Source organism: Tamandua tetradactyla, chromosome 2 (genome assembly GCF_023851605.1).
Source record: "Tamandua tetradactyla isolate mTamTet1 chromosome 2, mTamTet1.pri, whole genome shotgun sequence".
NCBI lineage: Eukaryota > Metazoa > Chordata > Mammalia > Pilosa > Myrmecophagidae > Tamandua > Tamandua tetradactyla.
The window spans coordinates 42,483,478-42,627,656 of NC_135328.1; the positions used below are offsets into that span (position 1 = coordinate 42,483,478).

At 41.9% G+C, this 144,179-nt stretch overlaps 1 protein-coding gene across 9 annotated transcripts; it reads left to right on the plus strand.

The window, feature by feature from the left end:
- The first annotated feature begins 10,603 nt into the window (after positions 1-10,603).
- On the plus strand, positions 10,604-105,767 carry TNC (tenascin C). 9 transcript variants are annotated; one of them, XM_077143698.1, is made up of 30 exons: positions 10,604-11,016; positions 36,264-36,848; positions 39,370-40,779; positions 42,210-42,473; positions 43,570-43,685; positions 44,447-44,603; positions 47,675-47,944; positions 48,658-48,843; positions 49,110-49,199; positions 51,225-51,488; positions 59,962-60,234; positions 60,693-60,965; positions 61,583-61,855; positions 64,411-64,683; positions 66,974-67,246; positions 68,544-68,816; positions 71,311-71,583; positions 74,597-74,869; positions 76,417-76,689; positions 84,712-84,834; positions 86,254-86,397; positions 88,559-88,678; positions 90,294-90,437; positions 91,163-91,293; positions 96,926-97,058; positions 97,912-98,063; positions 98,652-98,748; positions 99,622-99,783; positions 102,024-102,187; positions 105,023-105,767. In XM_077143698.1, exons 2-30 carry the CDS (start codon positions 36,392-36,394, stop codon positions 105,131-105,133), a joined length of 7,152 nt encoding a protein of 2,383 aa, XP_076999813.1. In that variant the 5' UTR covers positions 10,604-11,016; positions 36,264-36,391; the 3' UTR covers positions 105,134-105,767. The 9 variants fall into 9 exon arrangements, with proteins under 9 accessions (XP_076999813.1, XP_076999773.1, XP_076999786.1 ...); XM_077143658.1 differs by lacking the exons at positions 68,544-68,816; positions 71,311-71,583 and having other exon boundaries at positions 10,612-11,016; XM_077143671.1 differs by lacking the exons at positions 61,583-61,855; positions 68,544-68,816; positions 71,311-71,583 and having other exon boundaries at positions 10,613-11,016.
- The last annotated feature ends 38,412 nt before the right edge of the window (positions 105,768-144,179 follow it).

A 144,179-nucleotide genomic window follows, 5' to 3' on the forward strand; every position in this document is an offset into this window, starting at 1 on the left:
CTAGGCAGGTGTTCCAGAGAATTTAGAAAGGCTTTGAACTTCCCCACAGAAGCCATTCTGAGAGACAGTGTCTGAAAAATTTACTTGGTTTCTAAGGGCTCCTTCAGTCCCCAGACACAAAGCCACATCTGATGAGCTCACTGAGTGAAATGGAAACCAGAGGGAAACTGAAAAGAGAGATGGCACATGTAGATCATCCACAGCAGCATCAAGGGAATGGGAATCTGGAGTATGTACGCTCATTTGTCCCTTTTCATGTGTTTTCTTTTTAAGAAGAATATGTAGAGTCTGAGTGAAGGATTTTTTTTTTCAAGCAATGAGCTCCCCTAGGTTTTACAGATCTTAACGCTAATGTAGACAAGTTTTTCCTCCACGTAGACTGTTGTTTCAAGAATACACAGACCCGGATTTTAGCCTCAGCTTTGCCATGCATTTGCAGTGTGAGGACATGGCAGGTAACCTCTCTGGAACTCATGTCTTATCTCTAACATGAACACAATGAACTGAACTCTTAGCTCTTTTCAACTTTACAAAGTGTACTGCGGATGACACCTCTGAGTTGTAAATGAGCAGCTACCCAGATAAACCTGACATTTGTTGGGATCAAGCTGACCTTGGAATGAAAAGGATGTAGTGTTTAAGTCCAGATTTACTCCTAGTTGTGGACTAAATCACTCAACACTGCCAAGCTCCCATATCAGCAGGCCACTGCAAAACTGTCAAGCTAATGGTGGAGATTGTAACTCCTTCTAATTTCCTTTCCCTTTCTTGTCCTCCAGTCAATACTTGAAAAACTATATTAAAAACAATGCAACAAAAGGTATTTGAAAAACTAATGAGATGGAATGGCCACTTTTAAGCCCTTAATATGCACAAGATAAAGACACCATCCCATTTATTCCTTGAATTAGCTTCCTATTGCTGCTATAACAAATTACCACAAACTTAGTAGCTAAAACAACAGAATTATATTCTCTTACAATTCTGGAGGAGAGAATTCCAAAATGAGTTTTATGGGGCTAAAATCAAGGTGTTGGCAGGACTGGTTCTGGAAGCTCCAGGGGAGGATCTGATTCTTACCTCTTTCATCTTGTGGTGGCTGCTGGGATTCCTTGGTTTGTGGCCACTTCATTCCAATCTCTGCTTCCCCAGTCACATTGCCTTCTCCTCTTCTAAAGTAAACTCTCTCCCTTACTCCCTCTTAGATGGACATTTGTGATTACATCCAGGATAGTCACCCTATCTCAAGACCTGTAACTTAGTCCTATCTGCAAAGTCCCCTTTGCCATATGAGGTAATATTCACAAGACCCAGGGATCAGGATATGGGGGTTAGGGGGACGGGGGTGGTGGGCAATGTTCAGCCTACCCCAGTCCTCCCATCAACTCATTGAGGTGGTATTCTCACTCCCATTTTACAGACACACCCACAACAGGGGTTCAGAGGTGTGGGAGAATTTTTAAACTTGCACATACTAATAAATGGTACTGACCTGAGATTGAGCCCGTCTGTCTAGTTTTGAATCATGAGCTTCTTCTGTTAAATCATAGTTGCCTATACAACTGATAAAATAGCACCTTTGTAGATGGCCTCTTCAAACTAAAAATCTGGGTATTTTATATTTGAAGGTGAAATTTCCATCAAACCACTCCTTGGCCATGCAACCATAAACAAGTCTCTTGAGCTCTCCTCACCTCACTTGCTCCATTTGTAATATAGGGATAGCCTTCGTGTGAGATAATATAAATGCTTTGTAATAGTATCAGCAAATATAAGTGGATTTATTTTCTTCCTGCTATTGGAAGGCTATGAGGTGGAGAAGGAGAAGAGGTGAGGCTGCCGGCCCAGTGACGCTCCGCATGCAGGAAAGTGGTTCTCAGCCAGTTCATCAATCTCTAGGCCCCACTGAGGAAGCTTCTAGTTCTGAGGCAAGTGATAATACCAAGCTGACTCTAGACAGAAGACAATGAAAAATCATGAGCGAATACGTCCCTTAAAGCCCACTATTGAATGGACAGGCAGATGTTGATCTACTGTTCAAAGGAAAGTAATACTATTTCTCCTAGTCAAAATAACCTTTCAAACCAACACTAAACAACTCTTCAGGAAAATATGCATTATGAGCTCATGCGTATATGGTGAGTGTGTGTTTGTGTTTGGGGGTGTTTTTTGGGGTGTGTGTGGTACATGTGTATAGCACGATGGAAGGGGGATTTATGAAGGATGTGTAAATAAATGGAGTGGCCAACTGTGATGTTTACATTCATGAGTCAACTTGTCTAGGTTATGGTGTCCAGTTGTTTGATCAAGCAAGCTCTGGCCTGATTGTTACTGTCGGGGTATTTCATAGATGAATTTGCATGGTTAGTCAGTTGTTTGCATTTATGGCCTAGTACATCTACAGTCATCAAAGGAGATGGCCCTTAGCAATGATGGGAGTGTACTTCTCCTCTCAGTTGGATATCTTAAAGCCAGAACTGAGGATTTCAGAAATGAGGAAGAAGAATTTCTATCTCTACTTCAGCCAGCCAGCTTTTCCTAGAGGAAGCTCTTTGTCAGCTTCATCAGAGTTTCCAACGTGTCATATGGAATTCAGACTTGCCATTCCTACAGTCATGTGAGCCAATTCCTATAATAAATCGCTTAATATTTATATATAATTATATTACATATATATGTGTGTATATATATTTTTATTTAAAAGATATATATATATATATAAAATCTTCTGTTAGTTTTATTTCTCTAGAGAATTCTGACTAATCACCATTATACTGTTTGATCAACTTGGAAATCTCATAAGCTGTCACAAAAGGAACTATATTTTTATGTGCTTATACATTTTTTTATTAACTCTTTGTATTTCAGTGGGCACGTTTCTGGAGCACATCTCTGAGATTATCTTTTCTGTCGATTTCAGATGAGAAAAATAAAGGCCCAGAGTAGAATAAATTGCTTGCCTACAATAGGCAATGTCCATATTTTTGAGGTAACTTGGAATGTGACAAGCAACAATGTAAACATTTGACAGCATGTTTCCTTTAATCCTGAGGATAATTCCAAATAGTACCATTTTACAGATGAGGAACCTATAGTGGAGGAGCTTTAGGGCCCACTCCTTTTCATAGCAGGTTAGCAGTGAGTGGTTGAATTAAGATTCTAACCCATGTCTAAGCCAAGTAGTCCTACAAACCAGCTTTAGCACAGCCAGATGGAAATTTTCCACTGCATCTTGTCGCCATAGTACAGAAAGCAATCAACAGATGCCCTCCTGCCCTCATTAGATCTTTATGCACAGTCCAAAATCACTCCGTGTGGTCCATCTGGGTCCAAGAATACCATCTTTGCCTTTGGGCAATTAAGTAGAGTCTGGAGTCCATGTGTGGATCCTCTCATTGTCATTTATTACCCATTAGGCCTGGGTAATTCACTTAATCTCTCAGTACCTAAGAACCCCTATGTGTAAAATGAAAATAAAAATAATACTTACGTAATAGGTACATTGTGAAGACTATAAAGTTAATACATGTAAATTGTTTAAATAGTGCCTGAACCACAGCAATTGCTCAGTAGATGTTAACCACTGTTATTCATTGCTGTCCACAAAATAAGAAAAACCAAAGAGAGCAAAAAGGAAAGGGACATATTACACGTTCTCACAAATATCTAACCCAGCTGTAGCAAATCAGGCAAAGAAATTCAATCTGCATCAATTTCAAAGCCATGTTTTCCCTCTGTGACCTGCATGAAGTCTGGAGAAGATTTGACTCACATATTCATCACTGAAGCCTGGGCTCAGACCAGTAAGCATGACCGAACCTGCCTCCCCAGCTCTCTGCAGACAATACACAACTCTTGGACCATCTACTTGGTTTTGTCCATGCTCACCTTTTAAAACTCTCCTTCTTTCCCTTCAGCCTCCAGCTAAGAAGGAGTCTTTAGAAAATACTAGCAGGCAAAACAGCTCTGAGTTGTTTCAACTGCTTCCCCTCACCCCCACTCCTGCTGAGCCCTACAGCACCCAAAAATACTTCAGATAGCAGCTGGGGCTCATACTTTCACAAGCCTGATACAGCTGTACAAAGTGTGAGCTTTTGACTGGACTTTTGAAAAAAAAAAATCATCATTCTTCATCATCAAAAATTCTGCATAGGGCATCACCATTTGCTGAGCATTTGCTCTTCCAATCTCTTATGTGTTCTTCAGGCCAACTCTGAGAGGTACAGGAGATAGGGAATTTCATCTCAGCCTCACAAAAGAGGAATCTGTACTTCAGAGAGTGGACATGATTTTCTTAGGAGGATTCACCTGGTAAATGGCCAGGGTGAATTGACCCTAAGGTTGTGCCTGCTTCTCAAATACCTTTCCTGCCTTTTCTACCAGTCATTCATTAGTCATTCATTTCATGGGAACATTAACTGATTTCATAGTGCTTTGGGCATGTGGGGATGGATAGCACAGTTCTTTCCAGGAGGAGGTATCACAGTCCAGCTGGAGAAATGGATTAGTAAATCAGTAATAACAATTAAGAGCCATAATCACCTAACAATTTGTTTCAGGAAAGTTTTATCATTTACCTCCAAAATCTACTATAGGTCGTATGCCAGTCTAAAAACTGTGATATGCAGGAATGATATTCAAAATAATTAATAGATGAAGCAGCATAGGCGCCAATCATAAACAGATGGTGGTGTAAACAGATCCGCTGATCAGCAGATGAAAGGGCAGTGCGTACTCTGAAGGAGCCCTCCTCTAGTGATGTAAGCGAGCAAGAGACATCCAGTGTGCAACCTGCTAAAACTGAAGAGTGGGAAACTGGATGAGCATGGAGGAGGGACACTTTTCTCTGAATGTGGATCATGGAAACTGTCTTGGTAGAGTACTTAATAGAAGTACCATGAAGTAAATCTTGAAAAGTAAAATTGCAATCTGCCATGTGGATGAAGCAGTGGTGGAGGTGGGGTGGGAGGAGCGATCATTCTAGCACAAGGAATTTAATATGCAAAAGCTCAGAGGTCTCTAAATTATTTCTTAAAATTTTTCTTCACGTAAACTTTTCGGGTTATTGAGGATGTCAGAAATCACTCATTCAGTAACCAGGACACTGAAGGCACACAGTAACTTGATGGCAGCATCAGGACTTTCCACTCTGCCATGCTGACCAGCCAGTCTACTCATCTGTTGACTGTGTAGCTGACTTACCCAATTCCATCAGGCAAGGAAGCTCTGTCTGTTTCCCCACTCATTCCGTTGGATCTTTGGGCTCTTTTGTCCTTTGTCCAATAAGAAGTGAGAATAGATGGAGAAGAAGGGCCCTGAACAAAAAACCCGCAGACAGAAAGTTGGGGGGCCTTGACACGAAACAAATGTCTTAAGTCACTGAAGAATCGCATCCAAAGGAATGACTCGCCCATTGTGTAGGACTGGAACTCCTCAATTGCTTTGGGAGAGATTTTTGGCAATTACAGAGTCACATGGGACTTTTGGATGGGAGTCTGCACATTAGATGAATCCCAAGAACAAAAGGAGGAGGTTGGCAGCAGCGAGGAAGTGGGTGAGCAGGGTGGGAAGCAGGGGATTCCATGAGGAAGTGGACGCCAGACTTCTCAAAGAATTTCATCTTCCTCAGGGAGAGCTAGTCCTGTCCAACGTCAGTCACTGGCTGATTTAGCTGGAAAAAGAAAAAAAGTATTACATGTCACAAACCTTCAAGGAAATGAGAAGGATCTCACCTGAGGCAAACTCCCACGCTCCCTATGGCCTCCAAACCACAGCCTCTACCAGCAATTTCTGAATGATACTTGCAAACAAACAAACAACAAAACCAGTCTTTGGCCTGGAACTCCCGGCAGAAGGTGGTGTTTACAAGCAGTCATCCGGCCCACTCACGGGGGAAAAAGTGCTTCAAGGAGGGAGAAGAACACAGGCGTAGAAGATCGAATGCCAAGTTGTGTGCTTCTGCCAAGCAGGAGGATAAATGGTTATTAATTCCATAAACATCCTCTGTTGTAATGTCTGCTGTGGCTTGGTTGCTCAGTTTTAACAATGGCATCCATCTGCACGGAAAACAGCCATTGTGCTCTCAGATAAGTCATTTTCCCGCTCCAGACATCATTTCCTCGTTGTGCAATGGGTATGTCGGACATGATAATCAAGTTTCCTCTCTCATGTTCTCTGAGTGAAAAGGAAGAATTTGATTATAAACCACAGCATGTCAGATGTTCACCTATTCCTCCGTGACTTCATTCATTCAAAGACATTTTACCGAGCCTCTGCGATACCAAAGGCTCCAAGCTAGGCACAAATAAAATAGATGTCCCTTGGAAACTGAGAGTCTAGTAGGAACTGCTGGACATAAACATACATAATTATAGTGTGTAGAAACAATAAGTACTGGGTTCAATTATGTCTCCCCAAAATATAAGTGGCATCCTAACCTCCAATACCTATAAATGTGAAGTTATTTGGAAATAGGACTTTTGCAGATTAAGATGAGGTCATATTGGATTAGTGTGGGCTCTAAATCCAGGGTGACTAGTATCTTTATTATAGGAGGGAAAAAATATAATAGGAGGGGATGGCAGATACACAGAGAGAAGATGACCATGTGAAGGTCGAGGAGAAATTGAAGTTCTGCTGCCAAGAAATGCCTCGGACCAACAGAAGCTGGAAGAAGTAAGAAAGGAGTCTTCCCTCGTGCTTTTGGAGGGAACACAGGCTTTCCAACACCTTGATTCCATACTTGTAGTCTCCAGAACTGTGAAAGAATAAATTTCTGTGGTTTTAAGCCACCCAGTTTGTGGTCGTTTGATATAGCAGCCCTAGGCAACTAATACAGTGCCTTAGCAGAGTTAGAAAATGCTTTAGTTCACGAAAATATTGTTTGTGGAAAAAATCCAAAAGTTCCAAGGTGCGACTGAATCAGACCTGGATGGTGAATGGCTCTGGGGAGATGGAGGCAAAGATTTTCGTACAGCACAGCATGAGCAAAGGTCCAGAAATCGGTAAGCACAGACGTGTGAAGACCTGTTTGCCTGCAAGAGAGGCTACAAAAAGTCCAGGGATGGAAAACAAGTCTTCATCTGCGCCCTATACCCCCCACCACACTCAAGAACTAAAATATCACATGTTCTTTCCTCGATTCCAAGTGTCCAAGAGGAAGGGACAAAGACCATGGACAAACAGTTCAGGGACATGGGCGCCAACAGAAACACAGAGGTGACTTCAGTGAGTTCATCATTTCTGTGGCTGACTCACATCTGCCTTCCACAAATACTTTGAGTGGGCAGGACCCAACTGATGTTCTACAGATGGAAGATTCCTGAAGGAGGCAAAGGCAGGGTTAAGGAGTGGTCCCCTGGCTTCCAGAAACTCTATTGATAGTGATTAGTACCCTGGACTGAGTTTGCTGATCGGTCTGATTAAGAAATGCCTGTGAAATGACATAAAAAGAAGTGTAGCATAAGATGCCATCTAGATTTTCAGAGAAAACTCCTTTTATAAGCAGCCTCTTCTAAGGGTACATAAAGCTAACCAGTCACATCTCTATGTTATCAGAGCCTACTTCTATGATAGCTTTTGACTTCATGCATAATAATATTCTTGTCTGCCTGCTCCACTAGTCTATTTCCTGCCTTGAGGGCCAGCCTGGTCTTATTTGGTTTGTTTTTCTCCATGGTTGGCTAAGCCTCTGATAGTAGTACTAATCAGTGATTGTGGGACATGAAGGTGGGGGGACATGGGAGATTCCCAGAGGAAGGCATAATATCCCCCAGTTTTCTAGCATGCTCTCTTTTCTCATTTAAGCTAACATATTTACACACAAACACACTACATTTAATGTTCTAGTTTGCTTTCTGAATTACAGAAGAAATATGATCTCATTGTAGAAATAAAGAGAATTTGGAAAAGCACAAAGAAGAAATGAATGAGCATCTGTAATGATGTTATCCAGAATATTCCTGGAAACATTTTGGTGCAATTTCTTCTTTCCAGGGATGCTCTGGGTAATGGCATTACAGATGCATATTCGTTTCTCCTTTGTGCTTTTCTGAATTATCCTAGTTTTACTGTCTCTCTTTGAGTTTGTCTTGTCATTCTGCCATACTTATATTTCCTCCTGTCTAACTCTAAATTCTTCATTTTATGTATGACATGTAATTCCAATATCTAGCCTTATCTTCCCCCAACCCAAACTGTCCTTTATTTTCTTTTTTTAAAACATCATTTTATCCCACAATTTTTTCTGCAACTGCCTATTCCCCCCCAGATATATTATCAACCCTATTACCTAACAAGAACAGCAAAACTCAGAAAACTCGAACATCTACATTTACCATCCTCTTTTAGTCAGATCCTTTAAAGTAACAGTGTGCTTTCACATCCATTTCATATTTGTTTTGTGTACTCCGATCTTCATACATGATAGATGGACGACCCCTATTTCTTCCCTATTTTGTAAATGTAGAAACTGTAAAAGAGGAAATAAAAAGAGCATCTGCTTAGATCCTGGGCCAGGCATTTTCACACGTTTCATACATTTCATCCCTACAACATGAGTAGTTTTAGCTCTATTCTAAAGATTGTAAAACTAAAGTTCCTACAAGTGGAATACCTTATGTGGGGCCATAGCTAGGAAGCAATAAAGATGAGATGACCACTGAGGTCCAAAATCAGAAATCCTGTAAAGAAACAAAAGTTCATGTAACTCGCTTCAAGTCAGGAAGAAAATTAGAAGCTGCACAGACTAGAGCCAAAATCATCACTCCCAGCCAAATGCTTTTCGTCAAGGAAATATTCTGTATGCCGTATTTTATCAGCAACCAGAAGTCAAGCTCAGCAAGGATAGGGCACAGGCAGTGCAGAAAACAGAAGAAACATTGAATTTCTTCAGGTAAAACTCAAGAATGCAAAGAGATTTACCAACATATGTCAATTATATATTATATGTAAAGTATAATTTATATTGCATACGATCTGTATTATATATTATTCCAATATTTTATACTCTACCCAGGACATAAACTCAGTGGATTTTGGCAACCCAAGAGGCACAGAAGCTTTTACTACTGATGGAAAGACACAGCTTTGTGCCATTACAATAGCTTTGGCTAAAGCACGGCATTAAACCCTTCTAAACCAACCAACAACACTGGAATCAGCCAAAATGGTTCAAAAGTTCAGAGGAGCTGTTTTATGACATGACTATTTATGGGTTTTCTTGCTGTCTGAGAAGGTCACTTAGGCAGAGAATCCTAGAATGATGGAGCCAGAGTGACTGCAGAGATGAATGACCTAAACTCATCCCTCCTTTTAGACGGGAAGACTTGAGAGCCACAGCAATAAAAATTCTAGCTCTGGGGATGATATCTTTCAGTATTAAAAAAAGGGGGCATAATTGAAACCTTTATTATCAGTGGTTAATGAAAAAATCAAAGACCTCCTAATTAGCTCCACAGTGCAAAAAGATTTTATATTTTCCATATGCAAATATGGAAGTGATTTCTATTCAAATGCTGTTACAATATAATAGGGCCTAAAACATCATTTAAATATCATCTTACTGTATTTCTGGACAGAATATGTAATGGGAAAAAATTATGGAGTCCAATAGTGTCACCTGAACACTTCCTAGGTGCATTACCTCAATGGAGTGATGTCACTTCTCTGAACTCCAGTTTTTTCATCTGTAAAAAGGGGGCATTCGCATCCATCTCACATGGTGACTGTAGGATGTAATGAAGTGAGATTCATCAAGTACCTTGTGCAGCACGTAATAAGTGCTTAATAAAGAAGAGCTCAATGGTAGCTACAGGTGACGTGGTGCTTTCATTTTCTCCACCATCACAAAACTATTGCAACAAGCCCAGAAGTCCCTCAAGCATGGGTGCTATGCCCTGGCCTCTTCCCCCACTCCCTCAAATGCCAGTGTGCCCTGCGGATACTCAATGTATGCTAACCAGCAAGCGAATACATGACTCAGAGCTTGGAACCAATCCACAGCAGGCTGGAGAGCTAAGGCGGGGTTATGTGTCAAAGATTAAGTTCTTACCTTCTTTTCCCTCTCTCCTTTAAAGGAAAGGCTTTATGGTGGACTCGTTTCAGCACTGAGAGCAAGACACTCAGAGACCCTTCTCCAAGTGACCCATCCTGGAAAAGAGCCTCAAGCACAGGGTCACCCCCCTGGAAGTGCATTGGAACCCTGACAATGATACCTCCAGGCAGCTGGGCATGACTTGCTCCCACATAATTAAACCAGGACCCATCTGTGTCCTCCCAGCACCATCCCCACCTGGGGATAATTCTGGGTTATCCCTCTGCAGGCCCAGAGAAACCCCAAAGCTCCAGGCTTTTAAGATCTTTTGTCTCCTCTTTCCAGGAACTCAGCTCTATCCTTTTGCTTTCTCTGAGGTGCAACTGAGCAACTGCTGCCCAGAGCCTAGGCGAGCCCCGGGTTGCATTTTTAGAGCCTGAACTGCTGATTCTGCCCCCTCTGGCTCCCTCTGCTTCTGTCCCACAGTTAGAAAACCCTTCAGGGGAGCAAATCAGAAATCACAATCCGCAAACAGCTACTTCGTATCTTGACCAAGAGGCGGGGGAAGCGGGAGTTGCTACTTTCGCCGTAAATTGTATGCAAATAGGTTCCTTTCCTGGCAGACAGCAAAGAATGAGTGTGTCTTTCGTAAGCTAACCTTGTTCCACTGGGAGGGCTGTTCCTTTAATTCACCAACTGAAAAAGTGGAAAAGGATGTCTGGAGGCGAGGCGTCCCATTACAGAGGAGGGAGCTGCTATATAAGCCAGCCAAAGCTGGCGCACTGGCCACAGACTGCCGACTGTCACACGTCTCTCCGGCACAGACCCCCACACTCACTGCCTCTAGCACAAAGAAGGCTCAGCGTGGTGTGGCCCTGGGGAGGGAGGCAGCCCATGTGGGAGCCTCCCTGCTGCTTACTTCTAGGTACTTATTCCATGGAGCTGGTTCCCTTAAGGATCTAGGGTTTACCCACTCCGGAAAGGTAAGTGTGTTGCAACCCCATTCCCAAAGATCATTATGATCTACCGTTTGATTTCCTGCAAACAAATGGGCTGTAGTTTTATAATTATGAAACTTTTGCTTTACCTCCACTGCTGGTAAAATGAGGTAAATGGTTGTTAGGATTCGATGCACCTTGTTCTCTACTAGCACCACTTCGGTCTTTATGTGTATGAATAGTCACACTCAGAAGGTAAAGTTTTCCTTTGCATACTTTAGTAAAGTTTTTTTTTTTTTTTTTTTATCTCTGTCAGTCTTCAGAGAAAAGTAAGAACTTTCTCCTAGTACCCTGCTTGGCTGGGCAGGGGACTGCCCTGTTCCCTATATTTACCTGTAGATATTTTTTGTTGGAGGATAATGGAAGTAGACTCTGAAAGCGGAGTTTTCTTACAGCTTTCCTGTGGGGTGAGGTGGTGGGAGATTGATAGAGGATTATAGAGAGAAGAACCAAAGTCTCCGTCTATCAGCCCTTATCTTACTGTTTATCGAGTTTTTATCCATTCTCTGTTTGGATTGATACATGGAAATGGACAAGAGTTGGGTGATGATAAAGAGAAGGTGACTCCTGGGATTACTGGAGACCGGCTTCCATCCTTAAAAGTACTGGGACTTCCCTGGATACTTTCTGATTCACTGACCCCAGGCTGGGTGCGCATGTGGATCTGGGGTTCTTGGAACCAGTAGCACCCTTTATTTCTCCAGAATCACCACTGTCTACTCGTGTCTAATCACAGGAAGCCTGAGGGACAACTTCCCTCAGATATGGGAAATTCCATCTCCACTGGTGAACATTGGAGAGAGCAGGGGCTCCACTCTCCCATCGGCGTTAGAAGGGGGCTGACCTCAGCTTTAAAGCTGGGGGGATCTATGCCCACCCTCCCTTTCTGTGTATGTGACCCTGAGAATATTACTTTAAACTCTCTGAGCCTCAGTTCCCAAGTCTCTAAAATGGGGACAATAACTTTCATTGAGGAGAGATGAGGTATAAAGAGAGATAACTGAGAGGTTAGATGATCGTTGTCATTGCCTAAACCTGCTATGAACCTGAAGTTTGAGAGTCACTTGGCCCATCTTGGATTGTTCCTTGTGTGTTCCTCCCTCTGCCTCCCTGTTCTTATCTTACCTTGTCTGAAGGTGTCTCACCAGGCTGGCGGTCAGACTTGGCTGTATTTTATAACCCAGAGCCTGTGTTGGCACAGGTTGGGAGAAAGGGTAGCAGCCCAAGACTGGATATAACTGTCAGGATCTGACTCATGAATACCAGGAGGTTTTGAGTTTGGGCATTTGCAAATTCCAAAGCTGCTGGCTATAAAAGTATGATGTTGCCCGGGACTCTTTGAAGATGCTTTATATCTGAAGGGAGAGCCAGACAAGGAGCCCTGCTTGAATGCCTCTTTTTCATGGTTTTATAAAACTTTCCCCCCCTATTTTATGGAGCTTTACCATACGTACTTTAGAAATAGAAATTGCTGCCCATCCATGCCATTTTACCCCCTTGCCCTGCATACGGCAAGCCTGGCTCAGGCCTGGGAGAAGTTTGTTCAGGTTTAAATAAATGAGTGGAAAGTTTTCTGGCATCATGTGTGTCTGAGTCCTTTGCAGGAGATGCCTGGTTTGTGCTTTGTTCCTGCTCATTTCAGTGAGGTGATGGTGTTTGAGGGATGAAAGGATGCCCAATAAGAACACTACCTGGTTTGCTAGAACAGTGTGAATTAGATGAGGATTGAAAGAAGGTGTGTTGCCTAACGGTATAGTTGTTAAGGATTTTTTCCTCTCTGCTTTGTTTTAAAAGCCTAGACTTTCCTATCTTATCTCTCACTCACAGCCCCCTCCCCTGTAAGTCTCTAACCTTCCAGCCTTCATCCTGTCCTCCATACAAAGAGGATGACAATCCATACCTAATAGAACTCTTGGGACATTCAAATGTAATAGTATATGGCAAACCCTTGTCACAGTAACTGGCTTAATAAAGGGAGGCTTTTATTGGTTTTCCGGCTTATCAATTCCTAAGGACTTGTCCAAGATTAATTTTCTAAGAAAATGCCTTTCAAATTTATTTTTATCAGTGGAGCCACTCACTAAATGAAATTTCAGACAAAACCTCACCTATATAAAGCATGTAAATGTGGGGCTGCTCTGCTTTGGAGACCAAAAGCTCACCTCCATGGCTCTCAGCCCCTGAGAGACATTTCCACAGAAACTGGAACACCACAAAGCAGTTTAAAATCATAAAGTCAGATGGTTGCGTTCAGGATGCAGTCCTACACTGCCAAAGATTGTCTGCCACTCTAGGTCCCCAACTGTAAAGGGAGTAAGAGAATTCCCCAGATATTATGGTATTCAGGAATGTGCATGGAAAGTTTAAAGCAGTTAAGTATAATCATTCCTCTGGATAAACAAAATTTTAGTTATGAAAATAGCCAAAGTGTACGTATAACCCACTCTCTATTCTGTATGTCGACCTGTCCCTGAGGTCGACCTGTCCATAAGGAGCAGACTGTACCTATTTGACAGAGAGATACCAGGCCCACAATCACCAAATCGGGGGCATATTTTGCTGTGTTCCTTTCTTGAACACGTCTGCTCCTTGGACTTGCTTTTTGACTAAATCTGCCCCTCCAGCCAGACCGTGACCACCCGTAAATATAGCAGTAGCCTGATCATATAACCAGAAAGGAATTTAGAGAAGGAATTTAATTTGACAGAATTGAAAACATGTCCCGGTTAATTCTCCCCTTTCTAATGGGTACAATGAACGAAGAATTCTATTCTCCCCTCCTGCTGGATTTCTGTAGACGTATAGCCATTTTTTTTCTTACAGAAATAAGATATCTCGTTGGCCTAGAGCATAAGCCCATCCACCCTGAAGTCACTTCAGTTTGAAAAATAAAAAGGAGATAAATGCTTAGTTTGCTCTAAAAGTACAATCCTGTTATGATTATAAAACAAATGCATGCTTCAACAAGCGATTGAAGGGCTGCCTATATATCATATATGTGATCGGAGGCTTTACCTATAGTTTATCAACTTATTCTCTCTGACAAGTTATGAACACAAACTCCATTTTATGGATAGAGAAATTGAGGCCCAAGGATGTTAAGTCAGGGTCCAAGTTGGCTTTGAACCTAAACTTTCTAAGACCCTACTGCTCTTTCCACTACACTATACTGTCTCCTGAAGGCCAGCTGGGCTGACCTCGTGTAGAATCCCAGTGTCTTTCAGGACAGTGTTAAGGATATTGGCCAAGATGGCAAGCGTGTCTATTGATTTTACAGAATAGCCCTGCATGTATCATTTTTCATGGAGTTCAGAAGAGGTCAGCTCATGGAAGTGCAATTCTCTACCTGGAAACAGAAAAGTTCAAATTTCAGTCCCTGGAGATAGAAGGATGAAATAGTGGTAGCAGTCAGGTCATTACTGGTGATATTCATTCCAGAAAAGTAGGCACACATGTTGATGTGCTTGAAAGGGTATCCCTGGAGCTCTCATTGGGAAAGCAAGGCTGTCCGTCTGTCCTCTCCCTAAGAGTCTAAGTGCATAGAGGACTGAGCAGCTGGTTTTAAAATGGCTGATTGAGAGATAAAATGAAATCAAAGTTTTCCAGCTTCAGGACAGTGAATCCCAGGAAAAGGGGCAAATGACTGTAGGTGTGCTGAGCCAGAATTGCAGTGGAAGCCTCATAGAGGTGGGTAACGGTTCAATAACTTCTCACTTTGAGAAGATCTCAGGGAATTCCCTTGAATATTATCCCAGGGCAGTATGAACACCTTCAACATGTGGGAAACATTAGATGAAGGCTTCCTTCCAAGGAGGAAACCCCCCTCAAAGTGTGGCAAAACTAACCTCCTACAAATTCCAGGGAACAATCCTATCCAATCCAAAAGACAGGAGGAGGATCACCTACCATAAAGGGGCTGCCTGTTCCTTGTGACTGCTTTATAGAGGGAAAAACTCTTGTGCCTACCAAATTCTAACCCTGATGGCTGTAACTTTTGTCAGTTATGCCCTTAACCCTAGACTTATTTTTTCCATTTCCTTCTTCCTTGTCTCCTGTATCTGGCCTCTCCTTAACTTTAGCAGTAGCCTAGTGTCCAAACTATCATTGCTCTCTTTGATCCTCCATTACAGAAAAAAAATGCCCAAGCTGAAGACAAATCATAAACGGAGAACCCATTCCATGTGTATTTTTAGACCATTTATGAGTGGAAACAAAAAATATATATTTCATGCCAAGTTGTCTCACAGTTTTGAAATTTCCTTAATTTTAAGTTCATAGATCCTTAATTAGCAACCATGGTAACTCAGATGGCTTTGGTTGGCCCTTTAACCCTCCTCAAATCCTGTGCCAAGAGCTAGGGCTGTCTCATAGGCTCTGAAAGTAGACAGCTTTGCCTCAGAATCCATCACTGGACGCCTCTTACTTTAGAGGAGGTGGGTTGGCTGCTGGCAATTTGTACACAAACATGTCTAAAAAGTTCTTCCTGGAGGGGTCTAGGGGATGAGCATAATAGCTTGTGTTTACTGAAAACTCTGCAGTACATTATGCCATTTAATCACCAACCATTGTTTCCAGTAAGTATAATTGTTCACACTTCACATATGGGGAACCTGAGGTAAAAAAAGTTTAAGTAACTTTACCAGACAATAGGTAGATAATGATTCATGGAGTCAGACCTTGAACTCAGCCCCAAGTCCTGAGAAATTGGCTATAATATTAGGGCAAACAAGTCATGCTCAACGCCATAGTTCTTCTGAAGAGAGAGAGAGAGAGAGCGCCAGACACAGCAAAGCTAATAAATAGTCAAAAGCTCATCTTTCAAACCCTGATTTTCTCTTCAGCTGGGCAGCTGTTTTTATTGTCTCCAACTTGCCGCTCCAGCTTTCACCTCTCACAGAAACTGTATTTATTCCAGTGTGTGATTCGTGTGTCAAATGTCTCCTCTACTGACTATAAGCTGCATGAGCACAATCCCTGATCCCCATTGCATCCCTTTACCAGCCTGAGTGTGACCTGAAGCATAGAAATACATAAGCAAGAGCCACCTCTGGGATAAAATTTTCTCCTTCAGGTGTCCACAGAGCTCTGCGCTGCCCCCATTGACCTCCCTGGCAGTTGCCTTCCCACCCCACTAGACTGCACACCAGTGAGGCAAGGACATCAGCGCGGAAGGGAGGGAGCAGTGTCTGCTATGCCCACTCCTTCCCCAAAGCCTACCAACTTCCTGGTAGCTACTAGACCCTCGGTTAATTATTGTTGTAGAAATACAACGATATTTTCCCAAAGGAAGTGGATCAGTAACACAGCACCGCCTTGCTTTTGAAGTATGTTCTGTGGTTTATGAAGTACCTTTGATACGCAAGGTACATTTGTAACAAAGTAGAGAGAGTGCTCATACATTTATAAACTTATAAAACTTTAAAATGACTTTTCTGTGCATCACCCTCCGATTCTTGCAGTAACTAGATATTATCTTGCAGATGTATAAACTGCGTCTAGAAAGATTAAGTCACTTGGGAAGGTAGAAAGAGACTCCTCCCCATGCCTCACTCCCAGGACTGTGCAGCTTCCACGGCACCGTGTGGAACTTAGGTCTGACACCATTGTCTAGAACAGAAAAGGGGTTAGAAAGAGCAGGCTACCTGCTTGCAGGAGTGTTTACATTTTAAGGTTAGTTGGGTAAAGAAGGCAATACTTAACACAAATGAGTGAAGTACCAGTGAGAAACTTAAGACAACAGGCTGTTTTGAAGAGTAGAAGACCTTAAATTTCCTCACCCAGAAATGGGTTCAGGAATAAAATCAGATCTCGTAGGTAGACAAAAAGGATGGCCAAGACTTCTTACTGACACACTGTCAGCCTGCAGATGCGGCGTGGGGAAGCTGTGGCTAATAGCAGGGCACATGTAAAACCCTAGGAGCCTCGCCAGACATGCAGTACAGTATGAGCACATGTAGCCTCCCTCTGCAGAATCGACTTGTCATAGCCAGAACTAGAGAAGCCAGACCCTTAGGAAAACTACATCAAGGGTAGGCACCAAGATACAAAAGGATATTATTTTTATAAAGGACATGAGTTTGTCCAGAGAAGGAAGCTGTGACTTTCTACCTAGGGAGGAGACAGTGGGGAGATGGGAGGTGGGAGGATGATAGGTAAATACCTAAGAAGCTCTAATACAACCCAGGGAGGCCCACCTTTGGGGAGCTCTTGATGCCAGAAGCAGGCCCAGCAGGAGGCAGAAGCACCAACAGGGCTGCCCCCAAGGGAAGTGGCCTGCCCTTTGAGGATGTATTCCCTGGGTCCTGGGAACGTCACATGGGGGAGACTTGAGGCAGAAATGTCACAGAAGAGAACTCTAACTTGCAGGGCATTGTTAAAAATGAGAATCTCCCTAGAACACACAGAATGTTGAAACTAAAGGCAGACTATAAGCCAGAGACTTGAAGACTAGGCTTGAAAAGACTCCTCAGAGGTGATTTGGGGGCTGCCATGGAAATTTCGGGAAACCAAACAGGGAGCTACACTCGATTTTATTTCAATTAAAGCCCCTCCAATTTTATCTGGTTTTGTACACTGGGCTGTCTTATGCAATTTCATTTGATGAAAGGATTCTGTGGCAAAAAAAAAATGTTTTTGTAAATCTCTGACCTCATTTTAAAGATGGTGAAACTGACACAGAGAAGAGAAGGATGGTCTAAGATTTGATGCCAGTTGGCAGCAAGACTAAAACCGAGGTCTTCAGACTCCTGCTCTTGGAAGACAGGGATAATGTAAAATACTTCAGAATTAATACATTCTTTTAGAAAAGAAAAATGAACCCAATCTTATTCTCTGAACAGCCTTAGCTTACATAGACTGAACCAAGCAATCCTCTGTATTACTAGCTATTGCAGTATAAAAAATTAACACAAAACTTGTGCCATAAATCCAGACACATTTATTATCTTATAGGTTCTGTGGATTAGAAATCTGAGCACAGCTTAGCTGGATTTTCTGCTTCCTGGTCTCTCATGAGTCTGAAGTCACAGCATTGGCAAGGGCTGGGGTCTCATCTGAAAGCTTGGATAGGGAATGGTTAGCTTCTAAGTTCACTCACATGTTCATCAGCTGGATTTGCTTCCTCGAGGGCTGTTGTACTAAGGGCCTCAGCATCTTGCTAGCTGTTTCCCAGAGGCCACCCTCAGTTCTTTGCCACATGGCCACTTGCTTCAGCAAGGCCAATGAGAAAGAGAGTTGGTAAGCAAGATGGATATCACAATCTTGTATAGCCTAACTACAGAAGGGACATCTCATCACCTTTGCCATAATCTGTAGGTCAGAACCAAGGCAGTAGGCCATGTTACATTCACAGGGAGGGTTTTACACAAGGGTGTGAACAGCATGAGGTGGTGTCATTGGGGACCATCTCATAGGGTCTGCCTGCTACAGCCTCCAACCCTGCAGTGTCACCAATTCCTGGCCACCTCTCATCCATGATAACTTCACCCAACCTAGCTACACATTTAGTTGATGAGCAATCAATAATTATGGCTATGAGGTGGGCCATGTCTTCTTAAAACTCTCCAAATTGTTATAAAATAGAGCCAGGTGTTTTTCATCAGATGTCATAGTTTGCTGGGGAGCCATGATTCCCCTTGAATATCATCACATGGCAGAGTCTTCCAAGGCAATGACCTTGGAGGTATTTCATTCAAAAATAAAACACTCAAAGTGACCAAAATGGAAACTCATCCATTGCCCCTCCCCAATCTAGTTCTCACCAAACAGATAAAATTAAGACTGAAAACTGAAAGTAATTTCAGACTCCATGCACCAAATCCTGTAAACTCTACTGCTTTGACAAATAAATCAGTCTCTGCCTCCCCACACACTGCGCTCCGTCATTACCCTGGCTTAGGCAGTGGAATCTCACAAATGGACCACAACAAAAGCTTCCCCTTCAGTCCCCAACCTACTAACATTCAATCCACCCCACACTATGAGAACACTGAGGTCAACATTCCTAAACCTGAAGCCATCCAAATGGCACTCTTCTGCTCCTAGGAAAACCCATATCCCCAGCCTGGCATTCAAGATTTTTCATGAGCTCGCTCCTGATCTCCAAACAGACCCTGTGCTTCAGCTGTGAGTCATGTTCTCCATACCTAGTAGTTCATGCTTTTTAAGCTTTTACACTCACTGTTCACTTTTGCCTGGAATGTTCTACCTTATCTTTTTGACCTGTCATATTCTTCTTTCAAAATTCATTTCAGGTACTATCTCCTCCAGGTAAATTAGCTACCCCTTTACTACCATCACATTTCACTCATATTTTTCTCTAATGTCACCTTTATCATTCTGAAATCACCTGTTCCTCATAGGTGTACTCCTCCTGACAGTGACGTTTTTGAAGTGAGGATGGGTATCTGCTTTATCAGGATTTGACACCAAGGAAAACGGGAATAAAATTAGTCTCCAACAACTCACAAAAGTCCTTTCTCTGCTTCCAGATTTGGACATCTCCTTTACCACAGTTTATTCAGAAAGCTCAGACCTTGAAGTTGTTTTCATATTTTATCCTCTAGGCTCATAAATTTGCAGAGTGAAGTCATAACACGTGACAGGAGGAAGCCAGCCAAGCCCTGGGATGGGAAACCATCTCAGGACACAGGCTTCAAGGAGTGTCCTTGCTTCAGAGGTGGCCCCCAAGATCAAAGCATGCTCTGTTTAGGATTTTGAGAAACCAGTACCAAGGACAGAGGAAGTCCAGCCATGGATTTGAGACTGAGACACAAGAGATAGCCGAAAATCTGGAAATTATAACAAGGGATCAATCAACACCTAGTAGGAGGAAGGAAAGGGCTCAAGGAAGGGATGGAAACAAAGCACTCTTTATCTTAGGACATGGAAAAATTTGCAGCCCATGTAAAGAACTGAATAATAGTTAAGACTGTGGCTTTGGCTACAGAAAGTTCTGAGTTCAAGAGATATTTGCTTACTGTGTGATCTTGGTTTAGTGTTTAATTTCTCTAAGCCTCATTTTCCTCATCTGTATTAGAAACAAAATACTGGCACATGCTTTATAAGTTTATTGTGATAATTAAATGACTATAGTGAAAGTACAGTACTTAGTACAGAACCTAGCATTCAATATAAATTTTTATTGTCATTGTTGCTAAAATGTTCTTGGTAATAAGACCCAACCCAGAAGCAAATTCAAAGGTGTCCTATGGAACAGCATTCTTATGAGATGCACTTAAAAAAAGTGTTCTACAATCAAATGAGTTTGGGGAACACTTGAGACTGTGTCCTCTTCTTGGAAATTCATATCTTCTAAAACCATTCAAAACACTAAGGTGGGAGGGCCGCAGTGGCTCATTGGCAGAGTTCTCGCCTGCCATGCTGGAGACCTGGGTTTGATTCCTGGTGCCTGCCCATGTGAAAAAAGAAAGAAAGAAAGAAAGAAAAAACACTAAGGGCTCAAAATACAATAGAAAACAAAGCAGGTGAGGTCCTTTCACTCATGGTGCTTACATTCCAATAGAGAAGGTAAACAGTGAAAAGGAGCCAAGTAAATTTATATTATACTTTCAGGTAGTGTAATAATATTTGCTAAGAAGCAATATAAAACAGGGTAAGGGAAAAGACAATAACCAGTCCTGGATAGGGGTGCTCTTTTAGATAAGGTGGGAAATGGAGATGCCATTTGAACACAGATCTCATGGAATGATAGCAGTGAGCTCTGGAGGAAATTGGATTTTATTCTGAGCATGAATAGAAGCTAATAGGTCTTGGACCAAAGGATGCATGATCTGAGAAAACCTGCAGCAATTAATCAGTTTAACTGTATTTAACCCAGAATCCTCAAACTCATTTGGCCACAAGTACCCTTTTCCACTTAGTATTGCCATGATTAACAACATCTTAGACACAGTAAGGGAAATTCTGCACTGGAGTACAAGGCTTTACAGATTTTAAAGGGACTATGAATTTGCTCTCACTAACCCAGAACTGCAGTAAAAAGCCAGGTGAACTGCTTGTGCCAAAGCAGATGTGCCCAGAGCAGGAAAACCTAACTCTAGAGGTAGAGAGGAGCAGATTGTCAACCTAATTAGCAATCTTTTTTTGGCTAAGATCAGCAATGAACACAGCCAGGTCTCAGCAGACTCTGGAATCTCAGCTCAGGCCAAAAGAAATTTGCCAACATCTGCCCAGAAGCTAATAACCTTTTGCAAATAGTCCACCTTGGCTTAAGCCTGCTCCAAAGGGGGAGTGTATAAAACTTGAGGCTTTTATACACAGCCAGAGGCTCTGAGAGAATGAAAAAGGTCAAATATTGCAGCCCTTACATGTGGACAGCCACCAGAGAGCTGATGAAGATGTAGGAAATGAAAGGTGAAGGTATCCACTTGGGCTTTAATATCTCTCTTTATTAAACCATGCTAATTTAAGTTTGCATCTTATATGAACTCCAGGAAATTACTTTAGGAGCCATCCCAGTATAGTAACTGAGAGCACTCATTCTGGAATCACAAATCAGGGTTTAAAAGCTGACTAATTCTAAAGCCATCGAACCTCTCTGGTTTTCATTTAGTTTCCAGCTAGGCCTAATAACACCTCTCTCACCAGGCTCACCAAATGCAAAATAAATAACATGTATAAAAAAGCATCCAGCCTATGGCTTGTTAAAGTATATTGTATATACTCAACAAAATCTTACTTTCCCTTCTGTACAGCTTAATCTATATTTGGTTTTGTAATAATAGCTGTCATTTATTGAGTAATACCTATTGCATTATAACAGGGCTCAGAAAACCATGGCCTGAGCCAGCAGCCTTTTTGTGTAAATAAAGTCTTATTGGAACATATCCATGCCCATTAGTTTACAAATTGTCCATAGCTACTTTTGCTACAATGGTAGAGTTGAGTACTTGTGACAGAGAATCTGGCCCACAAAGACTAAAATATTTACAATCTGGTCCTCTAAAAAGAAGTTGCTGACCCCTGTCAATGAGCTAAATTTATATACTTAATCACTAATCTTCACTACAACCTAGCAAGGTGGATATTATTATACATATAAAGCAGTGAGGTGGAAAAAAATGGTTCTTCTAGATTCAACAACTAGTAAGCGCACACACCAAATAATGCGAAACTCTATACCTGAAGGAAGCTTAGGACAATGATAAAAGAAGTATTCACCTGTATGTTTCATCCTCTATTTGCCACTGCCTACCACTGACTTTGATTACTCTCTCTGGCTAAATTTCTTGACTTTTCTGCCATGTGCCAAATGAAATGTTCCTGCCTAGGAGAGATTCCCTTCTCTTCTTTTCATTATTTGTTTGCATGATCATATAAATCCATGCGTCCAAAAATGGACCATCTTAAATGCTCCTGACTGATTTTGTTAAGGTCATATTTTTAAAGCTACTATATAGCAAGGAGCCCAAATGTGCTGATTTGAAAATATTATGTACCCCAGAAAAGCCAATGCTTTAATCCTGACCCAATCTTGCCAATCTTGTAGGGGCAGCCATTTCTTTTAATCCTAATGCAATATTGTAGGGTGGAAACTTTTGATTAGATTAAATCCACAGAAATGTGGCACACCCAATTGTGGGTGTGACATTTTGATTAGATGGAGATGTGACTCCACCCATTCAAGGTGGGTCTTGATTAGTTTACTAGAGTCCTTTAAATGGGGAAACATTTTGGAGAAACTTCAGAGCAGATGCAGACAATTGGAGAACAGTTGCTTCACAGCAGACATGACAGAACCCATATAACCAGAGACCTTTGGTGATGAAGAAAGAAAATGCTTCTGGAAAAGTTGTTTGAAACCAGAAGCCAAAGACCCCAGCAGATGCCAGCCACTGCTTTCCTAGCTGACAGAAGGGTTCCAGACATATCAGCCTTACTTGAATTAATATCTCTTTTCCTGGATACCTTAGATTGGACATTTTTATAGGCTTAGAACTATTAACCTGTTATGTAATACATTTTCTTTATAAAAGCCATTCCATTTATGGTATATTGCATTTGGCAGTTTTGCAGACAAATATACCCAATGTTCCAGAAAGGATAGATTTTTAAGTTACTCTGTCCTGTACTTCTCACTTTGTCTTCCTCTTACTTACTAACCTTCTCTGAAGCTCTGACTCAAGGAGAGCAACTGGTTTCTGAGGGCTTTAAAAATTTCCCTGAGACATGAGGATATTATGGTGCATTTGGCTTTGTACTGTCTCTCAAGTTCAAAACTGGAAATAAAATAATTGTAAGTACCCCAATTCCTTAACACCATCCACCCAAGTTGTCTTATTAGAAGAATCTTATCAACTGTATTTGCGTAAATGATGTTGTGTATCCCTAAATATTTATTGTATAAATGTTCTTTGAACTGAGCAATTAATCATACTTCAAAAGATATCTTGTTGTAGTAGAAAAAGCATCAGGTTTGGAATAATAAGTTTGGGTTGTTAATTCTAACTCAAATAGGATAATTACTGACTGGACAACTTATTTAACCTTCTCGGGGCTTCAGTTCTATTACCAGCAAAATAGATATAACACTCCCTAATGCATAGGTTGGCATGCCAATTAAATGACACATATAGAGTTCCAGGCACAGAATAAGTGTTAAATTATTTTCTTCACTTTTAGTTGACATCACTCAAGAGCCCCAATCCTGTAACTCCACATTTACCGTAGATGAGCCATAGTTACAAATGCCTAATTTATAAGGAAAAGAATAAAGGGTCAAGGATTTGTTCTTATCAGCACTTCTCCTGAAGTGAGCCATTAAACTGAGTCCTGGGTTATACTCCAAACACAAAATAATCAAGTAGGTTTTAGAAACACTCCATAAAATCTTTCTTTCTTGGAGATTCCCAATAAATACAAACATATTAAAGACCCTGGAAAATCCTGAAGAAAGAAAGTTATATAACTTGTTTGATTTAAAATAGCATTTGGTCTAAAAGAGTATTTTCCAAGCATGTTTAATTAGGAAATTTTTTTCCCATGCATTAATAGCTATCAACATGTTATATATTATACTTTTAAAAATGCTGCTTAAGCTTAACACAGCTAAATTGAACCTAAGTCAGAGGCTAAAAATGTCTCTATTTCAGGTTTGTGGAAGGTTTCTCTTGCTCGCTCTGTAAGTCATGAAGATATTTCATTGCCAATCATTGTTTTGGATCCTGACCATTTTGTCCTTTTGAAGTTTATGTCCTTTTAACTTACTCATGCAAACCACCCTTCAACATCATAAAGGGTGACAGCAAAGCCTGGGGTCTCTGACTCATGAGTCCATCAGCCTGGATTTAATTCCTGCTCCCCCATCCAGCTGTGCCCTTGAACTGTGTGAGCCTCAGTTTTCTCTCAGTAAACTAAGCTACATCAAAGGTCTTGGAGAGGATTCAATGAGATAATGTATGAAAGGCACATAAAGCAACACCTGGCACAGATGTGTTCAGTCAATGTTATTTATTAGTGTAGCATTTAAATGGCCCCTTTTTGAGAAAGAGAAAGTAGACAATGAAAGTATGCTTGTTTTGCCTGGGATCACAGAAATTAATTACTGGAGAATTACTGTAATAGTCTTGATGTTCCCTGAGAATCCAGTTTCCTGCTTCTACTCTAAGAGGCACATTTTCATTCCGGCAGTCCTCTTCTATCAAAAGGTATCCAATCTGACTGAACTTGATTTGTACAAACTTCTATAATTATCAGTGACTCAGCCTGGCACTCTCTGCATAGTCCTCAGTCAAGCAGAATTCCATTCATTTAAATATCAAAATTAACAACACATTTCAGTTGGAAAAGATTTCCAGGCCTATCTAGCCCTGCTATGTCAAATATTTGGCACAATATCCACACTACCTGACACCTGTACCCATGGAAGACATTATTAATCCATCACAGCACTCTTTCCCCTTGAGTCAAAACATGGCCTCAGAATCTTTTTGAAAGCAGTTCCAGGTAGCCACCCCAGCTCATTGAAATTGGCACATAAGGTGAAATGTAATCGACACCCCAAATCATTTCAATCTCTTATCCAATGCTTGAACATTACTTTCTCTTTCTTGAACATGTCCAGTGTCCTAGAGCTCCCTAATAAGGGGAATAAGAAAGAAAAGGAGAGAAATATAAAATGGGTGCTAACAATTGGGTAGTAGTTATCATTAATATGCCAGGCACTTAAAATTCCATTATTTCATTCACTCTCTCCAACAACATTTTATGGTTGAAGAAGACACAGTCCAGGAAATTACAGAACTTTGTCCAAGGCTTCCCAGTAGGAAAGCGGAATTTGAGCTTGGGTCTTTCAGACTCAAAAGGCTGTGTTATTCTTTAAGCCATCACAGTGCTTCCTCAAGAGTTTTCAAAGTCTTTCAAGGCTAAATTTCTGGCACTGAGTGGCTAGTAACAGTTTTCACTGAGGCCACCATGCCACAGAGCCCTTTTCAGAAGTTCTCTTATTTTGAATTGACTTGTGAGCAAACCTATAACTTACTCTTCCCTAGAAGAATCTTTAATTTCTTGACCTTGGATCAAGAGCTTAAGAACCCCGTTTCTGATACTTATGAAAGAGTCAACTAGATTTCTTAAAATTCTGGATGCAGACCAAAATAGAGGTGGTAATGTGTCCATTGGGAAATAGATTCAAATCTATTTTTGCAACAATTTTACAAGAATAAATATTGTTGCCATTTAGTCAGCCCCATTTTTTATTTTCTGTTCTGTCTAAGCAAGAAATAGAAGCAAGAAAGCAAGTTCTCTGAAAAAATTTTATTTCGAAAATTGAAACCAGAGCAGGGCAGTTTGTGGTCTGAATGTATCAATGGACCTAGTCATATTTCATCTGAGCTTTTCTTAGGTATACTAAACCACAAATATGAATCTCATTATTGTGACTGGATGGAAATATTTTATGGATTAAGATTTGTGGATTTAATTTGGTTAGTAATGAAACTTTTGTTGGGGGGAGAGGAGCAGGAAGTCACAAAGCACCATCAATGCTTAAGCCAAACAAGTGAAGAAATAAAGTGTTTGGGTTCTTGTACGTAATATTGGCCATTTGACTTGGTCTAAAGTGAAATCCAAAATTAAGGTCAGCAGAAATATTGCTGAATTAAAAATGGATCATAGATTACTAGAACAAAAGAAGACCTTAAAAATAGAGACCACATGCAATTGTTTATTTTTCAGGAGAAAGTGTGGAGTTGCTCAAGGTCGCGCAATGAGGAGTGGGCAGAACTGGGGCTTAGAGCTCATCTTCCAGTGATTCAACTTATCACACTTTCTAATGCATGGCCCCAAGAGAACTTCAAATCTCCAGGAATTAAAAATAACCAATGAAGGTCAAAAATTCAAAAGGGGTATGGGTGACCTAAATTTAACAACATACTGTAATTTATTTGGAGGGGTTACAAATTAATAACCCAGGATGCTTCCTTCACACCAAAAGCAGAGTTGCAGGCTGAGAATACTACAGGCCTAGCCAAGTCCACCTCTTGCCAAAGGTCCAATGGGGTTTACTTTGCTCATACAGAAAACCTGTCTTAAAGTAGACAGACAGAATTGAGCTTGACTGGTGCAGGAAGGAGAGAAGTCTGTCTGGGTCGGTTTTGTACCCCAGTGGTTATTGTGGTATCTGGCATGTTGCGAGTACTTACAGCAGGTTAATGAATAAAAATAAACTAATTGCAGGGATGAGGTGGTGATGAATTCTTTGATCCATCATCCCATAGAAGAGATCATAGGAGAACTGCTTAATGTTAGGGCCATTACTATTTAATCATTCATTAATTCAACAGAAATGAGTGCCTATTATCTGTAAGTTCAAATTCAGATATATATTCAGCTTTATTTCATTCAGTATAAATCTAATGTGTGTATACTTATTTTCTAGATACAGTGCTCAGTGCTCTTGACATTCAGAGATAAGTAACTCATAGTCCTTACTCTTATGAAATTTTAATCTAATAAGGTAGCATAAATACAAGATAGAATTTGTTTAAGAGGCATAATAAATCCATATGATAGAAATACTATGAGATCAAATAATCAGAGAGTTTAGAAGAAAGAAAGATCCATTTTGTCTGAAGTTGTCAGAGAAAATTTCCAATATAGGTGTGGGGTTTTTTGAGCTGCATCTTAAAAGACAGCTTTATTTGTCCATTCAGAGATGGCAAAAGAGTTATCTGGGTGACTTTAGGGCAGCTGGCTTCCTTTCCAGTGGTAACTGAAACATGACAGCCTCTCAAAGGTGCCTACAGCTTGCTTCATCTCCATAGCATCCACAAGATGTCCGGCATGGTAAAGTCCTAATTCTATAGGGTCGATAGTGTTCCCTTTTAAGCCAGGTGTTTAGAAAATATATATAGAGAGAGACAGAGCTTGCATATTGTCTTAAACCATAACTCTTTTCCTTGGGCCGCCAGCACAAGAGGCTGTATAATAAGATGGAAATTCAGAACACTGACATTAGACCCAGATGGACTTGGGGACAAATCCCGATTCACGATTTAATAGCTCTCTGGATATGCACAAGCCACTTAGTTATTCTACACATCAGTTGCTTCATCTCCAAAATTAGGATAAAGATACTACCTCAAATGGTGGTAGTTACTGCTATTTTTATTATCACTATTGTTATTATTATTCAAATACTCCTGGACTTCTGAGGTCTCTCTAACCCATATTTGATGATTCTAAGCCCTTGCCTTGAGAGACTTCTGAGGTCTCTCTCACCCATATTTGATGATTCAGAAGGATTCTGAAATGGGGCTCCATGGAGGTGTGCTGTCATTGATGAGCAGTGTCTGCCAGGTACACAAGCAGGATTGTGGGACAGCTACATAGTTCCCTGCCCTGGACTTGAGGATCTTCCACAGTTGCCTCTAAGCCCTGCTCAAGTTTGCTTTTGATTCCATAATCTGATTTCTGTCTGTGTCTGTGGAAAGTGCCCAGCAGTTGAGCCAAACGTTTCCCATCAGGAACAATGTCTTGCAAGCCTAAACCACAGGCAGCCTGTTGTGAAGAAAGCCCTGGCTCGGCAACAAGGATAACCGGCCCAGTAGCTGCACTGCCTCTGAGCAACTCTGGCTAGGACACTGACCTCCCAGACAAGAGCCCCACCCCAGGCTCACTGACTCCCATTTTTTTTCCCAAATGAATTAGAATAGGCTCAGTGGGAAACCAAAGCTATAACCACAGACTCCCCTTCTCCTAAGGATCTTAGAGTACCTCTGTCACTTGACCAGCTGAAACACTAAGAATTACTCACTTCCATTTAAAAAGCAGTAGTGGGTTACAGGGGCCTCCCCAAGTTCCCTAAGGAATCCCTCACCCTTCAGAGCCAGGATTCCACTTTCAGTCTTCTCCAACAAAAGACTTTTGAATAATCATACAATAACAATCCACATCAGCTATTAAAAGTTTCCCTCCTGCTAAGCACTGTCCTACATGTTTTGCATGCATTATCTCATCTAGTCTCTCTCTTTCTCTTTTTTTTCTTATGTGCAGTCAAAATTAATTTTAGCCTGGGGTTGCTATTAATATTACCATTTTACAGAGAAGAAAATTGAGTTCCAGAGGCAATGTGAAACATTCAAGGTCATAGCCATTAGGTTGAACCATCTGAAATTACCACTATTCAATTGTGTGTTACCTACACAACTGGCACTTCCATATGGCTCACTCTAATAGCAAGTGGCAGAGCCAGAGTCCAATATTTGACTGGCTTTAAGTCCATAGTGTACCCCTATAGTTCTCATTAAATTCATCTCTGTTGAATGCAAGAATAAATTATTTTTAAAACACTTAATTCTCAGTTCCATAGCACCCTAACTGGGCACCAGTTAAATCACATTACTTCCCTAAATGGATAAATGCTTTCCAATGTTGGAGGGTCTAGGGTTTGGAGGGTCTTTGATTTGACAGTTGGATTTTGTCAATTCTTTTAAGACAGAGGTTGTGCTGGACCCACTCAACTGTGGGGATCAGAAGTCCTTTGGAAAAAAATCCACATTAAGGCCATGGCCTGGCCTCTCCCTCTTCCTGACACATTCCAGGAAGGAATTTATAGATGTTGGGAAGGACAAGGGTGAGGAATTTCTAGAACCTTTTATGAATGCCCATGTAAGCAACTCCACTCATGACTGACTGCCTACAACAAAATTCTCTTGTCTGTAAGCAAGAAGAAATATTTGTTATAAGCTGCCTCATTTCTTGCAAAAACTATATGGAGAGAAATTCATCTGCATTTCCAAACAGTAGGAATCTACCTTCTCCCCCTAAATCTAGATTAGTTCACATATATGCCGAAGTCAACAAGATAAACATATTCCATGAACTACTAAAAATGAAGTCATGAGTAACTAATTCTGAAATTTAATTTTAGTCAGTTGCAAGTTTTATCTTTATCTAAAAACAAAATTGTTTATTCCCTTATGACCAAAGCAAAATGCAAAAATTGCTGATTCCTTCATCTAGCGATGGTCTTTGTCCTTTGGTGAGGTGCCTAAAAATAACCATTAGTTTATTCCAAAAGGTTAGCTTCCAGACAGCTCTCCCGGAAAAATATGGAAGATTTAATAACAAGCCAAGCACCACATGAAGTACAAAGTTATAAACTAAATCAACCTTGAGATATGGCTACCATGATACTGGCCTTACTTTCTTCACCTATTAAATGATGTCTTACCTTACAATAATGTACTGAATAAAAATGTATAATGCCAATACCTGAAAAAATATTCTATACTGGCAATATCTAATATCAAGGAAATTGAAACAAGAACTCGATCTATACCTTTCGTTGGTGACTGAGTCCTAACATTACAAAAAAAAAAAAAAAAGACTCAGGACTATTTATGTTTGTTTGTTTACTATTTTTGTGGAAGGCAAGAGCTATAAATGTGCCAGGTATTTGGAATTAAAAGGACTAAATGCAGAAGCCTAAGTTCTGCCTAACTTTCTCAACAGATGACTACATGTAATTAGACACACCAGCTTTAGAAAGGGACGCATTGTTTACCGGGTTAAGTACCAACACTTCACGTTGATCTTTAATACCCTCTTCAGTATGGCTTCTATCACTACATGTACTTTCTCCCTTTCCACTCTGCAATCCATATTTCATACCACAGTAGAAATAGGACACCCCACCCCGCCCCACCCAGTTTTCTCTCCATGCTACCATGGCTTTGCATCACAAAGGAAAGCCACGTTAATTCTGTCATCTTCATTCTCCTCATCACCCATGCATTCCAACTTCCTTGTTTTTTCTCATGCTGTTCCCTCGCTCTAGATCACCATAGGCTTCAAATTCTATCCAGCCACTGTGGTTATATCCAGCCACTTTTCCAAATGCCACTAATCCCTCAGGTTCTTCTTAAATGTCTTTTTTGGGCCCCTAAAAAGAATGAGCCTCTCTCTATTTTGAACGTTAATTGGCTTAGGTTATCCAATCTTTTTTTTGTTATCTATTGTGTCACTATTGTAGTCATGGGTTTGTCTCTCTGAGTCTTCTATGCCTTCTGGATGCAAAGTTTCTGTCCTGATCTATTCTATACTTGATCAATGTTATTACTCCTTCCATTATTATTAACTATCATATATAAAGCACCTCCTATGTGCCAAGCACCATGCTAATAGCTTAACATACATCTTTTCATTTCAATTCCATCCTCCCACTACTCTATGAGATAAACATATTGACCTCCCTGCAGGAGAGAAGGCAAATGAGACCCAGAGAGAGAAAGTGAATGGCCATGGGCAACTGCTACTAAATTGAAAATCTGGTTTCTAAACAAGTCTAGCTCATTCCAAAGACCAGGCTCTTTCCTCTCCACTCAGATGCTTTATCAAAATAAGTATATAAAGGGCTGAATGAAATGGACTGGGACCCTTCAAAAACTCTGGAGCAAATCAGTGCAGGGTCAACAGACATTCGAGGGTTATGAGTTGTCTTTGACATACCTTACTGGCTTTCAAGAGGTCAGTGAGTCAGGGAAGGATGAGGTATTTTGCATAGCCATAATGGTTCCTGGAGTAGTTTAGCTTTGTTAGATTAAAGAGAAGACTCTCTTGGAGAACCTGGGGCTTGATGATGTGAAAATAGAGGAAGAAGAAAAGATTTTCTAACCCAAGGGTACAGTGGGGAGAGAGGACTGCTGACCTGAGGCAAAGTGGTTGTCTCTTCAGATTTGAGAACAGTGCCTTAAAAGCAACTCCTCACGTGTACCTGGATATATTTGAACATACATTCTACATTTCAGTGTACATACATGTTGCTTATGCTTAACTGAATTAGTCAAAAGATACCAACTTCTCTCCCCAAACCCCTGGAACTGCTGTCTGAAATAATCAGCCACTTTCATTTTGACAGTAAGACTTAACATCAGAACTTTCTTATAGCCTCAGATGTCCATTCATTTTACTTCTTTGAGCTTCAGTTTCCTCATTTGTATCATGGGGTAATATCATCAAGCAACTCTCTAAACCAGCACAGCCCAATAGAACTTTCTGCAGTGATGGGAATATTCTTTATTTGTGCTATCTAATCACAAGACATATGTGACTATTAAGTAATTGAAATGTGGGTAGTACAACCAAGGAATGGAATTTTTATTTTATTTAATGTTAATTAATTTGAATTTTAATAGTCACATATGTCTGGTGGCTACCATATTGGGTAGCACACATTTTTTTGTTTCCTAGCTGCCAAAAAAAAATCCCATATAATGGGTAACAACAGGTATTTATTGGCTAGCAGGCTTACTTCCTTCCAGGGTCAATATCTTCTCACTAGCCAGCAATCTTTGGGTTCCAGGAAGAGAGTGATTCAAACCCCAAACAGTTTCAGTTTGTCTACAAAATCTGTACTTTTCAAGACTATTCTATCTACATTCCAGTGCCTTGGAGCTTGCTACATTCCCAAAGAAGCCCTGCCCATCGGATGACAAGTTCAATTAGGAAAGTCTTTTTCTTGTTGTGTTGAAATTTTCCTTCTTATAACCACTGCATTACCCACTCCCTCCTACCACCCCCACCCCCACACTCATTTGTCCTTGCTCTGTCATTTCAGGCCATGTGGAACAAGCCAGTTCCTGCTTCCAGCTACCAAAATCCTGTCCCACTTAATCTTGGCTTCCCCAGCTATAGGATAAACACGCACAGCTCCCCAGTCCTTCCTCTCACCAGATATTTTCCAAACTTTTCATTGCCTATTCATTTCCTATAAAGATAAAAATCTGATTGTGCTTTTTTAAAGAGTCTCTGCAGAATAAGTTGCTTATTTTGAAATTGTAAAAGCCCTACTATCAGGACGTGATTTTTCATATCTAGCCTAAATATCTCAAACATCAATCTAAAGCAATTTTCCTCAGTTCCGACCTTAAGGGAGACATAAACTAGCCAGTTGTCTACATGAGAATATTTTACATTCTTAGAGGTCATTATTTGCTCCTTATCTTTTCCCCTTCTGGTATAAATATTTCCAGTCCTACTAAATTTATCTTCATAAGGTTTACCTTCTTGTGCATCAATGATTTCTGCAGCTCCTCTTTGGTCTATATTCAAGTAGCTACAAGTTTAGGATTGGACTCAACTGTGAGGTCAAGTTTAGGCTTAAGCCAAGAGAGGCTAATGGCCTGGTCTCTTGCTAGGTTAAGTTCCTATGCTGACATCAGAGTGCAGCAAAATAGCAGCTACTTTTTAACATGTGCCTGCCATGACCCTGACACAATGGTAAGTACTTTATGTACAGATTGCTGCTCCTTATCCCACTGTGGATGTGTTTTGACCCCCATTTTTCAAACAAGGTAATGGTTTAGAGAGGACCGTTAGCTTGCCAAAGTCACATAGCTAGTGAGTGGCATTTGACCCCAGGTTTACCTAATTCCAAAGCCTCAGTGCTTCCCCCCGTCCCGGCACTGAAGGCATAAGGGATCTTTCCCAAAGTACAAAAGCATCCACCTGCCCTCGGACCACCATGAGCCAACGTGAAATACACAAAACTCAAGAATCACATTTCCTTTCCCACGTCATGCAACATTTAGCTGGGCCAGTGCACATCACTTAAATACACAGTGAAAAATCCTCACTCTACCCTTAGCTGGTCATAATTACACCAGGCTCATTGCCTTGGAAGTCTCAACAAGCAACTCTCATAGCCTTTTAGATGGAAATTTAAGTCATTTAGGAACACACACAAAAGTGTTGGGTAAAAGTCCAAAAGCATTTCAAACTTGGCTCATGGCCCTTCCTCAAAAAGAAGAACTAAGAATTGATGGAAAGGGGTTTGAAGGCAAACAAAGTTAGAGTAATCATTCCGATAGAGTACATAATCAATAAATATTTGTTCAGTAAGCAAATAAGAGGGGCCAAACTGGTTGGAGAGAAAACTTACCAAGCTGTGCTCTTTAAGATAATCTTCCCTCAGTAATCTTACCTACATCACGGATCTGCAATTCTTTTTTCTAGGAAAGTAATTTAAATAAAAAGCATACTCAGAAGAGTTTTGGGGGGGTTCTTTGCTTTTATTTTGTTTGTTTGGTGTTTTATTAGGTTTCTCGCTTTGCTTTGTTGTGTTTGGGATATTTTAGCTTAAGCAACAAGTATATGCCCTAAGTAGATGCTACATGGATAGCTGGCAAACGTTCAACTATGAATATAATGAGGGTGGGAATGAGGGTGGGGTGTGCATAAGACGTTTTGGTGAAATGCACGGTGGGTGCTTTCTAAGTCTCCGGGCACCTCCTCAGTCCTACATCAGTGCTTCTTTACAATCTCTCTCCAAATTTTGCAAAGACTTTCTGTCATCATGAAGGAGGTGATCAGATGGGATCATTTTTGTTTGTGGTTGGTTTTTATTGTGGTATCATATACATAATATAAAATTTTATATAATATAAAATATAAAATTACATTCACAATGTTTTGCTACTATCACTACATACATTACCAAGAGGTTTTCATGATCCCATCAGAAACTCTACCTATTAAGCAATAATGTCCCATTGCCCCCTCCCTCTGGCCCAGGGTAACCTCTAATCTACCTTCTGTCTCTATGAATTTAACTCTTCTAGATATTTCATATAGTTGGAACCATGCAATATTTGTCCTTTTTTTTAATTTAATCTGGTTTAATTTACTTAACATGATGATTTCACGATTCACCATGCTGTAGCATTTATCAGAACTTCATTCCTTTTTATCGCGGAATAATCCTCCATCATGTGTATAGACAAATGAAAAAAAACATTTTGTTTATCCATTTATCTGTTGATAGGTACTTAGGTTGTCTCCACCTTTGACCATTATGAATGATGCTGCTGTGAACATAAGTTCAAGATCCTGTTTTCAATTCTTTTGAGTAGGTACACAGAAGAGAATTGTCAGATCATATGGTAATTGTATGTTCAACTTTTCAAGAAACTGCCAAATATTTTCTGGAGGGGCCGCCCCATTTTATGTTGCTACCAACAATGTACAAGTGTTTCAATTTATCTGCATTCTTGCCTCATTTTTTCCCCCTTTAAAAATAATAACCATCCCAGCGGGTGTGTGGTGTCCTTGATTTTGATTTGTATCTCGGTTGGGATCATGTTGTTGCCTCTTTTCCTTAGGATAAGAGCCTTCTGGAAAAAAAGTTAGAAAACCTAACTCTTATAGAATCAAGCGATCCAAAGAGCAGAGCTACTTGACATAAAAGAACTGACTTAGAATGTGTAATATGTATGGGCATAAGGAAATGTTAATTTGTGAAATGACTGATTGAAAATCAAATAGCCTTTCAATTATTTCCTTGAACTGCATTCAGGTGTATGTCTAATTAAATAGAACCATTAATGCAACTTCATACCATATATAGCACATTCTCCCATGCATCTAAGGCAGTATTTTAGTCAATATTATAACCACGTAAACTTTAGCAATGTATTCCTGAACTTCCTCAACATTTCTTAATTGCCATTTCGACTCCCCTTTCCTCTGCTACGAGGCTGCCCACAAAGGTGAATGGCCAAACACAGATGAACAGGAGATCTTGGCAGAATGAGAGATATCCTATAGTGACATAGCCTCTTCCATAGTGCTACCATCTAATTTTCCTAACTCTTTAAGTCTCTGCTTAAATTCCACCCTTTCTAATAAACCATTGCCCTTTTGACAACTTCATTTCTTTTAACTCCATGAGCAGTTATATTCTGTACCACAAAATAGATCTTTTGCATTCCTTCTTATTTTGTCCCCAAAGAAAATAAAATAGGTGATCCCATTTTCTTCTTATTTCTATTATAAATCCTTGGCGAGTAGGCTCTTGTTCATTCATGTACTTCTATTATCCATTGAACTTTGATTATTGTGAATAACTCAGCAAGAATTCCATAGGAACTTGTTGGTTGGAGAAGATATCAGAGGTTTGTGGGCTTCCTTTCCAAGGTATCTCTTGCTCTGAATCACAATTTGGACAACTGGCTCAGGAACACTATCAGTTTCTTCTAAAAATTTGACTTTTTAAAGTTTTAGAGGAAAATCAACGTAGAATGAAAGCGTTTCAGAGAGGTAGAATAATATGAGAACAGGTGTATAACTACTAAGACTCTCACCTGGGATTAGAATTGCTTGCCTTCTGAAGTTCTTAAATTTAACCTCTTTCTCCATGACAGAGGAGGACAAGCACATGTTAAACTCGTTTTGGAAGCTAATAACAAGACTTAAGAGTTAATGAATATCTCCTGGGACTATGTCCTTCATAGCACCCTATTGACTCAATCAAAGTGTTAGCCAATAAATATTTAAGGAACTAATGAATACATGAGTGATTTTTACTTGATGCTTTCACTTACATCATTATTTTAACACTGCTCTTAGCCATTATGATCTTAACAGCAGAAAGTAAAATAAGCTCCAAAAGAGTTATATAACTTGCCAAAGGCCCCAGAACTACAACTGGTCAAACCCAAGTCTGCCTTTGACCAATGTTTTACCCTTTCCTCTATAACCCACCACTTCCCTAAATTTCCTGAAAGTGAGTAATGAGTGAAATCATTCATTCAAGATTGCAAAATTCTTTTAGAGACCACTTTATAATAATAGTACATTGGATACTTGAAGAAATATCAGGGGTGTTTCAAACACAGGAGAAAGAAAATCAAGATTCTCATGGAATGGCGTATATTCAATAGATAGGATTAGTCGTAGACACTAACATACTTGTTTTCTTTGCTTACTTGTAGAAGACAATTTCTTCAAGAAGAGAAGGGACGGCTGATTTGGATTCTACCCTGGCCTTTCAATCCCACAAATCAGCCTGAGAGTGAGACACCCTAGGACTCCAGAGCATCCTGCTGAACCCAGCTCTACCATGGGGGCTGTGACTCAGCTATTGGCAGGCATTTTCATAACTTTCCTTGCCCTCCCTACTGAAGGGGGTGTCCTCAAGAAAGTCATTCGGCACAAGCGGCAGAGTGGGGTGAATGTGACACAGCCAGAGGAGCATCAGCCAGTGGTGTTCAACCATGTCTACAATATCAAGCTGCCTATGGGGTCCCAGTGCTCAGTGGATCTAGAATCAGCCGGTGGGGAAAAAGACCTGGTCCCACCACCACAGCCCAGCGAAAGCTTCCAGGAGCACACAGTGGACGGGGAAAACCAGATTGTCTTTACACACCGCATCAACATCCCCCGCCAGGCCTGCGGCTGTGCTGCTGCTCCTGATGTCAAGGAACTCCTGAGCAGGCTGGAGGAGCTTGAGAGTCTGGTGTCTTCCCTGCGGGAACAGTGCACCTCGGGAGCAGGCTGCTGTCTCCAGCCTGCCGAAGGTAGGAGATGCTGGTGGCTGGTCATGCCCCACCCATCCTACCCCCAACTGGGAGGAATGGAAGCATGGCAGGATCCATCAGTTTCTCAGAAAATGGGTTCCCTGGAAAACTAGCCTCACAAGGTGTTCATTAAAAAAGAGACTTTATGGCTAAATAAATGTGGGGAATATAGTCATCTCTATCTTGCTCTGGGAAAGTCATAGAGTCAGATGTTTCTCAGAGGGGCTTCTGGGCTTCTTGAAAAGTTCTACTTTGAAAAACCCTATTTCATTTTAATTACAAGTTTCTAAAACTTATATGACCATGAAATCTACCATTCTCTATCTCAATACATAGGAACATAATTTGACATTCCCGAGCCAAAGAACACTCTTTGATGGGCTACTAATATAGCTCACTTACCTTTTTTGACCAGAAAAAGGACGGGATACCTCAAGGTAATGACGTGCTGAGTCAGGACTCAAACCATGTTGCCTCTCATCTCATGTTCTTACAAATGTCCATGCTGCCTGTGATAATGTAAAGTCTGGGGAATTTGGAAAAATGTTCCAATTTAATGGCAATGACATTGATGGTCACAACCATGAATTGAGTTCCCACTAGTTACCATGCACAGTGATTCATCATCTCATCTAATCCTCCCAACAAGCCTTTGACATAAGGCATGATATCCCTCTTTGCAGATACAAGAACAGAGATTCAGAGAAATTAACTAACTAGCATAAGGTGACACAAAGAGTCATAGGAGATAAGGGCTTTGAATTTGCCTATGTGTCTCCAGGGTGCACATTCTCCCAGTGACACCTGCCTCCATGTACATCCATTTTAAAGAATTCTGTCACTTTGGAATTCTGTCTTCATCTCCATTCCCTATAGCTGATAGTGCTACAAGGTGTTTCAGCAATTTCAAATCAGAGAAGAAAATTTCTATTTCTACCACTCAGAACAAAGTATCAGAAAATGCTTCCACAAATTATTCCAAGAGTAGACAGAATCAACATAAATAAGTGGATAGCATATGCTCTAGGTTTCTAAGGCAAAAAGAAAATTAAAACCACAGACACATTTTCTGTATGTATGAATTTGTATGCATAAAATTTTATGGGAAAATGCAGATGGGAACTAAAAGTAGAGTTAATTCTAAAGAGTGGATTGAAATAATTGTTTGGAGCAGCATGGTCCAACTGAAATATAAAGTGAACCATACATATAACCTTAAATTCTCCAGTACCCACATTTTAAAAAGTAAAACGGAACAGGTGACAATAATTTTAATCATCTATTTTACTGAACCCAATTTAACCAAAATTACCAGCTTTTCAGCCTGGATTCAATATAAACATTTATCTTTCTCATATTATTTCCTTGTATGCTAAGTCTTTGAAATCCAATGTGTGCTTTAAACTCACAGCACATGTCACTATAGACTAGCCCCGATTTAAATGCTTATTAGTGACCTGTGGTTAGTGGCTGTCATGTTGGACAGCCCAGAACTGGAACCTCACCTCTCAAACCAGCATTTGTTACTCAAAATCTTTCCTTCCAGCTGTCAAAAAGGAAATAACACAAATAAATCACAACTGTATCTAGATGCAGAGGCACTAGAAATATATTTTTTTCTTCTGCTCGAGGTCCCTGGAGATCAGCCCAGTGACTCCTGTGAACTGAGCCAAAACAATATTCAGGCTTCAAAGAACATTCATACATTCGTCAGGTTTACCAACCACTGCATCCTTCAGGATAAGAGAGGGGAAAAGGATAAAAGCACATGTATTTCCTGGGGTAGGAGATGGAGGGGCAGACAAATTGAAAGTGGCCTTATGGAAATAGAGAGCCATACCTTAATTGCCTCATTTTAATTTGGGGAAATCAGAACGTTTGGGTCATGTAAACCCACAGACAACTTGAGTCAACCCAAAACACCCTGGAAGAGAAAATAGGAGAAAGCATAACAAACAGAGCAGTGGGTTAAATTTTATATACCCCAGTGAAGTAGAGCTTTTGGACCCACTTTAACAATGAGGAAATTGCATTCCAGAAAGTCTAAATCCCTTCCCAAATGCAACACAGCTAGCAAGTTAAAGAGTCAGAATTTAGTTCAGTTCCACCACTGTCTCTTGGGCGTCTGCTGTGTGCTTGACCTTGGCCAGCACCAGATAAGTAACCATACAAGCAAAGCATAATACATTCCACAAGGCAGTGATTCATGATCATTTGGAGTCACGGAACTCCTTGAATGTCGGATGAAAACTGTGGCTCTTCCTGGGAATGGAAACACATACACACACACCAGCACACATCAATCTATGCTATCTTTATGTATAATTCTACAATTTCAAGGAGGAGCTAGAGCCCCTGAAATCCCAGGTGAAGAATTTCTACCTGGTGCAACTGGATGTGAGTCCCATCTGACTCCACACACTAAGCAACTGGTCTTCAAGCCAAATGGGGGCTGTGGGTACCCACACCCTGTGGCTGAATTTGAATCTGGATTTCACGGACAGGTTCTCTTTGTTTACAGGCCGCCTGGACACCAGGCCCTTCTGCAGCGGCCGGGGCAACTTCAGCACTGAAGGATGTGGCTGCATTTGTGAACCCGGCTGGAAAGGCCCCAACTGCTCTGAGCCTGACTGTCCTGGCAGCTGCCACCTGCGAGGCCAGTGCATCGACGGCCAGTGCGTCTGTAACGAAGGCTTCACCGGGGAGGACTGCAGCCAACTGGCCTGTCTGAGCGACTGCAATGACCAGGGCAAGTGCGTAAACGGGGTCTGCGTCTGTTTCGAAGGCTACGCTGGGGCCGACTGCAGCCGCGAGGTCTGCCCAGTGCCCTGCAGCCAGGAGCACGGCACCTGCGTGCAGGGACGGTGCGTGTGCCAGGACGGCTTCGCAGGAGAGGACTGCAATGAGCCCCTCTGCCTCAACAACTGCCACAACCGCGGGCGGTGCGTGGAGAACGAGTGTGTGTGTGACGAGGGCTTCACGGGCGAGGATTGCAGCGAGCTCATCTGCCCCAACGACTGTTTCGACCGCGGCCGCTGTGTCAACGGGACCTGCTACTGCGAGAAAGGCTTCACTGGGGAGGACTGCAGCCAGCTCACCTGCCCCAACGCCTGCAGGGGCCAAGGCCGGTGCGAGGAGGGGCAGTGCGTGTGTGACGAGGGCTTCGCCGGGGTGGACTGCGGGGAAAAGAGGTGCCCGGCCGATTGTCACAACCACGGCCGCTGCATCGAGGGGCGGTGCGAGTGTGATGACGGCTTCGCGGGACTCGACTGCGGGGAGCTCAGATGCCCTAACGACTGCCACGGCCACGGCCGCTGCGTCAACGGGCAGTGCGTGTGTGACGAGGGGTACACCGGGGAGGACTGCGGCCAGCTGCGGTGCCCCAGTGACTGTAACAGCCGCGGCCGCTGCGTGCAGGGGAAGTGCCTGTGCGAGCATGGCTTCACGGGCTACGACTGCAGCCACATGCGCTGCCCCAACGACTGCCACCAGCACGGCCGCTGCGTGAATGGCATGTGCGTGTGCGAGGACGGGTACACGGGTGAGGACTGCCGTGACCGGCGGTGCCCCAAGGACTGTAGCCGCCGGGGCCGCTGCGTGGACGGGCAGTGCATGTGTGAAGACGGCTTCAGGGGCCCCGACTGTGCAGAGATCGCCTGTCCGAACGACTGCCATGGCCAGGGCAACTGCCTGAACGGGCAGTGCGTGTGCCACGAAGGCTTCACGGGCAAAGACTGCAAGGAGCGAAGGTGTCCCGAGGACTGCAACGGCCGGGGCCGCTGCGTGGATGGCCAGTGCGTGTGTGACCAGGGCTTCACAGGCCCGGGCTGCGGGCAGCGCTCCTGCCCCAATGACTGCAGTCATTTAGGGCAGTGCGTGGCCGGCCGCTGCATCTGTGGTGAAGGTTACGCCGGGGAAGATTGCTCCGAGGGTGCGTACTGGGCCGGAACTAGCATGGTAATGGCAGAGAGTCCTTGAATGTTGGGACTGGGTTGGCAGGAGAGGGTTATATTACACATTCACATGCATACACGTACATGCTCACATACACTCAAACACACATGCATTCACCCACATGCACACACTCTCATTAACACATTCATGCACCCTTACACGCATACACACTTGTTTGCATACACACACATATACACTCACTCTCACTTCACACACTTTCACACACTGTCAAACATACAAACACGCTGACTCCTTGAGGGGCCTTTGTCATTCACCTGTTAAAGCTCTGAAGCTTAGAAAGGTAAGTAATTTTCCCAAGAGCATGCAGCTACTCAGTCACAATAGCTGGGGAATCTGAGCCTGCCTAATTCATCTATTCTTAGTTTAACATTCAATGTCAACAATGAAGTAGTTGAAACAATAACCTTCTTTTGCTAAACATAAACTCTCTCCTAAGATTGAGCTGCTAATGAACAAAACCATTTATTAGGATGGAAATAACATTGCAGTTAAATAGAATGGGACAGTGAGTTACATAAGGCAAAATGTTTGAAATGTCCCTCAGATAAATGTTTACCATCTATCTACCAGACAGACCTATCTTTGAAATCATCTCATTTTTACCATCTTTTGTTCCAAGGGCTGCATGCTCCTTAGAGGTGTGCTGTCCCCAGCAGTTAGCACAAAACATGGTTTATAGTAAGTGCTCAGTAAACATTGGCTGAATGAAAGCATAGCAAAGAATGGTAACAATCATGTTTAATAAGGATCTTCTTTGTACTTTTCTCATCTACCCATATATGTAACTTTCATAACTAAGAATTTCTGCCTTGATTAAAGCTACTGGTAGCTAGGAATTAATAAATGGCTCTGAGTTTAGCATGGCCAAGGCAGGAAATCTTGAAGGGAAAGAATACTAGGTTAGCAGGGAGGAAATATGAGTTCCAGAATTGAGGAGGGAAGCAACCTTGGCAAGACCCTCTGCCTTGCTGGACTTCCACCTAGAAAATGCAAGAGTTGGACCAGATGAGCCCCAAACCCTCTTCCAGTGCTAAGGATGACTCTGAGCCCAGAGCAGGGAGGCAAGTGCAGGCCCCCTTTCCCATGCCAATATCCTTCATCTGAACCAAGACCCAGAGAATAGAGAAGTGGGAGGAGCCAGGCCACCCAGGGCACTGAATGCCACACTCCTGACCTTGAAATGTATTTAGCCTGAAGGCAATGGACAGCCCCTAAGGTCTTAAAGATGGGTCACAGCAGGGGGTCCTTGATGAGTTCTGCATTGCAGGGGAAGACCCTTAGGCTTCTGTTACTGGCAATAGAAGAGACAGGCAAAGGGAAAACAAACCTAGAGATAAGTCACAGTGGACATTACTGACCTGAGCTATCCTTCCTTATTCGTGCCAGTGTCCCCTCCCAAAGAACTCATCGTGACGGAAGTGACAGAAGAGACTGTCAACCTGGCTTGGGACAATGAGATGCGGGTCACAGAATACCTCATCGTGTACACACCCACCCACGCTGACGGCCTGGAGATGCAGTTCCGCGTGCCCGGGGACCAGACATCCACCACCATCCGGGAACTGGAGCCTGGTGTGGAGTACTTCATCCGCGTGTTCGCCATCCTGGGGAACAAGAAGAGCATTCCCGTCAGCGCCAGGGTTGCCACTTGTGAGTGAGCAGAAGCCCCCTTGGCCCCCCCAGCATGACCCATTCCCATGGGCTCCTCCCTCAGCTTTGCCCCAACACACCTGTAGTTCTTGTTTTATAGTCATAACAATTCAGAAGAGTCAAAATTCAAATAAACCTATTGAATATTTTCTTAAAGAAACTCATTTTCCACAAAGTTTCTCTCCTTGCTCTCCTCTGTCTTTCCTGCTGCAGAGAAGTATTACAGGTAACACTTACCATGCACCAGACTTTGTTATGAGCACTATGCATGTATTAACTCATTTGACCTTCACCACAGCCCCATGAGTTTGGTGCTTTATCAACCCACTTTACAGATGAGGAAACCAAGACCCACAAGGGTTAAAATGCATCTCAGCCCAAATCACAACACAGCTAGTAAGTGGTAGAGATGGAATTTGAACCCCATACATTTGGTTGCAGAGTTCACACTCTTAACTATTCAACTCTACTACCTTTCTATGGAGTTCACTGTCTATTTAAAAAAAAGAAAGAAGAAAGAAACATTAGCATGCAAGTTATTCCATTAAGAGTCCAACTTTAGTGCAATTGCCTGTACATCTGAACGGCAAGTTGTGGCTGGAAATTGGCCTTTTCTTGCTTAGTAATAATGACATTGGCCGCCATGTATTGAAATTGTGTTATGTACCAGGAACCATGCCCACATTCTACACAGATTATCTCAGTTCTCAAAACATCCCTGAGGGGCAGGCGTACCTCCCGCATTCTCATGGGAGCTGAAACTGATGCTCTGTGTATCCTGCCCCAGGTTGCTAAAAGTAGTAATGGTGGAAGTTAGGTGCTAGCCCAAGTTTCTTTGATTCCAAAGCCCACGCTCTCATTAGGTTGAACAGGATGAATTTGCCCATATTTAATCATACGGTTAGTCCTAATATTGGTTTTCCTACTGCCTTGCAGTAGACACCTTCCTGGAAGAACCTTGAAATGGTTTCTAGCCCAGATTACCAGCTCTTAAGTGTAGCAAACATCCACCCCTTGGGTTAGTGAAATCAAAACTGCATTGCCCATGCCACACCCATGCTCCACCCTCACCTCCTGCTTATGCTATTCTTGACAGACTTACCCGCACCCGAAGGCCTAAAATTCAAGTCGATCAAGGAGACATCTGTGGAAGTGGAGTGGGACCCTCTGGATATTGCTTTTGAAAACTGGGAGATCATCTTCCGCAATATGGTAAGAAGCACAAAGGAGCGGGTGTCTTTGACCAGAAGGTTCTGAAAGGTCGTTCAGAGGGCTCTGCCAACTTTCATATCAACTAGATTTCCTAAGTGATTGGTGAAGGGCAACCTCAATTTATCACCCTGCGTGTGCATATATATTCTCAGCGACATTGTTTCTTTCCCCTGATTGTAAATAGCATTTAGGGCTGAGCCTTGATAAATAGAAACAAAGTCATCTCCAGGTTCCAACTGCTCCTCACACTCATGCAAACCTCAACTCAGAGGCAAAGAAGAGAAGAAATTATCTCAGCCCTGAAATGCCTCGAAGCACATCTCAGTTTGAGCATCCCGTTTTTCTAGGCCGAAAAACTTATGTAAGGCAGGGAACTGGGTTCTTGAGTTTTAAGGCTGACTCTGCCACTAACTGTGTGACGAAAGGAGCATCATTCGACTGTTCTGTCGCTGGCCTCTTAGTCTTTTAAAGGAGAAACTGAGCTTGTGGCTTTAGAATTCCTTGTCCCTCCACATTCTGTCATTTGATATGGATGTCAAAGGGATGAATAGAGAGGTTTTGAAGAGGCAGAAAAGAACTTAAGAAATGATTTATTCATCCCTGTATCCTCAACACATAATGCACTGATCTGATGCATAGTAGGTGCTTACATATGGATGTAAGAATAAAGGAGGAATAAAAAACTGCATAATTAATGAATCAGATGAAAGAAGAGATTGATGCTTCCTAAAAGCCTTACCAGGATGGCCCTTATATTTCAGAACAAAGAAGATGAGGGGGAGATCACCAAAAGCCTGAGGAGGCCAGAGACCACGTACCGGCAAACTGGCCTAGCTCCTGGACAAGAGTACGAGATATCTCTGCACATCGTGAAAAACAATACCCGTGGCCCCGGCCTGAAGAGAGTGACAACTACCCGTGAGTATAACCTTTAGTGCCCCTGATAAAATAGTAGAGTTGATTAATATCTCACAGGGCCTCCTGGTTCATAAGATGCCCTCTCATATATTCTCTTTATCAATTAACTTTTGCTGTGTAACAAGTCCTAAAATTTGTGGCATAAAATTATTCTGCAGGTTTGTGACTTGGAGCTGGTCTCAGCTGAGCAATTTTTTCTGGTCTTGACTGAGCTCAGTCATGTGTCTCTGTGGGTTGGGGACCGGTTGGCCTAGGGTGGCCTTGGCTGGGGGTGGCCTCTTATCCTCCAGTAGCCTGGCCTCAGCCTATTCACATGGCAGTCAAATAGGCTCAAAACTGGCACCAATTCGCTTCTATCAAAGCAAATCCCAAGGCTGATGTAGATTTTGGTGGGGAAAAACAGATCATCTTTTGATGAGAGGAGGTTGAAAGTCACAATTCAGAAGGCTATGGATATAGGAAGTGAAATAATTGAGACTATTGCAAACAGTCTGCCAAGTCATCTAATTTAATCTTAGTGGCAGTTCTCTAAAAGAATCAGGACAAATATTAATGTCATTATTTTTCAAAAGTAGAAACTGAGACAGAGCAGTTAAATCAATTTAACCAACATCATATGACTAATAGTGCCAAGGCCACATCTTTAAGCCAGGGACTAATTTTATGGTTTTAACCCCATCACCACTAGAATTGACTAGGTTCCAATTTATGCAGAATGTTGATTTCCATGTGATCAGCAGGAATCTAAATCAAATCCCATTCACTACTAATGGTGTCAGAGCATCTTGAGAGCAAAATAGCATTTGTTCCTGATAGATCATTTGGGGGAAAAAATCTGAATTTGAAGTTGTTCTATGAGGAAGCACATTTTTAAAAGAAGGAAAATAAGAAATAAAATCATTTTGCATTGTTGCTGGGTAAAACCTCTTTATTTTCCCTAAGACAACATATGTACCAACTGTTTAAAGAATTGATGCTTCTTGGCAGGGGATTGTTGGAAAAGTTAGGTCTACTGACTAATAACAAGAAAGAACATCTTGCATTTAAATATTTACACATTTTTGCCTAGCTCGGAGCTAATTCAGGATTTGTCTCCTTAATAAGCAAGTGTTTTCCATCATCTTGACAACATGCGTCTGTGGTAGGTAGAAGGCAGGTATCAACAAGAAAAATCATTAGATCACCAGAAGGCGTAGAAAAGATCAACCGACTGCTTATATCTGCTATAGAGAAGGCATACCAAAAATACAAAAGACATTTCTTTCATCTGCCTCTTTTCTTTTGAATCTAAATATGGGGATTGGCTGCATTATTTTCTTCTTATTGTAGGATAAACATCCCAACATTGGAAGTTCCATAATCACATAAATATCAACATTGAGGGACAAATATTTACCTGTTTATTTTGCTGATATACCTGTTTTTTCCCCAAGTTTAAATGCCCCTAAACTTTTGGTGCCAAAACAATGTCTACTCCTTCTCTCTGGTCTCTATACAGAGGTTGTATTATAGCCATTTTTGAGAGCCACCATCATATATGGGGGGAAATGCATGGACTTTGGATCTAAACAGTTCTGAGTTTTGAAATCCAGCTTCACCACTCACCATCAGCTTGGGCAAGTCTATTTCTTTAAGCCTCAGATGCAATACCTGGAAAATGGGTTATAGATTCTTCCTTGTGGGGTTAACAAATAATAGGGCTAATACATAGTGACAAAACACCATGCACAGAGAAAATGCTTGTCCCCTCTGCTTAAGAATCCCAAAATCCAGGGGCAGATCAGTTTCTTTGGCTGACTCAGTTTTCTTAATGACAAGAGTATTAGGGAAACAGATAGGTGTGGTTTGGGTGCTTGTTAGCAGCTGGAAGAAGATAACACAGGCAACTTCACTATTGATTTGAAGTATCGTTTTCATTGTGCATTTTTAGGGGGCCATCAGCTGTAAACTGGGGTTGTTGTAGCCACACTTAGACTTCAAAAAAAACTATTCTGCAGCTCTATCACAGTTTACTTTGGATTATTCCTTCTTCCCTATATAAAGTCAAATTCCTTTCATCTGATAGTGTTTACTCAACCCATACTGTAAGTACAGACCTAAGTAGTTTTCAAAATAGAAACATCTACTGAATCCCTGCCCCAAGAAATTAATTGCCCCATCTAAATTGATTCAAAGCGTAAGCAGATCTGCTACAGAACAGTGAGAAAAGTACGATATTAAAATGTTCTTTAAGGACAGAAGCAACAACTGAGAGGAAATATGTGTTGACTTTGTTGCAGCAGGTTCAAAGAAGGTTTCTCATAGGAGGTGACATATATGTAAGATTTTGATATACGAAGAGGATATTTTTAGAACTGGGAGACACAATCTCAGGGAGGAGAAACAAAGGGACAGCAAGTGCAGAGAGCAGGAAACAGTATGGTATGTCCCAGAGTGCTGAGCAGTGAAGTTCAAGGGTGGATGGGCAGGAGGTGAGTCATGGGGAAAGGAGAAAGGCCAAAATGAGGCTGAAAAGATAGGTAAGGTTCACAAAAAAAGATTATTTTCCCGCCTCAATTCTTTTACTCAAAAACAACTTTCCATATGCTATCGAGACAGTGACTACCCCATGCTTCTCCATAATTCTGATGGTCTGAGAAGTGCTCAAATGTCTGGGAATTTTGCCTAATTAAAAAGCTGAGATATAAAATCAAATTTTTCAAGTGAAGAAGTCCCTAAGCATGTTTTTTCAACTTATGAATAGTAACAATATTAAAAGCAAGAAAGCAATGGCCATTTATTCTGCACCTATCATGTCCCAGGCACAATGCTAGATGCTTCACAAGCATTGTCTCCTTTAATATTTGAAAGAGAAAAACAAAGCTAAACAAGCAAACAAAAAGAAACAGGTAGCTGTCATTATTCCCACTTATAGTTGATCATAAGGGAAACTCAGAAAGCTACAAGGTCAAAGGGTCAATGGACACTTGAATGCACAATCAAGAAGCCAAGGGACTGCAAGCTCTTTCCCCCGCCCTGCCGCAGGCTCTGGCCCTGCTCTCTGAAACCACCTTGTCTTCTGCCCATCACAGGTCTGGATGCCCCCAACCACGTCGAGGTGAAAGATGTCACTGACACCACCGCGCTCATCACCTGGCTCAAGCCCTTGGCAGAGATCGACGGCATCGAGCTGTCCTACGGGATCCAGGACGCGCCGGGAGACCGCACCACCATCGATCTCATGCACGACGAGAACCAGTACAACATCGGCAACCTGAAGCCGGACACCGAGTATGAGGTGTCCCTCATCTCCCGCAGGGGCGACATGTCCAGCAACCCGGCCAAACAGACCTTCACGACGGGTAATAGAGCAAAGGGGAAGATTGCCAGGCTTCCGTCCCACCCACTTGGGTGTCTTTTTCCCAGAAGGAAGAATGGAGGGAAGATTTTAGGTCCTTTAAATTTTATTTGAAAGTGTGGTAGCAATTGATTATTTTTTGAAAGAAAAAATACCACAAATAACCTTCCAAAGCACAGTTTTGCAGGAAAGGGGGATATATTAGACTGGGTCTAATTATCTCTAACCAAGATTCTGATGAAAATGAAACTCAATATTTTAATAATAAAACACTTGGAAAAGGTGAATGACAAAGGCACCTCTGAACCTCTTGGCCAGTGCTATTATTTTAACAGTGTTAAAGCTGCAATCATTCATTCAATCGACTTTTTTTCATTGTTCATTAAGCACTATGTGATTTATTAGAAAGATAGTAATACATTCAATGGACCAGTTCCTAGGTTCATAGGATTTATTTGTGCTTTTCTGGATAGTCTTTTCAAACACAAAACCTAAGGGAAATATGAATAACTGCAATGGTGCGTACATCAATAATGGGGAAAAGCCCCAAATACATGATGTTTGTCAAGATCTACGCATCAGCTACCAAGCCAGTGAGTTGATTTTGTGATCTTTCTCACGGCAGTCACCTTCTGTATTTCAGGTTAAACTGTCCAAGACTCCTGCTCTCCCAGTGCCAGGTATTTTCATACACATGTCCTTTCCTCTTCCAAACAGGACTGGATGCTCCCAGGAATCTCAGGCGAATCTCCCAGACAGACAAAAGCATCACCCTAGAGTGGAGAAACGGCAAGGCAGCCATCGACAGTTACAGAATCAAGTACGCACCCATCTCCGGAGGTGCCCATGCAGAAATCGACGTCCCAAAGAGCCAACAAGCCACAACCAAAACCACACTCACAGGTGAGTGCTGCATCCCCCAGCCACCCAGGCCCACTGAGACCACCAAGGATGGCCAGGTTGATCCTGCAGGTCTCCATTTTTAACACTCCAGAAAGTATTAAGTCCACTCCCAGCAAGTCCTCTCACTTGGATGCAGAGTTGGTTTATAAAACATTCTGGACGTTGAGAAAGCATAACCTCCCAAGGACCAGCACAGGGCCATTTTTACGGTCTTTGAAATTCTGTCCGCTTTCAAGCTGAATGCCAACCTACACATTCTCCCTTAGGTCTGAGGCCGGGAACTGAGTATGGGATTGGAGTGTCTGCCGTGAAGGAGGACAAGGAGAGTAACCCGGCAACCATCAATGCAGCCACAGGTGAGGAGCAACTTGTATTCCCACCACCAAGAGTGGCCGGGTGTAGTGGGCAGGCAAGACGGGGCTGATGAGACAGATAAACCCACTTTAAAAGAAAAAGAGGTCTGGAGGAGAAAAGGGTTTCTGAGACCATTTAGCCCCATTGTCTAAATTCAAAAGTATCATAAATGAGTGAATTAGGACCAGTGCAAGCAGGGATCATCTGACTGATGCTGTCACTTCTCTTCCCATGCAGGAAGGGGACCAAGGGAATTTTTAAAGAAAAATTGGAAGCAGACTTTAGAAGAAATCCTTAAATTAAATTTTTTTCTTACAAATCTTTGTCTATCAAAACAGTTTCCTGTTAGAAAACTCCTAGCTTTTATACCCGCATCAATCAGACTGTAAGTCACAGAACCCGAGTTTAGCCAGCTCCTGCCTATCAGTCTGGGCGCCAACTTTGCAGCCTATAGCTCAGGCCTCAGGGTGAACTCTGTGAGGGGGCAACAGGTTTTGAGGCATGGACTCTTTCTTTAAGTTGTTTTCCAGAAAATTTGTACTTGCAAAAGATAACCCTCCCCCTACCTCTCCACCAGCCCTCCCCCAGGTACTGTGAGGAAAGGGGAGCTAGTGTTTAAAGAGACATAAATCATGTTTCATCGAGCTTCCAGATTACGCAGGATCTACCGCTGGGCACTTACATGCATCACCCTTTCCTAAGTTTTGATTTTAAATTGATTACAAATCGGCATGCAGTTGTGAGAAATAACAGAGAACTCCCCTGCGCCCTTCTCCCCATTCCCCCCGCTGGTAACCTCTTGGGTAACTACAGCACAATGTCACAACCAGGAGACTGGCATCCATATAATCCATCAAACTTATTCCGATTTCACCAGTTTTACATGTACTCATCTATGTCATGCATTTAGTTCCATGCAACTTTATCCCAAGAGTAAATTCATTTAACCAACATCACCCAAGACAGCTTCATCACAAGGATCCCTCATGCTAGCTCTCATTTTATAACTACAGCCACACCCATCTCTCCCCTTGTCCCTAATGGCTGGTACCCACTCATGTTTTCATCAACTCTAGAATTTGGTCAGTTGAAGAATGTTACATAAATAGAAACACACATGGGTCCCTGGACCAGATAAGTCCACCACATTATTCTCTTCCAACAAGAAAAAGTTAGAATGGGCATAACCCAAATATCCCTAAAGAGTGGGAGAAAGATTAAAGGTGATGGTGGAGTTATGCAGAGAAGTATGAGTATGATTGCTGTATTGTTGTATTGATGTTTCTTCTAGTCTCCAGAATCTTAAATCAGCTAGAAGTAAAAACCTAAAATTGGGGAATTGTGACCCATACCAAACTCTGAAATCTGTTCTACAACTAATTGTTGTACTGTGCTTTGAAATTTATTGCTTTTCTGTATATATGTCATTTTTCACAAAAAAGAAAAAAGTTTATTGTGATGATAAAAAAAATACATATATCCCTTCTAGCCTCCTATATTCTAGAGCAACTAGGAGGAAAGATCTGAGGTGATGGTGTGGTAGCCCATGACAAACTCTGGGATCTGTCCTGTAACTACTTGTTGAAGAGTGCTTTGAAAACGATTGTTTTTTTCTTTCTTTGTTTTGTATATATGTTATATTATACAATTAAAAAAGGTTTAAAAAAAATGGAATCATACAGTACATAACCTTTGGAGATTGGCTTTTTTCATACAGCATAATTCCCTTGAGATCCCTGAAACTATTTCTTGCAACAACAGTTCATTCCTGTTCATTGCTGGATAGCATCTTGTGGTACTAATATTCCACCATATTTGTTTTTAATCTCCCTAAACTCTTGAGAGCTAATGTATAATTAGACCCATTTTACAAAAGTGAAAACTGAGACTCAGGGGAATTGCCTAATGTCACACAGCCGCTCGATGCCAGACTGAGGGCTACAGCTCAGCACCAGCTGACTGCTATCTCAGGAGCACCCCTGCAACTCAGCCTTAAAGCAGTTTGTACATCTCTGTTGTCTTCCCAGACATGGATGCGCCCAGGGACCTTCGGGTTTCTGAAACGACAGAGAAGAGCTTGACCCTGCTCTGGAAAGCGCCCCTGGCCAAGTTTGACCATTACCGCCTCAACTACAGCGTCCCCACTGGCCAGCCAGTGGAGAAGCAGCTTCCCAAAAACACCACCTCTTACGTTCTGAGAGGCTTGGAACCTGGGCAGGAATACACCGTCCTGCTAAGGGCAGAGAAGGGCAGACATAAGAGCAAACCTGCACACGTGAAAGCAACCACCGGTAAGTCTCACCTCTGAGCTCCGTCCAAAGCCAGATGGGAAGTTGTGCTACTTCCTCTACCATGAAACCTCTAAAAGCCACTTTAAAAGAGCTCCTGGGCAGGCCATGGTGGCTCACCAGGCAAGGACGCTTGCCTGTCATGCCAGAGGACCCGGGTTTGATCCCTGGTGCCTGCCCATGTGAAAAAAAAAAAAAATTCCTTACCTGTCTTTCCGAGTGTTAACTTTTCCTTCTGTTGATCAGTTCAACCAAGGTTCCAGGAAAACTTTAAGTGTCAAGGTTTGGGTCTGTTTGTCTTTGATTCTTGTATTTTTTTTTATTATTATGTATATATTATACAGATTCTTTTAAATTGTTTCTCATTCTTCTTTGCTTCTTTAACTTAGCAATTAATTTACTTTTCATTTTATTTCTTTTAAAGACGACCAAGATACAAATATTAATTATTTGGTTCTTTCCATTAAATGTTTTTATTCCAGGTTTTTTCCTTTCTCCTAAGAGTACCACTGAAAAGTTCTATATGGTCCTTTGAATCTCCCACAGTGCTCTTCTCATTTTCTCTTTTCTCCTAGGCAGTAAGAGGTGAACCCCAATATTTCCAAGACAATAGCTTAATCCTGACCTCCCATGTCCCATCGAGTCCAGTCTTCCTATTCACAGCATCTGCTGCCATGTTTCCTTAGTGGCTAAATTATTTAAACACTATAATTGAAAAAACGATCAAAAAAAAAGTTCTTCCTACATGAAAAATATATTCCCATTTTACTTTGGTCCCCAAATATTCAGGAGATATAGGTGGAAAATGCTACATCTTCAGGGATTAATCAAGTCTTTACTTTCAGTGTAATTAGTAAGTATGTGTTGAGCACCTACTACATGCCTTGTACTGTGCTAATACTTGAAGGAGTCACATAATAACCATTGTAACCTTACTCATGGGCTCTAGCCTACAGTTTTGGGGAAGACTACATACTCAGGATGTTAGACCAAATCCAAGCAAGGAAAGGGAGTGAACAGGCAGATCAAAAGCAGCCAGGGAAGGCAGAGGTGTTACTCCAGCTGGACCTGGGTGAATAGAAAAGGGATTATAACAAAGGGCATATTTGGAAATGCCTTGAGGAATCTTTGTTATTTGCAAATATCTTCACCTGCCTATAACAGAGATATTACATGCAGTCAGTTAAGTAAGACAGAGATTGGTTTCTTCTCTCATAAAATAAATCTAGATTCAGGTGCCTCAGAGATGGTATGGTAGTTAACCAATTAACAGGGTCTCAGGATCCTTTTATCTTTCTTTTCCATTGTGCTTAGTGCTTGGCTTCCATTCATTTTCAAAGTCACCTTAATGTACCAACATTGCTGCTCTAGTACAGCCTTCACATTTGTACTTTAAGCAACATGAAGAAGAACCAAAACCAAAAAGGAGCGCCTCTTAGAGGAGTCTTTCTAAAGACTTCACAAATGACTTCTACTCATTTTATTGACCACTCCTAGCCTCCTGCTTGAGCAGGTTCCTGCTCATATAAATTATGTCTGCTTGTAAGGAAGAGCTGCAGAAGAGATATTTGGTAGAGAAAGAGGGGCATCTGCCAGAGAGTCTAAAGGGAGTCCAGGTGGAAAATTCTATTGACTCTGCAAGGGCTGCTTCCTACTCGGCCACCAGATGATCATCAAGGATGCTCTGGAGAGGTAGTTTAATCATGGGGGTGGGGGCTGATAAGAATCAAGAAGGAAAAAATCTATGGTAGATATTTGAGGATTTTGGCTTTGTAAACATAAACTTGTTATAAGATGTCAAGGGACAACAAATGAATAAGAAATATATAAAGGAAAACCTGGCTCGCTCGCTCGTGCTCTCTCTCTCTCTCTCTCTCTCTCTCTCTCTCCTTTAGCTTTCCCTGAGTTTGACAAATGCTACATCAAAGAGAGATTCCTATCTCCACTCAATCATTTTAACCTCTTGTTACAGCTGCATTATCTCCTTTCTCCAGTGGGGAAGCCCCAGACCTCAGCAGCTCAGCAAGATGAAATCTTTCAAATGAACCACAGCCTGGAATTACTTTGCCTCTGACTCAGAGCCCTTGATATCCCAAGGGCTCAGTGGTTTCACTTCCCTTGCCATGGCTTCTTAATGCTGTTTCAAAGAAATCAAATGTATTTAAAGACATTCTTTAGTATAGGCAGAATGTGCAAACCTTTTGTTTGGCTCTTCCCCACTGTCTTCAGAATATTTCTTCCTTTGGCTTTCTCAACAGAATAACGGTATATTATTATATGTGAGGTGAACATTTATTTCCCTCTCTTGAATTTACTCAGTCAATAAAATTTTGTAACCATGCTCTTTGCTAAGTCTTGAAGATACTAGAAAAAAATAAAACAAGTTCCTGCTTCCAAGGACCCTTTGCTAAGTCCTGGAAATACCAGAACAATTAAGACAGGTCCCTACTTCCAAGGAACTCACTGTCTAGTAGACAGAGAAACAATCAGCATCAAAATACACACTCACTAATAATTGAGGATGCAGAAGGTGGGGTGGGAGCACAGAAGGGAGCACAGATCTGCCTTCTGTGCATCAAGAAAGGCTTAAAATGGAAAGAACTGTTGGCAGAGACTTAAAAGGCAAATAGGATGGTGTCAGAATATTTAAAAGTCAAAGTCAAAGTACCTAAGCATGGAAGACATATAGGAAGGAAAAAAAAAATGGTAAAAGTGGGAGCCTTTGGATGATTGGACCAAATGGCAGTTGCTCTGAAAGATCAAAGGGTTGTAGGTAGAAACCTCAGAAGAAGGGAGGCCCCTGCTCTGTACCATTTGAGGACCCCAGCTGCCCCAAAATGTGCCTTTCTGTAGAATCTTTTCATCCTTTCCATCCATCTCTACATTAAAATCACTTTAATAGCTCAAACTCTTTCCCCTTGAAGACAAAGAGAAGGGGAGAGGAAGGGAAGACATTTATCTACCTGGAAAATCTTCAGTTAGGTTTAATGTGGAAAGAAGAAAGGAAGGGAGAGAGGGAGGGAGGGAAGAAGGGAGGGAAAAGAAAGCATATCTCTTCTCTTGGCACAATGGTTTTCACATCAACATGGATGATCTCTCTCTCTGTGTCTCTTGCTCTCTTGCTCTTGCTCTCTCTCTTTCTCTCACTAACCCTTCTGCATTTGTATTCGGATAAACTTAACTACACCCTGCTTAAGGTGAAGGCCATAAATTTGCTATGAGCCATAAGGACACAGAAACCAGGGAGGATGTAGAAACACAAGACCAGGGAAGCATCTTTCCAAACTAGCATGAGACTCAATAGTAACATCCCAGTCATTCTCATGGAGTTTGGAAACAAAAATTTTTATTTTTTAGCCAAACTGTAGTCAATAGAGTATATTCTGCTTGATTTCCCATTTTTGTTTCCTTGTAGAACAAACTGAAATGTATTAAAATGCTTATTCAGCCAAAAAAATTTTATTTAGCATCTACTATGGGTTACACCACCTCTTCACTCAAGAAATGATGCACATTGCAATGAGAAAAAGAGGGAAAGAAAGCAAGAGTACCTAAACTAGAATTATAATGATTTAAGTAGTCTGTGTTAGAGGGAAGGGCAGGAACTACAGAAGCACAGAGGCAAGTGCCCATCCCACACTTGAGTACAGGCAATGAAGGGCATCAGAAAGGACTTTTGGAAGAGTTGGAACTTGTCAGAGTGCTAAAAAAAAAGAAAGAGAAGGAAAGGAGTTGGGCAATAGGAGAAAGGGAAACAGCATTTCCATCGGGGAAACTGCATGTACAACTCTCAAAAGCATAAGAAACTTTATTTTTGTGAATCCTGCTGTTGGATAGAGTGGAGAATAGCAGGATAATGGGCTGGAAATTTCCTCAGGGCCAGCTGCAGAGCTGTGAGTGTCATGCTAAAGGTCTTTGGCTTCATTCTTGATAATGGCAGGGAACTACTAAAGGTTTTCAAGGCAAGCAAGTCTCTAAATTTCATTTGTCTTATCTTTACAAGATGAGAACAAAGCAATTTAAGCTACCCTTTAGAGAGTCGAGCATAGTCTTGGCCATCTCCCTGCTTCCATGAGTGAAAGTGGATTCCTTAACAAGCAGGAACCTGAGGGCTCTCAACCCAACCATGGGATAGAACCACTGTTACAAGATGGTGGGAATCTAAAGATTTCAACTTGGCACTGCCAGAGATTCCTCCAGATCAGCACTGTGCACCCACCAGAAGCACCGAAATAGGATTTTGAAATTCTGATTTCCCAGGCCCACTGACATTGTTCAGAGGGTAGATTCCGGGTGCACAGCTGTAAAATAAAGACAATGGCCTTTTCATAAAGAAATGCCAAGAAATTCATTGTGGAACTACACATTGGAAACACTTGGCCTCTGGGGCAGTAAAACCACAAGTGTGTCATTTACAATGGAAATGTAGATTCAGTATTTATGTGGAGCCTCTTGGTCCCACCTTCATTTGTGTTTCCTATATTTTCATCTCTTTTCTTAACTTTTATCCCTTTCTCTTTAATTTATTCACCGATTTTATTCTTGGAAGTCTCACCTTTCACTTGTCCAACAAAGATTTATTTCATCAGTCATTCTACCGTTTCTTATTATCTTATAACCTTACGAAAGCCTTCACAAGTATTGGGATCTTCAGGATGTATACACTGGGTGTCACTGAACTGATCTTCTTCCATTGAAAGGCCAATAAGTAGAAAACATATTTTAAGGCCACAAAAATATTCTTTATCAGTTTCTGACCTTGTGAGTGGCTCAGCCTGGTACATATAAGGGCTTTTTAGTGATGAAAAATTGATGCTCTTTTATTCCTTATTCAACAATTATTATGAAGCACCTCCTGAAGAGCTGAGAGTACAGCAATGATCAAAACAAAGTCACTGCCCTCATGGAGCATTTTTTTGGGGGGTGGGGGGAGATATATAAGAGATGATGATAGATAATCAGAGAGATGGCTAAATAGATGATAGATGGTGATGATAGAGAGACAGACAGACAGACAGACAGATAGATAGATAGATAGATAGATAGATAGATAGATAGATAGATAGATAGATAGATAGGTGCTATATTAGATAGATGATTAGATAGATAAATATGTTTGTTTGAATTGGATGAATACTGGAACTACTTATTAAGATCGGGAACCCTAGAGAAAGATCAAGTTTAAGGGGAAAAATTAAGGTCAGACCTTGACGTGTTGAGGTTGAGATGTCTTTAGACATCCAAGTGATGATAGCTCATAGGCTATTGGATAAATAAGTCAAGCTCAGTGTTGAGGATATGAATGTAGGAGTCATCAGCATATAAAGGCCATGGACCTAAATGCGATTGTACTCCTCTAGAGTATTGTCAAAGGTTTTATGTATGCATGTGGTATGTATGTGTATATCTACCATAGAATTTATCTATTCTATATTAAACTATTAATTTCTACAATGAAATTGGCAACATTTCAGCCTTTGTTATATTCCATCTTTTCATTTTAAGACCATGCATTAAGAGAACATCCCTTTGCATTTTGGAGGGAGGAAAAGATGCTGTCTTGGCCTGCGCCCCCTAAAAGCAGAGTCTAAGATGAGGATTCTTTGACAGTCACTTAATGGGGGAGTGCTCTTAGGAAAAGTATAGTGAAGGAAGCATCATGGGGCAGGAGAAGAAACCAAACAAAAGTTTGGCTAATTCCAGGGGAGGTCTGGAACTCTTACTGCCCCATGGAGTTGGTCCCATCTGGGGACAAAGAAGGTGGCCTTGTATATTCCTTTGTTCATTTATCATTGGCCAGTAGTTGCAAAGGTGGGGACAGAGGAAACCTAATCTGGAAGAGAGGACTCCTTTTCAGCCAAGGTCAATTCTCACGAGAACAGGGCAAAAATAAACTTTAGCAACCAGAACTCCCAGCAGCTGGAAAATTGTTCTCCATCTTGGTGAAGGGGTCTGGGTGGGGCACCAAAGTATCCACTGCAGACACGGCCAGCTTTTCCACTCTAACTAATAAGCTGGTTCTCTTTCTTGAATTGCCTACCAAAAACAAACAAAACAAAAGATAAAAAGAAAAAAAGTGAAGGAATAGCTAAAAAGTTTTGGTGGACATATCACCACCATAAGCATTACTATGTATTGAGCAACATCATAATATGTGAAAGTAACCCCATCAAATGTATAGACAGGTGAAGAAGGATGTGTTGGCATTGTATACATAGTATCAGTGATATAAAAATAATAAATCAAAGTGGAAAGAAGATTCCCATCAGAAAGAGACACTTACCAACACATATCTCCTCTTCTCCTGAACCATCTTTACTGTATCAGCTTCATAGGAAATTCATAGTCACCTCTTCTCTCCCCCAGTCAGATCTTGTAACCTGTTACCTGAAATTTCTTTCATGGAAAAAAAATACTTTTCAGATCAGAATGAGAGATAGGGCAGTATGGCATAGAAAATAAAGATAGATAAATGGTGAAGAAAAAAAGAGTGACAATAAGGGATAAATTTTCAAAGTCAGGTAAGCTCTTGACAATTTTTAACAACAGGAAGACCAAAGACAGAAAAGCGGGGTAAGAAGGGGAGTTTTAGGGCCATAAAGGTAGATTTTCTTGACTTACAGCTTTGCTTAGATTTGTTTTTCTCCTCCATCTCTTTTGCACATGAGGATCCTGGCATATTCAAAAAGGACATGCTCCTGAGTATAGTTAAAGCTTAAACTCTAAGTTCAAGGATAAATTTCTTATCAGGGAGCACTGTCCTGGCTCACAAGGGGCAGTGGGTTTAAGGATGGTTGATCGTTTTCCCAAACTAGCTATAGCACTTTGAGATTTGGTCCTCTCTTTCTTCATAAAGACCATGTTTTTATAATTAGGAACTGCTATGGGGCATTTGGTGTGAGCTCCAGGACATGAATCTGAGGGAAGTGAGGAGCCCACAGATTTTAGTTCAAGATTGGTGTAGGCAAATATTTTCTGTAAAAGACTGGAAAGTAATCAGTTTAAACTTTGTAGGTCACATCGACTCTGTGACCTGCTTTTCAACTCTGCAGTTGCAGCACAAACTCAGCCATCAACAACACATTAATGCATGAGTGTGGTTGTGTGCCAATAAAACTTTATTTATGCATGTTGAAATTTACATTTCATATAATTTTTTTTAACATGGGCAGGCACCGGGAATCAAACCCAGGTCTCTGATGTGGCAGGTGAGAATTCTGCCACTGAGCTATGGGCACACCGCCCTAAATTTCATATAATTTTAAGCTATCATGAAATATTCTTCTTTTGATTTTTTTTAGCCATTTAAAAAGTAAAACCCATTGTTAGCTTGCTATCTACCAAGACAGGTGATAGGTGTTTACTGACCCACCTTCTAACTCAAACAAGATTTCAAGGAGTGTACTCTGCCAGTATGAAACAATTAGGGAAGAATATACTTCAGAACTTAGATAAGTTTAGATCAAATAGAATCTGGAAAAGTAAAACTTTCCCCTATGAAATGATATCCTCAATCAAATTGTGAGCTAAGATCTTTAAGTTTAGAACCTTATTTTAATAGATATAGAAGACACACTTGAAATTTGCAGCAATGTTAGACATGAATAGAAAATTAATTTACTCTTTACAATAAGCTACAGGCAGTACCTACTCTCTTGTCCAAAGACTCCATTTCCTGAGAAAAGACTTTCTTCCTAGGTCATGCAAGTCCTCTTAAGCTCAGCCATGAGCAAGTTATCCCCCTTAAGATAGAGTTTTTACTGCATTTTATGTGTTCAGCAGCTGAATGGAAATGGTGGATTCAATTAAGTTGGGCTTAATAAGCTCTTCTTTTTATCCAGGACCTCAGTCTTTCTATCCAGTAAGGGACAAATATTTAAACTCATAGCGTTTCTCAGTTCTGCCTTCCTTGTATTATGTTAGTTTATGTCTGATCTTTGCAAAAATAGTTCAAGCAAATTGGTTTGAACCCTGGACATTGAAAAAACTGCCATATCAAAGTAGCTGGAAAAAATAGACTGTCTAGAGATTGAGGAGACCATGGAAAGGAAGAGAATCTGGGAGATGCATAGTGTGTCAAAATGTAGAAGACTGAAAAGCTCTGGCTGAGACCACAAGAATATTTGATAGTTTCCCTCCTTAGGGTGAGAGGCACTTTCTAAAATGGAAATGGAAATTCAGAGCACCCCTAGCATGCATCTACAACGTTTTCTAAATCTACAAGACACCTGTCAATAGAAAAATACCATTTCTGAAAGACAAACTCAAACATACATGATGGTAAAAATGAGTATGCTGACTTTCATTCTGTTGGTATTTTAATGGAGACAGCAATGCCAGGGATCGAGTGAGTAAAATATTTTACTTGGACTCTGGCAGCCTTTCCACACTGGCAACGGATTTAACATCTCTGAATTCTCAGAATGAACATGTTTTGAGGAATGGTTTAACTGACCCCATTTCTGTCATTATTCAGACCAAGCCCCTGAGCTGAGAAGCATCACCATGACTGAGGTTGGCTGGGCTGGCCTCAGACTCAACTGGACCGTGGATGACCAGGCCTATGAGCACTTTGTCATTCAGGTGCAGGAGGCCAACAAGGTGGAGGTGGTCCAGAACCTCACGGTGCCCGGCAGCCTCAGGGCTTTGGATATCCCGGGCCTCAAGGCCGCCACCCCGTATAGGGTCACCATCTACGGTGTGATTCGGGGCAATAAGACACCAGCACTCTCTGCTGAGTCCTCCACAGGTACCTCTTCCCTTTCTACCCACAGCTTCTCTTTTTCCCAACAGGAAACCGGCCTAAGGATAATCGGAGTCACCTAGGTTTTGAAGGGGCATGTTTTGCCACAATTTATAATGCTGTGGTGTCTAATAATGGAAAGTTATGCCATGGAGTTGCACAGCTCCAGAGGGGACATTCACATTGTGCTTCATGTGTGTGGCGCCCTCTGGAGTTGTGCAAAGCCCAGCCTGTGGAAATATGCACACAGCCCCAAGGGCGGAGAGCTTGAGCTTCTAAAACAGGCTCACTCCTATTAAGTGAGCCTCGCCCTCTTTGCTGTATTTCTAAAATTTAGGAAACTGCATGATGCATGTTTATCTAAAGAAAGATGTATTTTTTAAGTGGCATAAAGTTATTCTCCTGTTAAAGATTTCCTGGATCTTGGTATGTGATCATTAAAGTAGTTCTTTGTCCTTCTTCAGGGAAAACTCCCATGCTGGGAGAGGTAACTGTGGCCGCAGTGGGCTTGGATGCCCTCAAGCTCAACTGGACAGCTCCAGAAGGGGTCTATGACCACTTTTTCATTCAGGTGCAGGAGGCTGGCACAGTAGAGGTGGCCCAGAACCTCACAGTCCCAGGAGGACTGAGGTCTGTGGACCTAACAGGGCTCAAAGCAGCTACTCTTTATAACATCACCATCCGTGGGGTCACTCCAGACTTCAGCACAAGCCCTCTCGCTGTTGAAGTCTTGACAGGTATTCTAGACCAAGTCTCTAAATTGCTTCATTCCTAATGTCTCTGCTCAGGAAGGATCAAAACTCTGTCCTGCTCTAAACTGGATTTGTCCCCTAACATGTTGCGTAAATACTGGTGAATCATCCCTGCTTCTTTTCAAATATCATATTTCCTTATTTGGCCAAATCCTAACAGTAGCATGGCAGCCAAACCCATGGAAAATTTCACCTACTCTCCCTGTACATAAGTGAGAGGTAACTTTTCTTTCGATGCAAGTTTCAGTCATAATATCTAAGAAGTTGGAAAGCATGACTTGGAAGTTAAAAAAAAAAAAAACATTGCTCTGAGTTCATTTTAAGAACATACAAAAGGACTCCCCAAAGCCCTATTTATATATCAAGAATGGAAGTTGTGAACAATCCCTAAAACTACCTTTCTTTCCCAAAACCAAATACAGAAATTTGGCTTTCATGCCAGTAGTTAGAGTCTGTCTACTCAACACCTGCTGTAAATCATGCATCTCTAATCAATATTAACCAGACAATTCATCTCAACCTTAGCCAAAATGCCATTTCACCTGAATCCCAGCATATAATTGCATTTTGTAGTAACTAAGCAACTCTGTGTCCTTATCCAGAGGAGGTTCCAGATCTGGGAAACCTCACAGTGACCAAGGTTAGCTGGGATTCCCTCAACCTGGACTGGACCGCCCCAGCTGGGACCTACCAACAGTTTATCATTCAGGTCCAGGAGGCAGACCAGGCAGAAGAAGCTCACAATCTCACTGTTCCTGGCAGTCTGCGTACCATGGAAATCCCAGGTCTCAGGGCCAGCACTCCTTACACAATCACTCTGCATGGCATCGTCGGGGGCCGCAGCACTCAACCCCTTGCTGTGGAGGTCACCACAGGTATCTGACCTTCCTCCCAGACTAAAAACATGATGTGAGCCAGCCTGTCATTGGGATAGAGAAAATTGCCCATGTGGGGGGGGGCAGTTTTCCTACCTCCATGTGATTGGCAGGCAACAGGATCATGAGGTTTATCTCAGGATGATCTTGGTTGGAACTCTACCTTTCTGGCTGAATATTCATGGGTAGGTCACCTTACTCTCTGAGCCTTCTTTTCTCATCTTCAAATCAAAGACAATACCCTACTTTAGAGCAGTAAATAAAAGTACTTAGCAAAGTGCCCCTCAGGTAGTAATTATTCAACAGGAAGTATTCAAATTTGACATATGGCCATAATAACAGCATGAACAGTGGAGCTGTGACACAAGGGTAAGGCCAGAACTTTCTAGAGAAACCTTGCATTCATTCATGGACTTGGAATCACAAGCAACCACCCAACTCGTAGTCAAATCTCTGCAGGATAATCTTTGGAAATGATCTATTCATCTTCAACCAAAATTATCCAAGTCTCTTTCCAATATATAATCAAGATAGGGACATTTCTAAGAAAGGACAGCCACACTTGATTTCCATGTTCTTCATTTAATTGGAGGAGGAATGGTAATTCATCTCAATTTGTCCCCTAGAAGAAAATGCCCTCCCATCTACTACAGTAAACATTGTATTGTTCATGAGGGTTTTAGAAACAGCTTTAAAAGGGGATATAGGGCCAGCCATAGTGGCTCAGCAGGCAGAGTTCTCACCTGCCATGCTGGAGACCTGGGTGTGATTCTCGGTGCCTGCTCATGCCAAAAGCCAACGGGGGGCTATAAGTAAATAGGCAAAAATTTTAGTTACAGGGTCTTTATGCTAAAGCCCATGTCCCTTTCTATACATGCAATGTTTATATAATACCACCCAAATCACTTCATTAAAATAAATTGCTTTTCATGCCAATATCTACCAAATGAACTTGGTCCTTGCTAGAAACTATACACAACTGCAAAAGTTAGAAATGTGGTGTTGCAATGCACCTAAAGTGTTTGGATTAGGTTTGCCCTGTGTTTCCTGGATTTACATACCAAGCAAGAGCCGAAAGGGCCTTGGAAGCATGTGTGATCTGAGTATAGAGTATTGATGATCTATATTGGTCATTTGAAAAATTTTATTTTTAGAAGCAAAACTCCTTTGCAAGTGAAATCTTAAAAGGAACCCCACTATATGACAGATAAAACAACAGCTGTTCTTGGTGAGCTGGGGAGGAAGACAGGGGTGCCCACCCCTCATATCCCCACCTCAGTTCTTCCAAAAAAGCAAACTATGTAGAACATGGTTTGAAAACAACCTTTGTAAAAGGCAGAAGTTGCTCAGACTCTCACAATGTCTGTTGTACTGAAGTTCAGGATAGCTGAGGGCAAGTATTTTGTATCTTTTTTTTAGGCTAAAATGACTGCAGATATTTTCCTCTCCAACCTCTAACCCACAGCCTCTTCACCTTAAAGGGAAAGGTGGAGAGCTTGCATTTAACCTGGAGGGGCATTCCACAAAGCAGTGGGCTTTTATATATCCTGAATCCAAACTTTGTGAGTCAGCAGTAATAGCTACATAAAACGTCCTTCCCACACTGTAGAAAAATTAATAGTGGGCCCTGATCTGCACCATTTACTGAGCAAAATGTAATCACTTTTAATTAAAAGTAGTCACACTCATTTCACACAAACAGCCTTGCTTTATGATAGAGCCATTCTTCCTTCAGACATAAAGTACAGTGGTAGGAGGTAGGAAGAGAAGAACCAAGTCAAGAATCCAGTACCTGAACTCTGATTCTTGAAAACTGAAAGAAGTCCAGAAGTAAAATATATCTGTCAAAGCCTGAAACAGCATATGCTTTATCCACCCAGTCAAATAACATGTGACCAGCAATGAGACACTCTCTCTAATTTCAGTCCATCAGGTAATGCTCTCCCACATAGGTGAGAAGTTCGCAGGGAAAACATCAAAACAACAGTACATTGTTTAAGCTGCCAACTCACAGGACACTCACTCTGTGTCAGGTATGATGCTAACAGGTTTATAAACGTTATCGTCTATAATCATCATACAACCTAATGAAATGGGTACCATCCACCCTGTGTTAAAGGTGAGGAGAGTAAGGCTCAGAAAAAAGTTGGGTAACATGCCCAGGTTTACACAGCTAGCAAATATCAGTGTTAGAATTCCAACCAAGGTCCACCTACCTTCAGAGCCGGCCATTTTGACCATCCCTACTTCCCTTAGTGCACTAGTCGTGCATGCCCAGAGACCTCCTTGCAGGCTGTGTGTTTGTCCAGACGGCATTGCCATCTCAAGGATAAACAATGCACATGGTTCCCTTTCTGATCTTTGTCAACTCATGATGAAAGCTGTGGTCAAGCACCATAGTTCAAATTGGAAATGCCCAGGGACCAGAAATGACTCCCCATAAAAAAAAAAATTCTCTCTCTCTCTTCTTTCTTTCCTAGAGTTGGGCTGTGGGACGTTTGTTTTCTTCATTTTCCATTTTCAGAACTGACACACACCTCTCTGTCCTCCTTCAGAGAAACTCCCCCAGCTGGGAGATTTAGTCGTGACTGAGGTTGGCTCAGATGGGCTCAAACTCAACTGGACTGCAGAGGACCAGGCCTATGAGCACTTTGTCATTCAGGTGCAGGACACTAACAAGGTGGAGGAGGTCCAGAACCTCACGGTGCCCGGCAGCCTCAGGGCTATGGACATTCCAGGCCTCAAGTCCTCCACCCCATATAGGGTCACCATCTATGGGGTGACTCGGGGCTATAGGACACCAGTGCTATCTGCTGAGGTCTCTACAGGTACTTTTTTCTATACTCTCGATACTTTCTCTCCAAGGTTCCCTGCTTCCTCTCTAAGAGATTGTGCTGAGAGTTAGCTTCTCTCCATGACTGAATCTCTTCCATGTGCCCTTCAGCTGCTGGCTGTGCATGCTCAGAGACATCCAACAGGCTGCGCATTTATCCAGATACCACTATCATCTTGGGAATGAACAATGCAGATGCTGCCCTGTCTGACCTCCAACTTCCAAGCCTCCCTCACCTAAACTTTACCTATCCCATCCTGCAATTGTATCTTTTCTGAATGATGACCTTTTTCTTCAGACAGCGTGATAGTTTTAATTCACTTCTTCAGTGCTTGGATATAGCTCAAAGCCCATTCTTCCCATGAGTTCTGGTGGAGCACAGCAATTGTCTGTATAGAGTCTTTTGCTGGTTGGACATGCTGCTTTACTATCTCTAAAACCCTCAGGGGTGTGGAGCCTGTGGTTCTTGCATTTAAGAAATGTTTCTACAAAGTGCACTGAGTATAATAAGAGAACTCAATTACTCTCCTCCAGGCAGTTCTCTCAGATACTGAGTCATTGTTAGAACATCAAATTAGCAAATAACTGGACCCAAAAGAAAAACATATACCACACAATTATGACTGGAGACTGTACCAAAGAGAAAGTCATTCATTAACAGATGTACACACAGCAGCCTTTGGAACAAGAATGTCCCAGGCTATGGATGTCAAAGAACTGATACCCCTTTTGCTCTTTTTAGCCAAGAATTGCTCCCTGGAAAATTGATTGTTGGATGGCACACTCCCAACCTCAGACCCTAGAGGGTCCATTATCATTTACTCATCACTCTGCTTGAGTCACAAAGCATTCAGTGTTTTCCTGAGCCTGCTAAAGGGAGCAGCCCTTCCCCCAGCACTATTTTCCATTGCTCATTTTCTTTATGCACCTAGATAGTTTTAAAGCTCATTAGCTCATTAGCAGCTTTTTTTGTTTTGCATACGCCCACCCCCCTTTCTCTAAAATTCTTGCAACTTAAGTTTCATGGCAAATTTGTAGCAGTCAAACACACACAAAACAGCTATACATTTTCAACTCAATCATTTCAATACCCTTTATTGAGACAAACATGAAACACAAGCTATCGCTGCATGGAAATGCCATGATACTTTTTCTGTGATGCCAAAATGCTTAGAAATCATAGCTCTGCTGGGATTTCTCTGAATGTTCCCCAGGCTCTTTAGTCTAATATCCACAAACCATCCCTTCCCAGAAAGCAGAGAAGTCAGCCACCACTTCTGATTGCCCATAGGTCTTGTGGAGTGGGTATCATTAGCATTCTTATGTCATTTTTTTTCCTTTTCTTTTAAATGATAGCAATATTTTTGCTTCTGATGAATTAGTCTTTGAGGAGAAAGGACCATAATCACATTTGATGTGTGTCTCACCAAAACTGTTGCCCTCAGAGATAAAGAGGTCTCTCCTTCCTTGCTAAAGAGAGACTATTAGCTTTTTAAACCCTGCTTCTGACTGCCCTCTGCGTATTTTATTCCTCTTACTCAGAAAATCACTGATAGGACCATCTTCAAGACCAAATGTTATTTTTTTTACCCAAACTGCCCTGTCTTGGCTTAGATTTCTTGGTTGGCAATGCAATACTAACCTTCTTGGCCCACATAGAAGTAGTTACAAGATGAGTACCTATTTTAGCAGAATATGAGAAAGCCTGGCCCTTGTCCAAAATATGAAGAAAATACCAAGAATTACATCAACCTCTCAAAATTGCCGATTTTCTTCTAGCCACAAAGTCAAAAGCCTCAAGAAGCCACCCTGGGATGATAACTGTTAGAATTACCTAGCCCTTATTTGAATAGATGGGAGCTCTCTCAAAGCAAAGGATGCCGGCAGGTGAGAGCCAAATAACCATGTCTCCTGAATGCAGTCCAAAAGACTGAAAGCTGCCAGCCCTCCTATCTTTTGACTGATGGCCAACAGACCTTGAAGATCATTCAGCATGTCTTCCCTACTGCAGGGGTCCTTGACCAGGCCAGATCATGTGCAGCAGCTGCAGAACAGAGAAATCTCATTGCCATATCTTTCTCATTTTATTTTTCTTTTAACAAAGCCCCCTTTCCTCCCTCTTCCATTGGCACTGATTGTTAACACTTGGCTTCATTTTGCTATAACCCTGAACTACCAGATCTTTCTACCCAACTTCGGTTCCATTAACAAATTCAATCTTCAAACACAAGCCAAATGATTAACTATATATATATTTTTTCTTCTCCTATCCCCTCCTTTTTCAGCTAAGGAACCTGAACTTGGAAACTTGAATGTTTCTGACATAACTCCTGAGGGCTTCAGTCTCTCCTGGACAGCTACCGATGGGGCCTTTGAGCTCTTTACCATTGAAATTATTGATTCCAATAGGTTGCTGGAGACCGTAGAATATAATATCTCTGGTGCGGAACGAACTGCCCAAATCTCAGGGCTACCCCCTAGTTCTGATTTTATTGTCTACCTCTCTGGACTTGCTCCCAGAATCCGGACCAAAACCATCAGTGCCACAGCCACCACAGGTACATGTGCCTTCCCTCATTTTTAACACCCTCTCTCCAGAGTCTTTTTTACAGGGTGAAGCCACACCTTCTTCTAGCCCACCGGAGTACAAGCCACAGTGCACTAATTCTTCCATGATGCTAGACTGGAACACTATTTAACACCCTTCTCTTCCAACTACAGACCAAATGGCGGATTCCACAAAGCTACTTGCCTGGTTTATTACCAGCCAGAACATTTGCAGCATCACATGTTACTCAATCCAGATTGTCATATAGAATCTGGAGAAGAGAATTATCTACTTCAGTAACTAAAAAGCCATAGCTAGAGTTGTCTTGAACTGCAAAGATGTCTAAATTATCTAAAGTGGTCTTAAAAGTTAGATTTTGCGTTATCCTTGGGCCTTTGATCTTCTAATACTCATATTTCTCAATGATACGATAAATTGTGTTTGTGATATGTTTTTTTTTCCAACTGGGAAAGTGAAGAGGAAGAACAGAGATTTAACTCATCAGATGAATGCAGGAGATAGCCATGCCATACTGAAAATGCCACTGCCAATACCATCTCTAGGAGAAAATACCAGACCATGCACTCTATGCTCCAGAACACTGAATAATAGATGGCAAAAAAATGACAGTAGTTTAGTCTTTTTCAAACAAGGAGCTTGTTAACAAAGAGAAAATGACTCTCACTTTAAGTCCATGTTATCTCTCAGATCGGTACTGTGCCTGAAATCCTCTGGATGAAAATGCAACGAAAGAGGGAATTTAGAAAGTAGAATCTTGTCTATTCAAAGTAGCATTCTTACACATTTTGGTCAAGGGATATAGCTACTGCCAGTTAAAACACTGCAAACTGTATTAAAAAAAAGAAAAGGATATTTGCGAACAAACAGAATTTCTCCATAGAGTTTACCAAAAAAGAGGACCCATATTTTGGAGAATCCAAGTTGAGAGTTAACATTATAGCATGAAAATAATCTATCATTTTAGCCACCCATTGTTGAGAGAGGGTTTCTTCTCATTCTATGTGAGATTACAAATTGTATTAGGAGGGTCCATAGAAAAGGCAGAGAGCTAGCACTATCTAGTTTCCATCTCAGCCAGATTAAAGTATAAAAATCCTAGGAGAAAACATTAGTTAACCATATATATTTGTTTCTTATGACTCAAGTTGTATCTCACCAAAGGATAAATTCCTTCACCAGTGGGTAAAGTCTAAAACTTTATGGATTTAGTCTTATGTGTTTTGATTTTCACCATCTAATCAAATTTTAAATTGACACACTTTCATATTTTTTTCTTCTTTCATTAGTAGCCGAATCTCTCCTTAGCCATCTCACTGTCTCAAATGTGACCTGGGACAGTGTATTCATCTCGTGGAAAGCTCCGGAATCTGCCTTTGATAGCTTTCTTATAGAAGTTAGGAATTCTGACCACCCCCTGGAGACCATGGTGCACACTGTGTTTGGGGCCTCTCGCAGTTTTGTCATCACCAACCTCAAAGCTTCTTCTAATTATACTGTCCACCTACATGGGCTGGTTGGCGGACAGCTTGTTCAGACCCTGTTGATTCAAGCAAACACAGGTATTTCCCATTATGAGTTCCTCACTCTCCATTGAGCTTCGTCTGGATAGCATTCCAAAAAGTCATCTGCTACCCATTTTTAACCCTCCTGGTTCCTCCAGGTCCTTCTTAAATTTGATAGAGACATCCAAATCAGGGCTTTAAAGCTTTAAAATAACTCTCACCCTACATTAAGAAAGTTTAGTGTCAACCTCTTTTTCCTAAATGTCCACTCACATCTGAAGTTGCTCTCTTTGTAGAGATAATTTGGCTTGCTTTGGTTGACCATCTAAACCATCCTTTCATCTGATCTTGCATAATCTTTTCCATTACCATCCATTATCATATGCCTGCAGTCTTTCTAATCAAGGATTGCCTTTGTCATATTCAAAGAGGTTTGTGCATGCCATTTTTTGGTTCCTTGGTCATTATGGCCTACTTACTCTCTCTCTACCATGATTTTGAATAGTGAAATGGTAATGCCCCCAGCATGCAGAAAAGAAATGCAAAACACATCCCAGGAACCACTTGGGAGGATCCGTTGATCTCATCTTGGTTTAGAGACTTTTTTTACCTGGATGCCTTGCAAACAGACTATTCTTTTTTGACACTTAGTCTGTCAAGCATGGTATGTGGCTCAAAGTATCAAAGTCTTCTTTGCATCTATCATCTTGTCCAAATCTTGGTGCATGTCTTAGAGCATTAAATTCAGAGCATTTAATTTTTGAAAATGTCTTTCCTGGAAGCAGACAGCATGTCAAGGAACTGTTTCAAAGAGTTAGAAGTGAGAGGAAAGTGTCCCTAGATTGCATGAAACATTGATTGTACACTAACTTCCTTTTTCTTTCTGAGTTGTTTCTTTCATCTCACTTTCCAGTCTTTGGGAGACAGCTGGAGAAAAACCTGACCTCAAGACCCTAGGTCTTTTTCTGCATGAATGTGTTGGCACTGCCATTTTCTACCTGATAGCATGTGAAGAGCCCTAACATGCATCCTTAGTTCAAGAGATTGCTTCTACAGGAAAAATAACAGGCAAAAAGCAAACAAATTTCCATTGGAGAATTTTATGATTTCTGTGGTTGAGGTAATAGACCAATGCAGTAGCTGAAACTAGCAGGATTAGCGCCTCAAACTAATTACCGAGTGGGAAATCCAATGCCATTGCTTAGGGTCATGTTGTGCTTTCTGAGTCCAATTTTTTTTGTTCTTAGAGACTTTGTGGTATTAAATTATGCTGTGAACTTGTCCAGTTAAAATTTATACGAGTAAGCCCCTGCCTTCTAAATATAGGAGCTAAAGAATAACTCCCAAGTCTGTGAAAGAAATAGCTTGCTTCTTTCCAACTGTGAATTCTGATCCTAGTATCCCAATTGTCTGGGATTGTTGCCTCTTCCTAAAATACACTTGAGTCAAACTCATTTTAATGTTATTATTATCTGATAAGTGAGCATTTAGCAGGGAGCCCCATGAACATCCCAGTTAAAAGGGCTCCCTACATTAAATAAGTCACTCTCATCACTAATTGTCTAAACTCTAAAGGAGAAGAGAAATGTAACCACCATGAGACCATTCATCTTCCCGTATTATCCAATACATGGGATTTCCTAGTAAGGAAATGCAATGCCTAACATCAAGTTTTCCTTTAATTTTTCCATCTACTAGGATTTTTTAATGGAAGGCATCTTCACCTTTACAGCATTTAGAGAATTTAGAGTCAGATGTACATGTAGCATACATCTGAATTTCTAAATTCTACAGAGAATTTCCCTTGTATGGATGTTAGCTTTTTTTTTTTTTTAATTGGGTGCATGATTCAGGAATCAAACCCAGGTCTCCTGCATGTAAGACAAGCATTCTACCACAGAACCGTCCATGCACCCAATTAGCTTTTAATTTGTAGGAACCAAATAGATCAAAAGAAGACTAAAGAAACCCCAAAGTAGCACTTTCCAAAGCATGTTCAGTGGAACACCAGCCCCTTGAGATGTTCAAAGAATATGCCTCAGAAAAGATATCCACTGATCATAAATTTATGAAATGCTGGGTTAAACAAAGTTAAATAGGTTTCTTTACAGAGCCAGAATTAAAGGACTCTATAATTCTCTAAGGTAAGATACAAGTCCCAATGTTTACCATACATACTTTCCTGTGGAGCTCTCTTTTCTTGGAATATCTAATAGGGCTAATGATCCATTACAAACTTTGGAAAATATAACCTTAATAATCTTTACATTAATCCTATCTAACTCTCTTATGGCTTGCTCACTGTTTGTTTTCCCATATATAACTAGCAAATGTCATATCTATACTTAAAAGCAATGTATTGCAGAGAAGGCAATACATTCTCTAGCATTGCAATCAAAGCTGATATAGAGACAGCTTTATATGCTACTTTTGCTGCAAATATTTGGGGAAATTGATGCTTTCATATTCTACAGTTACGTTCTGGAGAATTCCACTACTTTCTCTAATCACATCTCTTTCTTTATCTCCACCCATGTTCCTTCCCCTTCAGAGCCAGAGCCACAGTTGGGCATGCTAATCATTAGCAATGTTACTCCTGACAGCTTCAAGATGTCCTGGATCACTAGAGTTGGGTCTTTTGCAAAGATTGTTATCAATGTTAGTGATTCTCACTCGCTTGAGTCCCAGCAGCTGACAGTCTCAGGAGAAGTACAGCACGTTCACATCACGGGCTTGGTGGAGAACACCGGCTATGATGTTAGTGTGGCAGGGACCTCCTGGGCTGGGGACCCCACCAGACCCCTCACTGCCTTTGTCCTGACAGGTATTCATTCAAGGGTTCTCACTTGTCTGTTTAAAATTCTGACCTGGGGAAAGGGGAAGAAAGTGATAGCAATTCCGAAGGAAAATTCAACCCAAAATTCAGTCCTCATTCCTCATATATAAGCTAAGTGAAAAGAAAGTAAATACTATTGTGAAGAAGAGCTCTTTCACTGCCAATCTTAGGAAGCGGAGACAGAGTTCTCCACAGCCGTATAAAGTCTCAAGGATTTCTGTCAAGTTTCATAGACTTCCTGACCCAGGAGATTCTGGATTGGAGATTCTGGCTAAATAGTAAATTCCAAGTTGGTAAAAGTCTAAGAAAGTATTTTTTGTGCATAAATCATACTAGTTAAGGCAGTCTCGGAACTACCTGCCCCAGAAATAGAGTATCTTTTTCTTTAAAAATAATACTTCTTCCTAATATTGACATCTACAACAGATTAATGAAAGTACAAATTAGCATAACAGATAAAGCCAATGTTTAAAAATCTTACCCTTTCATTAAACTTGACTTCTGACTACTCTTTGAGCAGCATAAAAATGTAGTTTCATTTTTCTTTCCTAAAATGATACTAAATTGACAGCAAAGGCTGAGAATGATGTCAATTTACCAAATTTCTGGCCTGAAAAAAATCTCAGAAAATATTTAGAAGTCTCTTATCCTCTCCAATAATAATTTTCAGGAGCCTGGCTTTGCTGCTGATTTGCACATTGAACCAGGTCTGCCCTCTGGTCTAAAACATCATAAATAAGATACGTTAATGAGTGCAATTAAATATTTAATTGGAGGCAGCATGGTGTCCTGGAAGATTAGTGATTTTGAGACCAGGCCTGTTTGGTTTCTAACCCCCTCACAGTACATTTAGCCGCATAACCTTGTCATGTTTCTTAGATTTTTGAACCCCAGTGTCTTTATTATCTATGGAGAGAAGACACCACAGGCACCTCTCACATCATCTCTGAGATAAAGTAAATAAGATGAAATGTAATTCCCTGGAACCAGCGGGTATTTTACAGATGGTGGGTGCTTTCTGCTATCTCCCAGTAGTATGAGGAAAGCCGTTTTCTTACAAATAAACAACCACCTAGATAAAACAATAGATCAATGCAACCACGACTTTTCTGTTATTTTTAAAAGAACATTGGATATGTATGTAACAGTAAATTAGTTCTTCCTCCTGTCCAATTATCTAATGTGAATCAGATCTTTCAGATGAGTCTCCAGTTGCAGAAAACGGTCATTTCTCAGGGAAAAAAAAAAAGAAAAAAAGGAGCCAGGAGATGAGAACCTGCCCAGGAGGGAAGGAATTCCCATCAAGCCCTTACTTGTAGCGTTTTGCAGGACCTCCCACAGAATAGAGAGAAGAAAGGGAGTCTGGGAGAGTTCAGTTTTGAGAATCTGAGATCCAGTTACAATATTGTCTCAGCTAATCCTTAATGTGAAAGACCCCGCATTTTAAAAGACCCATATTTTAAAAAGAAAACAACAGAGCAGGAGGAATTATAAATAACAAGCTTTTGATTTACTAATTAGCCCGAATACCGCCATTTTGATTGGAATCCTTTGATGGCTTGGAGGTGCAAAGAGGCCAGCTATCAAAGAGAGGCACCACTTAGCTAAACAAAGCCCAGTAACAGCATTTTAGACCCTGTCTCTCAGACAAAGAAGCCTGTTTGCACAGTATATGGCATTTTGTTCTTGCCTTTCATGGAACTCTGATTCTTTGGCGATCTTTACGTGGAAAAAAAAATACTTCAAAATAAACACCATGTGTTGCAAAATAAGCGCAGGAAGTCCAAGCAGAGCAAAATTTTAATCTCTGGGTAGGGGATGAGGGCATTCATTCATTTGTTCATTCAGTCACCAAACAGCTTTTTTAAAGTATTTTTCTTTACATCCCATAGCGTAAGCTCATTTGTCTCGTCGAAAGTTTCCATTTAGCTGCAGTGGAAAAGAAGGTTCTAAATTGGATGCAGTTAAAGCAGGTTTGCCCCTGGAATTTCCGTCCCCGTGTCCCCGCTGATAAAAATATATAAATTTGCCATTACTTTGCTTTGTTTTACTAGGGGGAAAGTGCTGGACCCTCTCCACTAATCCTGCTTAAGCCTCAGGACTTGCCAGGATTTGGGGTCTACTAATTAAACGCTGACTTGGAGGATGGAAAGGATATTGGACTTGGAGTCAGAAGAGTCGGGTGGGGTTCCATCTTTGCCACTTACTAGCTGCGTGATTTTGGATAAATCACTAGATCTCTCTGTTCCCTTAGATGTCATGGGGAGCAGGGAGTGGTGGGCACAGGAGGATAGCAATATTTACCCTACAGTGTCATTGTTACAGGTATTTCAATAAACAGAATAATGGATGTGAAGCCTCATCAATTAAGAAGTATTGAGAGAAACAACAATATAAGCTCACTCTTTTTGGAAAACTCAATGTGAAAAGACCCCATAGTACCTGAGAAATAAGTCGGGACACAGATGTTTGGTGAATCAATGAACAAACAATGATGACAGAACTCAAGATCCAAATATGTCCCTGTCTCCTAACTTGACCCAGGAAAGCCAGCAGCCAAAGAATTAATGAGTCTTCGTATCCTTTACTGGATACCATAAAATTGTTTGTACATGAAAAATCTTACCTCCTTCTCTTCTTGATCTCAGCTTATGAGGATGTGTCACTAATTGGCTTAATTCAGAACGTGAACTAGCATCAGGATAGAAACATAGGAAGGCAGTACATTTACAAACGTATACAAGCCTTGTGCTTTTGGCCAAGTGCATCTACTCTTTGTAACTCAGCTTTTTCATCTTCAAAATGGGAATAATATCTACCTTCTACTTAGGCTTGTTGTGAGGATCCCACCACATTGCAATATCTGGCACCCAATGGGCTCTTGCTACATATTCATTTTCTTAGCATATAACACATTTAATGATTGATTGGGTATTGATATTCTTGTGCTATCCCAGCAGAGTCAGTAACCTGAGTTATTTTCATCCCTCCATTCTTTCAGAGGCTCTGCCCCTTCTGGAAAACCTAACCATTTCCGACATTAATCCCTACGGGTTCACAGTTTCCTGGATGGCATCGGAGAATGCCTTTGACAGCTTCTTAGTAACGGTGGTGGATTCTGGGAAGCTGCTGGACCCCCAGGAATTCACCCTTTCAGGAACTCAAAGGAAGTTGGAGCTTAGAGGCCTCATAACTGGCATTGGCTATGAGGTTACAGTCTCTGGCTTCACCCAAGGGCACCAAACCAAGCCCTTGAAAACTGAGATTGTTACAGGTATTTCAATTCAAGTGAGCCGTTCTCTCCTCTCTCTGGTCCTCTTCCATGTAATTTGTCTATTGGATCACCATGATTTTAACATCCTTGTCCATATGCTCTATGTAATCCATAGCCGTGGCCTCTCTTTCTTGTCACGTCCACAGTCTCCCTTGTCTTTATGTATCTAATGAGCACTCCCCTCTCCTACTCCATACATGAGAAGGTCAAAATGTTTCCACTTGGCATCTCAACTCCTGGAAGATGTCTTGTCCCTTTCTCTTGTGCACTCATCTGTGTTCATCCTGGCTGGTCCCCGGTGACATTTCAGCCTTCTCAAAAGAAATATACCAATGGGTATATTTCAAAACCTTATTGAAGAAATTTGCCACCTCAGAGTCTCAACTCTGGTCTTGACAAATGTATCAGGGTAGGCTCATCGCTGGAAAGCTGAGTGTGAACTTATTATATTGGGAAACACCCATATCAAAAAGATTCTCCAACACAGACTAAATCCATAATTTTCTCAAGACTAATATAATAACTAGAATATTATAATAATAATAACTTTAACAGTTAAAATCTGTTTCCCAACGTTTTCTAGGGATTATCGGCTTCAGAGAATTTTCAAAGATCCTACCTGGTAAAAAAGTTCATGCTCAGATAAGTTTTGGAAACACTGAATTGAAGAAAGTTAAACAAAATTCCTGACTGTAAAGCTTTTCAGAACATCCTAACATGCATTGTGTTTCTCTAAGAGGGACTTACCCAGGCAGTATTTCCCAAACTTATTTGACAATGGATTCCTTTTAAGGAAGAGGATCTAACAGGAACAGTTTGCTCTGAGCATACTTTGGGAAACTCAATTCTAAATTTACCTTGACATTGAGTTTTATCTAGTTAAGGCAATCCAAGATGAAAACCTTCGGTCCAAAATAGGTAGCACAAGAGGTTCCAAGCTTCAGTTCTACCATCTGAATACTTATCTACTGCCTAAAAAGAAAGAAAGAAAGTTAAGAGTGGGAGCTTTCTTTCGTAAAACAGCTCCAAGATCAAAGCAAAAGACCATAAATTTTTAAAAGCCATTTGCTCAGGCTCAAGGGAAATATAATAAGCAATATCACCATGGGCAGCTCGACAGATCGTTAATGCTGGTTTATTTCTTTTAAATAAGAAAAGGAAAAGGTCTCACAGAAGATGGGCACTCAGCCACTGGAAGACAGAAAGCAATGTAAACAAGTTACTGGCTTTGAACTTGTTTAATAATGCGTGGGAGGAGTCAATGCTAAGTCCAGATGTGGATTTATAGAGTTGCTTTTAGACAAAACTTACACATGCAGGCAAACACTTGTCTTGTATTGAATGTGTCAACCTCATTCTTCTCTTCTCCCAGCCCCACCAGACTTGTTAATGTTGAGTAATTTTGTTTTTGATATCTCAGGACATTTTATCTTTGAGAGCTGGGGCATCATTCTACACTGATACCCATACTGAGGAGAAGATTGCACTTGTTGGCAAATAATGTTCTTTTTCCTCCTTTTTCTATCATTCCCCACCTCCCCCTCTAGAAGCGGAGCTAGAAGTTGACAACCTTCTGGTTTCAGATGCCACCCCAAATGGCTTCCGTCTGTCCTGGACAGCTGATGAAGGGGTCTTCGACAGTTTTGTTCTCAAAATCAGAGATACCAAAAAGCAGTCTGAGCCACTGGCAATAACCATACCTGCCCCTGAGCGTACAAGGGACATAACAGGTCTCAGAGAGGCCACTGAATATGAAATTGAACTCTATGGAATAAGCAATGGAAGGCGATCCCAGCCTGTCAGTACTATAGCAACAACAGGTACCGTAAATGCGCAGGCGAGAACAGAAAAGTGACAGTTTGGGGGTTTTCTTCTTACAGGTCTGGGTAATTACAAGAGCTTTGAACTCAAACCTATGTCTGGGGTTCAAATACTGGCTCTTTCAACTATAGACTTCGCAACCTTAGATAATTCGGTTAAGATTTTTTTGGAAAAGGAGGATCATGCCATTTATTTAATAGGATGTGAGGATTAAATGAGATACAGCATATAGCAGTGGGCAAGACACACAGCAAGGACCCAGGAAAAGAAAGGTATTAATAGTTTCATCTTCATTGCAATTCATCTTTTGTTTTAATTACAAAGACTCTTTCTTCCTCCTATTATCTCATCATATTTTACCCCAGGGATACATTTCCTTGTTCTTTGATAAAACATTCAACACACTTTGCAGGGGATAATGGAGATGTGGCATCACCACTTATAAAGATTGATATTTATGAAATGCTACATGTAAATGATCAGTACCATGATGGGCAAAGAACAAAGGAGGGAGCTGGCAAGGTTGGCAGGCCACATTTTTGTAATGTTGCTGCCATTTCAAACACTCACTATTCATAACTCATCACAACTCTAAAATGCAACCAGAAGGGGAAACAAAAGTCCATCTCCCTATGAGCCACCTTGTTTCAAGGAGAAGGAAAAAAGATGGTTAATAAGATGACTCTTTATAAAAATAATACAAAGAATAATGTGATTCTTTAGAAGGAAAAGGCCAACAGGTGATATGAATTCCATCATAAATCTGAGGGAGGGCCAGAAACATATCATTCACTAGAGACAGATACTTCAAAGAGGAACCAGAGGGAGGCATCACAAGATCACACAGGTAGAGTAAAAGAAACCTTGAAAGCAATAGAGCTCAGCCTCTTCTGTTTGTGCATGAGGATTCTGTGGCCCAGAAAAGGGAAGGGTGTGTCTAAGGTCACACACCTAAAACTCAAATGACCAACTTACTTTAATAGTATTAAATAGTATTAAATGTACATGGGCTGGATTAGAGATAATCGATGAAAATAAGACATGCCTTCTCTGACAGGCATGGAGCATATATTAGCCAAAACCCTGTGCACATAGTCTAGAAATGGGTGCTTTATTAGGTCAGGTTTCTGGACCTAACAAGCTCCAAGAAGCCACCAAAGAAGTCATAATCAGTATCTGTAGAGGCGGAGGAAATGCTGAGATCCAGGCAGCAGCTTAGCCAGAGGAAAGGCCCTGTTCCTTATTAACGCAGACAGCACAGGCCCCTGTCTCTTCCTCTCTGTGGCTGCCCATTAAACAACTCCAGATCAGAGAGGCAGAGCCTGATTTTGACCTTGGTTTATAAACAGTGCTTTTTAAAGTTTACTTCTGATCACTTATTTTGTTTAGCTGATTTTTCCCCGTAGGGACCCTGTACTTTTAAAACACAAAAGAGAATGAATAAATCATGAGTTTTTCTTTCTTTCTTTTTTTAAGAACAAAAGAAAAGACAGACCCTGCTGTCTCAGAAAGACTGCTCTTTGATTTCCTTCTCTGGGGCCTTGTATTTCACACCAAAGAGAAGCATATGTGTGCATGAGTGTGTGTCCACACATGTGTGTTCAAGTACTAGGGAGGGGTAGGGAAGGGGAATCTCACTCAAACAGAGCAGACATCTAATTTCCACCTTCATTCATCACCTTTATAAAATGTTCTCTTCGTTTTTCTGCCCTTTCACCTCTCTTTCCTCCCTTGCCCGATTAGAACCCTTGCTCTGAGTCATCCTATTCCTTTTTGCCTGATAATGAGCTGTTCCAGCTCTTCTTCTCACAAGGAGCCTCTGCCTGAGTACAGCCTGCCTGCCCCCAAGGATCCCAGACAGCAGAGAGAGCAATTACAAGCAGCATAATTTAATGGTTCAGGGTACAGCCTCTGGGCAGTTCCTTGGACTCTGTCTCTTATTAGCTGTGTGACTTTGGACAAGTGTCTTCACCTCTCTGAGCCTCAATTCTCATCTAGAAAACAATTTACCTCAAAAGTCAGCCATGAAGTTTAAATTAGATGATTAATGTTTAGTAAGTATTTAGCAGAGTTTCCTGACCCATTGTAACAATATTGACTGAATAACATGTTTGGGGCTATTTACATCTTATTTTTAATGGGCCACTTGGTTCAAAATTCAAAGGGTAAGAATGGATACACAGTGAAGACTCTATTCTTCCCACTGTGCCTCTGCCACCCAATTGCCCTATCCAGAGGCAAAAGTATTGCCAATTTCTTGTGTATACCTCCAGAAATATTTTATATAAATAGACAAAACTAGATAGAAAATTATTTTCTTTTTTCACCCTTTTTTTGTCACAATGGTTAACATAGTACCTACTCCTCTAGGATTTTTAAACTTATTAATAGATTTCAAAGATAATCCTACATGCATTATTTATTTCACCATTCCCCTCCTGCTGAACACTTAGGTTACTGTTTTTGTTGTTGTTCCTTCTATCAATACCTGTACTTGCAATGGCTCCTCTTCCCTTCTGTGACTTGAGCCATTTCTTTATAAGAGTTCTTGATCCCTCTTTAGGAGGTGTAGAGATGCCAGGAGCTTCTTTTGCCTCTAGGATGTTAAATGCCTACATACCTCTGTGGACCATCTCGAGTATCCCACAGGATATAATGATATTGACAGTCTCTTCTAGAGATTTCTGTCATCTACCTGCTGCTCAGAGTGAGCAACCAGAAATGTATTCTTAACCTGCCTCCCTTCCCACACTAGGACATACACTTCTAGGAATGTCACCCAAGCCAGTGGGTTAGTCAGAAGGCCACGGGGGTGGGGTCAGTTTGGGAGAGTCCCTTTTCCCAATTTGCAGAACGTGCCCCCATCCCACCCCACCTTTCCCACCTAGGTAGTCTCTTGACTCCTCAGCTGTGTTCTAATTCTGCTGCAGTTGAAGCTGTATACCAAAGAGGTGCAGTGACCCAGAGGTGCTGACCCAGGGCTCTAGGTGTCCTCTGCCAGGACACCAGCTTGGTGATCCTTCTGTTTGGGATTGAATCATGTCTCCCACAAAAGGCTTGGTCCTATGGATGTGAACCCATCAGTAAATAGGACCTATGAAGATGTTATTAGTGAATTAGTGAGCCCAAACTGAATGAGCATGGGCCTTAATCTAACATGGATGAAGTCCTTAGAAGCAAAGGAAATTTTGGCCTGAGAAGAGAAGCTACACCAGAAGAGCAAAGAACCGGAAGTCAATGGAACACAGAGAAAGGAGAAGATAGTGCCATGTGTATTGCCACGTGACAGAAAATCCAAGGACCGAGGATCACTGGCAGCCAAGCCCCCAGGATGGCACAGTCTTTGTGGAAAAAGCATTGCCTTGCTTGTGCCTCAATTTTGAACTTCTCCTAGCTTCAAAACCGTAAGCTGATAATTCCCAGTGTCTAAGCCAATCTGTTGTATTGTATTTGTTTTAGCAGCTGAGAAACTACTACAGTTTATGGTACCAAGAAGTGGGTTGTTGCTCTGAAAAATACCTAAAAATATGGAAAAGGCTTGGGATATAGGTAATGGATAAAGGCTGGAAGAACTGTGAGGTGCTTGATAGAAAAGTCCCAGATCACTTCAAAGAGATCAGTAGAAATATGGGCTTTACAGGTACTTCCACTGAGGCCATAGAAGGAAATGGTGAATGTGCTATTGGAAACTGGAGGAAAGGCAATTCTTGTTATAAGCAGCAGAGAGCTTGCAAAACTGTGCTCTGCCGATGGATTAAAAGTGGAACTTGTAAGTGATGAACTTGAGTATTTAGCTGAGATTTCCAAGCTAAGTGTAAACTGGCTACTCCTTGCAGTCTATAGTAAAATGTAAGAGGAAAGGGATAAGCTGAGAACTGAAATCTTAAGCACAAAGAAATCAGAAAAGGATGATTTAGAAAATTCTAATTCTATCCAGGTAGCATGCTCTGAAACTAGGGCTAGAAGTGGCTCTATCAGGGATCCTCCTGAACTGTCAAGATGAGTCCCGGGAGGACAGAGCTCCATGTAAGGGTGTAACTGAAGAACTATTTGATAATGAGGGCATGACTGAACATGGACCCACTCAGTTATTTCAGTGAAAGTCAGAAAGAATCTGTAGACAGTTCTATTGTCTAGTGGTTTGGATCTGCTTGAACTGCAGGCAAACCTGACAAGTTTTCTGCAAAATTTGTATGAGCAGAACCACTGCCATCCTGGACTGAAAGGGTCAGAGAAAGGATAAATTGAAGAAAGAATGACTTTAAGGGAAGAACTATGGAAGAAAAGGTCTGGACCTTTCAGGTCAAGAAAACGGGCCCACCCAGTGTATGGAAAGGACAGGTCTTCCGCTGTGCTTCTGGGGAGCTGGCTTTGCAGCCCACCTTGCACAGGGAATGTGTCACCACCTCAGTTCTTAAAGAGGGTATGGCCTGTGCCCTGGTATCCAATGCTTGGAGAGGATGGGCCTGTACTGCAATAGTTGGGGAGAGCATGACCACTGCACAAGTGCTTGGAAGGAGTGTGGCTGCTGCTCCATTGGGCCAGGAGAACCAAATATCAATCCATGGTTGACGGTCAGACCCTGATGGCTAATGGAAGTTGCCTTGCTGTTTTCGGGCCTGTTTGGACCTCATGATCCCTGACTTCCTTATAATTTCTCCCTTAGAGAATGGGAATGTCTATGGTATGCCTGTCCCAGCATTGTATATTAGAAGCAGGTAACTTGCTTTCTAGTTTTCACAGGCCCATCAGACTGAGGAATTTTTTCCCCGGATGGCCCACAACTATAAGTGATTTTTTTTTTTTTTTTTTTTTTTTTTTTTTTTTTGCATGGCAGGCACTTGGAAGTGAACCCAGGTCTCCAGTATGGCAGGCAAGAACTCTGCCTGCTGAGCCACTGTGGCCCACCCTCCCATAAGTGATTTTGATGAGACTTTATACTTAGCATTGTTACTGAAATTACTTAAGACTTTGGGGATGTTGTGATGGAGTGAATGTGGGAAGAACATGTCTTTTAGGATGCTGGAGGGTAGACTGCTAGGATTCAACCATGTCATGCTGTTTGTCCCAATCTTGGTCTTATGGATGTGAATTCATTTTCAAATAGGGCCTTTGAAGATGTCATTAATTTAGCTGTGCCCAAACTGAATGAGTTTGGGCCTTAATCCAATAAATGGTGAAGCCCTTATAAGCAAAGGAAATTGGACATGAGAAGAGAAGCCACAAATACAGCAAGAAGCAGAAAGCAAGCAGAACCTGGAAGAGAAAGGAGAAGACATCAAGATATGCATTGCCATGTGTCAGAAAATCCAAGGACCAAGGATCACCGGCAGCCAGTCCCAGAATGTCACAGTTTTGGAGGAGAAAGCATCACCTTCTGCCTTCTCTATTTTAGACTTCTCCTAGCCTCAAACCTGTGAACCTTTCAAATCCCACTGTTTAAGCCGACTCATCATATAATATTTGCATCTGCAGCTGAGAAACTAATACACTTCCCTTCCATATGAACCAGCCTCTTTGTGTTGGGCATTGCTGGTTCTGACTCACATGCTTCTCCCATGAGGCATAAAGATGAAAATGGACAATTATAGAACATATACTCCATGCCTTGAACAGTGAGGGGATAGACACATTACCTCTTGAATTTCACAGCACAGCCAGATGAGTGGGTATCCCAGTCAGCCCCATTGCACAGATGCAGAAACTGAGATCCAAGGGGTTATGGTGTTTCCAGCTAATAAGGCCAGAGTGGAATTCAAATCCAGGTCAGTCTAACTTCAAAATCCTTATTCTTAAACTGTTCTGGCTATAACAGCTATCTCCTTAGGCTAGCACAGGAACTGACACATATTGTATTGAATAAATATATTTTGATAGGAGAATACATTTTCAAAAAAGATCATCAATGGTCACATATTTAAAGGCATTTGCATCAGATTTGGGAAGGCGACTTTTTATGTGGCAAGACAGATAGCAGTCCACTTAACCTCCTTGAAAGTTTTTAACAATTCCACATGCTTCCATAATGGAGAGTTTTTTTGTTTGTTTGTTTGTTTTTGCTTTTTTTAATCAACAGGGGTCCCCTTGGAAAGAGAGACAGAGCCATTGCTTTACCTGGGTCTCCCCAACTTTTCATTGGGTGTGATTTAGTTGCTCTATGAAGCTCCATTTTCAGGCTCCAAGTGCCTGTCTCCTCTGCTGTGAGACTGGAGACTATGAGGGCCTTATTTATGCAGAAGAAGATATAGCAGAACAACAAATAATCTTTTATTCTTAAGATCTGCTGTCTAAAGCTTTCTTCCTCATTGACCCTAGAACATTAATTAATTAATTTTAATAAATTAATTTTATTCCTTCAGGTTACATATGGCTATCTACCCACTGCCACTTTTTCCAAGCACATCTCCCAGGAATGTGTGATAGGCACCACTAATCCTAAAGCTTATGAGATGGGGCAGATATTATGACCATTTTGCAGTTAAGACAACTAAGATCTAGTGAGGAAAGCTGTGGTCCTCGGTTACATCTTCTAAACTATGTCAAGAGCAGCATCACAGGGTTTTTTCAGTCAGAGCAAAAGGCAGCATGCCCCGGGCTTGCCATGGGAGAACCCCAGTCCCTGAGTTTAAAAGTCCCTGAGACTTTCTCAGCAAGTCTCCTATGGGACTTTCCTGGGGACTGCCTGAGAAGCCAGTATGGCCCAAGGAGGAGAGTCATATGGGAAGGAAAGTAAACAGAGAACAAAGGTGTTTATTAAATTTTACTGTGTGCCAGATGCTGTACCAGGGGTTTTATACCCATTATCTCACTGAAGCCTCACAACATTGTGGTGAGTAGTTATTGTTTTTTCCCACTGGACAGATGGGGCAGTTGAGGCTCACAGAAGCAAAGGGACTTTCTCAAGTTTGCCTAGCCTCTGTGGTATTTGGATAACCAAGATTGTCTAGGCCCCAGAGCCCTGTGATTTCCAAAGGTTTCCAAAGAAAGAACAAAAGCCCAGGCAGCCACTGAGTCTGGGGGTGGTTACCAGGTCACAGGAGAAAGCTGTAGGAGAAGTTGTCTTGGGTGACAGAAAAAGACAGAAATGGGGGGAGAGTAATCTCGCCAAAGTGGTCTTTGGGATTCAGAACTTCATGATCAATGTGGGTTTGAGAGGAGGAAAATCAGCTCCCAGGAGAACTAAAAATTGTTTCCTGAATTCTCTAGTTAGGCATGGTCAGCTGAGGAGGGCAAAGATCTAAGCCAAAAAATACACAGAGAAAAGCCAAACGAAACTGAGTTGGGGGGGGTTGGGATTAAAGAGCAGAAACTGCCCCTTGTACACGGCTTTCCCACCAGGTAGATCCAGTGTTTGTTGAGTATTTGCTTTGGTAACAGGTCTGAGGTCACTCCCCTAACTTTGGACCTCCTTCCAGTTCTGGGAATGGGCTTGTCAAGGTCAGTTTCCATGTGAATATTATTCTCAGGATTGCAAAACTATACTCAACTCTGCTTCTCAATCCTAGGACCACAAAGGTCACATCACATTTGGGGGGAACTGAGCCTCTGTTTGCTCCTCTGTCAAATGGCTACACCCACACCTTCTTCCTGACGGCTGGCAAGTGAGAATTAAGTAAAAAAGAACATATGTGAAGTGAGCTTAGAAGTTGCCAAGAATTTTATTAATTGTCAAGTTTTGGTATTATTTTATAAAAGAACTGTAAATCAAAGATTTGGAAAATGCTAAAAAAAAAAAAAAATGAAAGGGCATATTCCAAGCTGTGCAACAATTCCCCTCACTTGCTTGGGAGTCATCTTTGGTCCTGACTCTCCCCTTGAATGAAACCTGATAGCTGCTCTTCAGCACTGGGCCCCAAATCCAAATGATGGAACAATTGTTTCAGTCAAGTCACAACCTTGTCCATCCTAAAAGTTTGTCTTACATGCAAGTTCTAGAGACTGATTTACGAATCCAGGGAGGATCACTAATATGCATGATAGTTAACTGTTTCTGGATTTCTCTTGTGCTTTCTCCTTGACAGCCATGGGTTCCCCCAAGGAAATCACATTCTCCGATATCACTGAAAACTCAGCCACCGTCAGCTGGATGCCCCCCACTGCCCAGGTGGAGAACTTCCGGATTACCTACGTGCCCATTGCAGGGGGTAGGAGACTGGGTGTCGGGGGTGAGGGGAGGACAGGGAGGGGAGAGCCTGAAGGGTTTGTGTAGAATGATGAAAAGGACCCTGATAATTCCCCATTCCACAACCAAAGAACACTACTTCCTTATTTTTCAGATCATTTGGAGAACCCCAGTTATACAGTGCTATGAGATCCCTGGAAGAAATAACCTTATAAATACAAGAAAACTCTTTTCAACCTTAAGACTCTAAAATTCTAAGAGAAATAGTTCCCCCATATGGTTTACACACAATAGAGAAGACTCCAAACACACTGCCCTCTTTCTCTTAGAGAAGACTCATCTGAAAAGCTGATCTTGGTGCAGACATGAGTGAGGTCTTGCCCTCGGGCCCCCAAGTCTGTGAGACTCAGTATAGGATGGGGAGTTGTGACTTAGCAGGTTGGGGGCTGCTAGTTTAGGGCTTCCTTGGATTCAAAAGGATGATGTTCCATTGAAATGGAGCTCATCCAGTCTAACAGCATGAGTAGAATCAAAATGTCATGAGCAGCATACATAGGAGTCTTTCTCTGACACAGGCTGGTTGGTCCATGCCTGACACATCCAAAACTGGTACCATACTTTTAAGCAGAGTCACTCAAGACCATGTTGCATGAGGAGCCAGTTAAAATCCAGAATGGTTTAGTCTTCAGCCAAGAAGATACAAGGGACATGGCATTTGTCTTTGAGTTTCTGAGGAGTATAATATGTCCCATGGGCTACAATGGAGACCACAGGGAGGAAGCACAGTCGAATCTGCTTAATGACATTATGGCAAGTAGTGATCTCCCAGTAACTTGTATAAAAAGGTTAGTTGGTAATCTCTTCAGAGGAATCGTATAGTATCACTTTGGGGAGTTTGATGTTCAAATTCTTCATCGGCCCTGGAATTTTACAAAATATCAACTCTGGACTACTTAATAAATACAAGAGTACAAACTTAACTGTGACCCCCTTCTTATTTTGTATAGCAGAATTTCTGCCAGTAAGAAGAATTTCACAGGAGGAAGTCTGTATATTCCTAACCCAAGACAGTGGGTTAAATAAGATGCACATTTCATAGTGAGTTTCCGTATTCTTTGTGGAAAACAAAATAAAAAAAAAATCAAATTTGCACAACATGCCAACTCTCTCCTGAACGGAAACTTACCATTTTTAGTACATTGTGACTTCATATTTTTTCCTCCCCTAGCTTGGTCTTTGGCATCTGCACCAATGGAAAATAATTATACAAAAAGTAAGATCTCTTCCCTTACACCAGCGGGTAGGAGCAAATAAGTCAAGAGCATGATATTGGGTAAAGATAAGGCTTCATTTCCAAATCGGACACACACATTCATGGGGCAACCGTGAATAAGCTTCACTGAGGTCCACGATTCCTGACCTTGCTTCCGTTGTGTCTTAGGAACGCCCTCAGTTGTAACTGTGGATGGAAGCAACACTCAGACCAGGCTGACGCGGCTCATTCCTGGGGTGGAGTACCTTGTCAGTGTCATCGCCATGAAGGGCTTTGAGGAAAGTGAACCCGTCTCAGGGTCTCTCACCACAGGTGTGTTTTGTTTGTTTGCAGAGACGTCTTGTGCACGCTATATAATTTTCTTCCTTCAGCATTTTAGCTCATGACTCGGCAGCTGCGAAAAAGTTTTATATTTGCAAAAAGTAGTGGAAAGTGGACGAGCGCTGGAGTGCCAGAGTCCTCGTTCCTCAGCCATCTCTGGCCAGTTTTGAGTGGGGTCCTCCTCAACCACCCAGGGCCTCTTTCTTCCTTGTAAATAAATAAATGTCCTTTGGATAGCCATATTCAGAAGAAAGAGCTCAGATTTGGGTTAAAATCCCAACTCTACCACTTACTAGTTAAAGTGGGCTAGTAAATGCTGCCCTGTCAGTTCATTTCTCTCGGATCCAGGTGCCTTCTCTGTGAAATGGATATAATTGTGCTTGCCTCACAGAGTGCTGTGAGGATGGTGTGAAACTATTTACATAAAGCATCTGTAAATGTGAAAATACTTGTGCCCCATAGCCGGCCACCTTCTCTCCTGCCCCATCTAGTACAAGGGCTGTTGCAAGGACCTTTTCCACAGGCACTTCACACGCATCTGCAGTGATCACAGCTACAAAGCAGCCATTTGGCAGTTACTGTCTTTCAAGCACTGTTGCTGAACCCTTCGAGCTTAATCCCACAGCTGATTATCATCCCCATTTTACAGGGGAGGCCAGTGAGACCTGGGAAAATTAAATACCTTGGTCAAAGCCATAAAACTAGTTTGCTGGAGCCAAATTTGAACGTAGATCAGTCTGACTGCAAAGTCCATGCTCCTCTAAAATAAAGGCTCATTCTCCTATTATAACCTGATTTGTACAGCACATTTTAAAGAGAGGGAAATAATGAATTGCATTGAAGGAGAATGAAGTGGAAAATTTCTCTTCAGGCAGCCTGTTACAACCAAGTCCCTAAACAATTTATCCTTTGATATGTGAGCAATTACCCAGACCAACTCATTAGAGGGATCCAAAGAATAAGCCTCATAGGAAATTTTAAAAATATCCTAATAGCCTAAAAAAGTTGATAATATGCAATTAAAACATCTCAGCTGGATCCAGAGTCCTGTCTGCCCTGCCCTGTAGGCCTTATTTCCCCCAAAGAAATCTTTCATTCATGGATTCTCCACGGCAACAGATTGCAAAAGCCAAATGGGTTTCCTCCCAGGGCCCAATTGTCTTCACCTGTTAAAGGAGATTCTATGCATGTAATATGGAACAGGAAGGGACTCAGAGTGAAAGATGTGGGCTTCCAAGTAACTCTGCTACATTGTGACACTGGCCAATCAGTATGTCTCTTGAGGTTTGGGTGCTTCATCTGCAAAGTGAGCTGGTGACAGCCACCCTCCATCCTCCCAGAGCTGTCGTGAGGGGTAATTGAGTAGTGAAAGCAAGAGGGTAAAAATCATATTTAGGTTTGCTTCTAAGAAAGAGATGTTAGGTAGTGGAAGTGGTCAGTGAAAAGGAGACCACAGATATATGCCCCTTGGCTAGCTGTATTTTCTCCGTGCAGGTCATTTGGAAATTATATCCAAGACTCCAAATAAATTTAATAGTTATATGAATAATAACTGCAGTTATGGAGAGTTTCCTCAAGCACATTTTACACACTTTGGCTAGTTTATCCTCACAATAACCACCTGAAGAGAGTGAAGTTTGCAGAAGGGAAATGACTTTCCCAGGGGCACACAGGCACTAAACAGAGAAGTCAAGATGGAACCTGGGTCCACCAGCCTCTAAGGCCTGGCTCCATGCTAGCTCCCTACCCAGAGATATCACTCAAAACCCAGAAAAGCCGCAGACAGATTCCCTTGGAAAAAATGATGGGAACAGTGATGATAATCCTTGTTGTGCGTTCAACTCTTTTCAATTTATAGGGAACCTCTCCTTCCATAATGTCCTGTGAAAATCAAACTAGCCCGGGGGATATGGCTGGGGTGATATACTATCCTCATTGCATAGGTACCCAAAGTAGCCAGGCCAGCTAGGGAAGGAATCAATGTTCAAACCAAAGTCTGCCTGATTCCAAGGGATTCTGAGCCATCCCAGGCAGCTGGCACTGTATCTTAACACCTACAGTCCATGAGCAGTGTAGACAGCAGGGCAGCTGTGGCCACCTGTCGTTCCCCAGTCTGCCTTTCTCTCCAACACATCACCTTCTCTCTTTGCAGCTCTGGATGGTCCATCTGGCCTAGTGACAGCCAACATCACTGACTCGGAGGCCTTGGCCATGTGGCAGCCAGCCATTGCTGCAGTGGACAATTACATCATCTCCTACACAGGGGAGAGAGGTGAGGTGCTGCTCAAGGCCTCCCCTACTCTGAGGAGTATCTGTCCTGCTATAAACTCTTCCCACTCTCCCTTGTCCATGCCACATTTGGGTACCAGATGGCAAAAATATGTGGGTAGGTTAGAAAGGTCAGTAATGTCCTGTGGTTGTTCTCAAATACAACCTCAGAATTGACTAGGCTGGGGTTGAGGGTGGGTTTCAGGGGAGAGGGAAGGAGGCCCTACCCATACACCTCTGCTTGTTGTCAAGCTAAAGAGTGAAAATAAGGTGGCCACATCGAGTGAGTCTTGTTGTCTCCTCTCTGTACTTGTCAGTGTGAGCTTCTCTCTCTAGGAAATAGCTGTCATCTCTCACAAAGGAGTCCAGGGTCTAAAAACCTGAAGCAGGCTGCCACCAGCAGTACTGGGAGCCTGAGCTTTTCAGAGACCACAGAGGAAACCTGTTGTAACCAACTTGATTTTAGAAAGAGAAAGTATTTTTCCTTGGTTTTGCAACCACCTTTGCTGATTTATCTGATAGGCAGAGTAAACACTCTCTTACGGCATCAGCAAAGCACAGCTGCCAGAAGGTAAAATCAAATACAAATAAGAACAAGAGAGGAGGAAGAGAAATTCCTGTTCAATGAACTAATCCACCATTTCGCAATGAGCTATGCTAAAAAAATTCTGCTATTTTAATTTCAAAATATACGTAAGTCTCTTATTTTATGGTTTAGGACTGTTTACTTTTGAGTGCCAAGACAAGAGGGAACCATAATGTTGTCTGTACCTGGGGCCTCTGAAAATCTTAATTCAGCCTGAAAACTACTTAAGAGAAGTCTTTGTGAGGAGAGAGCAAAGAGGGGAGAAGTGTTTGGTTTGTTCTTTTTATTCTTCAAATCTTAAACCTTCATTCATGTGAGCAAACCCTTCCAAGTCAGGGAAGATGGTGCTGTCTTTTGAACACATCATCTAAAAAATATCAGGGTAGATTGGTGGGAATTATAGAAATTTGGCTGCTTGACTAGCAAAGGGCTGGTCCAGAAGGGGCTCAAGGATGACCAGGTAGGGTGATCACCTTGCACAGGTTAGCCCAGGAATTTCCCAGTTTTAGCACCCTGGGAAGCCCTTCAGTTTCCTGCAAGCCAGGACGGCGGATCACTTATGATTATGAAAGGCACAAATACACCTGAGGTTTAGTTTCCACAGTCGCCATGGAGCTGAGGCAGTAACCCAGCTCTGGTGGGTCTGCTACTGCTCAATTGTGATCTGCTACTGCTCATTTTTGTGAGCCTAATGAGTTGACAATATTTGGCAAATCAGAACAAGATATGCAAGTAAGGGAAAGAGAGGGGTGAGCACGCAACAGGACAACTTAAATTTGCGTGGCTTGAGGCCAGGGGACGTTACCTGTGACTCTCCTCTAGCTCGTTTCTGTGTCTCTGCTGCAAAGCTGTTCCAGCCAGTGCTCTCCTGACCCCCAGTTCCCCTTCCTTCTGATTTGGTGCCTGGAAAAATCCAGTCTCCAAATGATAAATCCTTTGCATATGAGGTGAGCACTCAGGAGAGAGGAAGGGGTGTTTGCCAAGTCTGCTGGCAGTTCAGACAGCTGGAGGTAACAGTGTCTTTCATGTTTAGTGCCAGAAATTACACGCACAGTGTCTGGGAACACAGCGGAATATGCTTTGACCAACCTCGTGCCTGCCACGGAGTACACACTGAGAATCTTTGCGGAGAAAGGACCCCAGAAGAGCTCAACCCTCACTACCAAGTTCACAACAGGTCTAAATGCTTTTCTTTCTGAGCCCCTGTCCATAGCTTCCATCTTAAACAGTAACTCTTCTTTCTTAAATCAGGCCCTTGCCATGGAATTACATCAACAGCAGCTAAATCCACCAGGGTCTAAGCCATTAGGACCTTCAGAAACACACCATTTCCTTTTGAACTTAAATGACCTTCCTCCCCCCAAAGATTAGGAAAAGATTTGAAGAGGAAGGCTTTTTAAGTGGAAAACCTGTCCCTACTGGCCCTAAACCCATATTTAAGGTCCATGTTCTAAGCAGGGAAAGATTTTTCAGGCAAGCAATCCTATGTGCCCACTGGGCTTTATATATTCAGAACGTTTTACAAAATTCAGCCAGCAGGGAATGGAGAAACATCTGCTCCAGGGGTGAGTGCCAATGTTAGCAGTGATCTGTCCTTTTCTTTAGAAACATGGGGATGGTGGTAATTATGTTCACACCTGTATCCTTCTCCCAAAACCCACCCAAAGCCAATCATGACAATGTTGGGCACAGGAAAACCTGGCCCTTAGGTGAGACGAACTGCCTAGAACTTATACCTTTGGAGGTCGCATGACTCGGCCTCCTCTTATATGGATGGAGAAGGTTCTTGCCCAAGGTCAGTGGGTCACTGGCAGGAAAAAGACTTGAATCCAGGCCTCCTGATCCCCCTCTAAGGAGTTTTGTACCTCGCTGACTTATTGGATTTCAAAATGTCATCTCCAGACCTCGACCCTCCAAGAGACTTGACTGCTTCTGACATTCAGTCGGAAACTGCCCTGCTCACCTGGCAACGCCCCCAGGCCTCAGTCACCGGTTACCTCCTGATCTATGAGTCCGTGGATGGAACAGTCAAGGTATCTTGAAGTATATAAACATCTGGCACTGCTGTTTGAAGCATTTGAGTTATTCTCAAAGTAAGGATTCATTCAACTGGTGAAGCTGAGAAGGTGAAGAAAAAAAAAAAGTCAGTAGGGACTGGACACAGAGCCAGGCCTTCTGAGTCATAGATTCAGTGTCTCTCATTTTAAACAGACCACAGTTCTGACAGCCAGCCAAGGTCAAGTACCATGGCTCACAAGGCATGAGGACAGTTTAGGAGCTGGAATCTTGGTTCCTTAGTATTTTACTGAACAAAGGCCAAGAGCTTCTTCTGTGTCTTTACCGTATACATTACCTCATGGGTGGTATTGATACATTATACATCGCAATGTATATTCCCCCATCCATATGACATCAATTGTTAATACAGTTTATGGCAATTGTTAATACTTTTTATAGTCTCTGCTCATGAATGTCTTTCTTTTACTTTTAAATTTGAAGTACTCTTAGACCTACCAACATGTTATGAAAAGAGAGTACAGAGAGTTCTCATGTCCCCTTCCTGCAGGTTTCCTGAATGTTATCATCTCAGCTAGCCAATCACCAAATCAGCAAATCAACATTAGTACAGTATCATTAGCTAATCTACAGTCCATATTTGAATTTTGACAGTTGTCCTGTTCTTATCCTTTTTCAGACCCAGTATCCAATCCTACATTGCATTTAACTCTCATGTCTCCTTAGTTTCCTCCAAACTATGACAGTTCTTCAGTCTTTCCATGTCTTTCATGATGGGAGCAGTTTTCAAGAGTATTGGTCAGTTGTTATGCAGACTGTCCATCAACTTATATTTGTCTGACATTTTCCAGTAGACTGGAGCTTTGAGTTTTTTGACAAGAATGCCAGTTGAATGAGGTGTGCCCTTCTTGTCACATATCAGGGGTAGATGATATTGATATGACTTATTACTGGGGATGTTGACTTTGAATACCTGGTTAGGGTGCTATATGCCAGGTTTTACAACTATAGTTACCATTTTTCACTTTGTAATTAATAAGTATCTTGTAAGCAGGTAAATATGCAAATATCATTTTGTCCATTAATTTTAGCATCTACCTGTGATTCTTGCTTGTGCAAATATTACTGTAGTGTTTGCCTAATGGTAATTTTCTATTTCCACTTTTATTTCTATGTTTATTAATTAAAATCCTACTGTAGGGAAGGACAATTTCTTCTCCCCCATTTAATTATATTATTCAATTATGTATTTATATAGCTGAGGCCTCACTCAGGGATATTTTTATTTTATGGATTATGATCATTTATTTGTTATTTAACTTGGCCAGATTTGGCCATTGGGTGCTCCTTCAAACTGGCCCATGTGTTCTTTCTACATGCCCCCATCATTTAAAAAAAAAAACAAACACATTTTCTTACTTTCTGGTGCCACAGGATGTTCCAGGTTCATCTTGTATTTTCCCATCCCCACCCCTGGAATGGACCATTTCTCCAAGGATTCCCTACTCAAGAACTTTCCTTTAAAACAGTTAGTATAAGGATAAAGTTCAGCTAATCACCAACATAATCCAGTAATCAGTGTGAGGGTGTGGAAATATACTTTGAAAAAGAAGTGTATTCTTTTTCCCATGAAGACTTAATGTTGTATTAAGCATTTCGCATGTGAGTTAGAGATTGCAAGTCAGAATGACTACAGAAATATTTAGTAGAATTGAGCAATTCTTTTTTATATTACTTAAAATTATGTTCCTTGTTTTGGTTGGGTTTGGCCAAAGTCTAAGAAAACATATGTTGGCAGTTTCTGAAGCTCCTCAAGTACTACAGCAAAAGAACATTTATGTGGAGAAGACAAATCAGATCAGAAAAAGTAACCATTTCTGAACGGAAGCCATTGGCCATAGAGAAGGTTACCTAAGTATGGCACTCAGGGAATGATGCCAACAGTTTGGCTGCCCACAATGGGCTGGGAATCAGGGTTTGAGGGCTTAGACTGGGGCCTCTCTTTCCTCTCAGGTACAATATTTTGGGGGGACAGCAAGGTAGAGGTTCAAGGTGGGGATGTGGTTCCAGAGGAGAAGAATAATTTTGTAGGGTCACGGGCAGGTTCTCACTTCTAGCCCCAGAGCATGTATCAGGGATACAATGACTGCTTGAAGGTGTTGCTCCCTTCCTTTATTCTTTTCACTAGCATGTGCTATCAGGTAGAATGACCAAGCTGAGAAGCCAAACTAGGGACTTTGAGCAAATTCCAAGGGCTCTAGGCAAGAAGCTGGCCTTACAGCTCTGTATTTCTTCACGGTCCACCTGTCTAAGCACAGCACCTGTGCTGTGATGAGATGGATCTGGCATTGGCAGGGTACTTTGCAGCTGCCTCTCTTATTTCATGCAGCATTTACATTGGACAGCCTTATTCAAATGAACACAAAACAATCCAGAAGTTGGTAGAGAAGGGTAAGTTAAAATAATGGAGACGTGAAGCTGAGTCTTATAAGGGCATTTCAATAGTAAAACAAAACTTTATTCATTTTGGTTTAGAAGAGGCAGTTCCTTGCTTAGGCACTCCCATTCACTCATTCTATTATTTTGATCAAGTCGCTATTTCCTGAAGGAAATACCCTCCTTCTCTCTCAGCTCTAACACTCTCATTTTGGCTTAGCTATCAAACAAAAAGCGTTTTGGACCACCTATTGTATTCCCCACCCACTGTTAGATTCAAAAGAAGTAAAAAACTTTGGTCTCATGCCTCCCACCTAAGTGAAGAGATGGAACTTAAGAAATAGTAGGAGACAGATGCATGGCATAATATTTTTAAAAGCAACACTTACTTTAATTGAAATCAGGCACATTATTTTAAAACTTAGTATTGTTAAAGAAATCCTAGATTGCCTTTTTAGTTTTATTTTAAATTAAAATAAAATTTTCTCCTATTTTCCATTTCTCTTTTTGTTCAAGATTCTGACAGTTTTTCTAAGCTTTACCTTTCAAAGCCGTTAGTGGGTTTTTAATTTCAGTCATCATACTCAATATTTCCAAGACCTTTTGCTTATTCTCCCCACATTTGTCTTTTTCTAGCATCTTGTGTTTCATGTACTCTCTTTTCTTCCTTTCTAAGAATACGTTACTGGTATTTTATTATACAGTTTGCATTGTATTTCCTTCAAGGTTTTTTTGTTTGTTTGTTTGCTTGCTTGCTTGTTTGTTTTTCTGTTTCACTGCAGCTGCTTGCAGTTGTCTGGTTTTGCTCTACCTCTTTCATGTTAGAGTTTGGTCCCCATCTATCCTTTTGTTTTTGTGCCAAGGATGAAATAGCTGAGTAGGAGTTCTAGGGGCACAGGCAGGACTTTCAGCTGTGGGGCTTATTATAGTGATCGAGGAAAAACCAGCAATTTTGTCCAAATTAGCAGGACTTTGAGACTTTTCTCTTGAGCTACTCAGTTACCCAAGAGACATCCTCTAATGCCTTCAAACTAAGCCTCCACTTCACCTTTTGTTTTCAGGCTCACCCCCGTTGGGTCTTGTGGATTCAAATCCAGGGTCTCCCTAGCTTAACCTCAGAGCGTAAACCTCAGTCTTCCACCTGCGTAATGGAAGTGTAGTCATCTGGACCATTGGGGTGGGAAAGGATGAAGAGCTCGGGGGATTTAATGATTTTTTTATGTAGATATTTTTTTTTTAGCAAACCTTTGTATAGCCACTGTCCACACTGGTCTTCTAAGGCACCTATTCCTTTGAACCTGCTGGGCTCTGTGGCATGTATCAACCAGCCTCTAACTGGCTTTCCCCATTGTGGTTAGTTAACCCCCAGCTGTCTCCATTCTGACACCTCAGTTGCCACTCAATCACCCATTTTCCATCTATCAAGATTCTGCTAACATTGCATGCCTTTTGCTGTCTCCTCTCCTGTTACTCTCATCTTTTGAAGTTTATACCTTATACTCCTTTGCTCTCATTTTACTGAGTATCAGAAGCAAGTAGAGAGAGATGGTTATGTCCGATCTGCCATATTTTATCAGAAGTGCACACACATTTCTAAGTATTGCCATATGGTTCTTCCTGGAATTAGTATAGCAATGAAGTAGTTCACTACATGAATGGAGGCAAGTCCTTTCTTTTCTCTGGGTGCTAGTTTTCAGATCTATAAAATGAGTTAATCAGACACAGCAGTTTCCAAGGACTCTTCCTGGCCAGGTCTTCTAGGAGCCTGTGTTTATCTAAAACCATGGATCTCATTTCAATCTACTTTAATTGCCAAGAAGACAACTTTGCACGGCAGCCTAGAGAGCAGACAGGTAATTGTATCCCCCAGTAATTTAATGAGCTCTGCTTTTTGCCTGACACTTGATCCTTCCCCCTGGGACCAGACCTGGAGCCTCACAAAGGTCAGTGGATCACTGATATTAAGTGGGCACTGACACTTCCCTTCATATCCAACCCCCAACTTTATACAGCTCACACAGAAAATCCAGCAGGAAAAGTCCCAGAGTGTGTGAGACCAGGATGCAAAACTATCATCTGCTACCAAGAAATTGTAATGTTAGAGCAGTCTCTTAGCCTCTCTGAGACTCAATTCCCCCATAAAAGCTATCAAAATAACATACCTGCCCAATTTTGATAATGTGGGAAAGCTTTCCAGGGGCCTCCATGCTTGCTCATCATACCTAAACCCAGATTCTGTCTTAGCAAGTTGTAAATAGGATTGTTGTATTTTGTTTACTAGAAATAAAGGTTGGATTTCAATCCCAAGCACAAGGTCATCTGCTAAAAGGTGATCCCGTAGAAATTGGAAACTAGGAAGAGAATTTAAAAATAAAAAGGATCCCCTGCAAATTCAAATTGATCACCTCCTGTGGACAATAGCACAGCTGCAAACTACAAGAGTAGTTAGAGTAAGTCTTGTAGCAGCTGTGCACATCTGACTCCTCTGGACATCTTTGTTCGAGAAAAGAGATAAGACGGGCCAGCTCAAGCCTTCATCATAACATGTATACTTAATTAGTTTAGCTATTTCCTGACTGCCCATCAGAATCATCTGGGGAGCTTCTGAAATAAACACCCTGCCAGGCCTGATTCTCGCTATTATGACTCAGTCAGTCTGAGATAGGGCCAAATAGGCAGCAGATTGTTTTAAACTTCCCAAGATTCTGTGATAAAGAGCCATATGTGGGGACCCACTAACCTAACAAATCTCAAAGTCTAGAGCTTTATTCCCTGTGTGATTCAACTTGCCATCAGATCAAGCTTCTGAAAGCATAGCTGGATTCGTGTCATTCACTTTTTCCAAAACCTTTTAGGGCTCCCCATTCCTTGTAATGATCAACTTCAAATTCTGAAGCTTGACATTTAAGGCCTTTCATAATCGGGCTTTTTCTCACCTCAACCACTGCTGCCCAACCTGAAATCAAGTATGGTTGAGTCATTGCCTCCTCACATTATTTTAACTTGCCTGCCCCTTCTGTTCCCAGGACCTTTGCTCACACTGCACCTTCCCCATCTCAGCAGTGAGCATGACGTCTGGCACAGAGTGGGTACTAAATGGATTCTTGTTGATTGAATAAATGAATGGAGGAGAGAATGAATGAATTCATGCACTGTCTATATCCTGAGTATTTCTGTAGCCAAAAGCTATTATATTCTTTCTTCTGCCCTTAGGAAGTCATTTTGGGCCCAGATACCACCTCCTACAGCTTGGCAGAGTTGAGCCCATCCACCCATTACACAGCCAAGATCCAGGCGTTGAGTGGGCCCCTAAGGAGCAAACTGACCCAGACCATCTTCACCACAAGTAAGCAGAACCAGGACAGTGACTGGGGTCTTGAGATTCTAACTTTGTTGATTGAATCAATCCTCTACTTCCTCTTTTGCCTCTACTTTCAAATGTTCAAATAAATCTCTTAAAAGGATCAATCCCCTACTACTACCTGGAAGCCCAAGGAATATGACTGCAGAGGGGTTCAGTGAAAAGGAGAAAGGGTAGTGTGAGCACATCTGCATTCAATGCCCATCTAGCCCACTTACTCTGTGTAATTTAGGAAAATTAGAGCCATTCCACAAGCCTCTGTCTCTTCATCTATATCATGAGATGCATAATCTTACTCATAAGGACTTGAGGAGGGTTAGATGAGGAATTGTATTTAAACTCCTAGAACAGGTGTGGCCCATTGTCAAGGCTAAATATAAGCTCAACTTCCTTTCCCTACCCCTTCAGCACTGCAGTTTATAAAGCCTGTATACATTCTTGATCACAGACAGTCCAATCAGCAGGCTGTGGGCCAGGTTATCATGCCCAATTTCCTGGCAGGAGAGTAGAGCCCTCCAGAAACTAAAGGACCTGCCCAGGGCTACATCGTGAGTTAGAGTACGAGCTAGACCTGGCAGTTCCAGGCCAGGGAACCTCCCTTGAACCTTGCCACTAGGCATCTTCAGCAGGTGGTCAATGGGAAGTTGTTCTGCTGGTGAATGAGAAGCAGCATATATTCCTAAGGAAGGGAGGTGCTGGCCTTTGGAGAGCCCTGGAAAGGAGGTTTTAACCCCATTTTGAACAGAGGAGTTAAGTTGCTTGCCTGTAGGTTGAGCTGCAGATTTGAAAGCTTCTGCCAGATCACCTCCTGAGAGTACTATTTCTTCTCATCCTGCAGTCGGGCTGCTGTACCCATACCCCAGGGACTGTTCCCAAGCAATGCTAAATGGAGACACGACCTCTGGCCTCTACACTATTTATTTGAATGGTGATAAAGCCCAGGCCCTGGAAGTCTTCTGTGACATGACCTCTGATGGGGGTGGATGGATCGTAAGTATGGCTGAAACCGGTTCCTGAGCTCTCGGGGAGGGGAGGGGTGGAGGTCATGCCCGGGCATCCGACACGGGTGTGCATGAGGCTTTGCAGACTAGGGTCTGTCATGTGGCGGCACTTAGTAATTATCTGTTAAACAAAGGAATGGGAAAGAAGCTGGGGGTAAAACGCAGGTAAAAATAATTTTCTTTTAATTGCTCTCACCTGATCCTTCTCAAACACTCCTGTATAAACACCATTATACCTGTAAGGTATAAACGGCAGTGATCAATGAGCCCATTACAAATGTTAGTCAACACTGATTGAACACTTACTACCTACCAGGCCCTGTGCTACACGTTTTACATGAATTCTTTCAACCCCATTACCATACAAGCTGGGTAGTATTTTTAGTCCCCATTTTTCAGGTGAGACCACCAAGGCTTAGAGAGCAGTGGTTGCCTGCCCATGATGTCAAATTCATAACAAACAGAGCTGAGCCTGGTGCTCTTTCCACAGTCTGATGCTCCTTCTGCCCAGAAAGATGCCCTCTGTGAGTTCCTTCAATAGTATTTGGGCATCCAGACCCATTTTTTATGTTTCTAGGTATTCCTGAGACGCAGCAATGGACGTGAGGATTTCTATCGAAACTGGAAGGCTTACGCTGCTGGATTTGGGGACCGCAGAGAAGAATTCTGGCTTGGTAACACAGCCCTACATGATCAGTTGTGTCCAAAAATGCCCATTTCCATTTGTTCTAGCACATAGCAACCTATGGAAGAGAAATGTATTAGGAGGAAGCAATAGCTCTGGTAGTAGATGCAGAATATCGAATTCCCAACTATAGAGATTATTTGAATGCTCTGGGTCATTAAAATTCTTTAAAAAATCAATTAAAAAAAATGAATGAAAGGAGATCCAGCAGCCAGGGCTTGCAAATTAGGCTAGTCCTTACAACATTCACTGAACTATTGATAAAATATATGCACCAAGTGCTGAGATGTCTCCCTTATGTTCATAATCGCTAAACCTCATAGCATCCCCACAAAGTGGGTGCTTTTCATTTTTCACGTGAGAAAACAGACTTTCAGAGAGTTGAGTTGAATGCCCATAGGGATCTAGCCTATGGACAGTTGAACTATAATTTGAAAGTTGCAAAGTCCCAAGTCAACACTACAGAGCCACTGTCCATCCTTATAAGCCACACTTCCACACAACTTACCCGTTACAGAGCACTCTCCTCCACGCTGCTGCCTGGGATGGGAATGTCTGTCCCATTCTCATCCATTGCCTTTCACTGGAGTATGCAAAGTGCTTCGCCTGGCCACCTTATCTCCTTTGATCTTCATAATACACCAGAAGGAAGGCAGGGTGAAGAATACCAGCCTGGCTTTATCTGAGGCTTAAAACACATCTTTACCTGACCTTGTATCAGTAAGGGGCCCATCAAGCTTCCACCCTGGCTCTGTGTGACACAAACTTCCAGATCCTCCAGCTGCTGCTGTTGCAGGGTGGGATAGAAATTGGGGCCTCCATCACTTGTACTTCTTCAACCATTCTTGTCTGTCTTCCACAGGACTGGACAACCTGAGCAAAATCACAGCGCAGGGGCAGTATGAGCTCCGGGTGGACCTACAGGACCATGGAGAGACAGCCTACGCCGTCTACGACAGGTTCAGTGTAGGAGATGCCAAGACTCGCTACAAGCTGAAGGTGGAGGGGTACAGCGGGACCGCAGGTATGGGGCAGCTGCTGAGGTTTCCATAGGAAACCCTCAAAAGCTTCTTGGTGTTTTCAGCTAATTCACCATCTCTTCATTCCTTCCTTCATTAATGTATTTGTTTATTGAATCAACAGATTTTTGTACACCTCCCAGGTGCTAATGCAGAAGGACTGTAATTGATCAAGGTTGGGTAGATATTTTGGTCACAGAAAGAGAATAGATTAGGAGTCTGGACAATCTGGATTGATTTATAACTCCAGTCACCTAGATAATCTGGTTTTCCATATCCTGAGTTAGATGTCACTCGTAGAAAAACAGTCTCTTGGAGGCCTTCACATTCATCATATCCAGTGTTTTTAAAATTAAAATGTGCACATGTCTTGCCTAGAGATCCCAGTCAAGCGTTGATGCTCAATCAACATGTCTGGGGTAAGTCTGAGATTCTGCATTTCTAACAAGTTCCCTGGTGATGCTGATGATGCTGCTGTCTGGACCACACTCCATCACCCAATTGTGTGAAACACTTCCAAGGTTATCCTGCCATCAATCATCCAGCTTCAACTGCTCCCAACCTGCCCCAACCCTTGGAGATCACTACATTCCAGGTTGCCCTTTCATTCCTTGTCTGGTACATAACCCAGTCAGGTTTTGAAGATTTCTTCGATATGAAATGGACTTTGTCTTTTATTCTGGCTCTATCTCAGAGGAGAAATAAATAGCATGCATTAGGGCCTACCACGTGGCATCATTTTTTTGTAAATGTTTCACCCGCAATCCCTCATTTGAGTCTGACACAAACCTTTCCAAGAGGATGTTGCTATTATACAAATGAGGAAACTGGGGCTCAGAGAAGGTCAGCGCCTTGCTCAAGGTGAAACAGCTCATGAAAGGGAGACCCAGGATGGCAACCTGGTTGCGGAGAACTTTTGCAATCCACCCATTCAATCCATCCCCATTTTGGGGTGGATTTCAGTTATATTTATGAAAACAGAAAAGACAGATGGTATAGCATGTTTCCAACCTCTTTGAGCCTAAAAAGAAAACATCTAAAAAGGGAAGAGTCCCCAGATAAAATTTAGGAGAAAACCAGGTTCAGGCTAGGGAGACACAAAGCCCTTTTGAGATGGCAGTTTCCCTGCAAGTCAGAGGTAATGACTTGCTAAAAGTGTTGTATTCTTGCATCCCGCAAAGAATTCTGACATTTTATTACCTGACTAAATACCTCTTGGGCTGAGATAGCTTCAGGCAAGAAGGAAATTGTTCCACAGCAAGCAAATCCTCCAGGCAGCAGGAACACGTTCTCCACCCCCTCTGTTTATGCTGAGAGAATGAACCACATGATTTCCCTTTCTTAAGATAACTGGGGTAAAGCTGAATTTTTATTTCCCTGTGTTGTTTTGTTTGTAGCATTGAAGGTGGATCCTTCCCAGGAAAGCATGTTGTTTCACCAGTGCCCACTGCTCTTTGACAGTATCATCAGTTAAAAAGCATTGCAGTCCCTTTGAGCACTTGCTCCAGAGATTTCCAGTATCTTGAAATCAGCATGTGGTTGATTTCTGGGAGAGAGGGGTGGGGACCACACAGAATGCAATAACACTTAAATACTTCTAAAATTCAACAAATTAAATTATAAATTAGATCCCCAAATAGTATTTTATATAAATGGTCTTCTTGTCTAAGAATCTGGGGACACTTATCAGACAAACCCTTAAAAAAAAAAATAACCGCAATAAACAGGCTATTTTGTGACATCTAATAGCTGAAGGATTTAATTATAAGTATGGCTATAAATTGAGGGCAAGGAAGCACCACATTTATTTAAATGCAGATTTCCCACCTTACTCTCTGAGCTCCTTTACATAAAGGAAATGCAGAAAAAGTTATAGAAATAACAATAACCAAATACCTCTGTTTACAGTTAACCTTTATATCCGCTGTCACAACAGTACTGTGAACTAGATAGAATTCCTGTGCTGGTCCCATTTTAAAGATGAAAAAATAGGTCCAACAAAGGGCTGCACTTGTGCAAGGTCACAGCTAGGGAGGGAAAGAGATGGAACTTAAACCTGAACCATCCAAAGCCCCCTCCAGCCCCCATGGTGACACTCAGGTCTCACCCAGTCCCATGTTCGATCTTGACTCTGGGTCTGCTCACCGCCAGACCTCCCTGTGGTCACCCCGGGTTCTGCCCTTCACCATGTGGAAAGGAAACTCCAGCTGTGACTTCTCAGGTGCATATTTTCTCTCACCCCCAGGTGACTCCATGGCTTACCACAATGGCAGATCCTTCTCGACCTTTGACAAGGACACAGACTCAGCCATCACCAACTGTGCCCTGTCCTACAAGGGAGCTTTCTGGTATAAGAACTGTCACCGCGTCAACCTGATGGGGAGATACGGGGATAACAACCACAGTCAGGTGAGCGGATGGCAGAGGCCAAGTGTAGCGAGCTGGTTGGGGCCGTGGGAGGGCCGTGCAGCCACTCTGTGGCTGAGTCCAGGACCCAGGACCCTTCCAGGAACAGGACAACGTGGTTTTTCCCTGCACAGTAAGGGGACGTTAGAGTGACACTGCAGGTCAGGTAAAATCACAAAAACAGCACCTGTGAACCCTGGAAGATCACAGCAAGAGACACTGGGCAAGTGGAGTCTAAGCATGGAAAACTTTTCTCAGACAAAACCTTAGCCTGAACCCCAAAACATAAGAGAGAAGAAAGTGGAGGCCCTTTAGCGAAGCCAGGTGAGGCAGGCCCGGGGCGGTCAGCCTCCCCCTGGCAGAGCACGCCTAGAGGCACCTCCTGAGCCCAGCAACATCAGAAGGAAAACCACAGGCTTTAAATCCCATCATTGGGTGAACCATAAGACTGAAGCTCAGAGAAAGGTGGCTTTCCCGAGGTCACAGGGCAAAGCCAGAGGCAGAGCCAAACCGCCCCCCTTCCAGCCCCTTGCATTTCCCTTGCACCCTACACAATGGCTTTAGCACAATTTCTGCCAACACAGACTGGTTTCTGATTCCCCTGTAAAATAGGCAGGCTAAAAGGAATTCACTAATCGACTGTATGCTGAGCCCCGCATGCCCTAGCATAACAGGGAGTCAGGCCAAGGTGAACACACAACGACGTGATGATATTGTGAACCACTGATTGTATGCATTGGATAGATTGTATGGTGTATAAAGACATCTCAATAAAAGTACGTAAAAAGAAAAAAAAGAGGGCCCAGCTGTAGACCCTCAGTACCCAGCCCTACCCTAGTCCCTTCTCCCTAAGGACCTCATCCCCCACCCCAGGAAGAAGGGGCACCTGTTCTCAAAGAGCCTCACTGGACTGACCCCTGGGCCTCAGGGGTTCTTACCAAGTCTGCTCATCCGGGTCCCTGGGGCTTTGAGAAACTGCAGAGGCCCAGGTTCACCTTCTGAGCCCAGAGGTTCTCATCCTGTGGCTCTCTGGGGGGAAGCAGGCATCTCCTCTTATTTGCTCATTTGTGTTTTTCTGTTGGTTGGTGTGGGTTTTTTGTTGTTTTTTATTTTTGTTTTGGAAGCCACAGATGATTCCTGACACATGGCAGTCACCGAGAACTGCTGCTGTCCAATGAGCCCAAATCATAGCTGTTACCTTAAGTGTGGATCTTACTTTGACGTCTTCTCTGACACCTTGCAAAGTGCACTCACCTTCTCTGTCTCATGTGCTTGTTACTTTCACCCTGTGATGAAATCAGGACATGATCTTTGTGCCTTTGTACAAAGGGGTGATAATGACTTGCCCACATCCCGAGACCCGTACCCTGTTCCTTCTAACTTACTATGTTGTCTCAATAAGACTTCCGCTTGAAGCCACTCTGTATCACCTTTATCGCCTTGTCCCATAACACCAGTGTAATACAAAGCTATTCTGGAAAAAAAAATGCAACCAAAAGCAAGTATCTACGTTCCAACAAGGAAACGTATTTTTCCTTCCTTCTCTCTAGTCTTGGAGGAAGAAGCAGATCGAGTAGAAGGCCACAAAAGAAGCGTGGGAGCTCAGTGCTGCTCCAGCTCCGTCCAGCCCCCATGTGACCCCTGTCACATCACTCTCACTCTCTGGCTTCAGCCTCCATCACAGTACAATAAGGGCTTGCATTCAACTCTGAGCAGGGGAAGAGAGAGGGCAGAGGAAAGCAGCATAAGGACCATGCTTTCCAACCACAGTACCTCACTGGAACTGAGTAATCATAAACACATTCGCCCATTAAATGAGCCAGCCATTCTTAAACCCCACCTCCACGTAACACTCAGAAACCTCCTCATGTCAGTGAATGCCAAGTCATTAGAAGCAAGGAAAACATGTCCACTTTTCTCTGGCCTCTAACTTCTCCATAGACGTCTTATCTCACTGCCCTCTGACCCTTAGAAAGGAGATGGGTTCAGTGCATTGGGTGGTGGCTTGACTAGCATGCTGACCAAAGCTGAAGTTGCCAAGTCAGGAGACCCCTCCCCACCCTGCCAATGGGACAGGGGGCAGACTCTACCATCTTTGGCTCCTCTAAAGAATCAAGCAAGGCGACAGGAGGCCTGGACACAAGTACAGGCTTTTCTTAAAGAAAATATTTGGCCAAAATCTCAAAGATATTTCTTTCTACTTGAGGTTTAGCAGCTAAGGGAAACAATATTGATCTACCACCTACCATATGCCCAGCGTAGCTCCTTTGCAAACTCAATCTTCATAGCCTCCTTGCAAAGATTATCAGGCCTTAAGGAAAGAAAACAAGGTAACAAAACTGAGGCGCAAGAAGGTTGAATGATTTGTTCAAGAACATTTAGCTCTAGGTAAGAGCCCTAAGGTTTAACCCTCTATATATCAGGATGCCAAACTTGCAGTCCACCTATATTCTCTTTGCTATGCCATGCTATGCCCTTATTAAAATATTTCTTACAATTCTTGTGAATTATAGGCCTCACTGCATAGAGCCTCTCAATTCTGTAATTTCCAGTTAGTCCCAAATTCCTTCAGAACCTATTCCTAAGGATGACAAGTTTCATTCACCACCCTTTTGTCTCAAGATGGCAGGCCAAAGCTTAATGCAAACTCAGATGACTTCTGACTGACTAATGTAAAAAAAAAGTAGGTTAGGTTTAACCAGCCCCTTTGAAACTTTTCATGACACAGACTGGCAGACAGATAGACAGGAGGCAAGCAATCAAGCTGAAACAGAGCTCGGTTTTGTTTGAATGCTTTGCCTGATGGAAACCAACCTAGAGGCCTTCTCTTTTTTACAGGGTGTTAACTGGTTCCACTGGAAAGGCCATGAATACTCAATCCAGTTTGCTGAGATGAAGCTGAGACCCAGCAACTTCCGAAATCTCGAAGGCAGGCGTAAACGGGCATAAACTCCAGGGGACAACTGGGTGAGAGAGGGGTAGGGCCCAGAGAAAGGAAAGGATTTTACCAAAGCGTCAATACAACCAGTCCAACCAACAAGCCACACCTGGGCATTTGCAAGAGTCAAACTTGACCATGGATGAGTGGGGCCGATGGTTACGGCGCTGGCCTGCTCCACTCTGCGATTACTTCCTTCGCACCAAAGACAACAGTCTCCGACAGGTTTCCGTTTTGTATTTGATTCAGCAAAACTCTTCCAGTGACAGCATCACAGTGATTTTTAACTTCTCTTGGGTGGCCCTGGGAATGGGAGAGGTGGGTAGGCTGTACATGGGTAGTTTGTTTTAGAACCAGCCTTATTTTACGCAAAGCTGTATAATTAATTATCATTATTTTTGTTAGTGATGATTAAACGTTTGTCATTGGAAGACGTCCCTTTTTTTTTATATTTTTTCCACAAAAGAAACCAGAAAAGCAATACAGTTTCAATTTTTAAGGATATGATTAATATTATTAATATAAAATAATGGTGATGATGACGATGAAAACTAAATATTTTTAAAGAGATCTTCCTTTCCAAAACACATCTGGACAGTTTCTGAAATTGTATTTTTTTTTAAATAAAAGCACAATTACTTTTAAGTTTGGATGTTATTGGATGTTATTTGATCTTTCATTATTGAGTCTGAATCCACCAAAGTCAATGTTTTTGAACAAACAAGGAAAGTTGGAAAAGAAAAGTAAGGCAGATCATGGTGAAGCAAGAGAAAAAGGAAAGCGAGATGAGTTGCGGAGAGAGGAAAACATTCTTTTGAACAAAATAGAGCGAAGTTGAACAAAGCTCATAAATCAAGATTCAGTTTGCTCAGTATTTCCATGGCTTTTAATAGTTTATGGTTTAAACTGCCTTATAGTAAGAATTGTTATCATACAGGGTAAGTATCAGAATCAGCCTGGGTTCAAACACAGGCTCCACCATCTGCCTGAGTTCTCTAAATTTCTCTGGGCCTCAATTCCTCAACTTTTAAGTGAGAATCCTATCAGTTCTTATTTCATGGCATTTCTGTGAAGAACAAATGGTGTTACCCATACCAGACACAGTATTTGACATGTGTTAAAGGCTAAAAAGTATTCACTATCACTACTATTATTTTATGTGCTGGCCTGGGGTTCGTGGCAGTGCAGTGATCTACCTGTGGCTGGTTACCCAATTAATAATAGAACTAGGATTTAAATCCAGGCTTCCTGGCTCTAATTCTCCTGCTCTCTCTTGGGGCCCTGATGACATTTTCTCCTTCTCTGGGGAAATGCGTGTTATGGTGAGAGTACACATTGCAGAATAGGATCTGTGCTGGTAAGTTCAACTGGAACTTTCATCAGGCTCCTACAGTCCTGCAGTCTTAGAACCAGAACTAGAAAGAATGTCTCTTAGGAATGTCTCCTCCTCCCTATACCAAAACAAAAAAAAAAAGAGGAAGAGAGCTCAGCGTTCTCTCCAGCCTAGGTCTAAACATGTCAAGCAATGCAAGCTCAGTGCCAGGCAAAGCATATCTGTCTGTACCCAGCAAACACAGTGAGTCAAAACTGCATGCCATACAACATTTCTTTTTAAAAGAGGGGAAGAGGGATGCAATTCCCAGTTCATTCTCTTAGGGCTTTTCAGCAAATTGACTTCTTAAATGAAAATGCTTGCACCGATAACCGTCATGCAAATGGAATGTGATGGCTCAGAAGCAAGGATCAGAGGAATTTATGACTAGCTGGATCCTTTGCTGCTGAGTTTATCTTGCTGTAATAAATGTTGTCATATTCCATACACAATTTGCTGTTCCAAGTCATAAGACTCGTTGCCTGCATTTCAACCATAGCAACATTCCCCTTGCTGCATAAATCCAAACAAACGGCTCCCTCCTTTGGTTCCTGATGATTTCCTGGGCCAGCTGCTCCAAACTTCCTGTCAATTTTATGAGCTTCCTGATATCCTTCCAATAAATTGTATTTCCTTAGGTAGCCCCAGATGATTTCTGATACAGCCAAATACCTTGACTGACAGTCTCTATGATGATTTGAAGCTGTATGTACCCCAGAAAAGGTCATGTTTTTCTATCCACTCCTGTGGGTATAGGTCTATTGTAGGTGGGAACCTCTGATTAGATTATTTCAGTTGAGATGTGACGTGCCCCATTCAAGGTGGGTCTTAATAGTTTTACCGGAGTCCCTTATAAGAGAATAAAAGTCAGGAAAAAAGTTCTAGAGAAGTTTAGAAAGAAGAACACATAGAAGTTAAGAGAGACAGCAGCTAAAAGAGAGAAACATGCAGAAGCTCATGTTTTATTCTGGAAGCAAGAAAACTTGGACAGAAGGGAGAGACCAGCAGTCATGCCATGTGCCTTCCCATGTGACAGAGGTATCGCAGATGTGCCAGCCTGTCTTCAGAGTCCAGATAACATCCTGTTGATGTCTTGATTTGGACATTTTCATGGTTTATGAACTGCAAGCATGTATGTCAATAAATCCCCACTGTAAAAGCCAACCCATTCTGGTATATTGCATTTCATTAGCCTAAGCAAACTAAAACAGTCTCCTTCCCTAGACCATGAGCCCCTCCTCATACTCATCGACACTCTCCCCGCTCCCCCCGCTCCCGTGAACCTAGTGCTGCGCTATGTACGTTAAAGCGCTATCCCTCAGTTGGTAATTTTACATTTACTTGTTTAATGGTGAGGCTTTAACCAACATCTCTGCTGGCATTTTTATATCATTTGATCACGACAGCAACCTATATGATAGATAAAATTATCATATTTTACATATGAAAACTAAGCCTCTCGGAGTCAGGTAACTTGACCAACATTACTCAACCAGCGTCAAAACAAGATGTAAAGCCAGTTGCCTAATTCCAAATTTCAAGTTCTTTGCAGAGAATTATGTTTTTGAAGATATATTCAAAAATTGTTACCTGGGGCAATCCCTTTCCTTCTCTGGACTTCTGTTTCCACCTCTTTAAAGTGACAGAATGCTCATTAATCATGCAACGAATATTTATGGCCTGTATCTTCTCTTCCTCCTTTGAGCTCATTTCAGTAAGCCATACTAAATCGAAAACAGTGTTTTATCCTTTTAAGAAATATCTGTTGGCACCTTCCATATGGAAGGCATTAGTCTAAATGCCTGGGGATTCTTGAGTGAAAAAGGAGGAAAAGATCCCTGCCACCATGAAGCTGATAGTCTAAGAACTCCACTTAAAGACGGTCACCGTTACTAGCTAGCGTGATGATGGTGTGATGAGACCAACCTCACAGCCTCGTTGTTTCGCATTCCTTCCTCAGAGTTCCCCTGTGGGCATCCAGTTGGAAACCCCAGGTTATGTGGCCCTGCTTTGGCTGCTGGGGAAGGGCTCTTCCCCTTTGGCTCCCATGGTAGGAGGCAGGAGCCTTACTCAATACAAAATTCTCCAAATCTAGAGTTCTAAGAGGGGAAATAATAAGCAAACTAAAAGGTAGATTAAAAATGAGCAAACTAAATGATAGATTAAAAATTAATAGGTGCTATGAGAAAAATGAAAAAATCGAGTTGGGTGAGGCGTGAGGACGTGCTAGCGTGAGGGCACCCATTGTCATATTCAATAAGGGGAGTCAGCAGGATGAGTCTGATTGAGCAAAGACTCAAAGGAGGAAGAGAAGATGTAGTCCATAACTATTTGTTGCATGATTAGTGATCATTCTGTCACTTTAAAGAGGTGGAAACAGAAGTCCAGAGAAGGATAGGGATTGCCCCAGGTAACAATTTTTGAATATATCTTCAGCAACTTAGAGATATATTCTGAAAAGAACCCAGGTTGCCTTGCTTCTCATCCAATGTGGCATGGTGCAAAGCATTGCAGGTTTCACCAACCCACGGCCTCTGCGGCCTGCATGCTGGCCAAACACTTACTGTTAAGATGATGATCCCGTCTTCTCCCCTTCTTGGCTTGCTCCACCTAAGCTTCCTCTCCCCACCATGATTGCCCAACCGCAAAGAAACCAGGGCCTACCTGTGCGGGCTGCGCTGTTGAGTCCTCTCCTCCCAAGTCTCAATTCCCTTTCACTTAAAAACCAGCATTGAGCACTACTCCTCCCTCCATGTGCCCAGCACTGAGAGGCAGGTCCCCATGCCACCTCCATGCCAGCAGAGAGGTTGGAAAAGCCTCACCATTAGACAACTAAATGCGCAATCACCACCTGAGGGGCAGCGCTTTATGAACAGCTACAAGAAACTCTGAGCACATTGAAAGGGGGACCCGGCCTCTCTGGGGGTCAGGAAAGGCTTCCCTGAGGAAAGGATGCTTGAACAGAAATCTAAAGAACAAGAAGAGCTAAGCAGGTGCGCAGGAGGCGGGGAAAGAGCAGGCCTCCCAGGGGGATGCAGGATCTCTACACGCCCTGAAGCTGGCCGGCTCCGAGGCCCGGGAGCAGGGGCACGTGTCAGAGACGCTGAGGCCGCAGCAGAGGTCAAGCACCCAACCACACAGGTCCTTCTAGTTCAGAATAAGACCTTGGCTCTTTTTCCTAAAGGCAATGGTAAGCTGCTCAGGAGTTTTAAGCAGGGAATTATGACCATTTCTGCTTTTCAAAACCAGCTTTTGTTGCAGTTTGGATTATGGAGGGAGATACCTGCTGGGAGGAAACCTGTGAGGAGGTGCCTGTAGGACCACGATGGCAGTTCAGGTAAGTGCGGTGTTGCAGAGAGGGGACGGGTGGCTGTGAGAGATGTTTAAAGGTAAAACCCACTGGACTGGGAGCCCCAGAGAGCTGTTTCGTGCCCCTACCCCATGTCTGAACTGCCCTCAAGTCCTCCAGGGGATTCTGTCCAGACACGAGTGTAAGTTTCAATGAGATCAGACTACACCGGAGTGTGAGGACCTGGAGTGGGGGTCCCAGTAACTCCAGGAGCTGGAGGGGCCGCAGGGTCTTGGGACACTGAGACCTCAGGCTCTGAAACTCGGTCAGGGCACGTGATGGGTTCAGGGGCGCTTCCCTCGAGGTTACTGTGGTTTCACATGGACCGGTGGTGAGGCCAAGCTGACACCTACTTCTGGATTTGAAGGTGAAGATGGTGGGGACCAGAGGTGAGGGTGGTGGTAGGGCCTTAGCACAAAAGCTTCGTGTCCTCTGAGCGCAGCTGAGAATTGCAGAGGACAGTTAGGCCAGGTGTGACATAATCAGGGTTGCGCTTTAGGAAACTTTCTCCCACACGAAAAAGGCATTGCCCTGCCTGTGCATGCCCTGCGGCCTCTAAGCAGCCCTGGAAGCCCTCAGTGTCACAGGCTGTGCTCTGCTCTGCCGGTCTGGTCTATGAATGCCCAGCAGAGGGCCACTCCCGCCCCCCACCCCAGCCCCCGTTATCCAGGGAGGGCCACACGCGTATTCAAAAGCAGGAAAAGACTCATCTTGGGGACCTGGGTGTCCTCGCTCTAATCCCAACCAGGACTGGAAGATGTATTTTAATATGTTACTCATAAAAAAAAATGGTTAAAACACGTTGCTCCCACATTTTCCCAGTACGCTTTCCGAGAGCAGTGAAATGGCCATGCCCAGGGTCACCTCACCCGGCCGCTAAGTGCAGAGCCAGGACTAACACCTGGTCTCTGGCCCCTTTCGGCCCAGGGCTCTGGCAGGGGTCACTGTGCCTGCAAGAACGTCCATCTGTGTATTTATTCCTTTATCATTCCGCCATTCAGTATATCCAGAATACCGGCCATCTGCCGCTTGCTCACAGCACTTTATAGTTTGCAAAGCCAATGTGATCAGAGCAACTTCTTTAAAGTAATAATCTTTGTGGGTAGAGCTTGAATTGCATTGTTTTCCATTTTCTGAGTGGTCTTGGTCTAGTCATTTAATTTTTCTGAGTCTCCCTTAAAATGGGAGCGAACGATATTTACTCTGAAAAGGATTTATGATGATTAAAAAGAGACAATGGACAGCACCTAGTCTGGAGAAAAATGCCATCAAGACAAGGTGTTCTGCTTAAGATTGAAAGAAGCCGTGTCCCGAGTATTTGGGGAAAATGCTCACGACAACCAGCAGATGGCAGCCTCCACCCGGCTTTAGGAGGGAGCTGCCGGCTGGTGCTCCTCTCCCGTTGGGAACTTTCCCTGGAGCCGATGCCAACTGTGCTTGAAAGCTCATGGAGAATCCAGGAAGACAACTTCCTCTCCTCGTAATTTCTCTCTCCATAAGGGGCTCAGAACCTGTCCAAGGTACGAAGTCTCTTCTGTTTTCCTTATCTCCCATCTGCTGCATAAAGCCTCCTTTCAACAACTAAAAACCCTCTTGCTTATCACTTCGTGCAAGTGTATATTGGGGTGGGGAAGCAACAGAGAAGGAGGGAGTATTTCTGTCCCATGTGTCTAGTCTCCACTCAGATCTGCAAGGGCCGCTGACAGCTCCCTTGCATTGAAGTCCCTTCATTTATTTATCCGCTATTGCTGGTGGGGTAGGCCAGGCTCACCCATTTTCGGTCCATCTCTACTTATTTGCGTGGCTTGCCTTTGGCCCTCTGCTAGAAACTCCTGTTCTCCTTCCCTCCCTCTTAACTTTCTAGAACATGGTGAGGCATGGATGGAAATGCCATTACGGTTGCTGTTGTTCTCCTTTGAGTTTTTCACCTCCCCAGCCAGGTCTAGATGACCATCCCACAGGATTATCCTGAACGGCTTGGGCGATACTGAGAAATGAGGGCAAGGACCCGACCAACTCTTCCGGCCTCCGGTGGTTGCCTCCCAGAGCTGGTCTAGGCCCGAAGAATTGCTGCGTGAAGCCCTGAAGACACTGACTCATATCCTACCACGAGGCTGCTCAGACTCCTTCAGAGGAGACTTTCTCACTCCAAGTAAGACCAAACCTTTACAGTGACCTTTGCAGCCCTGAGTGATCTGCCCCCTGATTTCTGCCTGACCTCCGGGCACTGAACTCCTTGCTGCTCTTCAGACCAGCAAGCACACTCCCACTTCAAGCCCACCCTCTGGAAGGTGATTCCCAACACATACATGTCTCACATTCTCGCTTCCTCCAGGCAGCCTCCAAATGTCATCCTTTCAATGAGACCTACCCTCACCACCCAACATGCACTCACACTCACTGCACATGTGCCCACATTCCCACATGCATGCACACAAGCCTTCCCTGTGTGCATCCTTTTTTTTTAATTTAAAAATTTTTTTAAATTTTTTGCCATAACACCGATTTCCATCTAGCACATCAGTAACTAACTTCTTTATGGGTATGTTTTCTAGAATGCAATCTTCAAAACAGGAACCTTGTGCATGCCTCCTACCTGCTGTATCTCCAGCACCCAGAACAGAACCCGAGACAGCCATTTCTCCACAATTATATGCTGGCTAAATATACAACCAGAGCTAGGAGAGAGTCGTGCAATCCTTGTTAACTGCTCTTTTTTTCCAGTCAGTCCTTTGAGGGCATACTCTGTTCCCAGATCATTATGTTATAGCTGAAACAAACAAGCTCAGAGAGGAAATTCAAATTTCACGGGTTCAAATTCCGTTCCTGCTTACCCACATTGTCACCTCAACAGACTGGAATCACTGCGATTTAAAGAAACAGCAAGAATTTCTATACCCTGAACCCGAGGCAGCAGCCACTCTTAGAAAGGGGGTTGTGGTCCATGAATGATGCCTTATTAATATGTAGCCCTATATTGTCATCCTTTGAATGGAGACTTTTCAGACAATCAAGACAGGGAGAAGACTAGAAACCCCACCTCATTAGAATGATGAAATTGGAATAATGAGCAGGGCCATAGTCTCTGTTTCAGCGTCTCTGAAAGAATCAAGTCTTATTCTACCGGTTGACAGAGGGAAGAACCAGCATCAGAGGGTGAAAAACATAGAGAAACAATTGGACTTAGATAAGAAAAAAAAATTCTAATAGCCAAAGCCATCCAAAGAAAGCACAGGTCATCAGTAGAAGCAGTGAATGAGCACCTAATGTTAGAAGAGCCCAGATAGAAATTAAATACCTCTTGGCCAGTGGATTTCAGTGGTGGTTCTGGCATTAAATAAAGTACTGTTGTAATGAAACTTCCCAGTCCTGAAATGTACTGGTTCAGCCTGATGATTCAGTTACTTGGGTTCAGACAGAGGGTCAAAAATGTGGTTGCTCCAGGTTTTTAGCCTCCAGATTGGGTCTCAAATGCAACAAAAGGAAGGGCAATCATGAAAGGGTTAAGCCACCATGGAATAGATTTTATTCTTTGGAAGGTGGTCCTTTGGGAAGGCAGGAGGAGGAAAGAAAACAGGGGTGATGATTCTTCCTTTGCACAGACACAGCACACTCCAGGGAATGTGCTGGGAAAGATCGTATTTCCAAATAAACAAAACTGTAAAACTTCTAAAAATTCCGAGTTTAGCTAGTTTCCCCAAAGCAAGCTCTTTACTGAAAAGGAGAACTCCACAGCCCTGCCTATGACCTACTACCAGAGAATCGTACTGCCCCTTGAACCAGGTCAATTATTGCAAGACATTGCTTGGAGCCAAATTTCACTTTTAGGTGAGATTTTCTATGCCTCACTTCAGAAATTACAAGAGGCTTGCTCAAAGATGCAGTCTTCAAAAATGAGAGCTGTAGTGTTAAAAGAGATATGATACTTTGAAGTTATTTCAAAATATAGTTTAACGAAGTACATTTAAAAAGAGGTATGTTATCATTCAGCTTCCAGTTTCAGCCAATGCTTAATCCTTTTCTGCCACTTACTACAAATACCAATGCATTCAAATAGAATTGATATGGCTTGATGTTCATCATGTAGTACATGTTTTTAATGCTAAGGCTCGAGATTGGGCATAACAAGGCCACATAGAGTCAGGAATCTGTTCCACCAACCAGACTTTTGGGGTCTTAGGGGAAGAAATCATTTCTTTGCAACCTCTGTATCAACAGCACTAACACAGAGTCTGGCCCAATGAAGATACTCAGTGGCAATGTGCTGAGTTAATGAATGAATCGGTCAACAATGGGTTCAAGCCCTGGCTCTGCCATCAAGCTAGCTACGTGGCCTTGGTCAAGTGATATAATGTCTCTGAGCTGCAATTTTTCATCTGTGAATCAGAAATAATACTATCTGCCTTGTATAGTTGGGGTTAAATGCAAGAATGTGTATCCAGTATCCTAGACAGTGGCTGGCATATCGTTAGTGCTAGTAAATGCTACCCTTCTTTCACTCCTGGTAGACCAAGTCCTTCTTTTTATTTTTTTGTCTCCCTAGAATTGGACTCCATATAGAATAAATGACCCAATAATATTTGACTGGCTGAGCAACAGACAGAACTAATCTAAACGTTCTCAGTTAATTTAGGAGGAAGCACGGAGAGATTAGGTCACTTTCAGATCATGCGACTGCTTCATGTAGGAAATCTAAAATTTAAGTCTAGCACTGTTATCTGTGACTGACAGCAAAGAGCTGATTTCTACCTTGTAGTTCCAAAAACTCTAATTTCTACCTCCTAGCTCCAAAAGGCAGTGTTCCCAAATCTTCCACGGAGCGTTGACTCACGTAAGACCCAACACTTTTAACAGCTTTTTATTAGTGAAGCAGGACATGTAGGCCCAGCAAACCAGACTGAGTCATAGTCATTTTATCTAAAGGAACCACAGAGTAAATTCCTATGGCATCCGGTCCCCCTGGCCCCTCAAAGAATTTATTTCTGCAAATGAATGTGCGTTCGAGGCTGTGATTAGGAAGTGAAATCTATGTTATCCGGCAGGTTTCCCAGCTGCGTTAGCTGTGAGGAAAATAAGGACAAATTCACTGTTCCTGAATTATGCTCAAGTCATAATCTATGCCTGCCGGTTCCTTTCACTTGGCTCTGTTCTCCTTTTAATCCCAAATGGCCCTATTTTACTTTTAATGTAATCCACAAACCATTGAGAACACTTCTACAAGAAGGTCAGTTAGAAGAATATTAGAACCTTGAACTTGCACGTTGATTCCCCAGCTTGAAAAGGAAACCTGGTTTCTCTTCCTCAGAATCACCATCTTTGAATAAGTGATGAGGTTAAAAAATAATAATAATAATAATGGCAAATACTTATAGTAGTTCCTATTATATGCCAGGACTGCTCTAAGTGCTTCACATGTAGAAACTCATTTAATCCTCATGAAATGCCCACAAAAATCCTATGAAGCAAGTAATACCTTCATCTCCACTGTACAGAGGGAAAAACTAAGGCACAGAGAATGTAGGTATCTTTAAAACTACAATATCGAGGAGGTGCTCCACTTAAGGCAATTTGGATGAAATCGACATTAAAATGAACCCGCCATCATCTAGGAACCGTGAGGAAAGCTGTGAACAGACTCAAAACTCAGCTATGGCTGGCAAGGGAGTCAGCCCACACAGTTCAGATACTGATGGTAATGATAAGGAGCCAAGTCAACTTTCCTTTCACCGTTAAAGCAGAAACTACCGAAATTGACTGCAGAGACAATGAAAACTGAGAAGTTATTTATTATTGTAACCCAGTTTGAAGGTGGAAAAAATCCATCAGGTGAAAGGACATGCTCCCCAATATTTTCTCTGTAAATGAGCCAAGCGCATCATTCCGCAGCCTCCTCCTACACGTGATGCCTTTTCCACAAGAGGAAAGTGATGGTAAAGTTATTGGGAAGGAACAACCTACAGTTCCTGCTCCCAGCTGCAGTCAGGACAGTGACTCGGCGTTCAGATGAGCTGCTCAGGCAGAGATGTGGCTGCTCTCACATGCAGCTCAGTAAGCTATGGTCAAAGGAAGGTACCACCCTGCTCTTCTGCTGGTCAAGTTTCCAGAATCCACGGGCCATAGCAGGCTGTTTCCACTTTGGGCCAATACTCACAAAGAGCCTATTTCCAGCTCCTAGATCCCTACTGCCTTCAGGATTTCAGAATGAACTGCCACCAAATGGATATGCTTCTTCACAGAGGTGTAAAAGGAAGTTGTCACTTCTCCCAACCTCTAATTACAGCATCAGTGTGGCCACACTGAAGGCCTGGAACCAGATCCAAACAAGTGCCTTCGAGATGACCTGAACCTGAGCTGGGAAGTGCTTCATGTCCTTTCCCAAGACAGCCTCCTACCAGGCCAACACAGCCTGCAGAAATCACATGGTACCTCTCTACTATCCTCCTGGGTCCCTATTTCCTGCTGCCTGGTTAATCTTGCCTCTTGTACCTGACTCTGATGGTAGAATTAGTTCTCCTCACCTCCTGACCACATATACCCCAATACCTGAAAACAGACCAAAGATCTATACCTCTTTTGGCCCCTGCTTCATGAACTGGCTTTGGCATGTGCGCCCTCTTCTTCTGTAATGATCCCCGATCTTATTTGAACCTATCCAGGGACCTGGACACATACATGAGCTGGTAGGTTTTAATCTACAATGGACAGGCTATCAGAGAAGAATTGCAAGAAGATAAGTAGCACGTGATAGGGAGTAATTACTGGTAGGTCAAGAAAGCCATCTTTGAAGAGGTGCAATTTGAACTTAGATCTTCATGTGAACCAAGGGCCACTTAACTGCAAAAGGCCCATAGAAAGTAGAGGGGCTTTGGCAGACACTTTTTGGGTCCCAGGAAATCAATGACTTCAGAGCAGGTGCAGTGGACCTAATAAGAAGCAGGACAGCTAGATGGGATCAACTCCAAGAGGTCAGTATGGTCCATACTATCAACAACCCCTGGAAAGATATTGTATTTCACACTTCTGAGCCATGTTAGTCAAGATCGTGGGGCTCTGCCTGGAAATCCAGCAGACAGGCCTTCAGGAAGCATGGCGGCATGGGAAGAGGTGGTGGAGGCTTAACAAAGAGGCCTCACCAAGGCTAGATGAAGTCTCCAGGCCTCAGCTAAGTTGGCTAAGCTACAGAACAAGAATCAGGACAGGCAGGGAATAGAAACTGAAGCAAAAGTCCACTCACCAAGATGGGACCAATAGAGAAGTCACAGGATAAGGGCCTGACTCAACTGTTAAGCAAGAGCCCAGAACCCATCTCTAGTACCTTGGATACAGTGTGAGCATAACCACAGCTTTCCTGAGTGCCTCCTATTATAGGCAGTCTGTTAAGCAGTTTTCGTAATGAGTTCATTTAGTTCTCAAAACAAACTTATAAGTTATTCTACCCATTTATAGATGACAAAAGTGAGGCTACCGAGTATTATTATTAAGATTTCAACCCAGAGTTACTGAATTCCAAAATCTGTACTCTGGCCAATCAACCATCTGACAGAGACCAATGGAGCTACAGCCTGAGTTCAAGGTCAGTGACTGACCCTGCAGATGGAAGCTTGATGATGCAGATGGGAGGAACTGGAAGAGGTAGAAACTGATTCTGTATCAAAAAGCATATTCATAATAAGCAGAACAGCATGGGGGTTATGACTGTCACTGGGGGGAGATGTTCCTGTGTCACAGGCTCACAGAAGCACTGTATCCAGTGCAGTCTGATTGCAGCTGACCTTCCATTCATGAGGAATGTTTCTCAGATTTGCTTTCTGGGCCTGGAGGAAAAGGACTTAAGTTTGCTGCAGGCAATTTGTCATGTAGAAAAGAAACTATAGCCACCCTTATCTCTGCACGCCACATGGCTCATTTACAAAACATATTCCAGTGCCTGAACTCAAAATCCCTGGTGTGGGCAGAGAGGAGACTGAGAACCAGAAATGATGAGGCTCAGGATGGCCTAGGGGAAATAAGACCGGACATCGAGTGGGAGCACCAGCTTTAGTCCAAGCTCTGCCCTTGACTGCCCTTGACTCATCACAAGCTTCCTATTCCCCTTTGGTCGTGACTTTAGATGTGTGCTGGAAGGAGAAGAGATAGAATATAAGAGGACCTTGACTTCCTGAACAACTACATAGAGCAGAGATCCAAACCCACAGTAGCGTCAGACCATGATCTTAGCCAACAGCACATTTTTATAGTGCTATACCACAGAGATTATGGAGCTGTTTACTACAGCAGTTAGCCTGCTCTGACTAATGCTGTGCCCCTGCAGATCAGGTCTGCTTTTTCCTCTGGCCCTAGTTCAGCTGATTCAGCATCACTCACAGCTTCTATCCAGCACTTTCCAAGGTGGACTTCAGTGACAATAAACTCTTGGTTGCTTCCTCACCCCAGTCCTTGCCCAATGACCTTTTTTGTTGCTTTTAAAATGAGAAAGCACAGCCATAAACCGACCAGCTCTCCCCCCTGTAGGAGGTTCCAAAAGATCATCTAAAAGATGCAGTTCAAACGGCATCACATCCAGTTACAGGAGACCCAGAACTGACCTTGGCTATGCCCCCTTGAGCACACCTCTTCTGCTCCTTGGTCTGAGTTTTCCCATCTCTAATACTCAAGATTTGAACCCACTGATGTCAAAGCAACCTACTAACATTTCAGGATTCTAATATGTCAACTCAAGCCCTAGGAGCGAAGGATGCAGATGTGGGTTAATTATTCAAAGTTGTGGGATAATTCATGACTGTGATTTCCCTGGGCCCAAAGGGAAAAAAAAGATTTCATTGAAGGGAAGAGAATTGTCAAAGTTGATGTCATGCTCATGAAGGCAAAGGATCAGATTGTTCCTACATAGTAGATCCCACTGTGTGAGAGGCAGTAGAAAAGAGTAGAGAGACCTCAGGCTTTAGATCTGGACAAACTTACGTTCGAAACTTACCTTTGCTCAAAACTAACTGTGTGATCACAGGAATTTATTCCACCTTTCTAAAACTTCAGTTCAATCACTTGTTAAATGATGTATATCTCATAAAGTTGTTATGGTGACTACATGAGATAATGTGAATGGCACACATTGATAAGCTGTGGCAGTCAATGCCCTGTATTTTCATCATGCTAGTGTGAGAGTTGAAGCTAGTTTGGGAAAACAGGGGGAGCCATGGGGGGCATTTCACTCATTCATTTATCTCAGCAACATGCATCAGGCACTGACAATGCAGAGATGAATAAAACAAAGCCCCTGACATCAAGAAACACCCAGGTGGAGAGACACACACTACACAAATTCTTAACCCCTGGTCAGCTAGCTACCTGATACAACTATAAGAAAGGCCACCCTTCCACTTCTTTAAGAATATTGTAGGGAAATATACCCAAAGAAATGCGTACAGCATATCCACTGCAATTCTCTAAACATTTTCTAAAAATTAGGGAAAAAATGAGGGTCCATCTATAGGCGAGCAAACAAACAAAATGTAGCAGTTATAAAATAGAATCCCTATTTTATGTTCAGGTGAATAAACTAGAAACATAAACATGCAGCCTCAAAAACTAAGATTGAGTGAGAAATTCATTTATTGAGTAATATAATGTTTGGTACCACTTGATTAAATTTTTAAACCCATACAAAATAGTATGCATTTTTATGGCTATGTGCATTTATGCATGTGTAAAAGTATTTTTTAAACTGACTAGAAGAATCCACATCAAATTCATGATTACAGCTGCTTCTGGGGAAAGTAGAAGTACGAGACTAGAGGAATGGCCAAAAGGACAATAATTTCATCTGTGATGTTTTACTGTTTAAAAGGGCTAGAAACAAATATGATAAATTCTCAGCATTTGTTATTTTGGATAGTGGCAATATATGGGTTAGAATTATTTCGTGTTTACCAGATTTCCCCAAACAAAAGTAATGAAAGGATAAGCAATAGGTTGTACGAAGAAGAGGTAATGAAAGTGCCTTTCCTTCTGTTAGTCTAAGTTGACTGTAGAGCAGGTATTAGCCAGAGGGCTGGGTCACAGGCGGTCAGAGTCAGCCAGTAGCCAGCACGGTGGGGAGTCATGGGGAGTATTGTTTGTTTAATCACATTGACATTGTCTGGCAGGCAGCATGGAAATTTAACAAGAAATGATGAAGACTTAGTTTTCACTCTTGGATTTTTCCACTTACTAATGTATAAAGGGCCCGTATATTTAAACACACCTCAAACCCTGACCTGTACTGTTTTGTCTAATGAGTCTAGTTCTTCATGCCAGTTAGATAAAATGGCCACTTTAAATTCCAACTAATTTATATTTAGTTTGAAACAATAATTTTAAAAAACCTTTAGGAGCTTCTCAGTCTCATTAGAAGGAAAAAAATCTAATCTTGAAAAATGATGGTTTTCAACTGGCTACCTCAGCTCCTCTCCAGGATGGCACCTGGGTATGGCTTATGTATCCTTGTGATGAAAAGGACCCCAGGCACAGAGTCCACTGTACGCTGCTGTCAGAGATAACATCCTTGGTCTACCTAAAATTTAGTCAAGTTATGCTGCTAAAACACTTGGCACATTGCATGATGAACTGTAAGTGCTTAATTAAACATAGATATTATTATCATTATTACTAATATTTGGAGATATGACCCTGCACAAGTCACAATGCTAAGTCTAACTGGGATTTTGAGTGTTGGAATTTGAGGCTTTGGGGTGGTGATGAAGTCAGAGTATTATATAGATGAATGTGCACAAAGTCAGTTTAGATGGCCCAGCTTTGGTTGGGGTATGAGATCCAGGTTAAGGGGAAAGTTGGGATGGGCCTGTGGTCAGTTATGATGGGACCAACAATTTCAGGGCAGTAAGACCATGGATGGGACAAGGAGTAATGGCTGCTACTCCTTCCTATATCTCTTGTACCAAATTATGTGATTCTAAGAAGTTTGTCTTTGATCCAAAGAGACATCTGCACTGGAGCCAGCTTTACCTTCCGCCCTGCCAGGTAAGGATCAAGTGTTCAAGCATCTTCACCCAGGGAGATTGAGGAGGATGGGAAATTCCCCTGGAAGCCCAGAGTGAAACAAGGCCAAACTCTGGGCTTTTTCTGAACAAACATTTTGAGAGAAACCAAAGTGATGATGATATGGAAGAGCAGCCGGGGCTGTCCCCTTGCACAAAAGCAAGGCTGATGAAGACACAGGGATTAGTACAAATGAATCATTTACCCAGCTCTCCCTGAGAGAGTTAGCTAGTGGCAGCTCAATAAATGCCAGATCTCTGAAAATGCTGACGATTCACCCACCAGGGCTGGGAGCTAGAGAAATTGCTTCCGAAGTTGGTGGGAGGAGAAAGCGGGGAGTGGAGACCCGGGGGTGTATCTCCCCTTCCAGGATTCATGTTCCTCCTTTTGGTAAGATAATGTCCTACTCTTTCAGAAGTGTGGGTGATTCTAGAATCTAGATGAATGATGCCCCAATCCCAACCTTTTGTCCCTCCTGTGTGGGTGGAGGTTCAAGTCCCCCTGTGATTTCTGTCCTTTGACAACAATAAGGAGGTTGTGCTGCCAGATGGAAAGGTTAATAGGCAAAAGGGGGAGCTGCCTTGTGTTTGGTTATTAACAGGGAGGAGAAACTAAAGGTTTCTGGAGTGCTGCCTCAGATGGAATCTATGGTCAACAGAGCTTTAAAAACCACAGTGTTCAGTTTATTTTCTTGACTATGGTAGTAGATACATAAACCTATGCATGTGATGAAATAAATAGAACTAAATACATGCACACACACACATACACATAAATGAGCACAAGCAAAGCTAAGCAAGTTTGAATACAATCAGTGGTTCACGGCGATCTCAACATCCTGGTTTTAATATCCTATTGTACTACAGTTTACAAAATAAACCCATTGGGAGAAATGGGGTAAAGGGTACATGGAATCTCTCTCTGTGCTATTTCTTTTAAAAAAAATATTTGTTGAGCTATGATTTGTATACCATGAAATTCTCCCATTTAAGGTGTACCATTCAATAGCTTCTGGTATAATTGCTGAGTTGTGCATCTGCACTATAATTGATCTTAGAACATTTTCACTACCCCAGAAAGCAACACCACACCATTTAGCCATCACTTGCTTTCATCCTATCTTCCAAGCCCTAGGCAACCTCTAATTTAATTTCTGTCACTATAGATTTCCCTATTCTGTACATTTCATATAAATGGAATCCTACAATATATTGTCCTCCATGACAAATAGCATAATGTTTTCAAGGTTCACGCATTTGGAGCATTTATCTGTACTCTATTTTTATTACTGAGCAATAGTCCATCATATGGATATAGCACACTTTATTTATCCATTCATCAGCTGATGGACATTTGGGTTTTTCTCATTTGAGACTATCATGAGTAATGCTGCAATGAATATTCAAGTATAAGTTTTTGTGCGGACATATGTTTACAATTCGCTTGAGTATACACCTAGAAATGGAATTACTGGATCATAAAATAACTCTCTGTTTAACCTTTTGACAAAATGCCAGACTACTTTTCGCAGTGGCTTCACCATTTTACATTCCCATCAGCTGTGTAGAAGGGTTCCAATTTCTCCACATCCTCTCCAACACTTATTAAATGTCTTTGGATTATAGCCATGCTAGTGGATGTGAAGTGATATCTTGTGGTTTTAGTTTGTATTTCTCTAATGGCTAATGACTTGGAATATCTATTCATGTGCTTACTGCCCATTTATACATCTTCTTTGAAGAAATGTCTATTTAAGTCTTTGTCCAGTTTTTAATTGTTACTTGTCTTTTTTATTATTTATCTCTCTATTATTTCTTACAATTGCATTTGAATCTACTATTATCTCAACACAAATTTCAACTTAGAAAAATGAAAAGATACTGGTGGAGAAATGGAAAGGAACTCATAAAAAAGAGGTAGTATTTCACCAAAGAAGATATGTAGATAGCAACTAAACACATAAAAAAGATGTTCAATATCATTAGCCATTAGAGAAATGCAAATCAAAACCATAATGAATTATTACAACCTTTCTATCAAAATAATTAAAATAATAATTATCTACAAAACCAAATTCTGGTGAGGCTGCAGGGAAACTGGGTCACTCATACATTCCAGAAAAGATCTTGCAATTCCTTATAAAACTAAGCATGCAGCTGCCATACAACCCACCAAGTGAACTCTTGAGCATTTATCTCAGAGAAATGAGGACTTGGGTTCACACAAAAATCTGTACAGTATGTTCATAGAAGCTTTATTCATAATAGCCAAGTGCTGGAAAGAATTCAGATGTCCTTCAATGTGTAAATAGCCAAACAAACTGTGATGCACCCATACCATAGAATGCTACTCAGCATAAAAGAGAGTGAATTATTGATATGCACAATAACCTGCATGATTCTCCAGGGGCCTAAGTGGAGTGAAAACACCAATTTCAAAAGGCCACATACTATATGATTCTGTTTATGTGACATTTTTTAAATGACAAAATTATAGAAATGAGGAACAGGTAAATGGTTGTCAGGAGTCGGGGTGAGAGAGAGCACAGCAGATGGAGGTGGGGAGGCTATAAAAGGGCAGCACGAGGGATCCTTTTATGGTGATGGAAATGCTCTGTGTTTTAACTGTATCAATTAAAACTACCATGGTTTAGCAAGTCGTTACCACTGGAGAAAGAGAGTAAACGGCATAGAGCATCTCTCAATTATTTCTACAACTGCATGTGGATTTACGATGACTTTTCAAAATAAAAACTTGATTACTGAGGAAGATAGGCCATGCCTTCATAGATCTACTTACAGCTCTAGCAATTATTAATTGTATGATTCGAGGCAAGTAAATGTCTTCAGTTTTACTATCTTTAAAATGGAGATAATACCACATGGTTGGGATAAGACACAAGTGAAAATAAAAGTGAAAGAGACTTGCAACTAAGAAAGCAGTTACTCCTACTACTACTAACTACTATCAAAATAATTATTAGTAGAGATGTCCCCAGTATACATCCCTCGGGGATGCCGTGATGTCAGAAATTTACACTCATCATCATTTACATTCATTCTCCATTTGATAATATGGCCACTTTGAGAAAGGTACCAGGATCCTTGAATGCATACTCGGGAGGCAGGAATAGAAGATGATTAACGTGAAAGCATTTAGGTGCTTTGAAGGACTCAAAATTAGAAAGAAATGTGCTGTGAGGAGGGCATTCACCAAGGTCTCTGAAAGATGGGGGCCAGGAGGCAATTCACACTAGAATTCGGTCGCTAGTCTTAAGAATTCTAGGCATGAAAGTGGAGTCTTCTTACCTACTTGCCTAGGTTTAAATTTGCTCTGAACCTTGATGCTTAGGGAAGGCTGATCCACCCCCTCTACCTGAAGTTTCTTTGTCCATTAAAAAGGAATAACACCCCCTCTCTTATAAGGCAATGTGAGCCCAGGTACAGGAGATAGTGCAACATTTCCCAAACTTCAGTCACTCCTGCACCAGCTTCATAACTTCTGCCAAATTCACATAGATCCTGAATTGGTATTTATTTACTATGTTTTTATTAAATCAACTTTTTTTTACATAAATGACTTTTTTCAAGAAAACAAACAGATGCACATTTCTTCACATTTTAACATCTTTGAAATCAGCAGACTTCTTGCAATCAGTGGCTCATGATGATATAATTGGCAGCATCATTTCTCTTTCTTAGTGGAACATAGCAAATGTGTTTTATAATCAGTGGCACTTTAGATTCTATTAATTCTGGAATGTTAAGTCTTTAAATAGAAAAACAGGATTGCTTATTAAAAATAGAAGTCAAACATTTAAATAAATGCATTCTATTAAATTGCATTTTAATTAAATTTCCAGTATAATTAAGTTTCAGCTAGAGTATGCTGCCTGCAAATATTTTAGCCTGAAGTCTTCTTCTGATCTATTAAGAAAGGGAAATTCAGCAAGCAGAGAGAGGTGGTAATAACTTGTTAGCACCAAATGGAGAGGATCTCCATACTGCAGCCACTACAGGATTCCTTGTTACTAACAACCATACCATGGCTGTAACCATGTTACCTAAACAGTCAATGCTACCTAAAACTAGCTCTATTAGTATCAAGTGCCTGCCCTTAAAAAAAGAAGCATAGGGATAAAATTGATGTAAGATGTACATAGAGCAGTTCTATATGAAGACTTATGGTAGTAGGAGTTGGAGGTGATGGCAATGCGCTGTGCCTTTAGGAGGAGGGAAGGGTACAATGTAGTGGATGCACACTGAGAGACGTGCTGCCACAGTTAGACATACCAACAAGAATATCAACAAGAAATATAACCAGTAATGTGCACAGATTTTTTAAACAAAATGCTGAGTGACAAAAATAAGAAATTGAATGAGATTTATATAGCATCATACATGCAAATTAAGAATTTACATATTCACCAAAAACAATACACATTCTTTAAAACTAATATGCATATCCCTATGATGGGGTGAGAGTTGAGAAGAGTGAAACAGTACCCTTCATTTAAGAACTGCTCAAATGACACTGACCTAGGGAATCCTCCTGGATTTGTCTCCCTTTCAAACCTAAGCACTCTCTTCCCTAAACCTCCATAGCACACTTATTTTTGTATTCCTTATGGTCTAGGGAAGCAGTGCAGGGGAGGAACTCAAGCTTTGGAGACAGATAGACTATTCTCTTCCTTGGTCAAGGCTGCAAGGAAGAAAAAAATATTAATAAACTAAAAATGAAACAAAAGAGCTTGTTTGGGCCAATGATGACACTCTGCCATGATATGTAATGTATGATTAATTTGACTAGCCATGGAATATAATGGATATAAACCTCCTACAGCAACATATGGGTATACAGTAGATACTCAATAAATAATAATTGCTTGCCTTTTGAGTAATCTTCAAAGGGTTGCCTGGAGTGTCTTCAAGAATTCCAAGTAGTACTGAGTTTCCAGTGACTGGCTGTAGTAGACATTACCCAACCCCTTAGAAGCCCTCTGAATTTGTCCTAGTCCACCCCAACCCTATAAACCTCTAGTTCAGGAGGACACACCAATAACCACCCCTCCTCCAAGACCAAAAGGCATCTGAAACCAAGATTGAGCCCCATGGAACAGACACACAAATCTTCACAAGTTAACTCGGGTATAATCTGCGTAAGGATTGTGTACCACTAACCCATTTTACAGATAGGAAAGGGGCCAGAGAGAGTCAAAGGCTTGATGAAGTCATACCATGAGTTAAAGGTAGAGCCAGAACTGGAACCAGGTTGTTTTCCTTCTGCAAGCATCCTTTCCTTCACCACACATGATCTGTGCTGCCCTTTATCTGACCTTCCAACATAAAAACAGTGGCAAAGCCCATGAGACAGAATTTCCAACTTCTGTGGGAACAGATACTCAAGACATCAAAGACATGGCCCACCAGCCATGGGAGACAGACACGCGGGAGGCCAAGGTGTTACTATGAAGGCAATGAGTACGCGAACTGACAAGGCAGAAGTGATGACAGCCAATGGTGTCATTTCTTAATGCTATTATGACTAAAGATAATATTCCCTGCATGATAAATGATTCAAAGCCAGGTCAGGGTGCTGTCTAGCATCCTCACTTTGAAAGAGAGGGTGGGTAGCAGATGTGACAAAAGTAGTCAGGGTGGAGGGTGCCAAGGCACAAGCCATCCTAGAAGAATTGTCTCACACTCCCAAAGTATACACTATTATCTCCTTTTTACAGATAATAAGAGACTCAGAGAAACCAAGTAACTTGCTAAAATTCATAAAGCTAATAAGGGATTGAAAGGACATTTCAATAGTCTATCTGTCTCCAAAGCTTGAGTTCTTCCCCTGCACTGCTTCCCTAGACCATACGGAATACAAAAATAAGTGTGCTATGGAGGTTTAGAGAAGAGAGTGCTTAGGTTTGAAAGGGAGACAAATCCAGGAGGATTCCTTAGGTCAGCGTCATTTGAGCAGTTCTTAAATGAAGGGTACTGTTTCCACTGGCAGAGTTTGGAGGGAGAAGTCTCAGGTGAATACTGCTGTATAGCAAAGGCATCAGGCTAGGAAAACAATGAGCAAGCTCGGTGTGGAAACAGGTCGGTTCAGTTAGAGCTGAAGGTAGATGGGGTGAATCAGAGCTAGATCAGTGTGAGAGTCAGCTCAGAGCAGAGTGGAGGAAGCATGGGACATTTGACCAAGAGGCATCTATGTTCTGCAGAGTTTGTGGAAGGACTTTAAACCAAGATGGAGAGCAGCTGGAGCAGTTCTCTACCATCCAGCCTCTGTGGCTGAAGGCATGGAGATCGAAGAGCAGAGGCTTTGGGTCAGACTGACTTGGGGTTTAAGTTCTAACCCTACCATAAATTTGCTCTCTGATCTTGGGTGAGGGCCTTCCCCTTAAAACACTTAGGACAGGCCTGGCCCTTCGCAAATGTTCATTAAGAGTGAACAACAATAATGATGATGATGATTATGGTGACAATAAAGAAGGAAGAGAAAGAAGAGTAGACAAAGAGAGAGGGGAAGGAAAAGAAGAGGAGAAGGAGAATAAAGAGAATAAAAAGTTTGATGATTGTTGATGTTACAGAGGTAGAGTGTGGGATTTCCTTTCTTTGGAGTTCACTTACATGGCTCAATGAAGGAAGACTTGGCTATGGATCACATCAAGATTCCTCCATTTTATGGTTCATGGCTGCCATTCTTTTTCCTCTAGGCAGCCATTATTTGAATAATGCCTGTGTCTATTACCAAACTCTGAGCTTCAAGGAAACTCAGTCTGTCTGTCTGTCTATCATCCATCTATCATCTTGAATCCCTGGTGTCTAGTACAGGGCCTTGCACAAAGTGGGTTCTCAAATCTTTGCTCAGTGAGTGAATGAATAAGTGAGTGAATGAGTTGAATGAAAGTCATGAGTTGAAAACTCATCTTCAGACTCATATATCACCTTTATTTCTGTTAAGAAAACAAGATGCAAATAAACAAATTGGAGATTCCTCGGTACTTTACAAGAGCACAGATACCTCTTAAAGATGCAGGGGCTGATTATTCAATGCATTGTCTCCCTGGGAACTTCTTTTGGGTATCATGTGATATTTTAAGGTTCACACAGATTAAAAAGGTAGACTTTTTTCCCCATTAGGAGAGCTTTGGAGGGAAAAGAGGTTCAAACCAATGCCCCATCTGATGTCTTGGATCATCTGGGTGTGATTCTGAAAGCTCCTGCTCTGTGCCACTTCCCTGATGGACTCCCTGGCCACCCCCCAGCTTCTCCACCCCTGGGGGCCGTGGTAGAGAGCAGCCAGCCCTTGTGCAGCTCTCAATCAGGCCTGCTTGTGTATGATGTTCTCTCAGAGCCACATCAAAGCCACAGTTGGTTGCTAGGTCAACACTGAAAGTCCTCAGGAGCCACATCTTGGGACGCACGGGGCTCCTGAGGCAGCCACTGGCTCCCTGGGGGACCAGGTACTTTCCTGAAGAGAACGCATTATTCAGCTTCCTGCGCTCTTACTGTAAACTCTTGGTTTATTACGTACCTGAGAGGAAGGACACAGCAGAGTGAGAGAGAGAGGACGAGGGAGGGAAAGAGAGAGTGAGAACACCAAGACCTATACAGAGGAGAGATTTGATCCCAAAGAAGTATGGAAAATTGCCGCGTTTTTATACATTCAAAGCTGTGAATGACAGACATCCTGCCCCAACCACCATTTTAGAGGAAACTGAGGCCCAGAGAGAAAAAGTAACTTGCCCTCAGTCTTAGAAGCTGAGTGTAAAGAGATACAAACTCAGGCCTCTTGATGCTTCATTCAGTGCTCTTTTCACCATATCTAAACAGCAACTCTTCCAGGACCTTTGAGATATGAGACCCTCAGCAGGGAGAGTGTCCACATGTACTAAGGGTCAAGGATGCTCACGGCGCAGAGATGCACTTAGATGTCACCCATTCTACCATGTATCGGTAACTCCGTCTGACATCTCAGAACATACAGAAAGGAAAAGCTGAAGCTTCTACCCTCACCAACCCTCCAGCCCAGTGGTGAAGTCAGACACACATGCAACTCCATCTGACCCAGGCAGGTGGCAAGAAGAGTTACAGGCACACAGAGGACAGTCAGGGAATTCTCACGTGGTTCATGAATAAGTTCAGCCGTAACTTATTCAGAACTTTCTTCACTGGCAGAAGAAAGGTCACAGCAAGCAGAAGGGTGTGCAGAGCAAAGCCCTTGCGACAGGGAAGTATGTGGTACCTCCGGTGAGTCACCCCTGGGACGGGCACTTAGCTTCATCATAGAGGACAGCTGCAAAGAACTGACTTAGGAAGGTCATTCCACTTTGCTGTGAAACCCCCAAAGCCAGGAGCCTGGCCTTTCAATCTTTGGGTGCTATGTACCTAGTGAACCATAAGTTAAATGCAAGGCAGTAGAGCTTCATGGTGAAGCCTGAAACCTTTGGTCCTTAAAGAGTAAAAACATGATAACTGCAACTTCTCTTATTACCTGGGAGTTTATGCAGAAAATTCCACAACCCACCTACAAAGCAATGCCTTTCAAACACCCAATTTTTTGAAACATAGAAATCCCATGTAAGACTTGTTAATGTCGGGTGGTCAGCATCATCCCAACACCCACTTGGTTTTATGAAAACGATAAAGAGATAAGAGATCTGGGACATCTTTAGAGAGGTAATTTGCTGGGGCACTCTCCTTTTCCTCATCCCCATCCCATCAGACGGGATGGGAGAGGGACATGCCTTCTCTACCTCAATCCTAATGAAGTGCTCTTCAAGAAGATCCCTAGGCCAGATAAGTCCTAAAACTCAGATTGTCCAGCATTTCCAGAGCACAAACTATTTCCATCCCCTATCTCATATTACTGGCAGCCTTTTCCAGCATGAAAAAGGTAGAATGGCCATATCCCAATTACCCCTAAAGATTTAGAGAAAAAACAAAAAAGAAGAAGGAGTTACAACAGAGAAGATAGGATTTAACAAATGAGTATGACCACTGAAGCATTATATCAATATTTCTTTTAGTCTCCAGTGTCTAAGAAGCAGCTAGAAGAAGAAACTTAAAATTGTGGAACTATTACACATACCAAACTCTGAAATCTGTTCTATAACTAATTGTTGTACTGTGCTTTGAAATTTATTGCTTTTAGATATGTATGCTATTTTTCATAATAAAAATATTTTAAATTAAAATAAAAGAAGGTACCTATCCAGAGAGGCAGACAAGATGGTAGCATAGTGAGGTATGGAATTTAATTAGTCCTCTAGGGCAGCTAGTAAATAATCATGAACTGTCTGGAACTGTTTGGGGGACTTTTGTTACTGAACATACATCATTCATCCATCTGGAAAGGGAGGAACAGCCAAGATCCCACACAAAAACGTACACTTCCCAAGCTGGCAGGCTGTTTTGGAGTTGGCCCTCCAAGGGAAAAAGAAGCCCTTTCTACTAGCAGCAAGGAAGGTAGCTCAACCAAGCTCCAACTGCAGAATTAATTAACAACTCCAGAGTGCTGAATATAAGCTCCAAGCACAGATAAACCTGGAGCAAGCACAAAAAGAATTGGGAGTTTTTGTCCAGGCAGACAGGAGGCAGAGCTGGCGAAAAAAAGCAGCTTTGGATGTAGACAAACTCAGAATATTGGAAAAGGGCTGGGAACCAAGAAAAGGGGCACATAGAGCTGGGTACCAACTCTGGCTTTTGATTGGCAATCCCAGAGGATTGGAGTCCATCTCTGAAAAACATTTTTATTTTTTTCTCTTCTTTTTTTTTACATTTCATTAGATAAAGCTATAGGTGTTCTCAGACTTTAGCACTGCCATGGACAAGGGCAGAAATAAGGTATGCTTGAGTCAAAGTGATTAGTCAGATGAAGGAGAAAATTCCCTAAACAGCCTCTACTGGGAGCAAGGGAAGGTTTCTCAGCAAAGCTCCAATTGTAGCTTTAATCCTGGTAGAGAGGAGGTGGGGATAACAGCAAAAAAAAAACCCAAAATGGAGTAAAATAAAAAAGAATAAAGATGGAGGCTTTGGGAGACAGCCCAGCTCAGAGTACTAGAAAGGGACTGTGCAAGAACACAGGGGGGCACACAAATCTGGGTACCAACTCCAGCTCAGATTGGTGAATCTTGGGGGCTGGAGACTGGCTCTGAAAAGGGATATCTTTTTATTTTTCTCTTCTTCTTTTTTTAAAAACTATTCTAAGTCGATAATTAGAGGAAGCCTTAGGCATTTTCAATTTTCAGCAGAACCCAAGCAAAGACTGAGTTAAGATAGACCTGAGAAACAAGTCGGGGAGATAATTCCCTAAAGGGCACATCTTCCCCAAGAAAAGAGAACAGAATCCGAGAAGTCGGGATTCAAGGACTAGAAAACAGAACAGCTTAAGCTTGTCTTCTGCTTCAATGTCTGCCTCAACCACACTCTTAGCAAAGACAGGGTCTATTGAAAATTAAAGGCATTGCATCAATTTATGCCAGTGGAGAGCTGCAGGCTGACAAGCATCACCTGCTGGGCAGAATAGGAAAATCACAGAGTCCAGAGGCATCACAGGAAAGTCTGACAACCTGCTGTGTCTCATCCTCAGGGAGACTTGGCACAGATTACACCCCCCTCCTGAGATCTGGATCAGTCTGGTCTGGGAAAATCTAATTGGGGTTGATCATATCTCGGGAGACCTTCCTCAAAAACAAAGTTCTATATAGGCAGTATAAGAATTAGAAAAACAAGAGTTGAAATATTCTGATCAGTTAAACAGAAGCTATGATACAGGCTAGAATAAATTTATCTGAGCAGCAAAGAACAGATAAAGAACAAAGGCAAACAAGAAAACCCTAGGAAAAATAGTGAAAATGATCTCCAGAATAAACTAATCAAATAAATCAGATGCCTAGACACCAGCAAAAAAATTGAGCTGTATTAGAAAAAATGAAGATGTGGCCCAGTCAAAGGAACAAATTAAAAATTTCAAACAAGATTCAAGAGTTGAAACAACTAATCAAAGATATTAGAGCAAACATTCAGAATGATGTCAAAAATCAAATCAATGAGTTGAGAGAAGATACAGGAAAAGAGTTGAAGGATATAGAGAAGACATTGGGAAAAATAAAGAAGAACTCAAAAGTTTGAAAAAGCAAGTCTCAGAACTTATGGGAATGAAAGGCACAAAAGAAGAGATGAAAAACACAATGGAGGGTGGGCCACGGTGGCTCAGTGGCAGAGTTCTCACCTGCCAAGCTGGAGACCTGGCTTTGATTCCCGGTGCCTGCCCATGCAAAAACAAACTAACTAACAAAAACCACAAGGCAGACTTGCAACAGAAGATTTGAAGAGGAAGAAGAAAGGATTAGTGAACTAGAGGACAGGACATCTGAAACCTTACACGCAAAAGAACAGGTAGGGAAACAAATGGAAATATATAAGCAGTGTCTCAGAAAACAGAATGACAACATGAAATTCATGAATATACATGTTATGAGTGTCCTGGAAGGAGAATAGAAGGAAAAGGGGTAGAAAGAATAAGGGGGAAAATAATCACTGACATTACTAAAGGAAGAAGTAGATACCCCTACAGTAACAATTATAGACTTAAATACATGGCTCTCATAAATGGGTAGAACATCTAGACACAGGATCAACAAGGAAACAGATGTTGAGTAGTTAACAAGACTTAACAGATATTTACAGAACACTATGTCCCACAACAGCAGGATACACATTTTTCTCAAGTGCTCATGGATCGCTCTCCAGGATAGACAGCATGTTGGGTCACAAAGCAAGTCTCAGTAAATTTAAAGACATTGAAATTATACAAAGCACATTCTTGGATCATAATGGAATGAAGTTGGAAATCAATAAGAGATAGAAGCCTAGAAAATTCACAAATATATGGAGGCTAAACAGCACACTCCTAAACAACCAAAGGAAACAGTAAACTGATTGAGAAACAAACAGAAGGAAATAAATAACAAAGACTAGTGCAGAAGAAAGTGAAACTGAGTACATGAAAACAATAGAGAGAATCAGCAAAACCAGAAGTTGGTTCCATGAGAAAATCAATAAAATCGATGCATCCTTACCTAAGCTGACAAAAAGAGAAGGCAAGAGAGAAAGAGGATACAAATAAATAAAATCAGAAATGGAAGAGGGGACATAACTACTGACCACACAGAAATAAAGGAGATAATGAGACAATACTATGAGTAACTATATGCTAATAATTAGAGGACATAGACGAAATTGACAACTCCCTAGAAAAAGCATGAACGAGAAACATTGAATCAAGAAGAAGCAATTGACCTCAACAAACAAATCACAAGTAAAGTAATTGTATCAGACATCAAGAAGCTCCAACAAAAAGAAAAGTTCAGAACCAGATGACTCTACATGTGAATTCTACAAGCATTCAAGAAATAATTAATACCAGTCCTGCTCAAACTCTCCAAAAAAATTGAAGAGGAGGGAAAGCTGCCTAACTCATTCCATGAAGCCAACATCAGCCTAATACCAAAGACAGACAAAAATACAAGAAAAGAAAATTCCAGACCAATCTCTTTCATGAAAATAGGTGCAAAAATCAGCAATAAAATGCAAATCTAATCCAGCAGCCCATTAAAAGAATTATACACCATGACCAAGTGGCATTTATTCCAGGTATGCAAGGCTGGGTCAACACAAGAAAATCAATTAATGTAATAAACCACATCAATAAATCAAAGGGGAAAAACTACATGATCATTTCATGTAGAAAAGGCATTTGACAAAATTCAACAGGAGAATTTTCTCATCATGGTAAAGGGAATACTTGAAAAACACACAGCTAATATCAGGCTCAATGGGGAAAGACTGAAACCTTCCCCTCTAAGATCAGAAACAAGACAAGGATGCCCATTGTCACTATTGTGATTCAACATTGTGCTTTATATTCTAGCTAGAGCAATTAGGCAAGAAAAGCCAATAAAAGGCATCCAAATCAGAAAAGAAGAAGTGATACTTGCACTGTTTGCAGATGCCATGCTACTATTTGTAGAAAATCCTGAAAAATCTTCAGCAAACCTGGTAGAGTTAAACCTGGTAGAATACAGTAAAGTGACAGGGTACAAGACTAACATGAAAAAAGTCAGTATTGTTTCTATACACTAGTAATGAGAAAATTTTTTAAAAATCCATTTACAATAACAACCAAAATAATCAAATATTCAGGAATAAATTTAACCAAAGCCACAAAAGATCTATACACAGAAAACTAAAGGAAATTGCTAAAATAAATCAAAGAAGACCTAAATAAATGGAAGAATATACCATTTTCATGGATTGGAAGACTAAATATAGGTAAGATGGCAATTCTCCTCAAATTGATTTATAGTTTCAATATAATAGCAATTAAAATCCCTATGACTTACTTTGAAGAAATAGAAAAACCAATAACCAAATTTATTTGGAAGGGCAAAGTGCCCTGAAGAGCTAAAAATATCTTGAGAAAGAGGAATTGGGCTGCTTTGATAGGTTTTATGTACCCTAGAAAAGCATGTTTTAATCCTAATCCCATTTTGTAAAGGCAGCTGTTTTTTCTAATCCCTATCCAGTACTATAGGTTGGAAGTTTGATTAGGTTATCTCCATGGAGATGTGAATCAATCAAGTGTGGGTATTAAACTTGCTTAGATGGAGACATGTCTCCACCCATTCCAGATGGATCTTGGTTACTTTACTGGAATCCTTTAAAAAAAAAAAGGAAGCATTTTGGAGAAAGCTTGAGAACGATGAGAGCAGCAGAGACATGAGAACTACAGAGTCCACTGGCCAGTGACTTTTGGAGGTAAATGAGAATGCCTTTAGGGGAGCTTCATGAAGCACGAAGCCTGGAGAGAAAGCTAGAAGACGGCACCATGTTCACCATGTACCTTTCCAGTTGAGAGAGAAACCCTGAACTTCATCAGCCTTTCTTGAGTGAAGGTAACCTCTTGTTGGTGCCTTAATTTGGACATTTTGACAGACTTGCTTTAATTGGGACCTTTTCTCAGCCTTAGAACTGTAAGCTAGCAACTTATTAAATGCCCCCTTTTAAAAGCCATTCTAGTTTTGGTGTATCGCATTCTGGCAGTCAGCAAACTAGAGCAGGAATGAAGTGGGAGATCTCACACTACCTGACTTTATAGCATATTACAAAGCTTTAGTGGTTAAAATAGTATGGTACTGACATGAAAATAGATATGCTGACCAATGGAATTAAACTGAGTGTTCAGAAATAGACCCTCTCATCTATGGACAACTGATCTTTGATGAGGTGGTCAAGTTAACTCAACTGGGACAAAGCAGCCTCTTCAATAAATGGTGTTTGGAAAACTAGATATCCATATGCAAAAGAAGGAAAGAGGACCCCTATCTCAACCTTATACAAACTTAATTCAAAATGGATCAAAGACCTAAACATTAGAGCTAAGAATATAAAACTTTTAGAAGAAAATGTAAGAAAATATCTTAAAGATCTTGTGATAGGAGGTGGTTTCCTAGAACTTATATCCAAAGCACGAGCAATAAAAGAAGGAATAGATAAATGAGAACTTCTCAAAATTGAATGTTTTTGTGCATCAAAGGATTTTGTCAGAAAAAAGTGAAAAGGCAGCCTACACATAGGAGACAATATTTAGAAACCACATATCAAATAAGGGATTAATAGTAAGAATATATAAGAAGATCCTATAACTCAACGACAAAAAGACAGACAACTCAGTTTAAAAAATGGGCAAAAGACATGGACAGAAACTTTTCCAAAGAGGAAATGCAAACAGCTCAAAAACATATGAAAAGATGCTCAACTTCACTGACTGTTAAAGAAATGCAAATCAAAACCATAATGAGATATCATTTTACACCTACCAGAATGGCCATTACCAAAAAAAAAAAAATAGAAAATTAAAAGTTCTGTAGAGGATGTGGAGAAAAAGGCACACTGATTCACTGTTGTTGGGAGTGTAAAATGGGGCAAACACTCTGGAAGGCAGTTTGGTAATTCTTCAAGAAGCAAAGTATAGAAATGCTATACAATCCCAGTACTAGATTCAGAGAGAGCAGGGATACGAACAGACATTTTCACACCAATGTTTACAGCGGCATTATTCACGATTGCCAAGAGATGAAAACTGCCCAAATATTCCACACAAATGATGGAATTATTTTGCAGCAGTAAGACAGAAAGTCGTGAAGCATGCAAAACATGGATGAATCTTGAAAACATCATGCTGAGTGACGTTAGAAACAAAAGGACTAATACGAACTAACATTATGAACAAACATTGAAAGTTAGTAGAGATCACAGGTTTTCAGGGGATGAAAAGAGGGTAGAGATTGGACATTTGTGCTGAAAGAGTATAGAATGTTCAAGAGTATTGGTTGTAAAGATCCATAAATGGTTAGCACAGTACTATCTGATGGTAGCACAATGTTGTAAGTAGACTGAACAAAGCTGAGTGTGAGTATAGTTGAAAGACAAAGGCTGGGGCAGATATACATCATAGAAAAGATAGAAGAGAAAGACTGGGATTGTATAACTTAGTGAAACCTAGAGTGGCCAATGATGCTGACTAATGTAAAAATATAAGAATGCTTTTACATGAGGGTGAACAAATGAATGTCAACATTGCAAGATGTTGAAAATAAGATGGTATATGGAAAAATCACAATCAATGCAAACTAGAGTCTATAGTTAACAATAGCATTGTAATATGCTTCCAGTAAATGTAACAAAGGCAATATACCAAAGCTAAATGGTTAATAAAAGGGAGACATAAAAGAGGGTTATGGAATTCTTGATGCTGTTATTTCTTTTTATTTTATTATATTTTTATATATTTTTTATTTTTTATTCTTCTTCTTTCTTTCTCTTCCTCTTTCATTGCAGAAGAAATGGAAATGTCCTCATGTAGACATAACTATACCAAGAACCATTGACTGTTCTCTTAGGATGGACTTTAAGGTGTGTAAATAAAGCTGTTTTAAAAATAAAAGGAAAGATACAAGTGCTGGAGAAAATGTGGCGGGAGGGACATACCTATTCACTGTTGGTAGGAAAGTAGAATGGTACAGTCCATCTGGAGAGCAGTGTGTTGACTTCACAGGAGGCTAAGCCTAGGATTACTATATGATCCCACTGTTAGGTATATACTTGGAAGAACTGAAAGCAGGGGCATGAATGGACATTTGTCCACTGGTTTTTATGCAGCAGTATTCATGATTTTCAAAGGATGGAGGTGGCTAAGAGTGCATTGCTTGGCTAAGAGTACATTGCTTGATGAACAGAAGAGTGAACTGTGGCATAAACATACAATGGAATACTGAGCAGCGGCAAGAAGGATTGAAGTTGTGTGAGATGTAACTAGGTTAACAGAGCTTGAGGACAATATTTTGAGTGAAATAAGCTAGCAATGAAAAGACAAATATTATAATGCCTCACCAATTTGGACTAATTATAATGTGCAAACCCTGAGAATTGATAGGTTATCAGGGAAGGCATATAGTAAATATTCCTGGATTGTAAGCTCTTACAACCATTGCATCTGTTCCTGAGTTGTAATGGTTATTTCTAAATTCTGAGATGCTGAGCTCTTTGTGTATAACCTGTTTGGTCCCTGGAACTTCAAGTATCTGGGTGATACCTGAGACTCAGAGCTAGAATTCTGCATTGTACCAGATGGGGTAAGTCAGCAGTACCCCATACAGCAACTGTTTAAAAAAAAAACTAAAAAAAGAGATCGGGCTTCAATTAGAGATATGAAAGAAGCAGATTTGGTTAGAACTAAGGAAAATCAAACTAAAGGGTAAAGGATGACATAGACTGTGTTTTAAAACTTCATCTTCTCTGTGAGACCAAAGGAAGGGATGTTTATTTGGTGCAAAATTTCTATTTTCTGAAGCACATTACCTAATTTAACTTTTACGGTCAGTTTATTCAAACACCATAAATACATGAAACCTTGAAAAGGGAGTGAGATCTTGGTTTGTACAAATTCGTATGATGCCCTGACACATCCCAGAGTAATTTGGGCAGAGAATAAAAAAGTATTTTTGCAAAATCGCATTCAGGGCAGAGCTCACCGAACCCAAGATGGAGTGAGGATGAACATATCAATGAAAAAAACAAACTTGGCAGAAGGAAACTTATCAGTAAAGAAGAATTTGCCCTAACCAGTAAATCCCAAAGAATGCATGAATGATCCAAGGCCAAGTGAAAGCGAAAATGACAAAGAAACAGGCCCCCCCAGGATTCCTCCTGCTGGACCCAACTCTCTCTAATGCTGTGGACCCAAGAAACAAAGGAGTGCAAAGGAAGACATTGAGAGCAGTAGGATCTGGCATGAGAAAACCAAGGAAGGAGACATTTTTCAACAGATGTAGGCGCTGGCTGAACCCTCCACCTCGCCGCCGCAGTCTGTTGGTCAGGGTGTTCAGAAAGTCTCAGGGTGCAAAAGCGTCAGCAGTCCAGAGTGACCAGCAGTACACTGGCAACGTGGGAGCCTGGGAACAGTTCATGAAGCGCAGGGAGGCAGCTGTTGCAGAGGGCGACCAGACCTCTGTATCCCTCCTCGTGTTAAATTACCGGGGCTTCTTTACCATCCAGCAGGTCCTGGACCGGGTGTCCAACAGGTATGCAAGCAGCTGCAATTTGCCAGACAGGGATGGAGGAGGCCAGGAGTGCCTGAAAAACACCTTCTCCTGCCTCCTGCTGACCTGGCTCCAGGACTTTCCTGGTGATTTCGATGAGCCCCCGGACTTTTCCAGCCTGAAGGAACTGGTGTCGTTCGCGCAGGTGGTGCTTCCTGGGTCTGCCCTGGAGAGCCGGACCCAGGACCTCCTCTTTTGGCTGGAGCACTCAGTGGCCAGTGAGACCCAGACACAGGGGCTAGTTCCATCGATGGCAGCAAAAATGGTGTCAGCTGCAGACCTGAAGGCACCTGTGGCAGCACCTGCAATGCCACCTGCTGATGTGGAGCCACCGTGGCCTCCAGAGCTCCTTCCACCTGCTCTGACAGTCCTCACTTCAGCTTCAGAGAGGGAGGCAGCTCTGAGGCCACCTGCCTTGCCACCTTCGGAGGCTGCCTCATCCCCAGATAAGGAGCTGAAGCTGGAGACATCACCTGCTTTACCAGCAGAGCAGGCGGTGGCTCTGAGGCCACCTCAGCTACCACCCTCAGGCCCAAAGCCTGCGGCTCCTGTGGATCTGGCACCTGCTGCCTCACCACCTGAGGCACCCACTGAGCAGCAGGAAGCAGACCGGGTGCCACTTGCAGTGCCATCTGTGGAGCTGCAGTCAATGCCAGCTGTCACTCCACCAGGAGATAGTTGTTGCTCGTCACGTGGGCACCGAGAGCAGGGGCTGAGAGAGGGGAAGGCCCCCGTCTTGGCGTTCCCTGCCCGGCTGCTGGCAGAGCAGCTCAGCCAGATCGATGTGCCCACCGTTCCCCACCTGTGGACGTTCCTGTCAGAGCTGGCCTCCCAGAGTTAGCTCCCATGGACTCTCAGGAAGGGAGACTGATACATTACCAAATAGGACTGAAGGGATACGAGTACATTTCCCGGATTGAGTGCCTCCAGGAGGGATACACCTACATGAACTTTTGCAACATGGAGGAATTGAAGGCCTAGTTTGGGACTGTGGATCAGCTGAGTGAATCTGAGTGCTACCACCTGTCTCGTGAGCGGGAGCCCCTGGCCCTGTTGGCCAGCAACACACTCGATGCCCCAAACCTCCCCGATGTTGTCAAGCCTCGGAGTACAGGGCCCAGGAGTTCAGCGCTGAGCCCAGCTGCAGCGGGGCCTCCCTGCCCAGTGTCCAGATCTAGCTTGGGCATGACCTCAGCAGTGGAGTGGCAGCTCTTTCACTCCCCGGATGTGAGGCAGATGCCTCCTAGGCTCACTCGGAAATGAGTGTGGGCCTCATGTCCACATGCCCTGATGGCCAGGAGAAGCAGGTGTCTGCCGATATTTTTTCAAATTTATGTTTATTTGTTTTATTTTATTTTTGTTTTATTCTTATTTTATTTCAATTTGTTTCTTATTAAAAATATTTTAACACACACGCACACAAAAAAAAAAAAAAAAAAAAACAAAACACCGCATTCAGGGACTTAGGAAAAAGGTGGAAATATTAAATAAAATTCCCCACCTGGGGAATTCCTGGTATTCTCATAAGCATTAGGGACCACCAACTTAGTAGACTGAAACCTTGATCTTGGGGCTTGCTCTTATGAAACTTATTCCTGCAAAGGAAAAGCTAAGCCTACTTATAATTATGTCTGAGAGTCACCCCCAGATAATCTCTTTTGTTACTCAGATGTGGACTTTTCCTTAAAGCCAATTCAGCAGGTATACTCACTGTTCTACCCCCTATGTGGACGTGACTCCCAGGGGTATGTGTCTCCCTGGCAATGTGGGACATGACTACAGGGGATGAGCCTGGCCCTGACAATGTGGCATTGAGAAACCCTTCTTGACCAAAAAAGGGAACAGAAATGAAACAAAATTAAGTTTCAGTGGCTGAGAGATTTCAAATAGTCAAGAAGTAATTCTGGAGGTTATTCTTATACATTATATAGATATTCCTTTTTAGTTTTTGGTGTATCAGAACAGCTAGAAGGAAATACCTGAAATTATATTCCATAGACTTGAATCTTGAAAACAATTGTATAACTATAAAGCTTTCATAGTGTGACTGTATGATTGTGAAAACCTCGTGGCTGACACTCCCTTTATCCAGTGTATGGACAGATGAGTGAAAATGTAAGGACAAAAATTAAATAAATATTAGTGGGGATAAGAGTATGGAATGTTTTGTATGTTCTCTTTTATTTTCATTGTTATTCTTAGATGTGTTTTTTTGGAGTAATAAAAATGTTCAAAAATTGATTATGGTGATGAATGCACAACTATATGATGATACTGTGAACCATTGATTATATACTTTGGATGATTATATGGTATTTGAATATATCTCAATTACATTGCATTAAGAAAAAAATGAAGATACCCAGAGAGCTTGACCTGTGGCCCCTAAAGATTGGTGGGTTTCAACTCTCACAGAGAAGGGGGATGCTCCCTACTGGATATTTCAAATGCCAATTATTTCATTCACTCTTTTGTATTCTTATAATTAAACATGAATAACACCATTCAGATGATATTTGCAACATGCTTTTTTTAATTCATTGGAATAATTTGGAGATTTATCTTTGTTGCTGCATTGTTCATGATTTAACAAAGGATTCTAATTTTTGCTGAATAAGTGAATGAATGAGTTGAATGAAAGCTATGAGTTAAAACTATATTTTCAGACTCCTATATCATCTTTATTTCTACTAAGAGAAACAAAATACAAATGAATAAATTGGGGGTTCCTCGGTTCTTTATAAATATTGTTCATTCATTCCAATTGCTATAATATATGTCATCACACTTAATTTACTTATTCCCACGCTTTATTATTTTTTCTAAAAATATGAAATGCATGAAATCCATAAAAACACTAAGAAAAAAACGGGGATTTTTTAATGTCTTTTTTAAATTAGAGCTGTTGTAGGTTTACTGAAAAATCATGCATAGAGTACAGAGTTCCGAAATACCCCCCCACACAAAGTATTCCCTATTATTAATATCTTGCATTAGTTTTGTATTTTTGATACAATGAACAATGTTATTATAATTGTACTATTAATTATAGTCCATACTGTACATTAAGGTCCATGCTTTATGTTGTACAGTTTTACATTTAAAAAAGAATTCTCCCAGCATATATAAGACCTAAAATTTCCCACTTTATCTATGTTCAATTATACAAGTCAGTAGCATTCAGGACATTCACGATGCTGTGCCACCATCACCCCATCCATTACCAAAACTTTTCCATCAACCCAAACAAGAACCCCCCATCCTTCCCCCAACATGTCCTCCGGTCACCTGTTTTCTAGTTTCTAATTTAGTGAATTTGTATGTTCTAATTATTTCATATAAGGGCACTCATACAGTATCTGCCCTTTTGCGCCTGGCTTCTTTCACTCAACATGATGTCTTCAAGGTTCACTGATGCTGTAGCATGCATCAGAACTTCATTCCAAGAGGGGAATTTTTTTTTTTTTTTTTTACAAAACCTCTTATACAGTGCAGTGGTTTGGAGACTTTGCTCTGGCTGCAGTGTGGAGGTTAGATTGATGGGGAATGGGAGAGTAACCTTGGTTTGAGATAACAATTGTCCGGGCACAATACGAAGGTTGGAGAGCTCAAGCTCCTCTGATTGCGAACACCAAACTTTTTCATGACTTAACGTGTTTTATTGACAATAGAACACCTGTCAAGGCAACAAATAGGGCATCTGTTTAGGGATGGTATTCAGAAACTTAAGCTAGTGATTCTTCTGCCTAGATATGGAAAAAGAAATCACATAGAAAAAGCACTTTGATTGGCTCCCTGAGCTATATAAATTCAGGTGATACTGTAGGGGAAGGGGAGTCTGGAACAGAACCTCCTGTTCTTGCATCAGAGCTGCCACTTCCAAACAGAATTCACCCAGAAAGAGAGAGGCCAAGTCCATAAAGGTGTGGAGGGCCCTCTGGGAGAGAAAAGGCACCGAGAACTCAATTGCTGCTCTTGGAGATTCAAAGTTGAGAAGAGCTGCTGGGGGTAGATGTAAGGACATGAGGGCCCACACCTCAGCAGAGGTTTGGAGAAAGACAACAAGGCACCAGAAATAAAGTTCCCCTGAGGAAGGGGGAGCCTAGACTGGTGGCACAGGTTCAACATACATGCTTCAGGGAAAGCAGATTCAGGTACAAAGGGTGCATTGTTCTAGCAGGGTAAAGAGGTGTGAGCAAGAATGCCTAGGTTTCCCAGTGCCTGCCCATGCAAAAAACAAACAAACAAACAAGAATGTCTAGGCTTATGGAGGTATTTGAAGAGAACAGTTACTCTGGTATCCAAGGAAGTGATTTGTTGTCTATGCAAAGACCTTGCCCCTCAAGGACATTACTGTTTACTGGAAAAATGACCACAGCAGTCTGCAGGACTAAGCCACAACAGCGACGCCATGTGGCAAAGAGAGGCATGTGCTCAGAACTCAGATTTTTCTCCAGCTTGAAATTTGGAAAAAGATTGATCCCCATTGAACTGCGCAAGTATTCAAGTTTCCTGGGCCTTCTGGAGGAATGCAGGGAGCCTGAACAAAGGAAATGCTATAGTTCCCCCTAATGAGCATATGGGTTTTCAAGGAATTTGACTTTACCCCTACTTTGAGGATTATAGAAAAAAACTTTTTTCTACCCTATCAAACTGTTTCCACCAATTTGTATTTCAAAATAAAAAAAAATGTGAAGTCATTGTTTAAAATCATCCCTATCTACCACCTCACAATAGCTTAAAAAGAAAATCAATGAACGGGTATTTGCTTATGTTGGTGAAATTTCATTCTCATATCATTCATTTAACTTTAACTCCTAATATTTATGGATTATGGCATTCTATGAAATCAGTATAGTGGATAGTTGCAGAGAAAAAAAAATAACTGAAAGCATTTGGCCCTGGGAACTGCCCCGTGTTAATGCAAATCATTTCTATTAAGATTTATATAGTAATACTTTTTGCATAGACACGCACAAATTTACTGTGCTCATGTGGAAAAAAATAAAACCACCAAATATTAAAGTTTCCACCTCTTCTTACCTTCTTTTGCCCTCTGCCTTCTTTGCACCTAAACTGACAAAAGAAATGAAGCATAGCAGGAAACCCAGTTCCAATGTGTCCTACCCCATTGTGGCTAATCTACAATCCCAAATGGCTTTCCTTACTGGATGGATGGAGTAGAGTAGAATGGAATTCAGGCAACTGGGTGTGAATTCTAGACTGCTATTGATGAGCTCAGTGACTGGGGGCAAAATTACCTAAACTCTTGGAACCTGTCAGTGGGTACAATCACATAGACTTTATATTAGGGTTGCTCGAGTATGGTATGAGATGTATTTACTAGAACATGGTGGGTGCACAAACAATAAATAATGGGCTTGCAGATGTTGTGTGTATCTATCAGCTCTTCCTCTTTCCTCTCATTCTTCTTACTCAATTTGTGGTTTACACTTGAAGTATGGGAGGCAGCTGTGGCAAGCATTTCTATATACTCCACCTAGGCATGTTCAGTGGGCATCCCAGACACCCACACAGCCTTGGGAGAGCTATGATACAAGTTGGGGGACCCCAGGTACATCCCTGGTATGGTGCCAAACCAAGGTGCCCAACATTAAGGTGGAAATCCCCAAACGC

What these genes read in the sequence shown, in the direction of transcription:
- TNC (XM_077143698.1), top strand. Translation starts at nt 36,392, where the DNA reads ATGGGGGCTGTGACTCAGCTATTGGCAGGCATTTTCATAACTTTCCTT. An exon ending in CAGTGCCACAGCCACCACAG is followed by an intron (nt 67,247 to 68,543) that starts GTACATGTGCCT and finishes TTCTTTCATTAG; the next exon opens with TAGCCGAATCTCTCCTTAGC. An exon ending in CTGATGGGGGTGGATGGATC is followed by an intron (nt 98,064 to 98,651) that starts GTAAGTATGGCT and finishes TTATGTTTCTAG; the next exon opens with GTATTCCTGAGACGCAGCAA.